This window comes from Diplotaxodon limnothrissa, linkage group LG1 (genome assembly GCF_057381915.1).
Source record: "Diplotaxodon limnothrissa isolate DT_005_m linkage group LG1, D_limnothrissa_male_GT1.1, whole genome shotgun sequence".
Lineage (NCBI taxonomy): Eukaryota > Metazoa > Chordata > Actinopteri > Cichliformes > Cichlidae > Diplotaxodon > Diplotaxodon limnothrissa.
Window position 1 is genome coordinate 35,440,894 of NC_140596.1, and position 144,179 is coordinate 35,585,072.

Consider the following 144,179-nt stretch of genomic DNA (forward strand, 5'->3'; position numbering starts at 1 on the left):
CAGCCGCAGCTCAGTGCGCAATGAATGAAGCCTGTGCAAAAAAGAGTGATATTTAACACATCTGTTAAAGCGTTTTGATAGCAGAAATCCGTTTAAGACATTATTCCATGACGAGGGCCAGATTGAGTGTTGAGAATCCTATGAAACCCTAAAAGTGATTTACATCTGAGATGCAGCCCATGTCTGCAACTGATGTAGAAGGTGTAGGTTTAACAACAAAAACAGACTGCAGTTTATTCTAATAATGACAGCCAAATAGAAATCTCACCTGATTTCTTTTAAAAGAAATCCACCCCAAGATTTTTATTTTTTGCATAACTGACAATAGATTAAAATAATAACTAAGCTTTTCTTTAACGCTCCCCTTCTACTTAAAGAAGGGGAGCGTTAAAGCTAAAAGGGAATGATATCTTTTTAAGCAGTCATTAAATCTCCCAATATAATACCTGAATACAAAGATTGCTCTTTAATTAGGGCGCTTGGCTCTGCCAAACAAAACAAACTGAAAGGAAAGTAGCCAACATGCAAAATTGATGACTGAGCCTCCTTTGTGGTCCCCACATTGTGTGATACTTGCTTATGAAGTCTAATACAATCATAAATTGCGTCCTCCGGCCAATCAGCGGCCCGGGAGATGCTGCATGAAAGCGACCCATGTGGAGAACTTTGTTGAGCACCATTGTTGAGGCTGTCAGCCCTGAGTGGAGGGCCGAGGGGGGGCAGGCTACTATAAAACTTCTCTCCCCAGAGTGAGGAAACCAGAGGAGTTAGCAACCGTTCACAAGACTGATTCTCTCCCAGCTGACACAAGGAGTATTTGAATTTTTCTTAAAGCCGGGACCATGATGATCCCAAGCGTTATTGCGCCTCCTGCCTTCTACCCCGGGCTGTACCGGCCCGCCGCGGCTCTCCCGCTCCACCAGACCCTGCCGTCGGCCTTCCAGACCCACTCCAGCTTCTTGGTGGAGGATCTGCTGCGGATAAGCCGTCCCGCCGCCTTTATAAACCGGACTGTCCCGTCAGCGAGCGCCTCCGTGACAACAGCCACCACCACCGTGTCCACCGGCGGCGCGCTGGAGCGCACGGTAGCGGTGGGTACGGGGACGCGCGAATCGTGCTCACCTAAAACATCGGTGCCGAACAGCAAGGATCCGAGTTTTCTCAAGTTTGGAGTGAACGCCATCCTCGCACCCTCACCAAAGACTGGTGAGTAGACACTACAGCATCGCTCTGCTTTCTCCTTACGCGCATGCGTTTGATTTAGAGCCACTTTTTTCTTTTCTAAATGAAGGAATGATTTTAACATGCTCTGCTCTTCAACAGCGTCCTTACCCCCTGCAGTCCACAGTCTGAACACCAAGACCTTCCCCGTCCCCTGCTTTGACGCAACCTTTCACCCCATATTCAGGGCGCCTTATTTACCAGGTAGGCGCAACATTTGGTTTTTTTACTCGCTTCTTCCTTATCTACGACTCTCTTTGGCCTTTAGAGTCGTGTCTGTACTAATTGCATTTAAATGTAAAACACTTTCACCCCCTCCTGTCATATATTTTAACCAAAACAGAAGCAGTAAGGGAAACAAACAGCCAGAAAAGAAGAAATCACTGTCTCATTAATGGGGACCGCTGGCTCTGGCCTCTGCGTGGACCCACACACCCACCCCCTAATTAACCAATTATCCCAAATCGTCACGCTCTAAATTTGAGGCGGGGTGGCGAGTTATAGTCCCCCTTGCTTCCCATTGGGGGGCGTTTTGGCATTTCCCCGGCACCGCGTTTTCCCACAGCGTCCGGGGGGCCAGCGGGCCACTGTGGCGGGCAACAAAGCCCTCACCACCGTGACCAATTTGGTCAGCTCCCACCGGGTGAACCACCCACACACCCCGGAGAGTGACTTTTACCAGTCGGACCAAAGGCGTGAACCAGTCATGCACTAATTTCCCTATTAGGCGCTATTGAGAGTTTTCAATATTCTCACAAGACCACATAGCGCGTCGTTGTTCTTGGTGCTACTGCGAGCGCGGGGCAGCTGCAGTCAGGGGGAGTCCAGGCAGTAGTGTGCGGACAGGAACACCGTCCTTCGCCGGGAGAGGGGATTTTCAAATAACGCCAACGTTAAAAAAAAAAAAAAAAAAAAAAATCCCAGTTGTGCTCCAATTGGAGCAGTCGGGGGAAAGTTTTCTGCATGCTGGGCGACTCATAGGATAGGTTACCGCTGACCTCAAATCCCCACTCTGTCTGTGCCTTAAACGTTTCTCTTTTCTCCGAGCGGGCCAATCATCGACTTGAGATAAAGAATAATCTCTTAGAAAAGTCTATAAAGTCGCTAGTCTTTCATTCAGACAAATCATAATAGAGATGGAGTCTTTTCATGGGCTCAGCTGAATGCCTCAACAAAACAACTCCAGCGTCCTGAATAGCTTTTCGTGTTCATTTAATGAAAATGATTTGAGGGCACGAAAAAAAGCACCATTCCCCTCCACTCTTCACTCCCCCATCCAAGCATCAGTATTCTGGTATGCAGTTGTGTTTAGTTTGAAAGTGTAAATCTCCTTTTGTTGCGATAATATATGGCCTTCGCCGCCTGTCCAGAGTCTTTTCACCGTTAGTTCATTACTACACAATTACCGTTCACGGTTTATTAACTCCTCTATCCGCCCTCACAGGGTTCCTTAAAGGATATGCTACCTCTTTACCATACCAATGCGGTTGGGGACCGGCCAATGTGCTAATTAGTCACCTCGTGCCATTTCACTCAGGACGCATAAGCACTGCACAGTTCCAAAAGGGAAACTTCAAATAATAATCCATTGAAAGCTGGTCCTAACGCAGAATCGTTATATTCATGCGGCCATGTCATGGTCTCATGTCCAGGCAGTTTTAAGTACAGCAATTCGGTACATTTGTGGCATGGTGGTTGTCTTTAATGACGGAAAACGATGCTAATTGCTTCCACTTAATTTTCTGTTTTGTTTTTCCTGCACTGTAGCATCTTCATCCGTTGTTCCAATCCCGGGGACTTTTTCGTGGCCCTTGGCAGCCAGAGGAAAACCCCGGAGAGGGATGCTGAGGAGGGCGGTGTTCTCCGACGTGCAGCGCAAAGCCTTGGAGAAAATGTTTCAGAAACAGAAATACATCAGCAAGCCCGACAGGAAGAAGCTGGCATCTAAACTTGGCCTAAAAGACTCGCAGGTAAAACTCGCAAGTGCTCAAAATGTTCAGTACGCCGTGCGTAAAAACCAGTTCCGTAATCCTCTAGCGACTAACCCATTATCGACAAACAACTTTACCCACTCATGATTTTCTCCTTCTTGCAGGTAAAAATTTGGTTTCAGAACCGACGGATGAAATGGAGAAATTCCAAGGAACGAGAGCTGCTGTCTTCCGGTGGATGCCGCGAGCAGACGCTGCCCACCAAAGCCAACCCGCACCCGGACCTCAGCGATGTGGGCAAGAAGTCCTCAGCCGAAGAGGAAGAGGAGGAAGAAAAGGAGTTCGGAACAGAGAGAATGAGGGCGGCAGGTTCCACCATCTCCTCTCCCTCCCTCTCCAGTAAGCACTCGGATTTCTCGGAGTCAGATGAAGAGGAGATAACAGTATCTTAATTTATTTTGAAAAGCGAGTATAGAGTTATAACCCATGATCTGTTTTTATGAGACTGTGACCAGATTAGAAGGAAACTGCCGCTGTGACAAACCATCAACGTCGCCGTTCAAACAAGTTGCACCCATGTTTGTGGCTTCATCAGTGCATGCGCACTGGACAGGATCTGCTACTGAGACACAGTTTGTTGTTTTGCACAGCTTTGTTGAATTGTACAGTATTTTGTACAAGTTCGTATGGAAGTTTTATGCCAAGAATATTGCGTTACTTTACATTGACATGAATAGAGTTGTTTATTGAAAAATGTAGCTATTTTGTTAATTTATACCAATTTGTTTAATAACTATGTTGTATTATGTGCTGTATATATGTTTATTTCACCTTTTGTACAAAAATCAAATAAAACTAAACAATTCCAAGTCACATGTGTGTGCAGTTTTAAGATAACAGTTTGACCATTCAATCATAAATAATTATTAATTTTATTGAAACACAATAACTTAAGACTAGTACAGTGATATCAAATTTAATTCTCTGAGCCCTGGACAAACCAGTGATGAGAAACTGCACCAATCTGCTCTGATGTAAAGAGACTGTACACAAAATACTCCTTTTCAAGTACTGTAACAAATTGTCTAGAAAAAGGTCATCAAAATGCTGCACAATAATAAACTATTTACAAAATTATGTTACATGTAAAAAAAAAAAAAAAAGTACATTGCTAAGAAGGCTAAACATTCATTGAGTTTGTGAGTAATAAATCAACAGACGAGTCAAACGCTTGATAGACATCCACACCTCTCAGAGTGGGTTTACACACGCAAACAGAATTAAGTCTCTTTGTGCTTACGAGGACAGTAGCAGGAGAGGCCTTATGAAATACACAGACACACTTAATGGACAAAGAACGTTGGCCACAAATCTGTAAAGTCTTCACATATCTGGTTCCAAGCTGTACATCTCGAGGCAGTGCTGAAAACAAACACGCATGCGGCTTTTGGCTTCCATTTGGAGATCAGAATGAATGTTGCATAGGATAGGTGAGAAAAACATGGAAAGTCGCGCTGGACTCCATGACCCCAGCTTTAAGCACCCCTCCCAGAAGGCAGGCTGGGAGGCTTAAAACAAAAGTATGATATTCGTAATTCTTTAAGCTACTGAAATAATGGCAAACCACTTTTCATTATCATTCAACCACAAGTACTTTTATCTCACCTCTGATTAATTATATTAATATAAACAAAGCAGCATATGCACTAGTTTTCCATAATTAGCTCAATATGTAGTTATGACAGTTTTGTTCATCACAAATCACATAAAAACAGACAATAAGTGTGGCAGAAGCACAGTTCAACGATGTGGATGAGGTATAAAAAAAAATTAAAGACTTTTTCTTAAAGTTCCCCTCACCCGATCAACCATCAATAAGTTAAGTTCGGGTATTGAGCACCACAACACATCCGAATCTTTTTCTTGATAGTGGTCCAAATATTTACACCATCTTCTCAGTTCACACATGCATACAAAAGCACTACTTCTCTTTCATGTGTATTCAATCATGCGGCATTGGTGAATAATATGATGAGAGGTCCGCATCACTCCTCGACAACCGCAGTCGCTCGAGGTGAGAGTCGACTCAGAGCCCTGTCAAGTTTACAGCCATTTAGAGGAATAAAGAATCCGCTAATGCACGTAGAAAATAGTAAGGCATTGTTTGTTAGAATTCAGTCCAGCACCAAAAGGGTTCTGTGCTACAACCGCCTGCTTGGGGCTAATGTGCATGGAGATCTCAAATGTTTACTAAGGGGGTTGAAGCATGAGCTCACAGACTTGCACGGTGAAGTTGTAACACAGCTAGAGGAGAAGAATGCCTCAAAAAGGACAAATCTAGCTGTGGTGGATGATAACTTCCCATTAAGTGCCCTTTCCATTTAAAAATCTTTTTGTGAGAACTTTAAAGGGATTCTGTAAAAGAGATTTTCATCTGTGCAGTTTTTTAAAAGTTACTTTACAGATGCTGTGGATTAAAAAAAAGAAACAAAAAGCTTTTCTCAGGAAGTAAGTGTTTATATTTGTCTCTTTAGCCAGTAAAACCTACATGTTATCCTTCTAGATTTACTGGAATAATAATTTCTCAGCTATAATGCCATATTATAACCTCTGTGGACCTTAAAGAAAAAGTGCAATATAATAAAATACCAAAACAAAGTGTAAGTAGGTTTTGTGATAAGAACTTTTGATTCAACTAACTAAGCTTGCCTTCATAAGGTTCTTTCTTAAAACACGGTGTAGACAAAGCTTTGCTACAGTATTTGCTTACTTCTCTGGTACCATATAGAAAGCCATCAGTTCCCATCCTTCATGTCCACAAACACGCTCGGCTATGGCAGGTAGGAACTCATCGCTTAGTTGGTTTTAATGGACACGTGTCCTTCGATGGACTCTTTTTTTTGTCTTTGCTAGTTTGGGATGGACAACTAATGAACTCTCTGAGAAGTCTGTTGGAGTGAGATCAGGCATGCTATGAGACTGAACATTCACTTTGGCTCGATTCATCCTCCAGTGATCACACAGGCAACTTCAGCAATGGAAGAGGAGGAGGAGCAAGAAAGTGGCTGGCTGTTCCTCCATCCATTCAACCCACAGCAGCATATATGTTTTCAGAAGGCTGAAGTACAGGGTTCACTCACGCTCCAGAGCTGAGGGCCTGTATCACCATCTGCAGGCAGCTCTGGCACACTACAGCTTGGCAGGACCCGTAGTGTCTTAGCCTGGTGTCCTTGGACCGATGCTGCAGCCTTGTGGAGGATGGAGGACTCCTGGCTGGTGTTTTAAGTACACTGATGGCTGGTGATGATGGTAATGAAGAAGCCTCGCCAACAGCAACAGGCTGCGTGCTTTTCTTCTGTCTGTCTGGAATACATGTCAGGCTCCAGAGAGAGGAGCCACGGGCCACAGTGGTGAAGGGAAAAAAAACACAAAAAACAGGACAAACAGCGCAGTGCAGTAGAAACTTCTGTTGCCCGTTTACTGAAATGCAATTTCACTTTTTTTTCTTTCCTTTTTTAAAGTATTTGGGTTACCTGCACCCAAATTAAGGTGGCTGGATTTTGTAGCATGAAATTCAACCCTCAAACGGAAGTTCTCACACTGAGAACAGTTCTTATTATTTAAAAGAAAAAAATTTTTTTTAAAGTGATGCCGGTGTTGCCTTCAGATAGCATCACAAGGTCGACTCCAGCGATGAGTCCAGGATGTCATCCTGGTGGCTGTTGCTGTTGGAGTCGCTGTCGTAGCTCTGTGGGCTCGACGAGGTCGCTGCCTCCTTCAGACGCATCAACATGTTCATCTGTCGGCACAACTAAGTGTCAGTTCGACTGAGCTTTATGCACGAAGCAGTTTCTTTCACACACAGGTTATAGTAGACACTGTGCATTTGGTTTAAATGGTTTAAATGCTCAGAACAGAAACAGGCATCACAGTCTGCTCTTTACTCACCAGTGGGTCTGCGTCACTGTCACTCTGTGGCGGCTCTTTTCTGACTCCTTCTCTCGGGGCTGAGTAGCCATCGAACCCGACATCCTCTGGCCGGAGCTGCAGCAGCGGGGGCCAGTCACCTGGAGGGGGGGTTGCTGACCACGGGTAGGTGTCAATAACCCAGGCAGCTGGGTCTTCCCATGCAGCTCTGCGGCCATACAGCTACAGAGAGAGACGAACATCAGAACTGTGACCCAGAGAAGCTTCGAGGTGGACAAAGAATTTAGGACAACAGTTTTGAAAAACAAGTTTGTTGCTGAGGTTCAGGTTTATGAGTAATAACTAAAAGTTACAGCAGACAAGAGTGAAAGCTGGAACATATGTGAACAGAAATGAAAGAAGACACAGCTTCTGATTCTTTGATGAAATGGGAAAAATGTGAAAGAGAAGAATGGTAATATGTTTAATAACTCTACAAACAAAAACTAAGCCCAACCTGCAGTCCCTCACGCACTGCCTCCAGCATGTAGGGGATGATGGAGTAATTCCAGAGATCAGTAAACCAAACCCTGGAGCCTTCCACGTCCATGGGACATGACAAGAAGAGACGGGGTCCTGCAAACCACAGAGCAGAGGTATAAATAGTGCTTCCACACTGGCATCTATGCACTCCCTGTTCTCTCCCGTGCTCTCACCAATAGTGACATCAGAGGAGCTGTGTGTCTCCAGGAAGCGGTTGAGGTGGTGCCAGACCCGCGGGACCCAGTCAATAATCTTCACCAGCTCTACGTTGCGTGTTCGGCTGCTGATCTCCATCTCGATCAGCTTCCTTCTCAGGTAGCGGCCAAGGAAACCTTTCACTGGCTCCATGTGGTTGACACACAGCACCCACCTGATCAGAGATCACACAGGCATATTAGGACTCAGAAATATAACATCCTACCGCCTGTCCTGAAGGGAGAAGCTGTAACTATGATCATGTGAATCTAAGCATTCAGTTGCCAGGCTCTACAACGACAGCCTACAACATAATCTATTTCTCAAGCCAGGGAACCAGGGTTTTCTCAAAAACCCGTCTGACCAGAAGCTTTAGAAAACAACCATGTTTTGGGGGGGTGCAAACTGCTCTGACATATATAAATAATTGTTGCCCTAATATTACAGTTTTATATTTGTAGCTGTTGTTTACAGTTTTGCAAACTAAACATCCATCCATCCATTCGCTTCCGCTTATCCTTTTCAGGGTTGCGGGGGACGCTGGAGCCTATCCCAGCTGTCATAGGGCGAGAGGCGGGGTACACCCTGGACAGGTCGCCAGTCTGTCGCAGGGCCAACACACAGGGACAGACAACCATTCGCACTCACATTCACACCTAATGGCAATTTGGATTTTCCAATTAACCTATCCCCACAAGCTGCATGTCTTTGGACGGTGGGAGGAAGCCGGAGTACCCGGAGGGAACCCACGCAAACACGGGGAGAACATGCAAACTCCACACAGAAAGACCCCGGCCTGATGTTGGAATTGAACTCAGGACCTTCTTGCTGTGCGGCAACAGTGCTAACCACCGTGCCGCCTGCAAACTAAACATAAAGAATTAAATTCAATATATTCAAGAGTCAACCCAACACTTACTTAACCCTAGAAAAATTAAATATCGGAGCTCTTAGAGGTGATAAATTCAGCTGTTACCTCCTACGACCCACTAAAGAGGAATTCCTCTGCAATGTAGCTTTTTGTGCTTGTTACATTTTGCAGACTGGGTTTAACAACCAGCATGTAGAGAATCTGTGTGCATGTTTACTTTGCTGGACTTGTGATCCACGTTGAAAGTGACGACAGCATTTGGAGTTAGCGGTCGGCCCTCCAGCAGCAGCAGGTGATGCAATAGCTGATTGGCCAGGTAGGTCTTTCCTGTACCGTTATATAAGTTGTTGGTATTTATGCTTGTGCTGGTGCATTTTGTTTTAATTACTGTGTGGTTGGGTCTCTGTGTTTTATAAGCAGTGCCAGCCGATAGAAACAAATAAAACGCTGGGGTTTCCCCCCCCCCAGGTCTTTGCTCTTTGTTGTGCTCATTTTGTTTTCGGGTGCACACATATTTGTCCGTCTAGCTGTTCCAATTCTTTTTACATTCCTTCAGGTCCATTCTGGCAGTTTCAGCAGGCTTCCTCCAGGAATTTGCTGACATTTCTAAGTTCTTATATTGATGCTATGACATTTATTCTTTATACTGAGGGGATGATTGTTACTCTCTCACTGATAAATTCAAAAACGGGGGTGAAAAGTAGCCAGAAAAACAGAAGAAGAATCAACTGTTCTGAACAGGCCTGTCAGTGTAGCTGTGGGTTGCATGGAGCCAACCTGTAGTCACATTTCTAGGGAGGTGCATGTCAGGTTAAGCTGTAGGGTTTATGTAGCTATGGTATAAATCCCCAGTTTACCTGAAGTTGTGGTGAAGCTGCAGGTTGGGGGCAGATGAAGTGGCTTGGCTCATGGTGCCGATAATGTAAGGGCTGAAAGGCAAGAAAAGTACATCATTTCATGAAGTTACTAAACACGTTGAGAGGGATTTACTCTGCTTTAATCTGACGTAACTCCCTGAGCTGTTCTAACAGGGGTTTTCTTTCAGCTCAGTTCATTTGAGGTAAAGTGAAGCTAACCTGCTCTACAGAGCAACTGTACACATTTTCAAATAAATGCGATACTTCTAATCTTTATTGAGTAATAACACTAAGCATGTATACAAAATCCATTCAAGCTTTAGGAGGACTGTGCAGATGGAATGTGTAGTGAACTGACCTGTGCTGGTAGTTGCAGTTGAACAGACCATTGAAGATTTCTCCCAGGGAGCTGACATGGTGGAGGTTGTCCAAGATGACCACTAGAGGGCTCTCTGCCCCTGAGACACTGCTGCACTGCTCGGCCAAACCTGATAAGTACTGACGCAGCTCCTACAAACACATAGATTACGTTTTACATTTCTTAAGCCAGGGAACAAGTTGTTTCTCAAAAACCCGTCTGACCAGACGCTTTAGAAAACAACCATGTTTTGGGGGGGGTGCAAACTGCTCTGACATATTGAAATAATTGTTGCCCTAATATTTGTAGCTGTTGTTTACAGTTTTGCAAACTAAACATAAAGAATTAAATTCAATATATTCAAGAGTCAACCCAACACTTACTTAACCCTAGAAAAATTAAATATCGGAGCTCTTAGAGGTGATAAATTCAGCTGTTACCTCCTACGACCCACTAAAGAGGAATTCCTCTGCAATGTAGCTTTTTGTGCTTGTTACATTTTGCAGACTGGGTTTAACAACCAGCATGTAGAGAATCTGTGTGCATGTTTACTTTGCTGGACTTGTGATCCACGTTGAAAGTGACGACAGCATTTGGAGTTAGCGGTCGGCCCTCCAGCAGCAGCAGGTGACGCGATAGCTGATTGGCCAGGTAGGTCTTTCCTGTACCGCTGGGGCCTGACAGGATGACGCGCCTGTGCTCCTTCAGCAGGGAGATGTAGCGCTGCAGCATCGGCTTGGGGATGAGCGTGTCGAACACCAGCGAGTCCACGTTTTCACTTCCTGCACCTGTACACGGACACATATATTCATGTCATGGGAGGTTAGCAGTTTGCAGAAGATGACTGAGTTTGTCAAATATCTTAATGTTATTTTCTTTAGTTCAGTTAGCTAAAATCCTCTACCTTTCATAACCAAAGTGTATTAATTAGATTTTTTAATCAATCAATAGTTTGTTTAAATTCAGATAATTTAATGTATCACAATTAAAAATCCTTTTTTTGACAGCTTTATTCATTGTTTTTGTTTGTTTGTTTTTTTTACAGTGAAATAAAATGTTTTATTCATTTATTGAACCCAAGACATATTTTAAGTTTTAGCACCTTTCTCTTAAAAACTTCTCTCTCATATATATATAAAATATCTCTATCTATCTATCTTTCATCCCTTGATGAATTTAACATGCTGGCGATCAGCCACATTTCCATTGAGCTCATGGAAACTGAAGGCTGCGATGCGAACTCATTGGGACCAATGAGCATGCTGAGAGGTTGGTACCTTTGAGCTGGATGTTGATAGTGTTGTCTCCCACCAGGTAGCCGCACGGCAGCAGCTCAGGCGTGTTGGCGGCACTGGGGCTGCTGGGCCGATGGATTTCTCCAATGTTGTATCCCTGCACGCTGTCTGAGCTCAAGCCTAGCTGGCTCACTGGATCCACATGGGTGATGTACTCCTGTCAGAGATAAAGCATTTAGCAGCTTTCTAAGGACTGAAATGTTTCTGAATGAGAATGTTTTGTCCAAAAACATGAAAGTGAATGGAAGGAAATTATGTTTATACAATATAGGAAGTATAAATGTGTCAAATACAGCCAACCATGTTTTGTCTCTATCTGATTCTTAACCATTTTCCTGTCTTTACCTTGAAAAGGCGTCGGACTACTCCATCCAGGACATCCCACTTAGTTTTGCCACTAACACCGATGCAACCAATAAGAAAATGTCGAGGTCGAGCCTCCTGTGATGGAAAAATTAAAAAAGTTGAATATACCAAAAGCCTACAGATAAAATTAAAACCTAAAAACAACCAGAAAAGCGTTTGTTACATTAGTCTCACCTCTCCCCACTTGCTGTCTTCATCCAAGCTAACGACAATCCTCACGTGCCGCCCCTCCTTCCTTCCTCCTTCTCCGCCCGTGTCATCCAGCAACATGTCTGACCGGAAGACAACGTTACATGTGATTTCTCCATTGTCAGTGTTACACATTAAAACATTTCATTGTTAAATACACTGGAGTAATGTATCATCCTGAACTGTGCAGGTCCTGTCTTACCCAGGCTGGTGGACTCACTGGCCGTGAGGTTGAGGCCATGTTGGGAGAGCCCTGGTGCAGGCCCTGGGGTGTGGCCGTGTGTATGAGGGGGAGGAGAAGATGAGATGGAGGCCTGGGAGCCCGTCCTGCTGCCCTGGTTCTCCAGCTTCAGACGGTCATTCTCCGCCTTGAGCTTCTCAATCTCCACCTGCAGATAAACATCCAAAAATAATCTTTTATGTACATGTATGTATTCACCCTTCCCTCATGTCAATTAAACTGTTAGCATTAAAAATGTATTAAACTAAACATCAGAAATCAATAACGCTTCAGTCACATGAGTACAGCAACAATTATATGCAATCAGGCATTCAATGTTTACATCCATCTCAATGTGAAGCATACTCAGTAAGCTCAGTCTGAAATTTGCAGACCTGCATGCGGTTCATGGCCTCGCGGAGTTGATCAAGCTGATGTGCAGAGCTAAGAGCCTCCAGGCGGATGTCAGTTAGTTTCATCTCCTTCTCTCTGAGCTCACTGCGCAGCTGCATCACCGTCTCAGCCTCGCTGTCCAAACACTCCGACAATCTGTATGCGCACACAAGGCAATGCATTTTGAAGCATTAACATAGTGCAATTTGAGCAGTTTGGTTGTTTTTTGTCACATGCAGATGTTGAGCTAGTACACACAGTGTGTTGGAGTGCGTGTTCCTGAGCATGTGGCCTGTGGCCGAGGTGCCATTGTGAGGCAGCTTGGGAGAGGATGGCAATGAAGAGTCCGTCATCTCCTCGATGTCAGAGTGAGAGGAGGCCGACTTCGGAGATTTCTTCTTGCTGAATGCTTGTTTGAAGGAACTTCGCAACTGCAGGAAACAAAAAGAAGAAAGAAAGCAAGGCGATGAACAGGTGAGGTTATTAGAAAAGCTGTTGAGAGGGGAAGTAGTGGGAAAACTGCAAGTGAGTCACAGGGAGAAGAAATAGGGGGAAACTGTCTTATGACTGACTCAGAGCTACAGCCCCAAACACAGTGTAATGTGTTATGTTTACACTCTTATGTAAACATATTTGTTTTCTTCTTCTTCATGTTAGTAATTTATTTAAGGTGTTTTGGCAATCTCCTACAAGAACCACAAGCATTATGGTTCTTCTGACATTTTCAGGTGAATTTTTCCTTAAAGAGCCAGCTCAAGCGTCATGAGAGCAGCTTTCAGGGAGAAGTAGTGTTAGAAAGGAGAAGAAAGGCACTACAGTGACAGCAAAGTGCAGGAAAGGAAGAAGAGGGCCGATGTTAGTAACCTATAAAAAGTGCAGGGGTTAGGCTTCTTTCCTTTCATTTCACATAGCGTACCATTCTTACCTCATACACCTGCCACATGAAGCGAAGCACAGGAAGACAGAGAGACAAAACAGCACATGTTCATATGGGTTTGGGGGTGATAATGTGTTATGGTGGGACAAACAGATTAAACTAGAGATGCCTACAGGACTAGAGATTTTATTTGACTTCCAGGCAGCTGCAAGCTAATTCTACATCATAGCCACCATGAAGCGAGGAGTCTTTCATGATCCATTATATACTCTCCAACACACGCTGCCCCCATGCACTCAACACATCACTCACTGTATGAGCAGCACCTGCATGGAGGAGGCTCCTGTGGGGTCTCATCTATCCAAGCAGTGGTATTTTATTATCACTGTGACCTAAGGCAGGAAACTCTAGAGGATCTGATGTCTAAAAGTGCTACATTGCTCTTCCTGACATTTGACAACATCTGGATTGACAAGCACAGGTGGCCAAACACATTGTTTCAGTCAACCAGGAGGAAGAGAGGGAGGAAGAAAAGTTTCGTACTTCATCATCTCTGACTTGTCCTCCGGTGCACAAAAAAGTCTTTCAACAACAACAACAAAAAAATTTTAAGTGTCATATTTGTTGTATGATCACTAATAAAAAAAATAAAAAAACCCCACTAATGACTCAACATTGGGACAACACTCTATCCAGAAAGCATTACTACATAATTTACAGGTCAAAAGACAACTACTACATTTAGCTAAATATCAAGGTAAAACGCTGATGTTTTCTGATCTCTAAAATAACCAGTCAAATCTATCATTACTTGCTTTTCAACAACACTGAGCCTATGAAAATACTGTTTGTAATCACCTTCTCCCCAGTCAAAGAACGCTAAAGAGGAGAAACACAAAGATGTGTCACCCACACAAATATGAAAATGCAGATACACAAGACAAAAAAAAAAAAGTTAAAAAATGGCTGCTTGTTGTCACACAGTGCAATCACCTCCTTGTACATAATCTATTTAAACTGCTGGCTTCTTACCCAGTTCTTTTTGTTCTTCTTTTTGTTTTTAGCGTCAGCATCCATGTTGGAGCCCACACTCGAGTGGCTGGTCGCGCTGGCAACACTGCTGACGCTGTCGGAGGAGTGCTGTCTCTTGATGCGCAGATCTGGCTGCTGGTTCTGTTGCTGCTGCTGCTGCTGCTGTGGACTGCCATTACTGCCAGCTGGGGAGACAGAGGATGGGGAAAAGATGTATGGCATTACAATGTGTCCCATGATGACCTTTCTCCCAGACATGTCTATACAGAGCCTCTATACTAGAGTGCCTTTGCATGATTCCCAGTTAATAATCCTGATATTATTGGCACAAATTCAAATTGCTGTACTGAGGCGTTACTGTTATTTTCTGTACCTGTGCGATCCCCTTTAGGTGTAAGTTCAGGTGTGTTAATGACTCCATTGATGGCAGCCTGAGCAACAGCGTTCTGCTTTTTCAGAAGCTCGATGGTCTTCCTCAACTCATTCAGCTCGGAGTCCTGTACAGAAAAAACATGATGATCAACCTAACAATCATCTACAGAGACTTTGTGCACAGTAGTTTTCTTTCAAACATCAGAAACCAAACATTTTTTTCTTTTTTTCTTTTCTGTTTTTACCTTCTGCTCGGCCGTCAAGGTGAGACTCTTCAGCCTTATGGTCATGTTGCCCAGAGACTGTTCAAACGCTGCCACCAGGTGAGCCTGACAAGAAACAATCAAATTGCATCTTAACAACTCCTTACATAACATGGCAAATATACAAATACACAAATTTTAGCTAACTTCAGAGAGCTAAGTGGTTCGTGTATAAAGAATTGTATCCCAAGTCTGTTTTATAATATCCTGTAAGTGTATGAAACAATCTTGATTTAATAAACAGAGACAATAAGAAAATGAACGGCCTACTTTTTGGATGAACGGAAAAAAGTGAGACACGTTAACCTTGAGGCTAAAGCCCAAACATGTTAGTCAATCCATCTTCACACCAAAATGAAAACATAACCAAACCCAAATAATATACTAACCAATAATGTCCTGGGAAAAAATATTATCTTCTGGAGAGGGCACATTACGAGTACAACTATGACAAAACTGTTCCAAAAACAATCCTTGGATCCTTGGCTCATTCAAGGCCACAGACAGTCAACGATTGGTCAGACCTAGTTTAACTCTAGGTGGTTTTTTTTTTTTTTTTTTTTTTTTTTTTTTTTTTTTACACGACCTTCTGAGAAAGAGGTAACTTGGGTATGTGTTCACAGTTCAAAAGAAATACAGACACAGACATGACATGTCAAAGAAAAATAATGTGAGTGCCAAGGATTAAAACTGGAGACAAATTTACAACAAAAGACTTGAACTATTCCTTTTGAGTGACATGGATCATTATGGTGATTTAAACAGTTAGACATGGGTGAACTTGCTCATCCTTCACTATTATGTTCTGGGCTGTGAATATAAATGTTCCGCGGACGCCTGTAGAAATGTGTGTGAGAGTTGAGCACAGTGCTGACTGACATGTGATTCAAGTCGTGACTTTTTAGAGCAGCCTCCAGGGCTTCAAGGTGTGTTCAGATAATTCATCATGCATATAAATACATTTGAACAAAGCCCACCTCCCCAATACCAGCTCCTGTCTGCTCCGTCTGTGCTTATCTTTCAACACTCGTGTGCACTTTGTGTATCCAGGCGTCAAAGACAACAAATCTTTACTCCACATCTGGGACAAACCCTCGGCATTGTGCTGGGACTTGACACTGCTGTAATGTAACACCTCTGCCTTTCTTCCATATCTCTAATCCACAGTGAAACTACTAGCAAGCGCCCACTCAGGCTGAAGATTACCAGCTGAGCGTGGCAGGACTTGTGCAATACAGGAGCAGGGTTGGCAGAAATGATCATGTCTAGAGATGCTTAAAGAGATGTTCTGATCATTCTACCAGTTGTAAAATGATACCTGTAAGAGATATCCCCTCAGTCTGAATAAGTGTTTCTGCCTGTATTTGGAAAATGTTCAGGAATTTGAGAAAACGCTGGCATTTTAAAGAGCTCAATATGTTTGTTAAAACTTCTCTAATTAGCAGTTAGAAATGAGCATATATGGAAATTATTTGACATATAATGGCTTATTTAGCTTAATCTTTGGAAAATAAAAACTATATACTATATATAATAAAAGGGTTTTTTTAACCCCTTTGATAGTTTTGACAGATGTTCTTCAACAGTTTGGGTTTGCATGTTCTTAAGTGCTTGAGGCCTTACATTTGCACTCAGTTGTGTTGTCAAGGCTGAAACTTTTTCCTGGGAGGCATCCAACTCCCGCCGAAGCTTGCGAATCTGAGGATTTACAAGAAAAAAAAAATGCCATGACATCAAAAGGCGCCAAAACAAAAGCATACACACATAGATTTAAATACATGCATGCCTTCATGGAGCATGTATGTAACGCTAAGCACATAAATGCATCCAGCATCAAAAGAGTCAGGCTCCCAGATTGAAGCTCTGAAGCTGTGATTGAAGTTCAGGTTCAGCGGTGAAATGGCAGAAAGCATAAAAGAGCACGCGCAGGTGTTCACAGGAACAAGAGCTTGTTACAGGGTCAGTCACAATACAGCTACACGTGTATCTGGATCCAACTGTAAAAACATCCCCGTGTTCCAACAAGTCCAGTGGCTGTGTGCGGAAAATTAAAGAGGAGAGAAGTGCTGTGGGCGGGCTGATGCTTACCTCCGACTGAGACTTTTCCTCATTCTGTAAAACAAACACCAGAAGATAAGAAAACCATTAGAGGGCACCACTGACTGAATTGAGACAGACTTTAATTAAAAAGCAGAGCAGAGTGGAGGTTGGAGCACACTCTCGTCTGATTTGTTAGCTCCATGGATATGAGCTTTATAAACTGTGGAAGATATTGTCTGGCGTAATATGTCTGGAAAGTAGAGAAATCCTCCTAAAGGCATTTCACTGAGAGATTCATTGTCTTGACAGGCTACACATGGAACAATAGTAAGAAAAGACAGGTAGTCAAATATGTACAGAGTGAGAGCATGCAAAACAAACGCTCGCACGAACACAACACACCCTGCTGCCGTTCACCAAAACAGCGAAACACGCAACACCCACATTTATGTGTAAACACACTGCAACGGAAAGATCTTTCTTAGCAAGAGGTCAGTGTATTGTTGGATCAAAACTGGCCTCCCTGAGGCTAAAATTTAATACGACTATGAAGCCGTCTTACGCCATTTCCAACCAATGACAGCGACGTAGCAAATGCCTCAGTTTTCCATGAATTTTGCATCTTCTGATGAAGATTAGATATAAGATTTAATATGAAGCTTTTAAATACGAAATTACATTTATAGAACTTTGCAGTGTGATTTGCAGTGTGATCAACAGTCTTTCAGCATAGCTCCTGAACTTGAGCAGGAGAGCTGATAAGCCACGATTTTTCCATCTGTCCACTTTCCAGCTCCTGATCGGAGCAGCAGCACGCAACAGCTTTTATCATCTAATCTGTGCACAGAGGTGTGTGAGCACATCTGTGTTGTGGCACGTGGCATCTGTCCACATACGCAAACGGAGCTGTCAATTGCATGCAAACACTAACACACACACGCACACACACGAAAGGCTTATCCTAGATACACAAACAGCAGTCTGTCTTGGAAACGCAGACAAAACATATCATGTATTTTCTCTGTGGTGACACATAAGCTCTTCAAATGTGAATATAATTTAGTTAGGCAAAATGTTTGTGTGCTTTTAAGGACAAGCAATAAATAGGATAAAAGAAATTTCATATCAGTGTGATTTCTAACCTGGAGACCTTTAAACTAAACTGCAAATGAATCTCTGAAATCAATCAAGCACCATTACCTCGCAATCTACACTCAGAAAAAAAAGAGTTCCACATAATCAGATAGTTAACAGCTGTATTCAACACTCAGACCACAAGAAAAACAACAAAGACTTTCTGCACCCTACGGCCCTGCTCCGTCTCATCCCTACCGTTAGTTGCCACGATGCGACAGCGCCTGTCAAGGATAAAGTTGCCATCATTTTGCTTCCAGTCTCTTCCCCTCTGTGATTTTGAACCTGCGACTCTTTATCTCAAAAAGAACCAGCCAGTGTCTGAGAGTTTCTCTGCTACACCTGCCCAGGTGAGGAAACTCACACAGGGAGGAGGAGCCACACTGTGAAGCACAAACCTCTGACTGGCTACAGTGCATACTTGTGGGCTGTCCCGTGTGACTTCAAACAGCCAATTTCTCACAGGATCTTTGAGTTACATATCTGCGCGGATTAGGGGGTAAATTCACCAATTCATGTAGTCAGTATATCATAACTGCGCTGACAAAAGAACAAACTGGTTTCTCCAGTTTCCATGTGAATTGTGGTGCTGCTGCAATACCACAATACCTGCTGCTTTGCAAAGACTGCCTTAAATGAGATTTTGCCTTTTAGATACCATCACAAAAGTGCACGCTTTTTCAGTAGCAGTTATATTGAAATGTTTTTCTTATTCTTTATTTACCCAAAAATAATGTATCCAGAAAAAATGCACTGCTTCTCTTTTGCATCACTTTAAAAATGTAGTTTTTATTCAGAACCTCAGTCATATATGACTAACTCTGTTTAACTTGGCAGTTTCTGAACTCACCGTGGAGTAAATGGAAGAAGTGCTGGAGACCAGAGACAGAGATGATCCGTGAACTGAAAAGACAAAATGTGAAAGCAGTGATTAGAAATTACATCTGTAGACACAAGCACCTTCATTATCAGCAGACCTCCCACACTCCCCTCACTAACCACCCACTCTTTTCCAACACTGCCCACCCAGCACGGTTCCTCCCAGTCTTCCCAGCTCCTGCCCACCTCCTCATAAATGACATAATGACTGCCGAGATAAAGAACTCCTACATGCAGCAGTCAGACTGTGGCGCAACTAATGACTCAACTGGTAATAACACATCAGAGGCAGGGAAACAACACCAGCACTGTTTCCTGGCTGTGAGCAGATCAGAAAGGATCAGCAGTGTGATGTCATCAACCGCACCGAGAGGTTGTGCCGATCCCAGCTGATTTATTAGTTCATAAATAGCCTTGTAAGTATGAGATGTGACTCACTTTTATCTTGATTTGGTCTAGACAGAATCATGTGCTGGAAGCCACATGAAAAGGTGAACTGCACTTTAGTTTTAGATCATCATTATTAGTTTACATCTTTTTCTAACTACTAATATCCATTATTCTTCACAGAAGTTGTTTGATTAAGGACGCTGGTAGCGCTGAAGGTTTTATGAGTGCAAATTCCCAGTAAGTCTCTTTTAGCCTGCAGATGCAGGAAGAGGATCAGAACATACAATGATAAAATGGGGAGGCTTTTGGGTGGAGGGGATGGAGTGAAACTGTATAATGGTGTCGCTCTTAAAAAAAGGACAGGTCCGACAAAGTGTTTTGAGTATAATGTGACTTTTGTCCTGTCACTCAAAGAACAGTCGGGTAACTCTACACTTGGGTAATACGCACATGTACACACACACACACTCTTATCCTCACAGGCCTGCACACTGCAAACCAACACACAAACACACAGCAAGAGTGTGTGAGATGGAGAAAGTTATGTCTGAGTAATCTTGAATGTCACCACATATCCCTCACACCTCACTGTGAACCCTGTCATTATCTCCACTAGTAAAAGAGAGGACAGACTCGTAGAGCTGGAAAGAACTGAGGCAGATATGCTATCGGGAATGGCGGTGTCTTAATAATAAGTTTGCAGCGAAGTAACTGTGCGTGCACATTCCACCAAACTCTTAAAAAAACAAAAAAAAAAAACAAAAAACAATCAGGTGTGCGTGACTTTCAAAATTAAGGCAGCTTTGAAACTGTGTACACGAGAGAGGACACGACTAACCGGTGACCTTAGTCTCTTAGCAAAAGAAAGCCTCAAACATGTGTTTGCTTAGAAATGTAACAGTGTTCTGGAGGAAGATAACGGATGGCAAAAGGTGAAATCATGAACATGTCTGGTATGGCTGACAAAAGATGTTTATCAGAGTTTGATATTTAAAAAAAAGAAAAGAAAAAAGGTTTCAATGTGGAATTTAGAAGAACACATACAATCAGCTGTTTCACAAAACGTGTTACCAGATTTGATGTCTTTGCTCATGGCTTTGTCCTCTATATTTACACACCGCCTTCACTGTGGAGGACACACATGCCTTTGTATTCCTTTACAGTTTTGGGTGTGAAACCCGCCTGTGATGATCATCTGTGCTTTCAAGTTTTACGTCAGCATCCTATAACCTAAAACCAACCAGGATGACTGTGACAAATTTGAGAGGAGTATAAATTTCTGCACTTTTTTTAAACTATAAAATGTTTCACTTTACCTCCTAGCATGTCTTTCAGCTGCATTATAATAGGTTATGTGTTTATTATGGTTTACTGAAATCCAAGTTCACAGCAAACTACTGTTTTAACATCACTGAATGCTGGGTTTTTCCCCATTGAGAGAACAAAATACTGTGCTTCCTTCACTCTCCCTTCTTCTCTTCCCCCCCCTCTAAATCAAAGTGCTGTTTCTATGGCTCAGAGGATTGGGATGGCTCCAGCAGAGAAACCTCTCCTGAGTGGGGAGTCTGCCCGCTGGTGGGAAAAGCACTGGTGGGTACTTTTCCCAATAAACAAGCTTATGAAAAAAACAAAGCCACACTAAAGCTGATTATGGATTTCTAAGGGGGATAAAGGGCTTTTCTTTGAGGAGGGGTTGTAATCTGCCCTAATGTTCTCTAAACAAATGGAATAATAATTCTTTTGGCATGAGGACGTGAAATAAGGAAGCTGAGGCTTCACAGTCACAGAGGGATGGGGGGGGCATGCAGTTCTTAGAAAAGGATTACACCTAATTACAGATTTCACCAAACATCTGAGGAAAACGTGGCCAGGACTCACACGGAGCCACCGAATATTCACCAAACCACCACATCCAGCTTTTTCCCGTCTCCTCCTACCTTCTTCGAAGCCATCCCTGAAGGATCCCGATCTGCTCATGGTGCGTGTCTTCTCGTCAAGCGACATGCAGGAGTTTCTCAGACGGTTGTCACAGCAAGGGTCGATAGGGGCATCCTGATTGGTCAGGCTGTTGTTGCGCAGACCACCAAGGTTAATCTGAGCTGATGAGGTCGGGCTTGATGCTGTGAAAATGATATACGGCAATGTAAAAGTTGGCAAGCATTACATTTCTTTGTTACTCATATGTTTATAAAATGTTATAAAATTGTGACAAAGGACTAAGGTAACATTGTCAGATGTGGAGACATACCGAGTTGTCCAAAGTTGAAGCGTGTTCCAGAGGGGGAGGTGAGGCTGGAGCCGGGAGAGAACGGAGAATTGCTGGCCGAGTCCTGTAGGCCACTGGTGGAGTGGGAGCGCAGCCAATCACGGGCCTCCTCGTGGCCTCGCAGCTGTGGTGAGGGACCATACCTACAGGACATCAAAGACAAAAAAGGTCAAACCAGAAGTGAGGACACAGAGCAGAACAGGTCTCCGTTTTTACGGATGAGTTGATCTCGATTTGGATTTTTTTCCCCAGATACGTCACAATCAGTGAGATGATTTCTTTCTTTTTTTTTGCTGAAGCAAACTGATTAATGGCTTGGATTTAGCGACAGATGAATCAGATGCTGAAACAATTTAAGACAACAATGTGCCAACACTGACCGACTTCCAGCTGTGAGAAACATAAACTAGCAGGAAAAAAAAAAAAGCAGAGCAGAAGCCAAAGAAAATCTGAGGCCCACAATCAAGTGTGCTGCATCGAAGCACAGTGACAGATCTGTACGGGGGACAACGCAACATGCCTCTGCACAGAAGCACAACACAACAACAAATGTGCCAAGTGCTAAATTAAAAAGAAAAGCATTCCTGAAAGCGTGACAACAAGCCTCGAAGACTGAATGTGGACGCAGAACAACAAAAAGAAAGGCGGAGGACAATTTAGTGAACCAGTGTGCAAAAGTGCAACATGACCAGCGGGGGAGTGAATTCAGTACCTGAGTCCCTTCTTAGGCAGAGTGTTTCTACCACAGTGTGGTCCGCTGTGGGAGAGAAACACTTCAGAAGAGGAAAACAAAGGAAGCAAGGAGGCAAGGAAACATGTGTGGCTGCATCTCTCAACAACTACCAAATTATATTATTTCTAGACTGCAAAAAACATCCATCTTTACATGTTGAGTCATCTTTTTTTTAATTTTTTTGGACACAATTTTTCAGTTTTTCTGTGGAAAAGAGTTTAAAGACTCAGAAAGATAAATAAAAATAATGATCTGAGATTGATATTTTTGCAGTGAAAACTCAAACACAACCTAAGCTCATGCTGGCATCTCTGTACTCTACCACAAGGTGGCGATAAGTGAACAGTCATAACAGACTAGAAGCTGTCCGCCAAACAAAAACACTGAAGCTGCCAACATCCACACAGACACCCTCACAAATGCACTCTGACACACAACCATTCACACAGTAGCTTAAAAAAAAGGTCATAAAAACAATATCCACACAAACCACCACACAGAGCGACACATTTCAAACTAAAACCACAAAATACTAACTAACTACCGCACAGAGGGACTCTCTGAGGTTATTGGTGGTGCTCTCTGTGTGACAGCAGGTGGTGGTTTAGTAGGTAAATCCACAGCTGTTTCACCAGAAGCCTAGCACTTGCATACAGGCACATTTTACCTGTCCTGCCTCCGAGGTAGGGTGTTTCGGCTGAATATAGGGCTAGCAGAGGGGGAGGAGAGGGGACTGATGGAAGACAGGAAGGGGAAAAAAAACGCACAACAGACACAGAGAAAGAAAGTTTTTAGAAAATAACGCAAATGAAGAAATGTTTAAGAACAGATCAAGTCCATGACGCTTCACCAGCGAAGCTAATAAGAAAACTCAGCGAGGGTGATGTCACCTCCTTAAAGCTTGAACTTCAGATGCTATTAAGTTTCCTCTATGTCATTCCTGTCACATTACAAAGTCAACCTGTCAGGATGGAATCTGCTACAATGACCACAATTACTGTATAATCAGCTGAGGGCGCCACGGGATTATGTTTCTGCTCGAGTGCAGACAGAATGACAAACAAGAAGTGACAACTCACCATGGTGGATGCTTTATACATCATTTTGATTCTGAGTTCTTTAAAAGGTAGCCGATGTCAAGTCAACAGAATGTTGGACACAATAGATCTTAGAATAAAAGACTTCAAGTGCTCACTAGAATTAAGCATTATACAAACCATTTTTTACTTAACCTACGCTTTCATATGTAAGGAGCTTTTTATTTGCTTCATTAGGCCATGACCATTTTACATGAGGCATGCATTTCTTATTACCCTTCAACTGCTGTTTGCAGCTACAGTGGTCATTCATTAATAGCTGGATTCAGCTGGATTGTATTATTTTACTACAATTACTGTCTTATTTGTCCTTTTAACTAACAACTCTTTTTAGCTGTTGCTATCTTAGCTTTTAGAAACACAATGTTATAATGAGGCACTGATCTGACTGAGAAACTGAGGCACACTGCAAGGTCATGAGATAACTAACCTGCTTTACTGTCTTTTTTTAACATAATGTACCAAAAGAACATTACAACTCAAAACTAGTCAACACCATAAACATTAGTAAAGTGCTTACAGAGGTAACAGTTAAGAGGACTTCTACACAATCCGACTTTTTTTCTCCTCAGGTGAACTGTCATTAATGTGAAATCTTCTGCAAAAATCAAACTGATGAATGTAAAATATTAAAGGGCTCAATGTTTGATCATTCGTAGGAAATGTGTGTTCTAACCTTTCAGACATGCCGGTCTTGACACTGCCGGTGCGACCCAGAGCGGACAGCGTGTCCTCCCTGTGGGTCCCGTGGCCGCCACCTCCGGCGCTGCCTAGGCTCATGTCGATGGACTCGCTGCTCGTGTGCATGCTGCTGACAGAAGGGAAACCCACGCTTCCAGTTCCACCGTGTCCACCCAGGGTGCTCTCCCTGCTCTGCACAGAGGAGCTGCTCAGGGTGGTTCCCCACGTCAGGCTGTTGGAGGGTCCAGTGGAGGAGTACACAGAGCCAGGGCTGGAGGCCTGAGGATGATCAAAAATTAGATTTAACATAAAAAAATAAATAAATAAATAAATAAATAAATAAATCTGCCTATATTTTGAAGTGATTATTTTGTGATGTGCAGCAATAAGATAGAGCACTGACACAGTCCAATTAAACTTGCTGATTTACACATCTCGCAGTCACAGAGTAAGATTATCATATTGGGAGACATGTTTCTGGCCTAATGGGTTAACCTTAGTTAACCCTGAGCTGATGAGGGAAAAATATATTGATATTGACCTTCTTCTAGGTCTATATTTTATCCCTACAAACTAGCATTTGGCTCTTTAACTGCCAAAAGATCGACTGTGTTAGCCGTGTTTTTACTGAGTGGCCTGTTTTGGCCCAGGACAATGCTAACCCTATTATAAAAGCAAACAGACATATTTTTAAACATGCACCCTCACAAGTATACAAGATGTTCTAGTTTTCTCAGAGGATGTATATTCATTAGGATAACTGAGTATTTGGATATCTTCGTGCCCACTGTTTAAAAAGACACGACTGCTACTTTGTAAAAGATGACAAAGTGTGACACTTCATGATTCATAACTAATCTGGTTAAGCCTAATGAATCATGTGTGAACATGATGGAAAGGTCATGATCCAGCATGCTCACACATTTGTGCTGTGCTGCAATATGTAGCCTACAGTCAATCCAACAAGTACACACACTGCCAGGTTCTACTTCAACTGAACACACCTAACAGCAGTTCGAGGAAATTACCACATTTGTGGAATTAGTAAGGTGAGAACAGAAATTATCTCCGTGTCCCTCCCAAAGCCTTGTAGTAGTTCTACAAACATATCTCACGTGCTTAACACACATCTGGATCATTGCTGAGCTCAGAGGCGCATAACCATTTTGAATCTAAAAGCCGAACCTGACCTTCTTGTTTGGATGTCGACCAGAAATCGCAAAGCTAACACGTGCAGTCGCTGTAGCATTAACTCTAAAGACCAGATGGATGTCTGTGCCAAATTTCATGGCAACCCGTTTAACTTTAGTTCATGTAATCCCTGACCAACCACGGAGGAATAGGCACGTCTTCTGACTTTGGAACTGCCTTCAAAACCAGATGGTACTTCTCAAAGGCCTAATAAATAAAGTTGGGAACTCTTTCAATTCATCCTTTGTACTCCATGAATTCATTAATTAATACCTTCTTGTCATGCTGCAAACATGTTTCTTATTTTTGTATAGCTGCTTTTAAACCACAAAACAAACCAAGTAGATACTTTGGCTCTTTTTATGGTAACTAACAGGTGGTGAGCAGTTGGAGAACTGTACAGCTACATGTAAAAGTACAGCTAATGAATAAGTAGCTGTTCCCTTGACAGATCCAAAATCGACATCTACTAAAATCAACTAATATCCAGTCTAGTTCAGCAATTTCAAAAGTTTAAAAGACTGATAGCACCTATAGTGTATAAATGAAATTCTTTCTGTAGAGAATAAAGAATCTTCTTGATAGATGTAATATTTTTTATTTGACTGATATTCTAATCCAGTCTCTCCATTATTTACGTCCTGCTCACCTGCTCACTGCCCAGCGTGCCTGTCCCCGATCCAAGTGCCCGGCCTCCAAACAGGTGACTGCTGGTTTCGTTGTCCAAGCAACTTAGTCCTCCATCGGGAGACTCCAGCACTGTAGCCACATGATTCATGGTAGCATGGGGGTTGGAGATAACAGTAGAGTTCTTCATGCTTTCAGCTGTGGTCACTGGCGCCTGTTTACTGGGCTTTCCACCAAATAATCTGTGGTAAATGCGGAAGAGGCAGAAAAGCTAAAGTGCTTGTAGTAGAGCAGAAAGTGTGCAATCTTGTATTTGTAATCAGCAAATTCACAATTAACACTGTAGTATATCATCGCATAAATAATTCCATTTCGATTTTTGTATACAGCACCAAACCATAATCGCCCAAAGGTGCTCTATATTGTGAGATAGAGAGCCTACAATAATACAGAAAAAAACTAACAATTATACAAGCCCCTATGAGCAAGTACTTGGTGAGAGTGGGAAGGAAAAACTCCCTTTTAACAGGAGGAAACTTCTAGCAAAACCAATTTAAAAAAGTAGCATATTAATATTAATAGAAAATAAAAAAAGGAGTAAAATGTTTAGAGAGTACCATCATTCTATTACGTTTGTGTTGAGATGATGATCATCATTTCATGTTATTACTCTGAAATTTACTCTGGAAGCATCGGGCATTCGCTGAATTTAAAAATAAAAACCTTAATAAACATATGAATAAATCAATACACTGAACTAAAGCTGCCAAAGCTAGAAAAGAAGTCAGTTTGATCTTACAGGTAAGGACAAAAGGCTGTGTTGTACTTCAGAGCACCATATTTATGATAGAAGATAAAACGTCTAAAATATGACAGAACAACTTTTGTTGTTGTTGTTGTTTTTTCTTTCATCAATACCTTAGTTTTATAATCACTGAAAGCTGAAAACTAAAACTTAGATTACCTGGACAGCCTAGTTTGGAGCTGTGGCAGGATTAAAGTGTTAAATGGAGCAGCAAAGTGATTTAAAAGTGCTTTTGTTTTGCCAACAATTCAACTGTATTCATTTCAACTCTGTAACAAAGAGGACAGTAGCAAAACTGTAGCCAGTATAGAGTCAGTGAATCTGAGACAAGGCCAGCACACACACAACTCTCTCCTCTTTCTATGCTAATCTGTGGTTAGATTTAAATGGCAGGCAGCGGTGACTGGAGCCGTGGTAGGCGATAATAGCAGCACAGTCTCTTTGAAGAGTTATCACTCCCTCACATTAATGAGGGCAGAGAGCTGAGGTAAGACTCAGCTTCCATTACCCTGTGCCACACCCTACACCCCACACCACCAAGGCTGAGGCTTGGCAGCTGATCAGCCGAGCTCAAGGTCTGATTCACAATGGCCTGATTTAACCTCTCAAAGACTGTAACAAGTCTACACATGTGTTCCTTACTCACCACTACTTATCATTTGCTGTGAGTGCATGATTACTGCCTTTAAAATGGTCTTCAGTGTGTGTGTGTACTGCATGCGGGTGAAGTCAAGCCCATACAAGAGGGCCCCCACAGAGGGTGGCTCATCACTTAGCTGTCAGTGAGTCTGCAGGATTACTCAGCATACAAAACGATGGTTTCTAAGTGTGTGTGTTCACCTGCGTAATGTAGGTGAAGAAACCTGCTGTCTTCCTGTCAGAGGAACAGTTGCTGCTCCTCCGCTCTGCATCGCGACCCCACTCCTGAGGTTGTCAATCTCAGAGACACCTTTTTCCCGATCTGTCTGATTGGCCAGCAGGCTTGCTGAGCCGTTGGCCTTGGCTATGCTGATTGAGTTTTTCCCATGAGAGGTGACAGAAAGCACAGCGGCTTCAATGCTGCTGGTGGAGGAGCGGTTCCCATTGCGGGCGGCTGCTCCAGAGCGGCTGGGTCTCGGCAGGCTACGGTACTGCAGGGTGGAGCGGGCGCTCATCGGGAGGAAACCATCATCATGGTGTCCTAACACTGTGCCTCCATCCTGCCCGCCAGCCTTCAACCCTCCGGACAGTGAGCGCGCCCCAGATTTAGGCATCTTCCCCAGTGTAGCCGAGCCGCTGGTGATGGTGGCACCACTGGCGGTAACCATTGTTACCATCCCATGGCCTTGCTTCTTGAAGCCAAAGGTGCTGGTTGGGGTGCGTGAGGTCAGTGCGTGCGTCTGTGTGTGGGGCTCGGAGACGGTGTTTGTGAGTGTGTGTGTTGTCGGTGTGCGGCTGGTGGGGATCGTCTGTTTTTTGGCCTCATCACCACTGCTGCGCCCAGCATCCGAGGGTGAGCGATGAAGGCCGTTGGAACGAGGAGAGAGACGTCCTTTTTCTGACACCTTAACATCATCTGTCTTACCTGCAGAACACAGAATGAGACATCAGAAACACAGGCTTTCAAACTGACTTGACATCTCATTTTTCTCAATACAGTGACACCTGCATCTATAAAATGTGACAAATTGTCCTTATGTCTAAAAGTTTATTCGTCACACTTGACTTTAATGATCATTTTTTTTATTATCAGTGCTGGATGATCATGTTACCTGAACTGTGGGTCTTGTGGCTCACTGAACCAGTGGAGCCTGTGCTACTAGTGCTTTTAGTCCGGGGTGACGTCACCCCCACCTGAGTGCTCATGCCTCTCCTCCAAGAGCCAGTGTGGGACACGGAGGGAGTCTTTCTTCCTGAGCCACCCTTGTCTGACTCATCAGAAATGTCGGAGGGGTTCCGACGACTCCACCTGGAACCTGTTTCCATCCTAACCCCGCTGTCTGAACGTCCGTCTGACCTCTTGACCTCGTCTCCAGACCAAGTCTGGTGTGCCGGTGTTGAGGCTGAGTGCTTCTCTGCATCCGTTACAGGCTGGGAAGACATACAAAGATAGTCAGATTTACTGCAGTAGTAGAGAATGTGGCTCTAAAAAGCCCCCTTTTATGACCAAAGCCATCATACTGGTTAAAGCTACCAGCATTTACGCCGTCATCACCACCTGTGCAGCTGTCTGAGAACATCTGGGCTTAAGCATCTCGAGCACTAACAGCTTATACACTTTTTTACCTTTGCTTTGTCAAGCAGTTCATGTTTTTGAGGAAGCTACTTCATTTCAAAATTTTCTGAAGCAAGATGCAAGCCTTTTAAAACTCCGATAGGTGATCATTGAAATCATGCTGACTGTTTAAGCTTTACCATTTTCAATTTGCTGTTACAGCTCAGCCTTAATTTGTAAATTAGTAGATTTCAGCTACAGGAAAGATGACAGCAGCTTTTAAGTAGATTCTGCAGCTTTCCAGACAACGGTACAAAAATGCAGCTCTGCTCACAGACCTTAAAAAAAATCCAGCCAATATAGGATTCCACGAGGACAGATGACACACACTTAATGAATCTGGCTGCTGCACTAAGAGAAAGACGTCTTTGTGCACACCTTTGTTTTTCTTCTCCACCTCTGCCTCTGAAGCAATAACAGACACGCGTCAGCCACAACACAATGTGTGTGTGCGTGACATAAACATGTGAGTCAGCTGTTAATATTCTCATTTCACCTCTCAACTTCCTGAGCCTTTAGTGGCTCAAAATCACTATTTAATGGTTTAAAGCTAGTGTCAACACCAGCTTTAGCTTTGAGAGTTCAGAGATGTGCCGAGGAATGCTGGGACAGACACAGTTAGAAAAAAAAATTGAAGTAGAGCAGACAGACGCTCATTCAAATCAATCAAAATAAAAAATAAAAATCCAGGCCATATGAGGCCCTTCACAAATTTTCATCTGGCTCACATTTTAAAAGATAGAATATGTTAATTTTGGCCCAGAGAGTTACATACACTCCCTGCAAATGCCAAACTAAACGGACAGGCACGTCTCCACTGCACCTGAAGATTAAAGAACACAAGAAAAAAGCAAAGTTCATTTTGAAGGCAGATCATTTCAACTCAGGTGGGAGACTGAGTATGTTTTTATAGAGTGTACAAAGAGGCCTGTATGTCCATTGGCCATCAGACAGTTTCTAAATTAAAAAAACCCATTAATGCCTTGCTGTCATTTTGAATCCACAAAGCAACAAAGATCTGGAGCCACAGATGGAAACAAAGGCTTCAGAAAGTTGTTAAACTCAAAGCAGGCATGCAACTACAGCAGAATGTTTCCAACCTCAGATACAGATGGTTTCATATTTATAACTAGCGTCAAGACAGAAGGTTAGGCTATAGATTACAGGTTTGTTAAGACTTGCAGACATGTGCGCAGCAACAACAATAAAGATTTATTATTTCTATTTTCAAATAAAGACTGTGGTTTTATCAAGCACCCCATATTTTCAGCTGTCAAATTAAAATGTCATGAAACAGGTTGGTGTGAGGTGCCCGGATGGTGGACCTCTTACACAACCATAATCAGAAAACACTGTTATGTCCTAAATAACAACAGCTAACATTTTTCTTGACTGGTACCCTTGAGTTTTCATGTGGGCACAAAGAAAATGCCTGCTCTATTTTGGCGAAATAAATCAAAAATAATGATAAAACAAAAATGATCATCTTTGACGAGAAGCTCTAAACACTCTTAAAAAGACTGCAGTGTTCTTGAGTGTGTAGTCTCACCTGTGTACTGAGGCCCTTGCGCTGTGCTGCGGGGGTGTTGGCGTATGAGGAGATGGAGGAGCTGGTGTTGATGTCATCTGTGTCGATGTTGTCGCTGATGCCACTGCTCACAGAGCTGCTGTCGTCCCAACTAGACACACACACACACCAGTACAGGAGGAAACACTCATTTTAAATAGTGCTTCTTCCAGAGTGAAGACAAAAAGGAAGACAGCAGAGCTTGGAGACACCAGACTGAATTGTGATGCTTCTTATCCTATGAATACAACACTGCACTACCTAAAAGTAATTATTCTGTTCCCTTTCCCCCATTTCCATATTTCTTTTCAGGCACAGACGCACAGAACTTTGAGCACTGCTAAACTGAAATAAACGTTCAGAGCTGCCTCGTGATTTATATTCATTGAAATTGAACTGAATTCAGTGTGGGTACACACACACAAACAGGCTGAATGGGGTTGTCTATCACACGAACAAAGGCGCAATGGAGGGGTGACATCATGGTGTGCTTGTGTGTGTCTGAACTGTTCAAACAGACCCATCTGAACAGGATATTTGTAAATATGCGTGTGTGTGTGTGTGTGTTGCTTAGAATCTGTGGGGGACAGGAAACCCAGCCAGTTGGCAAAGATCACTCTGAAAGGACCGGGGGGGGGGGGGGGGGGGGGGGGGGCAAATGGTGATGGCCGGTACAGGGTTGGCATCAGAACACACACGCGCACAACTCTTGTCAAGCTGTCACTTGCATTTTTAAGACTCATCGAGGACACATGCTTGTCTCAGTATATTGTACGTTTCATCTACAAATACTCTTTATAAGTTAGTCTGTCAGATAAATCTGTTATTACCTAAAATGTTCTATTTCTAAAATGAAGTAAAACCAGAGAATTTGTAAACTATGAAGGTTGTGCTGTATATGATTTAAAACAATACAGGTTGAATTTGGATTTCTTTGAGCAGTTTGTGTTTTTCTGCAGCTTTCCCTTAACAAAATGAGCAAAACTCCTCAAATCAACAATAGTGTCTGAACATAAGCACCAACACAAGAGCTTCATCTCATTAAGGGTACGTGTTTGAAAGACCACCAAAAACCTAAACTCAAATATCCCATCGTTTATTTTCTAACTGCTCCAATTCCTCATTCATCTTGCAGTCTTGATTTTTATACAACATTACTGCTCAGTGGCTAACTTGGAAGTCCGCATGAAAACATATAATTATGGCCTTAAAAAAAGAGAGAAAACTAAACAAAAACAAAGCATTTCCTATGGCAAAAATCCCAAACTCAGATTGCCACCGAAACCTAATCAGCTGTTTCTTTGCAGACTCTAAACAAAATACATCTGCTGCTTTTGGAGCAACCTTGCTAACAACCTGACAAACAGAGACAGGGGAAAACACAACTTCCTTCTGGGATCACCGGCACAAGCAGAGTGAGTGGAGCCATTGGCTTTCAGAGTTGAAAGCATCCGTAAAGCATCCGTAAAGCAAACGAGCTGTGAGGTGCAGAGAGATTGAGAGTGACCGCAACCGGTTCAGCTCATCCACACAGCCACAGGGGAAATTCCCACACACATCAATGCAAGAAAAAAAAACCCCAAAAAGGAAATAAAGATAACATATGAAATCTGCAATGGCCTTTGCAGATTCTCAACAAATCATAGCTGTCTGTGCTAAAGGACAAACTTTCTACTTTCTTTTATGCGTTTGTGCGCGCACACAAAGATAAGAACACACATAGGTATCTACCTGCTCAGGGTGCCTTGGTTGCTGTGGGAAGCAGAGCGCTGCGGGAAAATGCCGAGCTGGACAGAGAGCTTCATGACTCCATGCCGCTGAGAGAGTTCACGCAGCCAAATATCTGTCCCACTCCCTCTCTGTCTGTCGCTCTCTCACTCTGAGCTTCCTCAATGTCTCTCGCTCCCTCTCTTGCCCTGGCAAAGTTCCTAGATTGAGCTCCTTTGTCACTCGTTGCGCTGATGCTTCACCCCTCGGGCACTCTTCGTCTCTCTCTGGACTAACAGAGAGAGAAACCTGTAAGGAGGGGGGGAGAAGGGCCTGCCCTACTGCTGGTAACATGAGCTTCCCCCGGGACTTTTAACCACTTCACTGCTGCAGCCGCACCACTAAAGAGTGCACACTGAAACACACCCCAAGCCCTAAATAAGCCACTTCAGCCTGACAAAAATCAAGAGGCAACAAAAGTCAAAACTGCATGATCACAGACAAAGTCTCTGAAACTAAAGGACAATCCGCATCCCGCTGCTGCTTTTTTGTGTCTTTCCCAGCCATGGCTTATGCCTGTGTGTGTGTGTGTGTGTTTGTAAGACTGCAATTTCCCAGACAGATCCACCCTGACCAGCTGACAAGCCAGTGCTAATTAGAGATCAGGCCAAGCGGCGTGGCTCAGCCCACAGCCTCCCGCTGGCAAAGCAACCTGCCAGTTAACAACCACTGAGCCCTTTACAGCCAATCACAGGAGACAGAGACGGGGGGAACCGGTGCCAAACACAGGCCAATGAGGTCGGCATTTAATAGATCATCACACTGAGGGGATGATGTGATGTACTCCTAACTCTTCCAGTTTACCCAAATCATAAAATTATATATTTTCTCCTCTTAACCTTTTACAGGATCAAGTCATGTAGAAAATTTCGGGATTTTTAGATTTCTTCCTCTAACATAATATAACAGAAGCAAGCGGGATAGGGTATGGAAATGAACGGAAAAGTGACTCTTACATGTAGTGGAGTTTGCAGTTAAACTGTATGTGCAAGTTTGTCATTCATCGGGATGACATGCGGCTACACTGTGTCACTCTGCAAACCAGTCAAACAGGACAGAAGTGAAGAAAGAAAGTGACCTAAATGAAGAGAGAGCGAGAACCCTCGTCTCAAACCAGGTCCCTTTAGAAAACTTGCTGCTTTCCCGAAGGGGTCAGAGTTCAGAAGTCAAACCTCCAAAATTCCTTAAAGAGAAAAGCAGAGAGGGGGAGGCAAGAGGATGAATGAAAAAAATGGGCTCCTGCTCGGGTCAGCCAATAGAAGTGTCTAAAAGTGTCCTGAGAAAAGGGCAGCGGTTGTGTTTGTTTTAACTTTTCTTGTGTGTGTCCCTTGAGGCTGTGGTGGGTTGGTCTGCTGTACTGTACCCCCCCTTCCTGAAAAGCCCAGTCCGACTCTGGCACATGCACACAGGATCTGTGCCGCAGAAATGTACACACAGACGTGGGGCCACAACAGAGCTGCGAAGCAGAAGTAAGGGGATTTCCTGTGTTTGAGGGGTGACTACTGGTCCTCACGTTGCAGCTGTATCACATAACCCCAAACTGCTGCTCTGCCCACTATACAGACAGACAGATGGGAGAGGAAGAGGGAGCGGCTTTAACTGACGGTCTCTCTGACTTCCAGCCCTCAGGGTTTGATGCACGACGCAGATAAGAGCATGGACAACTTGACAGGTGAGTCCTGTGGAAGCATCGGGACAGAAGGAGTGTCTAGACTTTACCTCCACACAAATCAGTGCCATCATAACCATGCAAAACAATTTATTCCTATCACTAAATGGTACAGCATGAAGGATATCAATTTCTCTAAGCCAACGCTGCCTCACAACAGCATTTACACCTGCAGGTGCTCATTGCCTTGAAGCCCAGGAGGAAGTGTTTCCTGTGTTTGAGGTACTTCAAAAAGTATTATTATGGTATAAGAAAAAGTTGAAAGTCTGAAAAAAGACCATATATTTGAATACACTTAAAGCTTAAAACAAACAAACAAAACAATGAGGACTAAGTGCGAACAGTGTGAAGATGAAGGCAGTGGAGAACGGCACATTCTGGGCTGGAGCCCAGGAGCCCTGTGGTATGAAAATGACACAGCTGTCCCTGTAAGACAGGACTGGACTGGACTGGACAACACACTGAGGAATGTCTCTCTCTCTCGCTCTCTCCATTTTTTTCTCCATCTCTCTTTGGTGTCTAGTCCTATTGTCTTCTGTCCTGGGAAAACATTTGCTATCTATACTCTGAGAATTTATCAAAGCATGTAGATCCCTCTGGCTGCCGCTCTTTCACTTAGCTTCTCTTTGACTTCTCCCTCTCTCTCTTTCTATTTGATGTGTAAACACAGACTCCTTTAGATTCGACAGACTGACCCGGATCCACGGTAAAAACTCAACAAACTTTTCACACACGTGACACGCATCTCTGAACTCACGCACATGACTCCACCATGCTGCATCTGCACACGCGACAAAAAAACCCCCTAAATTTAAAAGACTACTGTGACAAACTTGGAATTCCTCATGTCTGCAGGCATAAACACACACCGCACTCAAAACTAACCTACTGTCACCTCAATGCTAGAATGAAGCACAGAGCTGTGACTCCTGCCTGTAGACCATCGGTTAAGGAAACAGGCTCCCGGGATCGCTGGGATAAATAAAGAAAGAAAAGACGGCTACAACATAAAAACAGATTTTTCCTAAGCTGTCCCTTTTTTTTAATACTCATCTGGTTTGAAATCTTTAAAAGAGTCCCCAGATGACAGATGATAACCCACTTTAAGGAAATAAAACATTTTCAAGAGGCTTCTCTCTTACTCTTGAACCATTTGTGTTTTTCTCCCACTTTTCTAGTTTTTCGACAGATGCTCTTGGTTGGGTTTCCATCTAAGCTAACGATTAGTCATGCAGTGCAAGACTGTGCAGTAAATACAACTGCTGATGTAAAAAAACAAAAACAAAACCCCCCCAAAAAAACCCATTCCTGTTTAACATGTATCAGCTGTATATCTATTATATAAATATACAACTGGGATAAATGAAGGATAACATTTGGGAATCATGGGACAAAATATGCTGTCTGTTTCAGGTCTGCAGACCTGAAACACACTCGTGTCCCCAGAGCTTTTCCTGAGCTCACATGGTGAAACGTGGATAATCAGCTTAATACTTTAAAGCTGCAACCTGCACGAACCCCACTCCCTTACTCCCCATCTGAATTCAAGCTAACATGGAAAATATATGATTCAGGGAAGGTATGGAGAGTTAAAACTTACTCTGTGTTGCTGATTCCACAAACCACTCGCTGTAGATTAGTTAATGCTCCTTTGATCTGCATTCCCCATCTATTATCACCTCCTGGTCTGGGTCAGATTCCATATTGGACCAGAGACAAGGGACCATCTCTGGCTTCTTTGTTTTCCTTAAAAAAAAACCACACGACTGGACTTGTAGCTTGTTCAGCTGCCTGTGGCAGCAACTTTTATCCCATATTAAGCTTTTTGTTTTGCCCTCTATTAGTACTTTAAAAAAAAGTGGGTGGAAGGATGGGGAAAGAACGATTGTGGCTGTTAGAGCTGCAATGTTTGACAAAAAGAGAACACTTGAATTTACCTGAGTAGCAGCCCCGCCCGCCCTCTTTAGTGCTTGTCAGTGTGCCCAGCGGGTAGGTGTTTGGTGTTCTGCTGATGCAGTATCCATAGCAACAAAAACATCAGTTCTCTTAAGACTCTGTCTCTGTGGGTTTCTTTCTTCTCATATTATGTTGCTCTTCCCCATCGATTGACCCTCAACATTTATCAATTTCACCCCCTAACACAAACTAAAAATTAAGGATATGAGCTACAATAACTGTCAAGGAGAGGTCTTACTTTTAGGGAAAAAAGAACATGCAACTGAACTGACTAAAATAGAGATTTTTTTTTTCTCATGTGGGCGGAATAGCATCTTATGCCAGCTGCAGCATGTGTGTGGGAGTACCATTAACTTGGAAACACAGTTGACCTCACATCTTGCATCGAACAGCTTCAGATTCAGACGGCTCCCAGAAGCCCCGCAATGCCTGGCCTGCATGGTTTGAGCAGCCCCTGCCCCCTTGGGATATAGCAGAGCACAGCTTTTAGCATGACTGTAGCTGGGAGGCAGTTAAAGCATTTAGCAATCGAGGGGGAGTCGAAGGCTTTGTGAGAGTCTGGACATTTGGAGAGAAAAATATTTGGCTGCTTATTGTGTGCTATGAGTGAGCATTTGTAGAAGGATAGAGCAGACAAAGGAGAGGCTTTTTAACTCACGGGGTGAATGTGTGCAGTTACAGATACCTTTTCATTCTTTTGTTTAATTACAGTCTAGAACCATACAGTAAAGAAAATCTCACTGGGGACTAGGGATGGGTACCGGTGTCCGGTGCCATCATGGCACCGGTTCTGACATAAACGGTAGTAACCAGACCGAAAAGCAGCGCACATTTCGGTGCTTTATTTCGGTGCTTTTTTTTCCTGAGCTGTGATACACTTCTAGCCAATAATTTTACGTTTCCGAGGATAGTAGGCGGGGCCAGGTACGTACGTTCTTTTAGAGCAGAGCTACAGATTAAAATGTCCAAGGCGAAGCGGTCAAAAGTCTGGCTGTACTTCACAGCAAAATATGCAAACTCAGCAGCCTGCAACAAGTGCTTTAAGCTGATACTGTGATACTGTCAAAGGAGGTAACACCTCAAATCCGATGAAACACCTGGCGACGCATAGCGTTTTTTTTAAAAGCCCAGAAATGCGCTGTATGATAGCTTGCTGCGAGACCTCACACCGAGCACATCTACTGTGCGTGGGTTGCCTGTTATTGGACCCGGAGTTAGCAACATCCCCCAAAAACACGAAGAGGAGAGTCCTGGCCCCTAGCCCTGTCAGTGTAGCAGAAATGATGACGGATGATGACGGCAGCAGCAGCCGTTCTTCTCTGGGCGAGTAGCTTAATGTTGTTCGTGTGTAATTTACGTTGAGTAGGCTAACCACGTTATTACATTAATGCATGTAAGGTGAACTAGCAAACCTCATCATAGCTACATGCGGCTGTCTTCTTGTTTGATGGCAGATACTCCCTTCACCCTGGCCAAAAAGGCTAAAATGACCAAAGAAAAAGTGGAAAACAGTTAAACATGAGAGGTTTTGGACAAAGTTTGTGTTTTTTCCATTGTTTAAGCACTGCTTAAAGCCAAGAGTGATGCCATATATGCCCCATAGCTGCAGAAAAGGCTAACATTGTTATCTTTTTACAAAAAACCAGCTGAACATGAGAGGTTTTTGGACCAATTTTGTGTTCTCCATTCTTTAAGCACCGGTTTGAGCACCGTTTGAGCACCGGCACCGTTTCAAAAGTACCGATTTGGCACCGGTATCGTATAAAACCTAAACGATACCCATCCCTACTGGGGACATTCCTGATTCTTTTCTCCAAGGTTCATGTTTGGCACTTGGAGCACTTTAGCACCACCAATGGGTCAAAGATGTTAATCCTGTAAGGCCTGAAGGATAAAATTGAAAACCAAAAACCAAAAAAAACCTGACGTGTTTTGTGTGTTGAGAAATTAAATATTAATTTGCATATATGAGTTTTTATTTGAATCATTTCTGCTACATCTGGGTTTTTTTGTTCAATTTATTGCTCACAGTATCTTTACCTTAAACAAATAAAACACTGATGATGCAGAGGTAACAAACATGATAGCTTAACCCTGTACACCTGGAACCCTGTAACACCTGGCGTTACAGGGTTAAGCTATACATGAAAATCTTGGACAATCAACAGAAACAAAGAATGAGAAGGAGTTTAAATTATATCCTTAAGATGAAAAAGCTCTAATAACGGTGGAATTGGTGGAATTCCTTGGAACCTTTATATAAGCTTTGCAGCTCAAATTCAGCTCTCAAAGCAGACTGTTTTCACAAAAAATGCACTTTAACTTAATTCCAAACACAACATTTTACATAATGGCACAAAAAAAATCATGCAGCATTTTCTCCCTAATCCTGATAATCTATCACTACTGCAACCTGCACCCGTTTGCCATCATTAACCAAGGCCTTCTGATAATCTAGACTGGAGCTGAGGTCCAACATACACACAAACACACAAAAACTAATGGGTTACTGTTAGTTAAGTCTTGATAAACAGCAGCTGTGTTCAGCAGTGACAGGCTGATGACGCCAACCAGCAGGACCAAGAAAAGACAGTATAAAGTATGACCAGATGCAGCTGTGCCCATGTATGTCTGTTAACATATTCTCCTGGTTTCAGGGAACATGGGTCATAAAGAAAAGGTAAAAACTGATCTAGCAATTATTTTAGTCAGAGCTCGGAAACCTTCCACACACATTCACTTAGCTAAGCCAGTGAGAGCAGGTGGAGGTGGGGTTACAGAGGACAGACAGAGATAGACAGGTAAAGTGTGAGACACATGGCATGCCAGCTGTTGGTAGCTGAGGAAAAGAGCTTATGAGGTATAAGTTGAAGCTCTTTCTTCCCCTACCTCAGGCCAACAGGGAACCTACTCAAGTCTAGACAGGAGAGATAAGATATTGGGGCTCGGGGCATGTTCTAAACAACTTCAGCTCTCATGCAGGTGGGACTGAAGCGCAGTGAGACAAACTGGAAACCAGCAAATGTGCTTTCAAAAAACATAGGCACCAATTTTCTGACAAATAAAATCATCAGAGATTTCTTAAGTATCAAAGTCCATGATACGCACATTTGTTTTTGCATGATAGGATTGCAGATAAAGTCCTTTGAAAACGCATCATAATAATTTAAATATTGAATTAAACAAGACTTTGTTGCCTGTGGTTGCCAATTGTGAGGCAGTGGTTGCCTCACAATTGTGCTCAGCAGGCCAACAGGGAACCTGCTCAAACCCAGAGAGCTCTCATGTGTTCTCTCCAGTTACTCCAGCTTCCTCCCACACTTTCAAGACAAATATGAACTGCTGAGTTCTTCTGTGCTACCGCTGTAATAGATTGGTGACCTGTCCAGGGTGTGTCCTGCTTCTCACCCTGTGAGAGCTGACATGAGTTTCGGCCCCAGGATAAACAATTAAGAGCAAATCAGAGGAGGAGCTACCAGTGACCAGGTAGCTGCAGGTAGTCCATACTGACAGAAACTAGAACAGCAACATTTAACAACCGGGCTGGGTTACAGATGTTGAGAGATTGCACAATAGCTTAACAAGAGAAGGGATTTTACAGCTCTGGCAAGTTATCACAGTGGACTTACACAATTCACACTGCAGAGTGATGTTCCAGGAATGTGGGAATTCACCAATCCAGTCCATCATAGTCTGTGCTAAAAATTAAACCAAGGCCTTCCTGTGTTTCTTTGCATTATTGAGCCCTATTGAAGCATTACTGCAATAAATGAGGAGTATTTAGATGTACTTCTAACAATGATCTGAATATCTTGAAAGGCATAAAGGCTTAGTCAAAGGTGGTAAGTTTATTTTAGTTTATTAGGGTAATGCAAAATACTTTACAAAGGAAACAAATCTACAATGAAAGGTAACAGACTGAGAAACAGCTTCTGAAACATGAGTGTAATCCTGCTCTTAAGAAGCATCACACAAAGCCTGTAAAACATACACAGACATTTAAAAAAAAAAAAAACAAGCACTTTCTTTGTTCCTGTTCTTTATGTTACCTCGGGACTACAGTGTCTTTGTTGTTGGAATAGTCTATAATCCAAATTATATTTCATCACAAGACAACCCTGTTTGCTGTTCCCTGTAAGTACTTGTATCTATAACTCATATACACATACTCTCTGAAGTCTTTGGAAGTCTACCAAGTCTCTGATCTTGATTTAAAACCTTTTAGGAAAGGCGCTTATTGAAAGACACTCTGACAATGATGATCTGAGTGATCTGACCCAGCCACAAAACAGCACTTGTGCTTGTACTTACAAGCAATGTTTTAGTTTTTGACATACTTTGGTCTATTTCAATATAAATTCATTTTTCTCAGCTATCAAACAAATAATATATCAATAAAAATGGAGACTTTATGTATTATCGTGTCTGTTTTCCACGGCGATTTGTGTAGACACCATCAAGACAAACATAGAGCCTATTCGCAGAACCCTAAATCATTAACAGGATTCTGACTCCACATTATACTGATTCGTGTGAAAACTGTCTCAAACTGAGTTATGTGTGGTGATCCTTTGTTTTTTTTTCTTTTTGTCACGTCCTCATTTGAGATAGAGTAATGATATCCCCAACGCCTGTATGCAGGAATCACAGGGTTAGTCTCTGTAACACTCACTGCTACAGCATTTTCACACCACAAAGACCTCATCCCTTTGTCTGCTTTAACAAAGAGAAGCCAAAGCAGAAGACAGGCCATTATGGATAGCTTCCTCTTTCTCCGGCCACAGAGATAAATGACAGGGATAAGCATGCTCAGACACACACACACACACACGCGCACGCACACACACACACACACACACACACACACACACACACACACACACACACACACTGACACACACACACACTTTCTAGCCTCTATTTTCTTTGTCTATACACTCAGGATAGCAGGCCCTGTTCTCCCATGAGTCATTTTGTTTCCATGTTCTCCTTTGCATACATCTGACAGTTGGTCAAACTAGTTTTTGCACTTCAAACAGCCAGACCACAACTGACGCTCTCATAATTACTTTGTGTGGTTTCCCTGTTGTCAGAATATGCTGTTCAATACCGTGTTTTCCAGCATCCTTCACTTCTTATTAGCCCGGCACTGGCCTGATCTGGAGGGTTTTAGCGCAGAAGCTTAAAGACGTTTGGAACGCTCTTAACTGTGAACCTCGGGCCTTTGAAGCTTGTGACCTCTTCGTTCTGGGGTCACAAGCATTTTGCCCCGGTGCCACAACAACACTAGACACCTACCCCCAGCCCGACTTCCTCTGGGAGGCTCGGCTGCATTGTAAACCAGAAAATGCATTAAAGGCAACTACAGCCTGGTGGCAACCATACCCAGTAAATAAATATAGATAAACATACCTCTAAGATCACATGTTCAACTGTGACACTCGCAAATAAACTGTACAAAGCACACACAGAGACAGTAAGGTGCTGGTTCTCCTCCACCAGCCCCAAATTGCACTGTTAACCCTCCTTTTGTGAATTAAACTGGCTTTATCTTATACAAGAGAAAACCAGTCACCCTTCTTTATCCTGCAGCTCCACTAGTTTCTGTTTATTATGCTAATATATTTCATGAGCTGCTTCTTCAGCTCTCTTAATTAATCTCAAAGTAAAAGTGGTAAGCACATTTATCAGGCAAAGCTTCAGGGGCGAGGAGGTGTGGGCGGGAGGAGTGCAGTCACCTCATCTCCTCTTGAAAGCCCATCTGAATTTTTCTCTAATCTTTTGAACCGAAAAATTAGGCTGGAAACATTAAAGCACAAAATCAAATGGAAACAAAAGGGAAACCCCCTGACTTATCTTTTTTATTGCCTTTAAGTTTCTTCTCATTGCTGCACTCTAATCAAAACAACTTAGAAGAGGAAAAATAAGAGGTGAGAGGAGAGATGGAGTAAAGAGAGAAGGAGGAGGATGATAGGGAGGGGACAGATGAAAGGTGAGAAGGAGGACAGTTTGTTTTAAGGCCCACCTGAGGGCTGGAGCAGTTTAATGTGAAGGACAGTGTATTTGTGTGTGTGTGTGTACAGAGTAAAAGGTAGCAAGGGGGCGAAGGTCAAAAGTCTGGCAGACAGGAAATTAGCCACACCTGAGGATTTATGGACAAAGACTACTTGAAACCCTCAAAGCAACACAACACAACACATCCACTTAAGAGTGAAGAAATTAAAAAGGTTTAAAAGCTTTTGTTTTCTACACTTCACCGAAGCACAAATATAGACATTTTCTTGACAAAGGGATACTGTTGAGAAGACCAATGCCGCATCTTAAGCTATAGTATAGTCCCCTTTGTCACACACGATTTATCCCTTACTCTCATTACCACCTTCATCCATTCTGCAGTTCATCTTCATAACAAGCTCATTCCATCCCCCCAACCTATTTCTCTTTCTTTCCACCACCCCCATCACTATCTGGTAACATGGTTTCAGCTCAGCCTTCATTCATTTCCTTCTGTCAACTTGCCAGAAAACAAAAATCCTTCTACGGCTCGATGACAGGACAAAGACGGCAATGTCTCACCAAATTACTTGCACTGAAACGAGACGCTTCAGAAAGTCCCGCAGATATAAAAATATTCAAGCGATATTCTCATTTTACTACATGTTGTGGCCCACATATTCCAATAACACAGAAACTTGCGTTTAGGATGAGTTTACGTACATTAGCGGTGTGGTGTCCGTAAAGCTCGCTGCATTATGTCCTGTGTAGTTGAACAAGTATAATCAAATCCACCCGAAAATGTGCATCGCTCTGTGTGTTTTTATTTATCATTGATATGGGTAAAAGCAGACATTTTCTAGTGGATACTGTAACTGTGCATTTGCTTTTCAGTCGTTCACTGAAATGCATGTGAAGAAGCGGAAACTAGGCCACCTTAACAAATGTTTAATCAGAGACTGATTTTTATGTATCCTTCACGGTTCGAGTGAATTTTTCGACCTGCATGTGTAAAAACACCTTGTTTAGCCCATGGTCAAGAAGTTTCGCAATTTCATTCAGACGCACTGTTTTTGTGCCACACCTCAGGATGACCTCATTGAATATTTCCCTGTCCCAGAACAACACAATATCTCTACATGCCACCTTCACTTGCAGGATAATAAATTTACATTTTCTACAGTGACAGCAGGAAACAAGCAAAAAGCATTGCAACCAGAGACATGAGCCAAGTGACCGGCTAGTTATATTTATGTGTCTTTCATTCAGACAAACACATCAAGCTCAGTGCATTCGATAGTAGGTGTATAAAGGCCTCCTGAGAAATGGAGCCTATAGATTGGAAACTCAGTTGAACTGATCACTTAAAGATATTAAGCTGCAACACAGCTTAAGAGAAGTTTAAGAGAAGAAGCAGGTAAGATATTTCAGACCTACCTGTCAGCATCTCCCTGTCCCGATGACGCGTTTCGATGGAGCGTCTCTCGAACGGCAGCCATGCTGTCGGGAAGGCGGTTAAGGCGCCGAGTGTACAATCCCAAACCTCCATCAGTCATGTAGCTGCAAGAGACAACCAAAACGTATTAGAAATAAGTAACTCTGACATATATAATTACAGACCTCAAAGAGGATGATTTGAGGTTGCGCCACTTTGTTTGAGATAATGGGACGACTTAACAGACACTTGTCTTCTTGCTGGGGCTGCTTTTGTTATAAATGTCTTATTGAGCAGGAAGCCACATCCATGTAGTTCTCTGGCTGAGGTGAAGCTCTCATCAGTCAGGCTTAAATAGAGCAAAAACCTCCCACATCAACACTGGAGACAGCAAACTAACTAAGGACACATTTCTCTCATGTGGCTAGTGTTCAACAACAGTGGCCTTTAAAAGAAAAAACTGCTTAGAAGACAGTTTGCTCTCTATGTCTACAGGAAGCACATTGCAATTCATCACCAATACTGAGACCATCAGTGCACCAGACTGGAATATTATGATTGACTGAGTAACTAAGCATTAGAAGAAGCTAAAAATACTTGTACTGTATTTATATGTGCAGGCTAAGTAGGGCATTCACTTCATTTCGTAACGGAAAATTATATTTGAAAGGACTCAATTTATTGCTTGCTGGCCTCGGAGGCTCAGTGAGCAGCAGTGGCTAACGCTGAGGCCATGAGCACTTACATAAACATTCCCATTCAAACTAAAACAACACTAACTAATTCCCCAAATATTTACCTGTGGAGGAGCTTCCTAATGGAACTAAATATTGACTCCTTTAACCCGGGTGTAATTTAATGAGATGTTTGCTGGTTTAACGTTGAAGTTTTGATGATTCTGTGTATGCAGTGATGTGAGTAGAGAAAGAAGCCTAGCAAAAGCGCGACCACTAAAACAGTTATGCGTTATCTCAATGTAGATCTCGGTGAGAGGAAACCCTGCACGCACAGACAAACGCGCATTTGTACCTAAATGTGTATACAGTATACACACAGTACAGTGTTTCGTACAGACAGAGCTTCTTTGTATGTGACTCAAATGGAATCAGCACGAAAGCAGATTCTGTGTGCTGTATCCCAGCAGCATGAAAATGTAACTGTGTCTAAGTAACCAACCTGAAAAGTATCAAATGTTATACTTTCTTAACCAGAAGAGAGAATTATACAAGCTTTTTTAAAAGTTGTCTGGTAGTAATGTATTATGAATTGCCAAGTGATAAAACTAAACTAAATATGCACTAATTCAATGTATTTAACACTCAAGGCACTTCATATTGTACATTAATACAGAGAAAACCAACAATCAGACGACACCGCCTACAAGCAAGAATTTGGTAACAGTGGAAAGGAAAAACCCCTTCTAACAGGAAGACACCTCTACAAGAACCAGACCCAGGGAAGGGCAGCCGGCAGTGGCGTAGCGGGGGGGTGGCTTACTGGGCTTAAGCCCGGGGTGTTTTTTCAGAAGCCCGGGGTCTTTTGTAGTGTAATTTTTTCATAGTTAGATGCCTGGCTGACAACTGTATAAAGCAAAAAACTACACACAATATTCGAAGCACATAGTGCACACTGTGGGAATTTACGACTGTGCGTAAATCCCCCCTAATATTGGTATGATCCGAGCTCAGGCACTAAGCGGGGCGGGGCAGCTGCTGCCTACGAGTGCGCTGTTGGAGAAACGGAGCTAGGCAGACAGAGGAGAACTGAAGTTTGACCAGGTACCAAAGCAAATCATTCGTACTGTACAAATAATGTAAATATGACGATGTATCACGAAAGATTGATATCAAACTGATCACTTGACCCATATTACGTTACTTGCTCTTCAAGTGAATCAAGAAATGGCGAAATGAAAAGCCGAACAACAACAATGCTGTTTCTTTAGAGAGTCTTAGCTTACATGTGTGTTTATGTCATATTTTCAGTTGTTACCCTCCACGGCTAAATAAATCGGTTTCAGTAATGCACTGATATACAAGAATGGACATAAGGAGCTTCTTTCAAAGAAAAAACTCAGGTAGTATTTTATATATTATGCTTTGTATGTTGTTCAGTATATTTCTATGCAAAACAAGAGGAACTTCAATACACAGCAGTACATTCACAGTTGAAACCAGATATTTACATACACTTTATGGAAAACACAAGAACATTTTTTTTTACTGTATAACATCAATTTAGAGTAAACTTGTTTTGTTTTGGATAAATAAATATTGAAATATCTTTTGAATTAGTTAAATGTTAGAATAAAGAGAGACAGAGCTGTCTATTTTTTATCACTTTCATCAAATTTAGGAGTACATATACACTAAGTTTATTGTTAATTAATAAGAAACTCCAGACGATTCCATTCTGAGCTGAAGAAGCTTCTGATAGGTTAGTAGAGTCCATGTGAGTAAATTGGTGGCACACCTGTGGATGCATATAAGGCAAAACACGGAGCCTGTTTCTTTAAAAAGGGAAAATCCAGAGATGTCAACCAAAACACCAGAAAAAGAATCGTGGAGCTCCATAAGTGTGGCTCAATTTTGAATACAATTTGGTGCCATTTGCAATTAAGAAATACAGATAGTTTCTCTCTTTACTCTTAAAGTTAACAAATATGTTTTTTATATTTATCAATCTAAAAAAATAAACATTTAGTCTAATTTGATGTTACAATTAAAAAAGTGTTTGTGTTTTGATCTGAAGAGTGTGTAAATATCTGTATATTTGATGATTGTCAGCACAAAGAGGGAGAGAGAGGAACAGAGAGGGAGAGAGAGGAGAATGAGGACAGGACAGAGATGGAACAAGAGCAGGTGAGACACACATGTTAGTCAAATGGTTGTTTACCAAAAGTATCACCGTATCACAGGTCCTCATGTATCTCGTACCTAGTGTTTCTTTTTAGGTTTGCTATTTTTCAAATTCTATATTTATTAAGTTATGCAGGCTTGTTTGCACAACAAGGCTAAATAATTATAGAAACTTTTCTCAATCTAAATAGTGGACTTTGGTAGAATTAAAAAAAACAAGTGTAGTGCAGGTCTATGATGATTTTTAGTTCTACTATCATCTAGTTCTGATTCTGGTTCTGTCTTGGTTAAATCCTAAGTAATCCTGATTTTGAACTGTTATAGTCCTGTTTTAATTCTGGATCAGTTCTGGGTCTGGTTGAATTGGGGTTTAGTCCTCGTGTGTTGATACAGCCCTGATTTTGTTCTGCCTTGCTGCTTAATTAAAAAACTAGTTTAAGGTGACCTGCATATGTGATATATATTTTTCCCTATATGAAGTCATTCTTTTTTGAACAAAACTCAAAACAGAGCCAATTAATCTTTCAGTCATTTCTAACCCCCCCCCCCCCCCCCCCCCCCCCCAAAAAAAAAAAAAAAAAAATCCCACATGCATACCACCCTTTAGGGCTAAGCCCCGGGTGTTTCAAATGTCTGGCTCCGCCTCTGGCGGCCGGCATCTGCAGGCATTGGTTGGAAGGATTGCACTGATATGGACAATGTATCTTTATAGACCAAGTGTTTATCAGTTATTACTTTAATAGCATTTAGTATTTGTCTACAATTTGTTTTTGTACTGCAATGTCATATTATCTTAGTAATGAATCAAATCACACATATCATAAATGTTAAGGAAAACTGTTCATGCTCCATGTGTATAAAAGAAAAAAAAATATTGGCCTATATATCCGATTTTGTAACCATGAAACACTGGTATTGGTAAATCCCGTGCCTTTTGAGCTATAATGCAGTGATATGCAGCAGTAGCCTTCAGGTTTGAGAAATAAAGCTAACTCAGAAAGTCCAAAAACTGCATTTCCTTCAAGAGCCACTCTAAGCAGGCCACAAATGTCAATCAGTCCTCAAGGATGCCAAATGTCAACATGTCCAGCTAAACAGCATTAAAAGGCTGCCTGGTTAAAAAACAAAAACATACATAAAGTATTCACAGAGAACATACCAGTATTATATTATTGGATATAAACTGGATAGTAGATCAGTGCGTGAGCAGGCAACTACATGCTGCATAGCTAGAACACAGCGGCCAAGGTTTGAATCCCACCTGTGGCCCTTTGCTGCATGTCTTCCTCTCTCTTTCACTCTGATTTTCAGTCCATCTGTACTTACTATCCAATCCACTACTTAGGCTTAAAGTTGGGTGTTCGACTGCTTTAACTGACAGGTGTGCCAAAAGGGAGCTGTTGGCTGCTAGGTCTAACCTCTTCTAATTTCTGTTGGTTTTTAATAACAGCTGACAAATAAAACGGTCTGTTGTGTGGAAAAGATTATCCAAGATGTAGAATTGTAGTATTTTCCTAGTCTTTAAATTAGTGTTAATTAGCAGTTTCACCCACACAAATCCTCCTGCTGCTTGGTAACAAGACTTGCTACCCATAATTCATAAATTAGCGCTTCATCAAAAAACAACAACAACAACATGGTAATGGCCCATATGCTGATGCTACTGATTTAAAATCATCTGGTGCCTATCAACATTTTGAGCAATAAATAAATAAAACTGTCAACATTAAACCAAATGACCCATGGACTACTAAATATCAAACAAATTAATGGGATATGTTTAAGAATAAAAAAAAAAAAATCATAGAGACAACATAGCCCAGATATGATTTGAGTGCAATTGATTTTTATAACAACAAAAGACACAGACACTGAAGGTACTGGGATTCTCTTTTGACAAAGGACCAACTTGGATGGGGGGATTTGCTGCCCTTTATGGGAAGCATCCGTCATCACAACACAAAGTCACCTTGACGGTGACACACACAACCACTCACATACATAAGCAAAACTCCTGATTGACAAGTTACTCCTTGACACTAATAACTAACTGAGGGCCTCTCCTCTTGTTTCAGACGCCTGTTAACCTGTAACCCTCTGCAGCAGGAGAAACGTGTCCAAACAAGACACTTTATGGGCTGACACTGAACAGCCAGGTACAGTTTACACAGTCAAGCAACTAACAGAAAGAGAGAGTCGTGGGTAAATGACATTGCAGATATATTTGACTCACTAACAATGCATGCACTATGGTACAGACAGGAGTTAACTCCCATATTGTCACACTACGGAAAAAACAAACAAACAAACAAACAGGAGTTACAGCTCCTACTCCACTCAGACATACCTGTCTGCCTTGAACATGGTTAAACAGTTAGTCTGAAGAAAAATAAACAAGTCCAGGTGTGTGTTGATCTTTGATGATGAAAATCTCCAAAGAAATGTCAACTGTCTTTTACTGTCTGGCTTCTTCTGTCTGCTGTTACTAAGTCTGGTCCTGTGCGTGTGTGAGATCTGCTGTGATATCACCAGGTGAAAACCTGTTTGGTGATATCAGAGATAAATGCAAAGCACCCAGCAACTCTCCATGTATATACTAAGGTGCAGCCTGACTGTTTGGTAGTGTGTCCTGCTCTGTGAAAACTCAGTGTTGATATGCAGTCTCGCTCCCCTGCTCCACATGTTTTTCTCTCCTGAATGGAGGTTGGGTCTGTCTGTAAAGGTTGGAGGAGGGAGAGGAGGGAAGAATTGGAGTGGGGGGAGTGGTATATCAGCCACATAGCCCTGAGCCAAGGAGACAGATCCCCACATTTCCATGAGCAGAGATAGCAAAAGGGAAAAAAAGAGAAGGGGGTGGGGGTGATTGGTGACTGATAAAAACCCCCCACTGTAAATAGTAAAAGTGGTGCCGTCAGTCACACTGCCTGTCTACTAGGATTGAGTGTATGCTAAATAAATTACCTGTTATGTCTCAAGACGTTTCTAAGCAATCAAGAATGTAGATTCCTTAGACATTTCTAGAGCTGCAACTTGTTTTCATTGTTGACTTACCTCCCAACATTATCGCAATATTTTTTCCATAAAATGTAAAACAGCAAGAAAAAAAAATACCTGAGGCTTTGAAAACAGATAAAAAGACAAATACAGTTACTGGACCCAGTAAATATAATGTGGAGGTTGATGTCTTTTAAATAATTATTTTTTATATTTGGCTATAAATTGTTTTACTGTTATGGCTATTTACCACCAAGAGAGCCTTTGGCAACAGTGGGAAGGAAGAACTCCCTTTTAACCGGCAGAGACTTCTAGCAGAATTAGGGGCTGACCCAAATATTTGTATGTTTGTGGGGACTTATTGATATAATAAATTCAAGGTGACTTTCACTGTGCTTACTTAGCAAATGTCCAGATTAGCATTAGCTCACCTGCTCTGGCTCACTTCATGTGTTTTGTGTTCATTAGCAGGGACACGTGTTCAGTGAAGGTATCCCTTTCAAAGCAGGAATGTTATTGGTGTCCCAAAAACTAACTGGCCTGCATGTGAGACGTGGACAGCTCTAAAGAGCAGCTGCAGAATATTATACTGGTTCATACTCCCCCAACACTACAAATGTTTTAATTAAAAGCGCAAGAGAAAATTAAAACATGTTATAAATTATTATATATTGCTATTTAACAGCTATTTTATGCTACTAAATATTGTTACAGGCGTTAAAGAATTAGTTCAAGTAATGTTTCTAACTGTTTTGGTTGCAGAAGTAGAAATTGTATCAGAGTTGTTCATAGCTATGAACATCTCACTTTATAGAATTAATTAGGGGCAACTTTACAGAGAGATCTTTGTGGATTGTTCACTCTTACAGGGACAAATAATATTTTCACCATGAAGGCCACAAATTAAATTCCATAAGCCTTAATGACATTGTGTTGGAAGCCAGGAGCTCAGAGAAATATCAACCCCAAGAGTCTGCGTGCCATACAGATAAGAGAGGGAAAAAAGCACCTTTTGTAATTCGTGTGATTTCAGATTTAATTAACATTTAAGAGGTAACAAAGACTTGAGGTGTGAGAGTTTACTGGTCTAATCCAAAAGCCAGCTCCTCCTCTCTGGGTAAACATACCACTTTTGTGCAGAAGAACCTGTTATTTTGTGGACGCTAACATGCTTGGAATGGAGCTAATCGTTAAATAGCCTGATGATGTCGAGAATAATGGTTAACCCAGAGGAAGACTGCCCACACACCCACATGGCTGTACCTACACAGTTCCTTTCTTACACACACACACACACACACACACACACACACACACACACACACACACACACACACACACACACAGCAATCCCCCCCACCCCCTTCGCCCCAACACAAAGAATATAATCTAGTCTAGTCAGCATGTTCCCATTTGAATAAAAGCTCATTTTGCCAGCCATCCGTCACATCATCCATAGAGATCAGACAGCTGAGACCAAATACACACCACAAGCATGTTTTTCACACAGACAAAAAGGCACCATTTAAACATCAAATCCAGCTCAATTTACTCTCTACATAATCTGTTTGATCCAATCTAGCTTGCAAATGACAAAAAGGTTTTTGAAATGATGGATATATGATCATTTACCAGTCTAAATAAAAAAGCACCAGCTTCTAAAACGTGAGGATGATGTTGATTTCCTTTGTTTAAAGACTAAACTGATGAATCAGTTTGTCCAAAAAAAGTATAATTTATTAATTATAAATATAAACGTGGCATATGATTTTTGTCTTATTCATAGTTCTTACCGATATAAAGTGTTTTGAATAAGATAATGTCTCGGCTCACATGTACACGTCACTCGTCTGTCCAGGTGTGGCTGTGGCCTGGCTTGGTTTGCTTAGTCACAGATTCAGATATATCAAGTAGTTCAACAGTACTTTGCTCTCTGGCTTTCTAAAGGTGCCTCGGGGCTGGTGACTATGGTGATCCAGATCTATGCAGGCTAGATGAAGTAATTTCCACACAGCTTTTAAGAGGCATGTTTTTTTTTGTTTGTTTTGTTTTTTTAAATCACCTTCACTGCTTTTATGAAATCTCATTCATATTAACATTACACAGAATTTGAACAAATACCCTGATCTCTTGTTTTCCAACTTTCTATTCCATCTGAAGATGATTTGGTGCCTTTTATGGCTTCATCTGATAATAATGATGACAACAGTACTTTAAATTGTGTGCCAGCCAAGGTATGCAAGGGGCCTGCTACAACATGGTCACTGGCTTTCAAAGAGAAAAATAACCAGGTTATCAGGACAACAGCATCGAAACACTGAAAGACTGCAAACTTGTGGGATTTTCACTGTACAGAATAAATGATACTTGTGCTATAGAGACCATCTGTCAGCTGGGTTGCACATATACAGTCAAGAAACACTACTGCCCTCCTGTGGTAAGCCTACATTAAAGACAAGTTTCTCATTGTTGAGAGACCAAACTGTCACATCTCAGCCATAAAAGTCATATTATATAAGCATGGCATCCATTTTCATATGTTTTTTTATGTTTGAGCACATCAGAGTTATTAGAATATTTACCAGTAATCTTTTGGGGTTGGGAAATATTGCAAATATGTTTTTGTCACATAAATACTGCGCTTACCCAGATTCACTGTAACTCAACTTTTTGTGAACTGTAATGCAGTATTAGTAAATGCTGCAAAATCTTTCCAACAGGTTTTCACGTTTTTCCTGTTTAATCCAACAACAATACAGAAACAAAAGATGATGCATGGACAATGACAGAACAGAGAAATGCTGAAAATCCTCCCGGTGAAGATGTTAGAACCAGTGAAAGTTCCCTAGATACTCTTGTTAACCAAGAGTATCTATACTATACTACTTTTTGCCAGTAATGGATTTATTGGCAAAAAGTTTCTGTATTGATAACACATGTGTCTGATTAAAAAAGACTCACTTACCCACTGGTCACATCATCAGTGCGCACAGCATTCTTGCTCAGCACATCTCCATCGCTCATGTATCCCGTGACTTCCATTGGGATTCCATCAAGGTCGACGTCTTCCCCGGCTCTGTCTCCCAGGTCCACGCTGCACAGGGCTCCTCCCCTGCCAGCCAGCTGTCGCCGCAGGTTCCCGGGGTAAAGGTAGCGTCCTCCCTGGCCACCAACCACACGGCCACCGTAACCATTCCCCATAGAGGGGGCATCACCCGCCTGAAGACGAGGGCTAGACTGGCCCAGTCGCCACGAGGATAGTGAGGGGCGGGAAGATGTAAGGCTGAGGATGCTTCGACTGCCTCCGCTATTGCTGCTGCCACTGCCTGTGCCGCCACCGCCGCTGATATCTGTGGTAATGCTGCTGTCAAAGGTGGTTTCCAAGGTGCTGAGCGGAATACAATGAAGGCAAGACAAGTTGAGAGCACACATTAATGTTTTCTGATAACATTTCATTCAAAAATGTGCCTTTTGAAGCAGTAAGCAAGTGGCCAATCACTACACCAAATGTCAAGAATTCTTTTCCTAGGATCTGGAAATATGGAACAGAGAGAAGCACTGGAGAAAAAAAAAAAGCATCAAATTGCACAATTTCATTTATGAACAACAGATTTATTGACCTTAGAGCAGAGTATAAACTATGTAGACAGTTGGGTCAGCACTGACACATAACACCAGAGCACAGGTCACAACTCTGTAGGAGGGAACGTGATTAGAGCTAAGCCAGAAGCATCAAAGACATGCCCAACGATCAAAGTAAAAGATCCCTAAAAAGAAGGATAAGACTGCTATAAGAAAAAAAGGAGGTAATACCTGTTAAACACAGACAGACACAGTCTACTGACCACAAGACTGATTCAAATCCACCAAAAAAATGAGTGTGATTTAGATGATTTACCACTCAACCATAACAGCATTGTTTCAGTTGCTGTTCAGATAGTAAGTGTTTGTTCACATATAAACTTCCCTCCAAGCACTGTTTTCCTAACAAGCTCAGTGAAAAATGAATTGCTCAATATCAAGAAAAACACTATGTGGGATGAGCCAGAGCGCAGTGCCAATCACTGTACCTGTGTGAGACCTGAGTTCCTCGGAGGCTTGACATGGTCTCCTCTAAGTTTTGCCGCAGGTCAGCTATGTTTTTGACAGTACGCAACCGCCTGGTCTCTGGGTCTTCACCTGACCAGCACAATAAAAAAAAACAAAAAAAAATTTTAAGAACATATTTTCTCTATGCTGAACCAGAAAGATTACATATTTCCATTGATCGCCGACCTGAAAGGTCCTCGATGGATGTCTGGCTGGTCTTGGTGAAGGAAATGTCTCCACCTCTGCCTCCTGAATCGGTCTCAGTAGTCACTGTTCCCTCGCTGTCTGTTTGGGATCTGGAAAATTAATTGTGCAACAGATCAAATCGATTCTGAATTATTGTGCACTTAGTGGGAACCTAATATTGAGCAAATTGTCACGAAAGAGGGATAAACCCGATTAAGATTTAAATCTGCTGTGTTTCAAGTCTTGTGACTGTAGTCCAAAATGAATGCCTGCTAATCCCCACACACCAGAAAAGTTTGCCTTTGAAGGATAAATCGATACAGCTGAACCACTGGTAGTGTTTTGAAATGATGACATTCGAAAGCTTCGCTCATATTCAGCCTGCGGTCTTTGCCCGATTCCAGACTTTGTCCTTGTTGACTACTCGCTCTGTGTACCAGACAATGAAAACCACTGACTGCTTCAGACTCACACTGTTGTACAGAGAATGGCAGCATGGAAACTCGACCTTCTGACTAACCAACCTAATACAGGGTTAAACTTTAGCTTATTTCCATATCTTTTCCTTGAACTAATTTCTACCAGTGTGCTTTGTTTTAAGTTAATGGTCATCAGCATTGATCGTATGTTTTTAATCCTTCTAATTTACTTTCAAACATAATCTTTCTGACAGGTGGAGGCGGTATAATCCTGCTTGTAATGGTACCTGACAGCAAAAGAGGAAGTTTCAAAGTGCTGATAATGGAGGCATTTTTTTGGCGGTGGGGTTGTTAACTATGGGTCAGAATGTACACAGGGAGAAAGGGCAGCAGCACAGGAAACATCAGGAAGTTAATGAGTGGTTGTTAGAAAAGACTTATTGAGCGCATGAGGGACCTCCTTCCTTATCACACTGCGACCAGGACAGAGGTCAGGGGCGCACAACATCTACACATATTTGCCCAGATGCACGTGTACAAACAGGCAGGCAAAATATGAGAACCTGAACATATTAAAGATTACTGTTTAACAATTTAGAGATGGACAAATATTCAAAGAAAACTTTGAAAAACTTTGTATTTGGTGAAAAAAAAAAAACAACAATCCAATTTTATTTATATAGCACCAAATCACAACGAGAATTGCCTGAATAAAGTAAGGGCCCTACGATAATACAAAAAAAACCCCCAACAATCAGATGACCGCCTGTGAACTAGCATTTGTTAACAGTGAGAAGGACATCTCCCTTTTAACAGAAAGAAACCTCCAGGAGAACCAGGCTCCGGGAGGGGTTTCCATCTGCCACGACCAATTGGGGTGAAGGGATGGCAGGCAGGACATAGTACACACACGCTGTCCAGTTAAGAGTTTGGTTTCAAGCCCCCCTGCAAATATGTTACACATAAAACTGAGCAGGGCTAAGTAAACATCACTCTGAGAACCTACATGTGGATGCTAGAGTGGTGGAGAGGTTCAAACAGCATGTGTAATACAGGACAGCACTTTCTGTCGGGGGGGAAGATTGGAAAGTTTGCAGCTTAAATGGATCGCCAAATTGTGAAGGCGTATCTGGTACACGATGTAATCAAAGTGAGGCATGTTAGAGTGTATGACGCAATGCAACTCAAGCTGCCTGTCTGAACTAGCTTGCAGGCTACACTCCATTTTTTTATAATCTTACACAGCCCTGGAAACATAGAGCCAGGTTATACACCGATTCATATTCATTCAAACATGTGGAATAAGTTCACATATATGATCACATATACAACAGAATGAATATGCAACATACTGTATGAGCAGTGTTTTAATACTATTGTTTTATAAGGCCTAACTTCATTTTGTTTCTTTTTACTTTTCTAACAGTGTAACATATATATACACACACACTTATTTATTTTAATATATATATATATATATATATATATATATATATATATATATATATATATGAGAGAGAGAGAGAGAGAGAGAGAGAGAGAGATATTTTTTTATATATAGTGTTTGACTATAAATTATCATTACTTGCTTTCATTATTGCATGTAGGTGATATAGGCAGGTGAAACTGAGATTCACTACCACATACTTTAGACAAGATACTCCAAGAAAGTGCAATCTTACCTGTACATGAAAGGTGCAACAGTGGCTGTGTTGGGGTGGCTATGGTGCTGTTGCGTCTGAGGTAGCTGCACGCTGACCGTGTTGCTGGCTGTGCTCTGGGTAGTGCCACCACCTGCCACAGGGGCGGTGCTGGTCTTTCCTTCTGTGGAGGCCAGGCTGGAGGTAGAGCTGGAGTGCCTGCTGTCCCTGTCTCTGTCCAGGGGGCCACGGTGCATGGCGAGACCCCCTCCTAACCGCATGCTCCGAGGCCTCTCCCCTGCTTCCTTCACTGAAGAAGCTTTACCACCAGCTCCTGTGGGTTTGCCTCCTGGCTTTGGTATTCCGCTTTGTGCAGGGGTGGAACTCTCTTTTTTGGCCAATTTACCTCCCTTGGGAATGAAACTGGCAATTTTAGAGGTTCTTTTATTTGTGTCAGCATCCAGAGCAACAGGTACTACTTCTTCCTTGTGCTCATCTCCCCTCAGCTCTGTTTTATCAGGGACGGAGGTGCGCTTCGCTACCTCCTTCCCTTTCTCCTTCCCCTTTTCCTTATCTTTTTCAGGTCCTTTGACTGAGCCTTTCTTGGTAGTCAAAGCTCTGCTGAAAGTTCGCTGGGCAATGCCCCTCAGAGCTATTTTGGGGCTGCTTGCGGTGGTAGAAACCGTAGTTCCCGAAGAGGGAGCCGCTCCACAAGAATTCCCATTGCTGGTTCCGTTGAGTCCCGGCCGAACATTGCCATCATTCTCCTCTAAGGGGTCGGTGTTGGAGCCTGTCTCAGCTCTCTCCACCTGCCCCGCTCCAAGCTGCCTGGTTGGTGCAGCATTATCAGTCTGGGGCCCTACCCCATTGGAGGAAGAGATGGAGGACGACTTGGAGCCTCCTTTACTGTTGAAGAGTTTAAGCTTCTCCAGCATTGACTTTTGAGTTACTACCTTAGGAGGAGCTTCATTTGTCAGAGCAGTCTTACAGGAAGTGTCCTTCTCCTGCTTGACAGACTGCATGGCAGATGAGGGGGGGCTCGTCGAGGCGGAGGAATTAGAAGAGGTGTGCTTGGAGCTTGCTGACTTGCCCCTCCAGGGCTTGCTGTTGGGCTGGGGAATAGCTGTGGAAGAGGAGGATGAGGACAAGGGAGGAATCAGGGTAGAGGTAGTGGCAGGGATGCTGGTGGAGGAGCTGACAGACACTGCAGATGATGGAGCAAGCTCAGTCATCACCAAAGGTTGTGAGGTCAGGCCCTCTGAGGAATCTGTACCAGAAAAGAGACAATTTATTAAACAATAAAGAAGGGAGTTAAAGCTTAGATACTAAATTCAGGCAGACGAAGAATCTGAAGGACACAAGGAAAAACAGAAGCTTCTTTGACCCCACACAGAGTTACCTTATAAGCCCTGAAGGTGGCCTGTGTTGATATAACCAAACATGCCATTACTTTTCTCTGGACTAACCACCAAAACTGTTAAAAACCCCTTAGCACTAACAACGAGAGGAGCCCATCACAAACTGTTTATAAAAACAATGAGGGCCATACTCAAGTGCTTTTAAGTCTCGCCAAGAAGGCCTAGTCAAGAAGCAGTGCTGCTGCACTTATAAGGCATGGACTTATATGGACTTATTTTGGTCACGGTCCCTCTGCTTAACAAAGAAAACACTGTCTAGTTACACCACTCCCCTGTATATTAAACTGAGAAACAAGACGAAAAAATATGGTTTGAATTAGAAATGAACAGAACAGAAAGTACTTTTTTTACAAACATGTTCCTGCTACAGATTCATCATTCATTAAGGAGTTGTCTGAGAAAATCTGCAGCACGTGACTCTCAACAAGCAAACTTACCAAGAGCTGGAGAAGCAACGCAAGAGCTGAAAAGGTAGTCACTGCCCATATAAAAATAAACAAAAAAACCCCCCAAGTATTCTGAGTGCTGCTCAAGATCTCAGTGTGTACGCACAGCAGGGCTACTAACAGCATGGAGCTCAGACCAGCAACATTTGAATATTCAAACACCAACGGCCAGCGAGAGAGGGAGAGAGAGGGCCAGTGCAGGGAGCACTGGGTGCAATGAATCATCGCACTTTAGCTGTAACACACTCCGCTTACTTCTTAGACACAAACACAAAAAGTGACACATTAATTCAAAGATAGTGCAGCTGCTCTGTTGTCCTTCTTCATCTACAAACCCCTAAAACCTCCTGAGTTTACTTTTTATTACAAGTGTTTTTCATTAGACGAGACAAGAGAAAACACATTTCAAACTCCAAATGCATGCCAGTACATTTTTTTTCTATTCAGAGGAAGAATTACACATGAAAATCAATACAGATAACTTGGTATTCTGATCAATTCACACAGGTATGTTAACTCACTTACTACATAAGTTATTCTTATGGTCTCATTATGTCAGAATTTATTAAACACTAGTCCTGTGTGATGATTTCATTTTATAGCACCTTTCATGCCCTAAATGCAAATAGGCGGCCACTCACTGCTTCTTCTTTCTACCCCTATTTAGCATTTAGTGAGAGCAGCCTGAAACAATGCAGCCATTAGGAAGTGATTAGGGCCCAATTAGATGTGCTAGTAGTTAGCAATCAGCAAAGTGGGTCAGGTTGCTAATAGCTGGCTTCCAATTGGTAGCGGCTGAATGAGAGGGGGACCTGCTATGATTACAGGGACTGCAAAGAGAATGAAGGGGATTGACACTGCAGGTTTGAGATGAGTGGGGCTTTGATATCGGCCAGCAGGAGGGTCGGTACTGTCCAAGAATGGGGTCAGTTCGGATTTTTGTTGGGAAAAAAAAAAAAGAAAAAAAAAGAAAGGAAAGGCTCTGGACAACGGGTCAGCTGATCACTGACAAGATTGGACCCAGTGACCGGGGCTTACACGCTCCAGTTAGGTTGTCAGGGGTGAATCTTCAACGGGTTGGGTCAGACGTGACACTAGCGTGATGAACTTAGACACTGTTGCAACACAATCTCAACTTAAAAGAAGCTTGGGACCCAATTCCTGGAAAGGCTGTTGAAATTAAAAACCTAAATCAGTCACACGCAAAATAAATACTAGTGAAAGAATAAAGAGTATGAATAAAAATCAAAACTGCCACTTGTATACTTAATGAAGTGACCACAAGAGGGTGTAAAGACCTCATCCTCTGTCACACCTACACAGCTTTCCATTAATCTAGAAATGTCTGCAAATGTCAGCTTCATGTGTAAGCGAACGCTGATGACTTTTGTGTTCTGTATGCATCACTTTCAATTGGTCCAAATCTGAACCAATCATGATAAATTAACAGGCAGACGTGCAAATTATGTTGTTCTCATGTAGCAGTGGAGTTTTTGCACTTGAGGAAGCAGTTTCACCTCAAAAATAATCACATAATTGTTTTAACGTGGGCCACTGACCCTATGACCCCTGTGTAGCCTCCGGCCAAGTCCAGGAATTAAATCTTCTCATTGCCGTTCCTTTACTGTTCTGGCTGAGCTGACTACTTGAGGAAACATGTTGAAAGAATTTGAGTACTCATGGCTTAACTGCTTAATTACTGCAAGCATTGGTGGTTAAAATAAAAAGCAGAAAATGACAGAAGAGCACAGCCCAAAGGGACAAGGATCACAGACCACCCTCCTACTTCCTGTCTGCCAAAAAAATCTGCCTCGGTCTCTACAAGTCTGTTTCTGTGTCAGCATCTTGATTACATCAAATAATTTCGGGAATGAGCTGAAATGGTAATTTTCAAATTCAGTTTTTATTTCATGGAGTGCCACACTCATGTCTGTGTGTGTATATATTAGAATTCAATTTACCTGCCTCAAGGTGCGTTATATTGTAAGGCAAGGCAAGTTTATTTATATAGCAAAATTCCACAGCAAGGTGATTCAAAGTGCTTTACAGAGACATTAAAAAACAAAAACAAATAAAAAGCATGATTTAAAATGCATGCGCAGTACCTTTGTTTTCATACACACTTGGCGGAAAAAGCATGGCGGCGACAGAGAATGAGAAGGGCGAAAGCGGATCGTTGTATGAAACAGATTAACTAGAATTGGTTTGTCAAAATGGTGCAACTTCAGTGGTGTGGAACTGGTTTGGCTTTCGTCCATCAGATACACACCAAAGCACATTTTTTGGTAGAGCAAGCAAGCAGGCCGTTTTTATTACCATTATTACCGAACTGATTTTATGTGGTACACGGCACTCAAAAATCTGTCAAAAAATCTTTTAGTACGACTTTGCTAAAGTACGAAAGCCACACCGCTTGATGGATTGTCGGAGCATTACGGCTACCGTAGTCAGGAGTCTCACGGCGTGATACGTACTGTGCTACATTGTGTATGTATAATTTGCATTTGCACTGTAAAAATTTTATATAACTTTAATGCACATAAAAAACAGCTGCTTGTTTAAGTGAAAATACATTGATGGGGTTTTTTGCACTAATAAAGTTGTGGAGTTGTAAAGTGTTTTGTCTCGCGTCAATTATATTGTCAGTTACATTGTTATCGGAAATTTTCAAATATATATCGTGATAAATATTTTTGGCCATATTGCCCTGACCTAGTAAAGACCCTACAATAATCCAGAGAAGCCCCAACAATCAGATGAGCCCCAGGCAGGCCCCTAGGAGCAAGCACTTGAGCCACCTGATCTAGCTGTGTTCTGCTAAGCATCTATAAACAGTGAAATCACTGAGCCTATGACAATGCACAGTCCGCATGGATGTAAGATAGATTTCATGCACAAAATGTATAAAAGTGTACATCAGCTAACAATGTTTAGACATCACAAACCCTCCTTGCTCCTTGCGGTTGCCCTGATAACAAGACATTAAGCTCTCAATCGGTCAACAACCATATTGCTGACCTGAAAATGTCACACTTATGCACAAGTTACCCTCACATGTAGCCAGAGTAAAACCATCTTTGTGCTGAACCAAACCTGCGGTGTCAGTTCTCCCTGACTGGTTAGATTTATTCAATGCACTGACACCTTCAGAGACATTTAATATGTAAAAATCTGGCACAGTTTGAGGCTGAAGGTGTTTGGCTGCTCATCGTGTTCACATTTGAGAAGCCTGCTCTCTCTTGCTCCTCAGTCATTGTGCTCAAAAAAGTGAGAGCGACAGCTGGCTTTTGTGTGGTGACTGAAACTTTTTAAAGTTTCTCCACATGAATACACTCAAACAGTGATGCTACAGCTCATCAGCAGGCTATTCATTCAGCAGAGGCACCAGCCACATATACAACACACAATCCAAGAGACACATGGGCAACAGAAACACACACATACAGAAACACACAACCATAGGTGTCCCACACTCTTTCTGTCTCTCTGCTATGTGTCACTCGGCGAACACCCAGACACTGTCACCTTATATTAAGGCACTTGTGTTTACTTATTGTACAGCCATCCAGTAACATTATTCTATTTTGGCATCAGAGCCTTTGACACAGACCAGATCTGGCCTCTGAAAAGAAGCTGCAGGTGTTTCTGTAACTATCTGAACCTCGAGGAGCAACGTCTTACAATAAGCACAAATAACTTCATGTGTAGTATACTTACTAGCAGCTTTTAGTTCAATGACCAATTGGTAAGAAGAAGAAGGGTAATCTACATCAATTTCACATTAAAGGAGCAAGAAATTGGCTTATTAAACAGTAGGAAAACCCTTTGCTTTCTGCGCTATTGAAAAGAAATACATTTTAGGCAGCAACAATCAAAGATTCAATGCAAAACTCAAATTCTTCCTCTGTAACTCTAGCCTATTAGATGTAATCGACAAGTGAAAGATGACAAACCTCACTGGTGCTGCAGACATCCAGGACATCAGAGAAAGAAGTAGAGGAGAGGAAGAGATGGATGAGAGATCAGGGAAGAGTTCTAAACCATGGCCACAGATCTAGAGTGGGTAGGAGGGGAGGAGGAGTGTGGTGGGTCCTCCAGCAGGAGGAGGGGCTTAGCAACAACAGGCCAAGAGGAACCTGGAAGGGGGTTGACCAGTATTTCTCATGCTACCTGCTGACAATCATATGGCCTGCTGCCCCAAACACACAAACCTAGAAAGGCATGCAAGCTCGTGCTTTTTCTGGTTTCAGTGCACATTTATTTCACCCAGAGTATGCTGCAAATAGCTTATATCTGGCATCAGCCGACGCATCTATGCTTCAGACTCAGAGCTTCATATATCAGCTGTCAGGATACCAGCTGAGCATTAAGAGCCAATTGTTTTCATGCAAATTATCACAGCTACTTCACACATCTTGCAGTTACTTTCAAGTCAATGCTGTGTGCTAACGTAGCTCCCCCCGATCATCCTGACCTCCCTGTATCTGATGATTTTTATAAAATCTAATCTTCACGTGCTTTTTCATTAGCTGGATTGTGCCTTCTAGCAGAATTGCAGTTGGTGCTCAAGTCCCTTTGAAGATGCCTAAAAAAATGACACTCTTTCCACCAAATCCAACTATTTGGAAATACTTCCAATAAAGTCATTGACAAATGTGTCTACTGGAAATCTCACTCTGAGCACTAATAGGATTTCATGTTATGAAGTGTATTTAATCAACAAATTTAAGGACATTTCCCCAAAATTCTGTTGGGTTTTTTTTCCAAATCATGGTGATTTTACACTCACACAAACCGACAAATCTCCCTGCAGTCTACACTAATAAACTCACTCATCTCGAATGGAGCCGAGCATCAGAATAAATGCCCCACAGTGCTTCTCACAGCGTTGGTCCCAGTTAATTTGTGACTGTTTAAACAGACAACAGTCCCTCTCCAGCTCCCTCTCTCTCTCTCACACACACACTTTTTTTTCTCCCCTTACTCTTCTGCCCTGTCTTTCTCTGGGCAGTCAGAATTCTCTGTCTAATGCAGGGTAATGAGTTTAGACTGTGAACACTAACAAAGTCTATATAAAGCTCTGGCCCATTGAGTGGTGACAGAAACTATTTCCACACTGGTCTAACCAAACGTACTGCCAAACACCCAGAGTTTGTAAGCTTCAGAACAGTGTAGAGCGGTTAAACTGGGTCAGAGCACCGTGGAAGAATATGGTGTGAATACAGTTCTGACTCCAAAGGAAAATTATCACAGTGAACAGCTTTGTTCTTGGATCTACTAAACTCCCACACTGCTTGTACTTTCCCACCTTGTTTGAATTACAGTGTTCAACATAACCGCTTAATCTTAAAGGAATCAGGTGGGAGGAGGTATTCCAGGTGTCCAGAGATCTTCATGTCCATCCATATTCTTCACAGTAGCACTCCATGCAATGCTGAGAGGATCTGATTGGGGCATTGTCCACTGTTTCTCTTTCTCACATAAAGCAGACAAAAGAAGATAGTCCCCATCAAATGGCGTCCCACTAGTGGAAACACTCCATCTGGATTAGGCAAGAGCGTAGGCCTCATGAGTGGAGGACACATGACACTGTTTTGCCTAGAATACCTGCACTGTTCTTCAGACCTTCATACATTAAATGTGTCCCGAAAAACACATTTTTGGATGTTATCGTGTAGCAAACATGCACCTCACATGTGTTATGATTTTGTAAAAAAAAAAAAAAAAAAAAAAAAAAGTTAAAAAAAAAAACAAACAAACAAAAACCAAAAACACACTGAAAAAATTGAAGTTGACATAAAGTGATGATGAGCTGGTCCTGATGTTCCTAAATAAGAAAAGGCACAATGATTTACGAAGAGCAACTGAACTTTGTTTGCCAACGTTCTCATTCAGAACTTTATTTCTCTAAAATAATACTTGGATCCATCCCTTCAGGCAACTCTTTTTAGCTCAGTGCTGCAGCTGTTTGAGGGGGGGGGTTAGGTGCCAGAGCCCAACTGTGATAGGACAAAAGCCGAGGCACACCCTGACTGGGTCGCCAGTCTATCGCAGGGCCATCACAAAGAGACAGACAACTATTCACACTGTTACATTCACAGCGTCTGCGACTGTGGGAGGAATCCAGAGAACCCACACAGAACCCACACAGTCACAGGGAACATGTAACCTCCACACCACCCAGCTGACTGGTCCATTCAAAGCCAGGACCTTCTTGTGCTGAGGCGAACACCTCTTGCAAGTCCTAAAGGGTTCACTGTGCTGTTGCACTTGAGTTGTGCAGGTTGGAAAAAGGTAGAGAGCAGTGCTCTAAATGGTCCACACTTTGAGTGACCTTTCCATTTGTGAGGATGAATACAGTCTGTGCAAATGGAGGTCACAATGACATTTAACTCATATTACATGAAACCACACATTAAGAGTAATGGGACAGAGTTTCAAAGACACGTTTCCTTAAAGACACTGCACAGGTCAGCCTGAGATTCAAGCAAACTGAGAACAACCTCCACCTCCTTTAAAAATGCAACATTAATGTTCAGAATGATTCCAAAGGTGGTGAGCATGTAGTCATTATGTGATTCTGGATTTTATGCTCATCAGTTCTTTGTTGCTCTTCTCTTTAAAAGACACAGTTGTTTCTGTGCTGCACTGCGTGCTGAGGGCCAAGCATTACTGGCATGGTTTTTAATCCTCTATTAGCCTCAAAGCAGCACAGCTAACTTGCATTTTCCCCACAAAAACAAAAAAGCACCCAAAGGATTCACCATAAAATCATCCTAAACACAGCATTAAGACTTTTTACAGCTGCAAGGCTACTGCCTGTCCTCTAATTTTACTTTCTCTTCCTCTAAACTTGCACACATGTCATGATGACATGCTAACGGGATTTGCCAACATCCAAGATTCAACCTGAAGATGTCAGTGTGCACCCATTTGTATCTGTATCTCTGGCTTACCTTTGTTCAGGTGTGAGTTGGCTTTGGTTTTGTCACTGAAGCCCTGGCTCCGTCTGTTCCCAGCAGCACTGACCGACCCTCTCGGTGGGATGTCACTGCCAGCAGTGGACACCCTTGTTGTGGGGCCAGGAAGTCTGATGAATAGATAGAAGAAAAAAGGAAGAAAGCAAGGGAGAAAAAAGAGGGAATAAACAGGCCAAAAAAGTTAGCTGCTTTATGACAAACACGAGTTTATGAATCTAAAGCAGTTTTATTTTCCCCCACACATTACAGAGACACATTAGGTCACTGCAAGCCTATAACACAAGCACAACAGACTGTAAACTAAGATGGGAGGGTATAACATAATTAGATTTATTAGACCAAGCATTTTATGTGATTTAACCAAACACATTAGAAGGGTAAGTGGCAGTTGTAGAACAAATCACATTTCTGAAAGAGAAAACCACATTCTGCAAATACCAAAATATCCTAGTAGCATACATCTTCTGTTTGTTTTGAAACTAGTGATAAAATTAATATAGTTTCAAAACTAAATTAAGTATAGTTAATAGTTTAAAAAAGGAAAGTGCTACACAAACATGCTTCACTGTTTAGGGGAGTGCAATTTGCCACAAAGGATGAGCTTTAAAAAGAAATCTGCACTAGCGTGCTTTGTTTTCTATACCGTGCCTCTGTGATGATGTGCACTGAAGCTGATGTACCACCCTCAATAGGCTGTAGAGGACCTCAACATCCACAGTTAATTTGTAATATGAACTTGTTGACCTACTGTATTGATTTCCTGGGGGAAGTGGTCTCTGTTTGCTTTCCAGAAGGTCAAATATACCTCAACCTCATTGCTACACTAACCACAATAGGACTGCCCTCCTCTTCATGTCTTTCTAAATGCTTCACACTATTTTAGGCTCCTTTCTAACAAGGCATTTTTCCAAACTTGTTCAAGGTTCAAGGTTCACTTGTTCCTGACATGTGTAGTTTTCTATTTAAAATTGCAGCTTTAGTTTTAAACTTAGCTTTTGTTTGCTTTTCTTGCAGCGTTGTGGCGACCCACCCCCAGGGTACACCTACACCAGGCTAATGGAGACAGATAAGCTTGCAGCAGAGTGGACAGTCAGACTGAGAGCAGGTCCTGGGAGAACTATGAGCTCAGATTACACGTGCTCCTCCTTATTTTCCCCACATGGATTAGACTGTAGACAAGCTTTGGTGGAAGTTATGACACCTTGATTTCATTTTGCAAGCCAATCTATAAGGCGAGTTGGAATCTAACAGGCTGTGGCACACAGCTGCTAATGAAATGCTAATTGACCATTGGCGACATCATCACCATCTTGGGACTGAGGCGGATACTTGATAAGCAGATTACAGCAGTCTCACTCAGCTCTCGTGTGCATTATAGAAACTCTCATTTCCGTCTTGCCATTCACTTTGAGTGACCACTATTTATCCAGCTGTTGCAAGGTAATAGCTTTAACCACATTATTTAGGCTAGAGTAGTCTAAAATCATTTCAATTATAGCAGGGCCAGCAAGTCTACTACCTTCCCCCACTGGACTGAGTCTGTCAGGAAGTAATTCAATCTAGTGGTTACATTAAAAAAAACAAAAAACGAGCAACACTTTTTTCTTAAATTTTAATTTTAATATGGGCTATAGTGTGAAAAGAAATTCCAGAATAAATCTACTCCGCAAATCTTTCTCTTTCTACACTCTTAAAAGTGCAATGCAGACAAAGAAAAGTACTTAAATATTTCTCAAAATGAAGTACTAGTGCTAACAGCACATCATTACTTGGATACAACCAACTTACCAAAAGAAAACCCTTAAAAAAACAGTCTGTTTACACTAAATTGTACAGCAATTCTTCTCTTCACTTAGATTCTTTCACACTCATTATGTTCAAAAGCACCATGTTTTGCTGTTAACTCAGTATCTTAACACTGAGTTAACAATAATTTTTATTCCAAAACAAAGAAAAATAGACCTTTCACCGCAATATTAGCAGCTAGCATTAATATAAACAATTCACATCGTTAAAATCTTTTAAAATTCGCTATCAGATGCTGCCAGAGAGTCATTTAAATCTTAATTAAGATCAATCAATTTAAAAAAAAAAAAAGTTTAAAAAGTGTTTTGATAAATGATGTAGTTGCACATGCTGACCAGAAGAGGGGGGCATTTCTTTAGTTTGGTCAGGTGCTGTATCCGGGCAGGTGCAATGTAAACATATTCTGGGATGGGGCAGCATGCAAAACTAAATGGTACATTAAATTTCAAGGTGCGTTATCACATCATATGATGCTGCATGCTATAAGGAGGCTAATGTAACTGAAAAAGAAAAAAAAAGTAAGACCAAAGATAAATATAACATGTCTCATTACAGACCTGCCACAGATTCCTCTGTGTTAATTATTAATGTCATATTATATGGGGGATTGCAGGAGCACACACACAAGCACGCACACATTTACTTAAGGGTTATCTAAAGGTCTTCTACAGCCCATTAAGCAGGCCTGCCAAATGAGGCACGCTGCCAGAGAGACAGGGCCTTCTGAAAATGGAGCCTGGAGCTTTTGTTCCTATCTGCTCCAACACTACCACTCATGCATAATAGATCGTGCTTGTAGTAGAGATTGCCCTTAATCACAGACAAAGAAACAACATTAAACTCATTACAGCGCGAAAGAAATGCTATCCTTGATTAGGGGCAATATCAACCTATTTCCAGGAATGGAACGGAATAGGAGGTGTGGTGGAGGAAAGAAGGGAAGGAGAAAGAAATTAGAAAGGCACAAGAGCTGACCTAGAGGTCTTTTTCTGACCAAGGGAAAACTTGAGTAGTTTACTTTGACACCCATCCCTAGAGGAGAAGAAAAGAGAGGAAAGATATGGAAGAGGACAGAGACAGTGAGAGGTCAGGTTTAGAGTTATAAATGACAAAAAGTGCGAACAGGAAGATAGAAATGTCAAAATGATGGATTACAACAGCAGGCACGTGAAGAAAGTAAACACCACAGGGACACATTTGTTCACTCCAGTTAGCCTCACCTGGACTGCATCTCGGCCTGCGCTGCTTTCTGGGATGTGATGGCAGGAGTCCCATGCAGAGAGTGGCTGAGCTGGGCCGGGGCGCTGATCTGCTGACTCAGTGGAGGGTGTGTGCTCTGGGACTGGGCAGCAAGTGGGAGGGTGGGCTGGGAGTTTTGCCGCTGGGCCTGCTGCTGCTGCTGTTTGTAGCGGGACAAGCTGAAGAAGAGGCCAAGGATGGCTTTCAGATTGCCATTCCGAATCTCTGAAGGTCAGAAACAAGGATGGGGTGAATGATTTAAAAGGAGAAAAGTAGAAAAAAAAAGTGGGGAGATGAAAACAAAATGAAGTTTGCAACAATTTTTCACATTTACCATACTAGTGCTTGGAAAATAAGCTACTAGGGTTTTTTTAATGATTTCATGGCATTTTGATTGTTTTCTTATATGGAGATCATCTCTCTTGCTTATCAAACCATATATTTTATTCTATTGTAGATAGTGAAAAACAGCAACATTTTTGTAATTTAATTGTTTATCTAGTATTTCATTACTTTAGTGTAGCATGAATCAGTAGCTGTATAAAGCTGTACAATGCATTAATCCATTTAAAAGTCCAAATTTATCCCCTCCTTTCCAAAGTTGTCCAGTGAGAAACATTGGCGTGTCTTTGCCAGCCCGATTCTGGGCCCTGGGCCTTATTTAGATGGTCAGCCCCATCTGAAACTGGCATTTCAAATATGTCACACTCTGTCTAATTCCTCTATCTAATTCTGCTGCCTTTAGCTCTCCTTCTGGATTGTTCTTGAACTGCAAGATGATACACCTCAAAGTTCTCCTAACAGAACAGTGAATGGACCCCATGTGTTTCTTGCTGTAATAGGATGCTGCTGTTTGATTCAGCTTTGCATTAGCGCCAGTAATAATATTGTCTCTCAGTTCCCTGTGTGAATTTCTTTCTTTCTTTCTTTTTTGACAACAGCTACATTTAAACATCATTATGTACCATTGTAAGCTTTCTGGTACATTAGTTATATGTGTTGTGAAATCAGCCCTGAATGTTTTCATTTGCATTAATACAGAGTTTCCTGGAGAGAGCTTGCTAATAAAAAATTTAAAAAAAAAAATGAGTGTACCAATTCCAAGGTTTTATCTTTCTCGCGGCATCAGTTCTATTTAGTAACTAAGCCTGAGCTTGATTCAGGATGAACTCTCATGTTCCATGTGAAAGAATAAATCTGTGGTTCCAGCTTACCTTCTGCAGACAGACCCTGGATGTTGACTCCTTTAGCTGCCAGGAAACTGAGGCAGGCATCTATGTTCTCAATCTACAGAGAGAGAGAGTCACAGCTGCATGATTCTTCATACTGTACATTTACATTGAAATTTGAATCATGGTGAAATACGAGCACCCACACTGATTAGCTTTTTGCATGGCTCTCACAACAATAACAAATCTGGGGGAGTCAACATAAGGCAAAGGTTGGCATCACAAAATCTTAAGCAAATAAGATTAAATAGAGGTGCTGAATATCAATGACAATGATAGAACTGTTGGGACTGCAGATCGTTTATCATTTAATAATCACTGATCTGACAGGTAGGATGACTCCAAAAACAGTTAAGATGGAAAATAAGCTTTTTTTGATCATTCAATAATGTGTTGTATCCAACTTCGGATTCGTGCAAAAAAGTCATCATGACAATTTTTTGGCAAGTTTTATGTGACGAGACCTGAGTGTTAAGTGTTTACACGGCACTGCATTTAAAGGCGTTTTGTGACATTTGGGATATCAGCATTTATAACAAACAAATGGCACTAAAACAACAAGTTTCTGGCACATATAAAAGTATGAACTGGTCCTGAAGAGTAGAAGAGAGCGTCTGTATGTACAGAGATTGCTGTGCTATACTAGAGAAGTAAATTGGACCACATAGTGACATAGCCAAAGCAGAATTCAAACCAGCCACACTTACATCACTTGATCTATGAGGAAGCAAACATCTATAGTCACTCAGTTGCTATGACAGCAGCCATGGCAACATGAGCAGACTGCTGAGCTGTCACTGGACTGTGAGAGGATTTGATAGGCAGACAGGCTTTGTTTAGAGACCATGTGACCCATTATACACAGAATCTGCTGGCTGGCGCACCTTATCGTAAGGTAAACCGCATAAAACAAGTCATTAAGCAGGGTAGATCTGATGAATGACTGTGCGATCAAAGTGTACCAACTGTTGTTGTTGGTGGGGAGCAAACAAACAGGGTACAACAAAAGATATATCAGTATTATACAGTCATTGATCTCTCATATTACACACAGAGTTACTAGCTGTGTAGAAGTCTCTGCAGAGCAACTAATCAACAATAAAAACTGTTTGAGAAGTGGAAATTTTAAACTGTACACAAAGGTTAGGGAGGGGCCGAATCTTTTCAGAATGCTATTTATTCACAGAGTAGATTTCTAATGCACTGAGCCTAATCTGCAACACTGCAACAATATATTGACAAAAAATCATTCTGAAAGCTTCAATAGAACTTTACAGCAGAGGGTGGGAGCACAGATACACAGCAATGATACCGCAAGTGGTTTCAAACCTAAATACATATGAACTGTGTTCTTTGTAAATGAGCCTGGGTGTGGGCTGCAAACAGAAGGGTCCTGTACAGTAATGATTAATGACATGATTACACTTAATATGCACCAACTAAATATAACCTGACCTACAGCTCCCACTGTGCTTCTCCTGCTAGGAAGTCTCCGGCTATGAGGTGACGAACTCATTTACATCTGCCTTTGTAAAAATATAAAAATGTCTGACAGCAAATGTTGTAGGTAAATCCATGAGTGCACTACTAAACCACAGAAGCCACAGAATTACTACTAAGTTTGCTGCCATCCTGTACTATGTCACATTTAGTTACATCCACCAGCAGTTGGGGGTACATGTTACAAAGTAACTTGTTTGAATACTTGGATTCCCTTTTGTGGTGTACTTCACTTCTTTTCCTTCCTTCTCTTGTGTTTTACGCAGTGCAATAGTGTAGCTCAGATAGCAAAGATGGTGTAGAGGACAGCATTTACGTCATTAAAGTTTCAGCATTACACTCAATTTGCATGTGAACAAGGGCAACATCATCAAGGTGGAATGTCCAGGCTACTGTAATTGTCAGTCAGCAGCAAAAAACTTGAGCAGGAAGTACTCCTTGCTGAAGGACTTACTAGCACTCCTTTATCAGTCAACCCCACAGTCATACTGCTCTTAGAGCCACATTATTAGTTATTAGCAGATAGACTTGCTACTATGATACTATGAATTTCACAATAATGTTACAACCTCTAACAGAATATTGGATGTATTATTTCAATAATACTGGCTTGATAACAATTTCTTCATTGCTTTCAGTGTTTGAAACAAGCTCCAAAAATATCTGAGCCATGCCAGTGTGTGAAGAGTTCATCTGACTTCAGGTCATCGGCTGAACTGAAAATGCACCACTGCCCCTGCTGTCATTTCCATGACCTCTGACCTGGGAAACAGCTGTTAGCAGGGCTGGCACATGCTGTCCTTCAACGTAGGACAGCAGTAAACTAAGGAACAGTAGGAATGCAGGTTATGGTCCTCTCTGAATACTGCCGGGTCCTTAAAAATAAACCTGTTGAAAACCTTCTTTAATACCTTGGGCCTAAACTTGTAAGCAGCCTTTTATAGTTGAAGCTTAAATAGCAGTAACCCTCAGAATTTATACTTCAGTGAGACACCCCGTCATAAGTGTCATGGTCAGGGTAAATATGCTGAAACCTCTACTGCTATTTAAAACGCGTAGGAAAAACAGTTTAGTAAAGCCGGCGGAACATCAGCTGTAGCCTGAAATCCTACTCAGACCACTAAATATATTTTCTAATTACTGTATATCACTGATTAGTCCATTCAGGATATTTAATGAGTTAGAATCGGATCAAAGGTTGTAACACTTGTAAGGCAGAGTGTTCCAATGTCATAGAAGTTAAACTTAGTTTAAGGCTGGCCGGGAATCTAAATACTACATGATCATCCAGCTTAAAAGAAAATGTCTGAAACAGCATTGGTTAAAGGATGACTGATATGGATGATCACGTTAGTACTGTTGACTGGATTAGCAAAACGTTGCCAACAACAAGAAAGAGGAATGCAATGTCTGTGTCTGTCACCACTTTATTTTTTGGGTCACTGCTCTCATGAATCTGCTCTGTGCAAACTTTGTACCAAGATAACCGGCTGATAAATGATTGCAGACACACTGAAGTGAAAGGAAAAGTGTATACGAAGCGCCCACGCTGCCAAAGGGCAGTAAGCTATAGCCTCAAAATTTAATATGGTACAGAAGAGAATCTACTGACAACCAGAAAAACCCCCACCTCTAAACAAGAAAGCGTTCACTGTCAGCATAAGACAACAAATCTGCAGGGAAGCCCCATACCTGCCTGAAAGTGTGACATGTTCCTGCAGTTTGCCTCTGCCCAGCTTCACACCTCGATCCGAGCCACTGTCACCTCTCTGCTCTGCTCGGCTCCTGGCAGCGTTAGTGCAGGGCTAGCCGGCCAACAGTGCTCTGAACAAACATTTCCTCCCATCACAGGGCTGCTATTGTGTGTGTGTGTGTGTTTGTGTGTGTGAGAGTGTGTGAGAGTGTGTGAGAGTGACAGAGAGAGAGAGCAAGTGAGAGAGTGAGAGAGCAAGAGAGAGAGAGGGGGGGGGGGGGGGAAGGAGTATGCTTGAGCAAGAGTATTATGAGTGTGAAGCAGGATTTCACCGACAAGCAGCAAAACGGCTCTTACATTTACTGTTTACATGTCAGTCTTCCAGTCAGAATAAAAGCAGAGCACCAGCAGATCAGAGTGACCAAAACTAGGCTATAAGATTTAACCAGATTGATGTACTACAATAAATGTGAGAACTCTAAGACTGACACCTGCCTTCTGATGAGGATTATAGTTTACCACAATTTGAGTCTTGCTTCTGCATTTACCTGTATGCTTTTCTATTCGCAGGGATCTGGGAACAAAGCACAACATCACTACAGCAAACTGTGAGACCGTAAGCTGTTAAAGCTGTGGTTTCGTCTGAAACACTTCATCACTTCATTTGGAAGTAAAACTGAAATTATGAGCATCAAAATCCCGATGCAATAAAATATCCTACTTTACCCCTAACTATGAACGGTCGAAGTTAATTCAGAAGCTGGTCTGTTTGGGTACATTACAGTTTCCCACTAAAAGAAAAAAAAATGTAACAAAATGAAATCACATATTTTTTTGCAAAACAGCAGTTAACAAATTACATTTTTCTGCTTCAATGAGGCAGGAACCTTTTTTTTGGCTGAAATGTTATATTTTAGAGAAACACCTTATTGGCTTGATGCATTGGACCTTTTTCCTATGATGTGACGACACGAGCTTCGTTTCCGGACAGCTCCGTGTCATTTGACCTTTTGACTGTTGGTTCTTGTAGAGTCTGGCTGGTTAAGACTGTGAGCCAACACGTTGCGTCAGCATGTGTGTGTATCTGTGCGTTGTTAAATCCATCAGTGTGTGCCCTCGCGCACACACACACTTTCACCCACTCAGGATGTTTCATGGATTGCATCTAGCCACCCACTTGCAGAACTTTGACACGTACCTGAGTAATTCTTTCTATTCTGACAGAAAACCACGTACGCTCAAGTTTTTAACAGAAATGTTCTGGCGCAGCAGCAGCATGAATAGACACACCATGATGCAACTTCACACACGTCGGTGTAACAGGGAGCACACTGAGCCCTCTTCCATCTGAAAATTCATTTTTACATACTCACTGTTGTGTTTGAGAGTTGAGGCAGTCATATCAGGATATCTGTGCTATTGTAAGTTGACTGTTATGTTTTAATTGTTCCTTTGAAACGGTTTTGATTCAGGCTAACATCGGCTTGCACCCACACAAACTGAAATTCCCCCAGGCTTTCATCTTAAAAGGCCACATTTTTCAAAGTTTAAATGTTCCTGGGAAAAAAAGCCATTAAAAACTGCTGTGTCATATCTCCCATGAATAGACTAATTGTTAAGCCACAAATGAACACAGTGTATATACAAAGGTTGGACAATATAATACAAATACCTTGTGGAACATTACAAGATTACCTCTCTATCACAGCACCAGAAAAAAGTGTTAATATTATATGGAGGCAGCTTTTGATTGAGAACAGTTGAACCGAACTGCATTATTCAGGGTAACGTCGCTCTTATTTTATCCCACCGCTATAGGTGCTCTTTCTTTTGCAGCCCATGGGTCAGCAGAAGTCATGTGGAAGACACAACATCTCCAGGGTGAATAAGCCTGTGCCGGCTGAAAAATATTATTTGGCTTCTGGTATATTTGGTATCTTAACAACAGCAACTCTGATTGCTCATTCTCTCCAATCCACCATGTGATCACCTGAGCTCTGACCAGCTGACACACTCGGGGATTTCTCTCTCAAACGCACACAGAAAGTGTAACGCCTTATGATCAAACATTAACCAGCCTGTTTAAGCATTAATCCAACACCTTCTGGTTCTTGCCCTGTGTACCTGTGTAAAGCTCCACCAGCTAAAACATCAAAAATAAGCATCCATGGACACACCAGCACAATTCTGTGTACATTTTTAGATTGAATAAAACATAATAAAGACACTGCAGGGTAAGGTGCTTTCTCACCTGCTACAATCCAATCTTAAACCACACCTGAAGGTGAAACACGCAGTGAATTATAAAGAAAAGCTCAATTGTACAGACAGTTGAGCACATAAACATTCATTCTATGCTTCATCAAGTCCATTAAACACCTGGTCCTGCTGGTTTTAACCACCTGTGTGGCTGTCTGCCAGTCTACTTCCTCAATTCACCCTCTTTATTTTATGGCTGATTGGTGAGAACCAATCAGTCCAGCACACAGAGTAAGAAGAACAGAGGGACGGGGGGAAATGAACAGCTCCCTAAAAGATAAAATCAAGACAGAAAGCCTTTCACAGCACAATCACACCTTCACTCCCTCTGTGTTCACATCTTGGACACATCATGTGGATGCCATGGGTTTATCTGTGTTTTGAAACATGCCGCATGAATCTTGAATCTCATACGGTGATTCTGGCTTTTGAAAATTGCTAACAGTTTACTTTTTAATTGAAACTACTTTCAACCAGGGGGGGGGGGGGTGTCCCATTGAGGTGGGCGCCTGAATGAGACACCCCATGTAATCATGTCTGTGTGTCTCCCTATGTGATGGGCCATCGTGGGATGTTTTAACAGCTCACTGTCAAATCAACACCATCAGTCTGGACTAAACCTGCACAGACAGGCAGGCAGACGACACACACACACACGCACACACGCACACGCACGCACGCACGCACACACACACAAACACACAGAGCCTGACTGGGTGGCAAAGGGATGATCTGCCAGTGGGGTTTCTTTCAACAAGAATGTGACAGTTACAGAAACAGGCACTTGTGCGGATAGGCAGCAGGTGAGTGAGGTGAATGCACTACAGTTTATCCCACTGATGGAGCTTATTTCCATTTTTATTCATTCAGAAGCCGAGCTTGAGTCAAGCACTAGTGAAGGGCAGCAGATTTTTTTTCAACAATGAAATCAAGTGTGGTTAAAAAAAAGAGCTCTCTCACTCCTCTAAACACTCTTCTGCTAAATAAACTCTCAGAACCTCTGTGTGTGTTTGTTTTGACAGCACTACGATACACAAAGCAGACATTCTGCATAATTGCTGCGGTTATGCCTACCCTTAGCGCTGTTTGAATGCTTCAGATTCAGTTCTAAAGCTGACACAAATACTGAGACTATACACAGAGAATCAATCACATTCACATACATAGACAAACATGCGCACATACTGCAACATCTGCGGGTCTGCGTGCAAAGTTAAAGCGAGATTTTGACAACTGCTTTCCATTAAACAATTCCCACTGACTGAATGAACACTATAAAAACAGAGAAACAAACCATTTCCTTTCACGCAAACAGAGTCTATGAAGAATCACAACACCGTAAAAGATACACCATCCATTTGGAACCACTTGTTCTGTCTCAGAGGTAAGCTACAATCCTCTCGCTTTGCAAAAGAAAAAGCTGCTGTGTCACATGAGCTGGATGTGAAAGAGCTCTAAACAGGATGTTGATAAGAAACCCACAGAGACGTCCAGACCATGGAGACCAAAATTTCAAGATGCTCAGTTACAGGAGAACTGGGGGTGTAATCACGGCTAATGGGAAAGACCTAACTGATAGCGAAGTGGAGATGGAGTCGAGACCATTTTCAGTGGGAGTTAATAAATGTTTTCAAACGCTTGTAAAAATGTAAAAAGTTTGTATACTCTGTGTTGGTGTTGTTCCTATAATGCTTGTCCAGGATAAACACTGCAACAAACAATGTGCAATTAATGTATGTTTTTCTTAGGTCATTATATTTAATATAAAGTGTTTCACTGATTCTGGTTCTAATGAACTTACTCACGCAAACACAGCCGGACAGAAAAACACGTTCAAATCAGTGATGCTCAGCAACCCCAAGAGAAGAAGAATAATTGGCTCTTGCGTGGACAAACCCCTTCTCTGCGTTTTCAGGAATGATAAATGCAGAGCGTACCATGAGCATCATAGTGTGAACCCTCGCTCTCTACTAAAGGTCAGAATTTTACAGAAGCTCTCTAATATATAATTAATTCTGAAATAAATGTAATAACATGGCAGGACATAGGTGACCTCCATCAAAAACGAATGAAATGAAAACACCACCAAATGCTAAAGAAGAACTACAATCAGTCAGAGCAGAATGCCCTCATAAGTACAGTAATATGGCTCCACTGTGGGTATGTGTGTGCAGTGACGCTCAGGGATCAGCTGTGCTTCCACCTCCTTTTCAGTTGTTAAATATGGGTGTGTATGGGTGTCTCCATCATTCTCTCTCTGGTGCTTTGGTAGGCTTCAGTAGTCTGGCTGGTGGCCAGAAATAGTCCCCTCAGCTGGCACACTGTCCCAATTTATGACCCATCGCATTTAGTGGAGGGCAGCCCTGCTTTGAGATGCTCAGTTCATTTCCCACAGAGAGCACTAAACTGTAAAACCGCTAAAATGCCACCAACAGTGTCAAGAAGGCAATCCCACCTATGTACCTTCTAACTATCACTGCAGACAAAAACACATCGTAACTGGCTCTGAACTTTTTTTTAAATCAGTGCTCATATTCTCCATCTGCTTTTACCCCTGAAGATGTGAGGAATGCTGACTTCTTTGGATGTGTATCATGTGTAACATGAAGAGGCAAAACTGGCCCCAAAACCAAAGCTTGCGATGCTTTTAACTGAGAGCCAAATCCAGAAGTCTGAGCCAGAGGTTTCACGGATGACTGCACACCATACCACAAAAGTAAAAATAAATGGGCTAACTATTCACATCTACAACTATTTACCAGGGACTTCTGTGCCGCAGTTTCTAGCGAGGGCCACTTAAGTTGATCAGATGGGACTTCAAAGAGCTGGGTTTGTTTCACACAAACACGCAGGTAAATTTCTCAACGTTCTGCCAAAACAAACTTGGTCGGTCACTTACCATCTGAGAACGGCTCTTGGGACTTCCATTGATATCACCAATCTTCTCATTGGCTGAGGAGAGACAGAAGAGACAGAGAGACAAAAGAAGAGATAATGAGACCTCTTTTCAGGCGTGTTCACTTAATGTAATCCTCTCCTTTATCCCGATGTGTGTGTCCCAGACAGTGACAGGCTGAGTGCAGAGAGCAGAGGTGTTCATGCCAGTGACTGGGATCCCCCCTCTCCTCCTTTCCTATCCCCTCCCGCTGACACATGAAATGCTATCTGGTCATAGCAAATGGGAGCGGGGCCGTTGGGGGCCCAACCAGGAGTGTTGCGCTGCTGTGTGTGTGTGGTGTTGAGAATCCCTCCCGTCCATTAGAAGGCCCAGCCCACAGCAGCTGAGACACAGCCCTCAGCTCACAGCTGACAACTGTGCTAACAGCACAGACTCCTGCATCAGGAGGCACGGTGGAGACTAGAGGGCAGCTACATGTCAGGACCACATCCTTTACACCATACAGCAGCACAAAACACTGTTCTTCCAGTGAAGTGGATGGTTTTGTTTTACAATTCACATATGAAAGAAATGTGTTCAGTTTTAGTGGAAATGACGAAGACTCCTGGGATTACTGGGCTTTTATAAATAGCTCCCATACACTTTGGACTGTGAATTAAAACTGATTTAATTTTCAGTTTATGTTAGTTAATTGGTGGTGTTATCAGGTCAATTAGGTCAACATGCAATTAGAAACTTCAACAACTCCACCCATAAAAATGTAAAACCATACTCGTTTTAAAGTCCTCCTTGGGCAACACTGCTATACTTGTAGTGCTGCTGTTATTCGCTCCATAGGAGTCAAGCTTTGACTCCTTTTACAGAAGGTCTATGGATCTCCTTCACTGTTTCTTAAGATGATGACCTTTAAGCCTGAATTTTAACTTTGGAAAAGAAGCAGGTGATGAAAAAAATTGTTTTTAACATGTTGTATATTTTGTACACACAATGGCGCACAACAGGATCCACTGCAGGTCTCGTGGTTTCTGTTCTCACACTGAAGCACCAGGACAGTCTGACCATGAAGGACAAATTCATGGTGCAAGATAAGTGAATGTTGTAAAACCCAAAAGAGCAAGCATGCTCCTGGTGGCCCTACTGATCTTTGTGGAAGGACACCGATCCCGGAAGTCTGGTCAGGTTTAAAGAGCAGTTGATGTTTGTTTCCTGCCCAAGACTGAGGTCTGTGGTGAAATCACAGGGTGCTCATACAAGTGGTCAGAAGGAGACTTATAGGAAGTGATCTAGAAATAGCAGCGGCTCAGGAAGAGCTCAAGAGGTCAAGATGACCTTCAAGGCAAGGGGTTTTTCACTTTTATGAACTTGGTATTGCAGCATGTATTTGGATACTACCTCTCTCTATGTGCATTTAAAGCACGTCATTTTCATACTGAGAATTAAAATTTGGCATGAAGCAATTCCAAAATAGTTTAGTGCTAACAAGACTATCAGTGATTTAACACTACTACTGTTGGCTTTGGTTTGTGTGCTACCTAAAAATTGTACACTGTAGACACCAACACCCACAAGAGACACGTACTGTGTGATTTTGGGACACACTTAAAACTAAAACTAAAAAACAAACTCACACAGTTTATCTTGTGAATACTGAGCAAATAAATGTACAGCTCACATTCCTGCAGCTGGGCTATACAACAGCTAGATTACTGGAGAAGACTAGAAACAGAGGACAAAGCCATATCTTAATTTTGGTTGAATTTCACCGGACAGATTACCCTCTGAAATATTCATAAAAACAACTGATGATGAAATCGATCTGGAGGCTTGTGTGAAAGTCAACCCTGACCTTGAATCTAAGCAGGTCAAATAGCTAAACAGGTGTCATATCCGGCCAGGCCTCTGAACTTTTACGGCTGTTCCAACACCAGCAAGCTGCTCTGGTTTCATCACACTATGTGGGCATGAGGTTTTCCCAGGATACAAGAAGCAGCAGGCAGAAAGGAGGTACAAAACAGGTGAATGGATGGCTCTGGTTGGAAATGATTTAATCTGAGAGCAAAGCTGTAGCCAGCCTGGATTGCATTAACATCAGGTACTTTTTCCACAATGCAGAAACTCAAGAGCCACCTTTCACTTATAAAATTCAGCAAAACTTTCATTTCTTGAGCTCCATAATCAGGTTCACTGCTAATGAATTATTTAATACTAACTGAACAAACACAGAGGAGCAAGACATGGTCCCATGTTACCCAGTCAAAACATCAAACTTTCATAAGAATAAATCATAAAAAACACGACCACATCCAGGCTGGAAAGTAGCATTAGAACAGTTCCACATTCTTGTGTCAGCATTTATGCTTGTGCATATCCCCAAAGCAATATAATGCCAACCTTGCTCTTTAGTCACCATACAGGTGTGAAAACAACTGGATTTTCCTGGAACCCTTTTAACAGACGAAGATTCGTATAACCCAAAAAGACCTATAGTGCTCATTCAGCTTTATATAGTGCCAAATTAAAACAACAGTCGCCTCAAGGTGCTTAATATTGTAAGAGACCCTAGAATAATAGAGAAACCCCCCCCCCCCCAACAATCAGACAAGGCCTTATAATCAAGCACTGGGCGACAGCAGGAAGGAAAAACTAAATTTTAACAGAATGAAACCTCCGGCAGAACCAGGCTCAGGAACGAAGGCATGGACTTCATGACCTAATTTAAAACACAATCACATGCAACAACTGATGTAGTGTGAGAACAGTAAAGGTCTTCATAGCATAAAATGTACAGAATCTGGGTCAGAGACACGGGGGAGGAGCAGGGAGCAGAGTCACTGACATGCTGAATCACCGGTCAGCTGGTGTTTGCCTGTTTTAGCTGCAAGGCTGCCGGCAGATGAAATGACAGGCTGAGGACGGCCAGAGAAGATGACAAGGCTGATGATGATGATGATTTTACAGACGAGAGCATGGGTCAAAAACACAGACGATCAGCAGTGGGTTGAACAGCTGCATACTGTGTATAACTGCTGCTGTTGAGTTATAAGCTTGCTTAATTTGATTTAGGATCATAAGACTCTTTGAGAACATAACTGAATCAAAAACATGCTTAACAATACAAACACAATACAAGACATTGGTTTGTAAAGAGTTGAGACAAGGCAAAGCACAAACTTCAGAAAGTTTAAATTTATTTGATTTATATTTATATTCACTCTTCTAACTGTTCTCCTTTCTCTTCTATACATTCTCCCAGTCTACAGACTGTAGTTCACTGACTGTCTATAAATTCATAAAAGTTTTCCTCAACAATAGTGTTTTTCTCCTGACTATTGGTCCTTTGTGGAAGTAACTACTTCAGCTGCAAAATCTACTTTATAGTTCAATATTACATTATATAATAGAGTAAAATGGTTTAATCGTATCACCTCAACAAAAGATGAGTTTGTAGTTAATGATGATGTTTGCAAGCGACCATTTATTTGGTAAAGGTCAGCCGTATCTAAACAAGTAATGACGTGGCTCGCATTTTTCTCCAGCAGTCACTTGATCAGAGCTGGCTTCTTCCAGCAGGGCCTGGAATCAGAAGTTGGTTTCCTTACCTACGACCTGTATGATCTCAGCCAGCAGCACTCCGTCCGTGACGTCTGTTTGCAGGTCCTTGATCAGACGCTTGTGTCCTGACTTGGCGAGGTAGTGGTTGGCCCAGTCCGTGTAAATCTGCGGTCAGACACAAACACGAGCACGGTGTTTCAGTTACGTGCCAACAAAAATAAAATTCTGTCCAAAAAAAAGGGCCGACCCTGTCAGGTCGCCCATGTGTTTCAAACTCCATAAACACTTGAAAAACTACAAAAGCTATAAATGGATGAAGCAAATTTACGACTAATAAAATAACAGCATGCTTGAATGGGAGCAGAGTAGCCCTCTTTTCTTTTGTTGGGGGCTCCGATCTGGCATATATCCGCGTGGTATTCAAATTGGGGCCATTGTGCTCAGCCAGGGCATTCATCTCGGAGCACACGGCGGCTGTTTTCAATGGGCCATGCTGACATCACTCTCTGGGGACAGAAAAGACCCTTCACTGCCTGGGGGGGAGGAGAGGACATGGGGGGAGGAGGGGGGTGTTGGTAGAGAACGCATCTGAATAATCTGAATAGCTTCCCTCATAATTAGCTGCAAACTCTCTTTTTTTTACTCCCTCTGTGATCATAAGAAGTGAGTCTCTCTTTCTGAGGAGGTAAAAAAAAATGAAGTGGCTGAAGAGAAGTTGTGCAGAAGGGTATTCCTAAAAATGAAGGAGATGTTTTTTTAAGAAATGGATGTGTCATCAACCCATCTTGATATGCGGCAATGTCAAGCTTGTCTGTAAACTGCGCAGTCTCTGTGTGACAAGTGCAACATCAGAGGAGCCCAAAGGGATTTGAAACATGTGCTTCTAAATAAAGACACCTCTCACTCCATGTCTCACTCTTGCATTCATACAAACTCAGGGACCTGCAGTCCACTAAGACATGACAGGGAAGTGTCAATCAGCATGTTTAAGTAACTGTCAGCTTTCTGCAGTAATCTCATTTCACTAGCTGGCTTGACAGCGTTTTTAGTGGATAAAGGTGAATGGCTTAAACATGAATTGAGCTGGGGTTTGGGGAAGGCCTCAGAGGGAACTGGCGGCGGCTCCCAAGCCTGGCAGAACAAAAAGCTTGTAGAACTGGGGTATCCATATATAAATAAGAACCGGAAGGGGCGTGTTTGGAGGCGTGGTCCCGGTCCTGAAATTCAGGCACTTTAACTCCAACTCTTCGTTGCCAAGTAAACTAGAAATCCAGCTTCAGTGATTGGATCCTCCATCTCTTAAACTCAGCTTGGTGTACCCCTCAAACTGATTTTCAGACAGATGTTCCTTCTCTGCTTTGTACAAAGTTTATGCTTTTGATTAATCTTTCTTTTCCACAGAAGAAAAATAATGATTAGTCAGGCTGACAGATTCTTGTATTAAGATAATGGGATGCAGGTCAAGCACAAAGTAGTTTCTGCTGGCATAAATGTCAAATTCCAAAACTGATTGATTTACAAAATCCAGACACACAAGCAAGCAAACTTCATCAGTACACACTTCACTGTGAAATTCAAGTCTATCTGTCAGTCCTCAGTGAGTGCATGGCATTGTAACGGTCAAGCCTAAAAGCACATGCTTGAGGTGATGTGTGTGGCACAGTTGTGACCCTTCTTTCTTTGAATTTGCACTGTAAACAAACCTGAAGCTTTTCTGCCTCGACAGATGAATCACTGCCCTCATGAAGTCTTACAACAGGTGCGAGCACTTCAAAAAGATTCATAAACACGCACATCCGTACACTCATCATCACGCACAAGCTCAAACGCAAAAGGTTTACGATGCAAACACACGACCACACATTAAATACAAAGCGCCTCGGAGCGACATTTTGAAATTACACGGGCTGCATTCCCAAACACAAACGCACAGTTACAACAAAAAAGGTTCTGAGTGACAGGCTGAACTAAAAAAAGCCTTTAAGCTGCTGGATTAGACGATCCATTCACACTCTCAGCTGGTTGTGGAAAAAAGGAAGTGCAATCTTGAAGAGCTTTTGTGTGAATGTGCAAGCGCTCTTTGAAGTAGTTTTGGGCAGGTAAATGGAGGGCTTGGATTGCAATTAAAAACGAGGTGAAATGGGTAGCTGTCATTCACGGAGCTGTAAACCACAGGGGAGGTCAAATGGCCCGAGGGCAAGTGGAGAAGGGGGTATGGGCTTGTCGCAAGGGTAGAGATAAGTTAGCAACAGGTTCCTTTTAAGTCCCGAAAGAGACAACTTTTCAAAACACACTTTATTTCTCTGATGTTTCCAACTCGGGCAGCTCAAGCTTCAAATGCAACAGGTAAAAAAATTTCATTTTAAAGAAAGGCTTGATGCAACTTAGTGCTGCTTTCAAGAAGCAAACTTCACAGTGACCACAGGGATTTTGATCAAAAATGAACATTTTGAACTGAAGCAAATAAATATTTTAATATATATGTGAAAGGTCTAACTTGCAGTACAACTTCACAAAAACACCACCTGGAAGAGACCAAAACAGAGATAAAAGGATAGCGAATACTGAACTTACATTCACCATGTCAACAGAAACTCAATTAAGCATTAATAACAGGGCCATCCACAGTGATGCATCATTTGCTTCAAGTTTCACCCCGCTGCTGTCCAACTGAATCAGTCAACATAAGTCAGATGCATCTACATCAAAGACCTCACTCATAACTGGAACTTTGAAATAAACAGGAAAAAGAAAGAATGCAATAATGGGAATCATGTGTGGTAAACCACACATTTATTGGAGCTTCTGTGATCTGGAAGTTGCTTAAAGAAAAAGTGATGGGTGATGAGAGGCAGACATCAGATCTGGGAGGCAATTTAACAGGCTGAATACTTAATGAAGAGAAGTATTAATTCCATATTGATTCAATATCCATCTATCAAACACAGATGAGATACAACAGATTCCGGTTCAGTCTTTAATTTAAACCACTGTTAATAATATATAGACAATTTAATCACTAAGCAGATAAGAAGATAAGCAGTTAACATTATTACAACAGACAGTCCCGTGGCATTATTGGCATTTCTGTGTGTAGCTGGTCACTGAGCACACAGTACACATACCGTACCTGAAAACAAAACATTTCAAGTATCAAAAATCTGTAACTATTGATTTCTAATTTTTAAACATTTATGTTTTTTATTTTACTTGTAAAATCTTTGGTAAGGTCAGGGGTCAAATATGACATGATATTTGGATGCAATCTATAATGTGATATTTAGAATCCCCATATACCAGTATCATTCCCAATGCTGCCAGTACAAACAAAGACACTTATTTTTAAATAGCTCTATATCACTTTGAGCTGATCAGGCAAATCTATTGACTTTAAGGGAAATGTCAGAGGTCAAATGTGAAATATTTTATATTTACCCCCCACCTGTAAGAATTATAGTTTCTAAGTTAGAAGGTTCTTGTCCATTTCAGACCAATAACTCACTAAGTGGAGGACCTGAAAGCATAACCTATTGTGGGTGTCCTCTGAATACATCATTTATAATACTTGAAACAGGGACTTATCATGAAATAAAATACAAATGACACTGTTCCATAAATATGAAAGCATTTACACCAACATAATGACTTACATGTTCTGTATCTCTGGTACATGTATCTGCTAATATCATGAAAACGATCTTGTTAATAACTTTACTTCCCTTGGGAGAACATACTTCTCTTATCTTCCTCACCAGTACCGTCACAGCCATATGTCAACAACACTGTGGCAGCCGGGGATCATGCAGATGCATCTTCTAAGATGGAAAATGGAAAATCCCCCATTACCCCCATTGCCATCAGGGGGTAATGGGGGTCGTTTTAGGAGTTGTAAGTTGGAGCTGTGGTAAGGGACGTTCCCATCATCAGAGAAAGCAACATGACACTGACTCATTCACAATGTCACGGACTTACAGAAACTGTAAAATGTGGCCTATCAATTCTACTGACATTTTGCTTTGGGAATATGTCACCTCCATAAACCAAATCTGGGCCTACCGGTAGTTTGCATCTTTCTTTGATATAACAGTAACAATTAGCAGCGCAGTCTGATGGTATTTGGAGAGTTACAGATATCTATTGTTTTTGCCCTGGGCTTAAGGACCCTGGATTTGAAACTACAGAAAGACATTGAGATTGGAGTTGGAGTGTTAACCATCAGAATCACTTAGACACTGTGTCCATCCATCATGTAGAAGTGGTAATCACCAGACGCCCCATGTTACGATATTATCATGATACTTCATTCTAGATATTATTGCAATTTCTAACATTTTGTGACATTCTGAGTATTGGAATAACAAACTGTTATTTATCACCTTTTTCAACTTGGTTAAACTTTGTCAATATTTGTTTTAATTAGACTCAATAAGATTAAGTTATCTCACTTCAGTTATTTGTTTTCTGCTGCAACACTGAAAGCATTTCAAGCACACCAACACTGAAACCTGACATAAATGCTGCCATTATACAGTCAGTCTGGTATCAGTGTGCGATTGTATGGAGTCTACAGTAGATTTTCTCTTCATCGCTTGCCATTTAGTCAAAAGATTCTTTCAACAGTGAGCCATGAAAGCCTGGACCTAACTGCATCATCGTGCTCACATAATAATAATGTTCCCTTTAAGGCTTAAAATTGGAAAAGCATCAGTTCTTCAAAGCCTCTAACAAACATTGATGAGTCATTCAGACTGCTGCATCTTTCCTTTTTTTTTGTCTTACAGAAACGCACAGATCTGCTTCACATCCAGCATCCCTGCTGCCTCAGCTTGCTGAGTCACCAAGCTGGTGTGGGATGCCTACAGAAGGGCATGACGCACACAGGCCATCCCTGCAGTGCTCGGTTGGCCCTGTCAAATAGAAGTTGAGGGCAGCCAGAGCCTCACACTGGGAAGTGTGCCCTCAATTTGAAGGGCACTTTCTGAAAACTGAATAGTTCAGATGCATAAGTTTGGCAAATGTCACTCGGCTGAGGACAGAAGGAGGAGACAGACTGATGTGTTTGTGTACTTCCTGCGGGCATGTTTGCTTATTTCAAACTCTCACGCAGCTGGAGCAAACACTTTTTATTTCTTTTGCTCTTTTATCTCTGTTGTTTGCACTCACTCACTTGAGAAATGATAACTTGTTCACTAAAGTAAACACTGCACTCTATCTAATCTGATGCTTGTCCTCACTCTGCTGCAAGTGACTTTTTTAAGTACCTAAAACTTGGTTATCAACCGTTTTTTTGATCATATTCAATTGAATTGAATTCAGTATTATTTATATAGCACCAAATTACAACAGCAGCCGCCTCAGCACACTTTACCACACATACTGTAATGTGAAGACCCTACAATAATACAGAGAAAACATAACAATCAGACAACACCTCTGATCTGAGCAAGCACTTGGCAAGAGTGGAAAGGAAAAACTCCCTTTTAACAAGAAACTCTCCATCAGAACCAGCCTCAGGAAGGGGCAGACATCTGCAAGTGATGGATAAATGTATAAATGCAGAGAGAAGAATAAGAAACACTCAGTGCATCATGGGAAGCTGTCAGTAGCCTGGGCCTATTGCAGCGTAACTTTGTTTCTAGTGTTTGCATGTTTAAGGACAGTGGGAAATTTTAGCTAGCAATGGACAATCATCAATAAAATTCTATACCAAATTATTGTTATATTAGAGTTAATGGAATTACAGTAAACATACTAAAATAACCACACAGCTATCAGGCTTCCCCTACACACACACTAAAAAACTGTCAGTACTTTTTGTTTAATTTGCGCATTCCAAAAACAGAAGCGTCTAATTTTACCACATGTGTTCAGCAATATGCTCAAAATGTTTTCTTGGCATTTTGGATTTGTATATTTTTAGTTTGGTGATAATGATGCGTTTCCTTTTTTTTCCAACCGCAAAGGTTTTCGAATTGTTTCATAACCGAGAGGTGTGTTAATTTTCTCCACTTGTCGAGGACCATTTAGTCTTTCCACTGAAGTTCAAGTGTAAAAATCACAAACCAGCCGCAATATTTCTCACATTTTCACACGGCATTAAACCACAACACCTGAGGTCTGTCCTTCGAAGCACAGTTCTCACATACGTCGATGGCGCAGCAACAATTATGTTGATAACTTCAGGACTATTACCCTTATTACTTTCAGGGTTCAGTAAGCAACCTAAAAAGCGCTGTGCTTAACACGCCATTATGAACTAATCTACCAACATGAGCAAGAACTTTAAGGAGAACGCAGCAGGACCAAAGCTGCCATAAAGTGCTATCTCTCACAAAAAGCTTTCATAGGGAGCCAGGACTTAAACAGCTCTTGTTATAATTCAGGTAATGGCCCTGAGTGCTGAGTCTACAAAAGACATGCTCTGATAACAATGCTTTCTTCTACCTTTTCAAAAGAAATCTACCTCGTCAAACACAGACCAACCTAAGTTGAAGGCCTCTTCCTGCGACTATTTAGGGGTTTATAAGGCAAAACTAAATCCCAGCACTGAGACTCCATTCATTTATTAAACTCGTAGCATACCCATTTCGGTAAGGAGGAATCTATTATAATTCCATGCTGTTCCTGGAGATCAGTTTCTACCCCTGACATGTCTATTTCAAGCTGACCTTTCCTCTTGCACTCTCTCCCCAGTCTGCCTTCTTAAATCCTGAAGTAAATGCATACTCTCTATCATTTCTTATGTTGTTTTATCTTCACCAAAAGGTAGATAAGTATTTAAAAAAAGCTTTCATAACACCCCTGACACAAGTACTCCCTGGTTTCTTACCACTTTGTAGGCTTCACAGGAGAAGCGGCTGTAGCTTCTGGCTGGCACCCTGAGCCCGCTGTACCCCGCCATGTGGGGCCACAGGTCGATAAACACGAATATCTGGGTGAAGATAACTTCAGATTTTGAAAATCCTTTAGCTTCAAAAAGACCAAAAGATAAGAGCACTTCGTGCGCACTGGAACAGATAAGTGGTCATGCTGTGTGCCCCCCCTCACATACACATCTCTGTGACAACGTCTGTCTGGCTTGCTTGTAGGAAAGGGGCATGCTTTATTCCTCCATAAATGTACTTCTCTCTTATCTCACCGTGTTTTAGTCAGCTTCATAGTGACGTCTCAGACAGTCTGACACTCTTTTAATCTTCCTCTCCCTCTCCCTCTCTCCCTCCCTCCCTCACTGTCTGTCATTCACTGAGTCAGACACCTTGACTCAGTTCCTTCTTCTGCTACGAGTGGAGAGACTGTCAAAAGAAAACTAACTTAGAAACGGAACCTTTTATGTTTAATACTTGAGAACTGTGTTAGGGAGGATTGCTGTGTTTGGAAAAGACAAACAAGACAAAAACCCAAAACTCCAGCGTGAAAGACCGTTAACTGTCAGGCTTTCCCTACATAAGTTACCTACATTATCGGTGGCCCAACCTGCATGTAACAGTTCTTCAATTAAGCCGTGTCTTCTGTTGTACTAGGGGAACATAACTGTTGCTGATTCAGGCAATGAGAAAGAAATCTGATTCTGAAGTTTCCTACTGTTCGTGGTGCTTCACAGCACACCGTTGCTCCCTGTGTCGAAGACAGATTATATAAATATGATGGATGTCTTTGCTCCTCACACTTAATGACAGGACACTTTAGTGACCTTCATGCACACCTGGTGCTGTACTTTACAGCAGGCGCGCACACACACACACGCACGCACACACTCAAATACAAACACAAAAATACGATTGGTCTCAGGTGTCAGGGGTGGGCTGTGCTACTTCCCAAATCCAGCCATCATCTTATGTCATCAGCAGTGTGCTGCTTCACATTCACAAAGGGACCTCACACCTTACAATGTCACTAAAACAAATACAAACTTCAAGTGTGGGTCTCAGAGCAGCTTCACTAAAGAAACTCTCCATGCTTTGCTTAAGAAAACACATATCTGCACTGCAATGTGCTGCCTTCTACGGGCTTTTAATCTGATGACTTCTAAATCGTATTAAAATAAATAAAGACAAATACATCCTCCAGTTTTCTCTAACATTAAAGACTTTTTGTGGGACAGCACGGTGGCGCGGTGGTTAGCACTATTGCCTCACAGCAAGAAGGTCGCGGACTTGAATCCACATCCATCTGGCTAATTCTTCTTCCAAATACATCTGGGGTTAGGTTAACTTAGTATTCTAAATTGCCCATAGGTGTGAATGTGAGTGAGAATGGTCGTCTGTCTCTCTGTGTTAGACCTGCAAAAGACAGACGACCTGTCCAGGGTGTACCCCACCTCTTGGCCTGTGGCAGCTGAATTATGCTCTAGTGATATAACATGGATGAATACATGCATTTAAGATTTCTCTTTCCCACTTTTTCCAAAGTAAAGGATGACCTCTTTAACACCCTGAAAAACTACTTAGAAAACGTATTTTTGTGGGTGACCCCTCCTGCTGCCTAGACATGCTGAGCCATATCGATGAGGACTCAGCATCCCTCCGTGCTGCTGCAGGCTGAGGGTGACATGTGGCAACACATCCCCTCTGACCCATTCTGGGCTGGCTAGCAGATGGCTGGTGGGAGATGATGGATGGACTGAGTCACTTACACAGCAATCAAGAAGTGAGGGGTGGGAGTGGTACATAGGGGCATCCTACTTACCCAACAGTGGTATATTTTTCTGTCACTTCTGACACAGTCTCAACAACATTCACTGTGAATGCAGGAAACTTGCTCGTCTTAAAAAAAAACAGAAACACAGCACTGGGCAAAGGGAATTCTCTGCACAGCTCTCAGTGAGCACTAGCAGACACAAACAGATGGCTTCTGAGAAAACAAGCATCACAAAGGTGTCCTGGTCTGACAGAAATGACAACAGTCTGCTCTACCAGCTGCTGTGCCATGCCCTGCGCTCTAACACTGAAATTTTCAATGCTTGACCAGTGGGTGGTCAAACAGACTTTCCATAGCAACACTTTATGATGTACTATAACTACAAAACTAGAGGCGAATGCAAGCTTAAGTCAGGGAAGCAATTCAAGAAAAAAAATCAAGAAAAAGGTATATAATACTAATAATACAAATAGTTTTATATGTATTTATCTTTATCTTATTTCTTCTTTTTAAAATAATTATTCTTATATACCAGACAGGTTGCAGTGACCATACTATGAAAAACACCTGAAATTACCTGGAAATAGCAGTAAGTTTTCCCCTTTCCAAACACAAGCCATTCAAACACAAGCCTTCTAAATGTCTAAACATTCCTTTGCTACAGTGGAAAAAGTTTACTGGGTGTCTTTCCCATCATCCGTCCTGACAAACCAAACATAAACGTTTTAAAGACGGAGTACGAGGTGCATGTTCTTCATACAGTAATCCCACCAAACCAAAAACAAACAAAAACAGCACAAAGGCATTTGTGCTGCTTTCTTTTTCTCTCCTCTTCATTAAAAGTGTATCTGTGGCTGCAGCTTTTCCTTTGGTGTCATGAGCAGGATACACTATGGTTAGTTCATGGTCTGTAAGGCCCTTGGCAGCGATCCACTCCATGCCAGTGTACTCACACTGTCCTCTCAAGTGGCTTTAACCCACAGAAAACTGAACCAGGCCAGCTTTAAATAAGCCCTCGTGCCTTTGCTTACTCTCTGTTTGGCACATGAAAGACATGTGGCTTTGTGAGGCATGGAGGCCATACTAGGCACATGTAGACAAACGACTTGGCCAGAGCTGTGCTGTTAAGAAGATAGGAAACAGGGCCAAGAGACGGAGTGAGTATGTGCTGGCACCTGTACTTGTCAAAAGTGATCTGAAGACCACGGGCTGAAAAACATCATCAAGTAATCGATAAAAAGAAAAGAGCATTTGCATCCAGCAGCGAGATCTGTGAATGTACAGAAAGGTTCTTCCAGCATATGAGAGAGAAGTGAATCATGAGCACGTCAAAATTCCCCAAAGTCGTGCACGGCTGAGACGGCACAGCAGTGTCTGCTACGCAACATGTAATCAACATCAATTTTGAGACATGCAGCCTGATGCACATGAGGGCACAGCAGCTGTTATAAAGGCAATTTTGGTAGTGATGTTAGAGCGAAACAGCTTCATCGTGGTCCTTGAAAATCAGCAGATATATGCAGCATCTGAGGTGTGAGCTCCAGAACTCTACAATACCACTGCTGTTGTTTTAACTCTCCTGCATTTGGAAAAGCACTTATCCACCATACGATTACTTTTTAAGCCCTGTATAATGTATATTCAACCTTCAATCTTTATACCTTTGAGTCTGATGTTAAATTCCACAGCTTTTTCAGTTCAAAATTGGCCAAAGATTGCTGCTGCTTTCACATCCTTCTATTCAACCAAATGTTTGGGTGCATTATGGTTACAGTGCATGCCATGTACCTGTGATTTCTTAGGATCAGCCACTTGACTTTATCAAATGCAACTAAGTACATCAGTTTTTAAAAGGAAAAAACAGATGTGCTTTGAGTTTACTTATATGAATTTTCAGAGAAGAATAATTTAAGAAGGGGTAGGTACGGCATGCCGTGGGTGCGGTGTGCTATTGAGAGCTTGAGTTTGTCATGCATGGGTATAGCCTTGACGGTGTAGAACATCACAACTATTTGCGTAACTGAAAACAAAAACATGGTTTTACTCCTCTGCATATGCTGGCATGACTCAGGATCAGTATTAAGCACATCATTCTCGCATTTTGATTTATGCTGCATGGGTCACACATCGACAAAAGAATCTTGACAATCAAATAATCAATAGACCTGTTCTATAACAGAGAGAACTATGGACATCGACTATACTTCATAATAAAAAGAAAGGTCATTTTAATTTCTCTAAGTGTGTGCACATGTTGGGCTGTGCGTGCCTTTGTCAGCCCCACTCTATTTCACAAAGGCACATGGAAAACACACAATCCCCCTCCTCATTTGAGTTGTGTGTAGGTTAGCAGTGTGTAATTAAGCTAGCCCTCTTATCAGCTCATCTCAAGGCTTTGGCAATAACCTCCTCTGCTTCCATCTCCCCTTCCTCTCTGGGCTCACAGGAGATCCAGATAAGGAACAAGGCTGAAAAAGAGAAAGATGTGGAGAAAGACAGAGAAAAGAAAAAGAGTGTGTTCTGTCCGCTTCCGTCGTTACGTGTAAACTCAACAGGATGCCTATTATCCTAACAGACTTTTATTAAATCTGCTGCTTCCTACTTTTATCATATACATCAGTCATTACACAGACCCTCCCCCCCCCCCAATTTGTTTGCACCACAGGACCCACCTGCACCTGACTGGACCTGTGTTTTATCTCACTGTCCCAGATGCTGTTGAATTTTTACCATCTCTGTGCCATCATACTTATATGACACCAAACAGTAGGCAACAAAGCCGCAAGCAAACCTGATTTTTTCCCCCCCTTAAATGCTATAAAGGGGAACACATACACACACACACACACACACACGCACACAAATGTGCTACACAACTCAGTTTAAAGCCTTAGATAAGCCTGTTTTAACTTTCCATGCAGACATCAAAGTGAAGCTAGTATCAGGTGAGGGGAAATCAAGATGCATGCCTTCAGCATTTTCTTCTGATATTAAAACGACCGCCACTAATCCACTACAGCTAACACTGTAGCTGCGGTAAGGTTTTGGACTGATGAGACAAGCACTTTTACTGACACATAAACACAAAGTGAAGAAAAAAATGTTCTGATGTTACAGCTTCAGGGAAGGACGTGAATAGAAAGAGCTGTCAACAACAGAGAGAAGCCTACATACTTTTCTATATGCACAGTCAAGAACTGAAATGCATGGTTTTCTGATTTCATATGGGTGGTTGACCTTTGTCATGATCTGGAAGTGTTCACCCTACCAGTTTCATGGTGAAATTGTTCTGCTCCCAGCGGCAAAACATCACACTCATGTTACGTCGTGCAGTTTCCTTCCTCAGAGACACCTGCCTCACACTGAGGAAGACTGTTGCTTGCCCAGCCAAACCAAAATATAAGCCATTTGTAGCAGGTCTAGAACAACCTGCACTGAGCAGAGCTGTAGCAAAATACAGAAAAATCCACAAATTAAAAAAGAATCCAATTGCAAGTTTGAATCCCGACTGGGTGCACCGTTGGAGATCCAGGGAGAACAGAAGAGCTACTGCTTGCTGGAGCCCCAGCAGGTCTCTGTATGCCTGGGAGGGGGGGAAGGAGCTCAGTCCCTCAAGTTTCTCTCCACCCACTCTGGGACATAGGAGGAGGGAAAAATAAAGGCAGGAGGTGAAAGGCAAGAGGCGCTCCGCGGCTTCTGCTGCCGCTCTGAGAGGCAGCCAAACCAAACGCGGTGGAGAAGAAGCAGGAGAGGATTCCCCCTCATGCTTGGCCCACAGCAACACATTGTGCTATTCCTCTTCAATGGACTATTGGTCATATGGGGAGGGGACAGCAAGAGAAAGGGACAGGCCTCTTAACCTTTCTACCACCCCTCCCCCGACAGTCTACCCCATACATGACAAAAAAGTGAGCACAAAAGACAAAAAAGGGATGATCGGTGCTCCCTTGATAGCAGTGGAGAGAATAAATAGTGAGAAGTGCAGAGCCAAAGTCCAAACCACGTAAAGCTCAATGCTAACCGTAAGTTTTCTATTTATTATTTCTTTAACCGGCTCCTCTGCTGCCTGTTAAAATTTTTTTTTTTTTAAGCCAAGTTTTATTTTTCCCAACCATAGAAGGAACAGTCCGCTCTCTGATCAGCCGTCACCCGCAACACACTGCAGCAGCTGCATGTGTTTATTTATGTGCATGCGTACAGTGGGTTCATAACCTAAGCATTTATGTATGTGTGAGTGTGTATGTAAGAGTCCACAGTACAGGATGCCCTGCGTTTGAGCGCGTTCCAACCCCCTGTGCACACACGCCGCAACCACCGACCACAAATTACAAGCTGAATTTGAATTTTGGGAAAGGCCCAAGATTTACAGAAAGTTCCCACAGTAGGGGGATGCCTGATCGCTTCCAGCAGGCGGAACAAAATGCTTTAAGCTTTATGAAACAACAATAACACTGAAACCATGAAGACAGTAGAAAGTAATGAAAGAAAGGGTTTGCTTTTCAACGGCATTTTACAGAGGTGTGGACTCGAGTCACATGACTTGGACTCGAGTCAGACTCGAGTCATTAATTTTATGACTTTAGACTTGACTTGAAAAAATGTTCTAAGACTTGTGACTTGACTTGGACTTTTACACCAATGACCTGGGACTTGAATTGGACTTGAACCGGTTTACTTGAAAAGACTTGATATTTTACCCCAAATATAAAATTTAACATGCATATTATATAGAGATTGAAAATGTGACGTCATTCACGGGTAGAACCGCAAAGGATTCTGGGAACTCGTGGCAAGCGGTACTAGCGCACGCAGGCTTTCAATTAAAATCAGTTATACAGCGATAAAAAGAAACACAAAAATGTCAAGAAGCCGTTGTATTATTAACTGCAATAGCCGGTCGCATGACAGCCACGGGAAGCCGACGGGTAAAGAGATCGGTTGTTATCGGATTACGTCGTTGAAGAGAAATTGTTCAAGCCATGTTTCCGAAGTAACAAAGACGCGACGGGTGGCCTGGATTGCAGCCATTCAAAGATCAAATATAACGTCCCAGAACCCTCCAGCTCACAGGTTAGTCTGCTCCAAGCATTTACACGAAGGTCAGTGTTTTTTAGTAGTTAATACGTCATTTTTCTTAACATAATTGGTGATATAGGTTACAAGCAAGTCTGGCGCTGAACAGAAATTGTCGCGCTATGCTCCTTTGTTTATTGTGCATAAATAGTGAATTGTCCTGACACAATATTGCGAAATTATTTCCACTACTAATTAATTACCGTTGAGCTCAAAGGTCCTATTAATAAACTGTTAAGGAATGTGTATTTATGACGACGATTTGTGAGACTGGTAAACTTATGATACGTACGATGGTCTTTCGTTCTACACGGTGCATTTCAAGGTCCTGTACCCATCCGTAGGTAAACTGTACCTGGGCTTGTTGCAGTGACCTGAAGTTACTAAACTTCATGAGTCTATGCACTCACTCCAAGAACCGTGTAATTATAAATATGCATATAAATATGCTAGGATGAGATAGCTGACTTCATCTAACTAGCAAATGTTGTCCAGGCTACGTTGGTGATACAGTTTTTTTTAATGTGTATGATATTTTTGTCATGCGATTTTAAAGCTGGTCCTACAACCGCATCCAAGAATAACATGCAGCTTATCTCAGAACTGTTGGTGAAAATTATTCTTGGAGCTAGGTTTAATTGAGCTGCATTTTAAAGAGGTGCAATTTCACAATTTGTGTATATTTTCTAAGTTCACTATTTTGTCATGTGTTGAGAAAAACACAGATTTTAAAATTACATGGTCTAATATTTACATTTAGCATATAACTGCAACATTATTTTTTCGTTTGTTTTTTTTTAAAGACTCGAAAGGACTTGAAATTCAAAGTTTCAGACTTGTGACTTGACTCGGACTTTTACACCAGTGACTTGAGACTCGACTCGGACTTGCCTGACATTACTTGAGACTTGACTTGAGACTTGAGGATAAAGACTTGAGACTTACTTGAGACTTGCAAAACAATGACTTGGTCCCACCTCTGGCATTTTATACTGCCAAAAAAGAACAGAGATGCAGCTTATAGCCGTCCAAGGCAGGTTTTCTACTCGGTGACTGAGAGGAAATGTGCATTTTATGTTTTCATATTCAGAGCTCAAAAGCGCCGTAAACTTGAAGTCAACACAATCAACTGTCAGTGGCTTTCAGTTAAAATAATTACTCTGTACATGATTGAGATTCAAGTTTTGACTTGACCCTGTAATTGTGTTTGTTCCTTGCTAGTGATAGTGACACCCATCACAAGTGTTTTGCATAAAGAAAAAAGAAAAACAACAACTGAAAAATCATGACAATAAAACCGAGGGTAGCTAAAGACTGAGTTAAATATCAATATGTTATTCAAATCACAAAGTTAATGATCTTATTTTAGTGCGTTAGTATGCAATGAAGGCAGCACAGTGGCACGGTGGTTAGCACTGTTGCCGCACAGCAAGAAGGTCCTGAGTTCAATTCCAACATCAGGCCGGGGTCTTTCTGTGTGGAGTTTGCATGTTCTCCCCGTGTTTGCGTGGGTTCCCTCCGGGTACTCCGGCTTCCTCCCACCGTCCAAAGACATGCAGCTTGTGGGGATAGGTTTAGGAGTGAATGTGAGTGCGAATGGTTGTCTGTCCCTGTGTGTTGGCCCTGCGACAGACTGGCGACCTGTCCAGGGTGTACCCCACCTCTCGCCCTATGACAGCTGGGATAGGCTCCAGCACCCCCCGCGACCCTGAAAAGGACAAGCGGAAGCAAATGGATGGATGGAGCATGCTAATTTACCATTTGAAGGCAGAAATATGTATACTAACAGCCATTAAAACTGTGACTTCACAAACCAAAAGTCAGCCTGCAGCACAATGATGCCATTACTATAGAAGTAAAAGGCTCGAGATACATGTATTTCTATAAGGATAGCTATCTATAGCCCCTCGTCCAGCTTAATGGGTTAGCTAACAAAGGCAAAATGGCTAACGCTAAAGCTATCTTGAATCCAGAGTCAACCTAGGGTCAAAGCACTTAGGAGGAAAATTATAGAGGTGAATGAAAAATTTAACAGAGTCTATGTCCTGTCTTCTGAAGCTACCGAAAATTACGTTAATAACTTGTAGCAGATTTTCTTTGGTAAGTTCAAATATGTCAGGTAAAGGTGGGTGTACAACGGCTCATTTTCATTTGATTATTTATCAATGAAAATAATAGTAGCAGAGCACTTTGTTTTCAGTATTTCAGTGACAGAAGAACCTGTAATAGACTGCAGTTTGGGGGAAATTATCAACTTTAATACTTTCTTTTATTATGAAAATAACATTTTGTATCAGAAAAAGCTGTCAATTTTAGAAAGAAAACTGAAAATCGAAAAAAAAAATTGGAATTGTTGCTTCTCTAACAAATTGTTAGAAAGTTGCTGATTGTTTTTATGTTGTTCATGTAAGAAAAGGAACTGAATTTAGAGGATATGGACACACACTGACAGTACTTTAGCAAGTAGCTGCACCAACATGTTAAAAATGTTCATGTTGTATTTGTAGCTTTTTAGCTGATTATCAGATGGTTCCTATTCTTTAAACAGGCAAAAACACTGCAGGCATCCTGCCTTTTCTATGCTATAGTTCAAGTGATAACCACCACAAAAGAAAAGCCAATCAACACAGCCTCCCACACCACTGAAACATCAGTCTCCTACTACACGTAACTGGCATTGATTTAATGATATTCTGGCTCTACAAGCGGAGAATGTGTCAGCATTTAGTGCTTCTGTTTAACTGTTTTAGTCCAAGTCTTCAACAAGCTCATTAAGTGAAGTCACAGTGAATGGGCTGAGTATGGTCCTTTCACAGTCCCAGATAAACCTTAGTGTGTCGGGGACAATGGGGATAACCCCATCATGGAAGGGTCTTTGTTTTGGGGGACCCAAACCTCTGTGTTCTCAAAGCCTGGGGAGGAAGACTGCAATAATAATGGGGGTGAAGGGGTGGGATGGACCTGCTGCCTGGCTGTGCTGTTCTGGATGGAGGTGATTTGGGGGTGGGAGGGATTGAGGGACATACGGACTTACTGGAGAGGCAGCTGTGGAAATAACGGCAGATTACATCCTTTCTCTCTCTATAGCTTTGACATTGTCTTGTGTCTAAACAAACTAAATACCTAAAGGTTATTGCAGGTACAAAAATTAGGTAATCACGCATCATTCATTTTTTCTACTTCTTTTTCTGCAAATAAGTGAGTAAGATAGGACACTACAACCTAAGAGTGGTGGACAACTTGACACCTGGGAATGTTAAGGAGATTAAATCTCAGAAGTGAAGTCAGTGAGACACTTGCCTATGCTACAAAAACAAAGCCCTTAATATAATCAGAAGCAAAGGTATCTTGAGGAAGTAAAATGTCTTTTTCAAAAAAAACATTTTTTTAACCTAAATTCAGCTTTTAAAGCACTGTCATGTGGACAGATTAACTCTTTGATGGCAGAAAATGGCATGAATGTGTGCTGGGGTGGCTGTAGCTCAGGAAGTGGAGCAGGTCATCTATTAATCAGAAGGTTCGAACCTTGGCTGCTCCGGCTTGCATGTCAAACTATCCTTGGGAAAGACACTGAACATGTTGCTCTATGATGATTCACATTCTGATGATTTCATCACAGCGTGAATGATAAATAGAAAACACTAGAAAAAAGTGTTTATAGGAATGGATGAATGAGACATGTTGTGTGAAGTGGTCTGAGTGCTTGAGTAGAAAATCTATATAAGAACCAGTCCATTTACCATGTCTCCCCACAGTAAGACACCATACAGGCAGACAGATGTAATACCTGCTAAGCTTTAAATGAGTATTAACTACAGTATCTTACACATTTACTACTTTCAATTGTTGAATTTAAGGGTATGACGCAAGCATAAGAAAATTACATTTATAACATATTAACTGGGCACAGTGCTGCACTCAACATAATGTTAAACTCACCTTCAGTTTGTTCTGTTCGTATAAAGCAAAGAAAATGTTATTACAGTTGTCTGGTGTCCCATTACAAACCTGATTAGAACAGTTTGGATCCAAGGATGCCATCTGGGCCCATCTACCACAGCTACCAGCTGAGGCCACCTTAGTGATGTCTTATTGATGAAACAGCATCTAAACACACCAGATAGCCCAGTCCAGTCACAGACTGGAAAAGGTTATCTAATCCAGCAAAAAAAGCACAAACTGTTCACAAGTCATTTGATATTCTTAAATAATATGTAATCCCTGAAGGGAGGTTAACTGTTTAAGTAAAATAGATTGGTTTATTCATGCATGCTTCGGAGCAGGTGAAGCTGGTGTCTTCAAAGTTACGGTACTTAATGTGTTAAGGATCTGGGAGAGGCTTCTTGAATGACAGATTTACAGCCCAGCTCCTGGATTCAGCATTTATCAGCAAGCCTAAACCAGTCCAACTGAGTAAGCCCAGACATGCAGTACAACACACACAAACACAGTACAACGCATACATACTTTCATTGTGATTCTAGCCAGGTTGTAATCAGAGCAATAAAACGGCATGAGAAACTCCCTGAAGCTGGATGGAGAAATCCATGCTATCGTCTTTTCTCAAGCAGGCAGTGTCTACAGAAAGCCAGGCAATATTTCATAGTTGTTTTATGTCTATTTACACTCAACAATCACATCAAACCCAGAGCACAGCTGAGAACCATACAGACAGATGGTGATACGCTTAACATTTAGGAAATACAGTATATACAATACATATCTAAATATTTGGCCAAAAATGTAACTATCTCTTCCAAATAAGTGCGTTAGATAGAACATTAAACTTCCCGTTTGCTACTTGCTTGATCATTTAACAGCACCAAACGTTACTATAACACCAGATCTCAGAAGTGAAGATTGTGAAAGAAGAGTCAGAGCTGAAGGGGAAAACAGCCTTAAACACAAACATAAGGCTCTAAATGCAAAAAGAAGCAACCTATTAGCAACCTTCTTCGTTCATTCATTTTAAGCTTATCTTAACCGACAGTGTAGAGCGGGAGGAGCATGGATTAAAAAGAGCTTGTGGAGATTTAATGTACACTACCATTTTTTACATTTCATTTGAAACAATCACCTCACAATCATGCTTACACACCTAATCAATTACCAAAAACACTTTGACCCTCTGGGGATTAGAGAAAATTCAAAATAAATTCAAACTTCTGTGCCTAATTCTTGTTTTTTGTTTTTTTTTTTAAACATCATTGAAGATGCCTGGCCTGGAAAAAAAAACCCAGCACAAAATACCATGATCTTCATGCCCATGATGAGTATATGTAACTTTTGGCCACATATATATGTATATGTAATCTACTCAACAGGATTTCTGTGCCGTCTCTTCATATTATATCAAAGTTCCAATTTTTCCTAGCTTTGAACATGTAATTTTTCTTTGTACGGTTCATCTGTTTAAATCTAACACGTCGCATCAAACTTTCATGACCATCATATGTCATTGGCTCCCTGCTGGCTCTATGGATGTCATAAAGTTATCCAACAGAGTGTCGGTCCAGCAAGACCCTTGGTGCGATCCTCTGGGGAGGGTGAGCTCAGCCCTGCTGACCTCTACCTTCGTTTTCTACGTCGCCTGCTGCTTCCAGACTGACATGAAGCTGATTGTGTTAGTCTGAGCACTCTGCCGTGCAGATTCCTCACGCGGCGCCACCCACCATAACCCGCTTGTCTGCACAAATGGGGTCCTTGTGACAACTAACACAAGGAAAGCAGAGAAGGAGAGAAACCAAAGTGAGGAGGGCACCTTGGAGGGAGATCAATGGAAGGATGTTGACTCAGGAGAAGCAGATGCCCAGTCTTAATTAATATGGTTATGTCCTCAGCCATGACCTCACACAGGAAGGACAGGGGTCGACCACACAGGAAGTGGAATCTGATCGAGATGCATTAGGCAGAGATGAAGTCATTACAACTGTAGCCAACTGTCACATGATCACATATATGCTTGAGAAAAAATACTGCAAAGAAAACACAAAACCATCATGGTCATTTATCGATAACAAAAACTGCTCGATGATTTTACAGCTTCTTGCTGTCTTGACTGTCATTTTCCCACACTCTACGTCAAATGCAACTTTTTGATTATTTAGTTCCTGATTTTTACCTGAACAGTTCTACTTCTTACTCTCATACAGTACATAAGCATGAGCACATTTATTCTAACAAGTAAACCAGGCCTGAAAAGCTCCCACATGCAACATTTTTAGATAAAACAAACTCTGATTAAGACAACAATATTTAATATTCATGAAATTATAAATGAAATCAGCACTTAACCTAAACACATACACTGCTCGGTTCTTTATCTCTGCACCATTTCACACTGACAAGGTGCTCAGGGACCTATTGGAGGACAAGCTGCCTCCTCATTTCAGATAAAAGCCACACATCCCAGTCTCAGTATATCTGACCGTTTTCAGTCTGTGCCTAAAGCATCTGCTGGTATCACAGCTACTGGGTTGTTTCAGCCCAACCTGATAAATCTGCAGGATGACCGCCTCTGTGTTGTCTGACACAGGACACACACAGGTGGCGATGCAGCGCTTGCACTGGCTTCCTCCTCCCTCACAGTGATAATGAAATGTGTGATTGGCTACTGGTTGAAAACCTCTTATCTCAAACGTGTCAGCTGCCAGGAATTAAAGAAATCCACCTCGGTTTCCAGACTGACAACAGTGACATCTGAAACCACAAAATGATAAAGTGTATAACCTGAATTCATGAGGATCACTCACAACACCTAACAAGACATGGCCCTTTCTCCTGGACTCATTGTCTGAATCCTGCAGTGTGTTGAATTCTCTGTTATTCCTTTTGAACAATGAAACCTACAACAAAGAGTCACTCAAACATCCATAAAATTTAACTTCCACTTGCAGTGCCTTCTGTAGAGACATATGTGTATGTGTGGCCTTTTGTCATGGTAATAAAAAAGAAGCAATATAGTCACCCAGCACCCCCACCCAATCTGACCTGCTCCAGGCAGGCAGGAAGACATTAGCAATCCAATGCAGGATGACAGTTTTCTGCCTTTCACTCTCACCTGCTGGGCTGTGTGTTAAAAAGGCTTAGGTTGGATGTAAGCACCATAAAAAAGTCATTACTGCCTTTCACAGGATGCTGATGAGAGACCCAGCGTATGAGAGGGGTCAAGTGAAATGGGCTTTAAAGGTTGATGCTGACATTTACAGGCCAATAATGCTTTTATTAAATATTTTCTGCATTTGTTCGATTGCTTTCACTTGTCCTGTTTCATGCTTAAAGCTCTGTGTAGTATTTTTGCTTCTTTAGAATCAAAGAGCTTGAAAATCTTCCAAACTAACATTTACACAGCATAACTGAACAGCATAACTCTTTATATCTGGAAAACAAACAACTGTTAGTCAAATGATATACATATGTGTATGTGTGTGTGTGTGTGTGTGTGCTTGCATATATAATCTCTACACTTTCATCACCATCAGTCAGTACCTCCCATTTAAAGGTCATTTAATTAGCTTTGTATACGTAATTAAATTGCTTCACACATGTTACTTGATACATATGTTTGTCAGTCATGCAATGGACTCAGACTCAATTTTAATTTTGAAACTGGAGAAAATGATAATCTCTGGGATTTATAGATTTTTATGAATGGAAGGAATTACATTAACAGAGCCTTGTGTTAGTAATGTATCTGTTACCATGATGATTTAATATCTAAACGAAGCTCTTTATTACCAGCCCCATAAAATGAGGGCCTGTCTTAATTGTAGTTCGTTGTTTGTTTCCACACTGTGTTTTGAAGTGATTGGGATTCAGCTCACAGGCTGAAATGAGCTTTTGTAATGAGTCTAATAAAGCCAGTCTTTACAGACAGTCTGCCTTATGCCTGCATCTGGAGAGATGCTTATTAAGATAGTAGCTCCTTATCACACTGGCACACAGACAAATCTCTCTGTGTGAGTGAGCGTGTGACTATGTGTGTTTGTGAGTATGTGTTTTTAATGCCTTATAAAAGGACTACGTATGCTGCACATTGTACCAAAATGTATTTTTCAGGATCTCCTGCCGCCAGTGTGACTTTCAAAAATTCTTGGTTTGAACCTTTACCCTTTGAAAGCTGTAGCTGAGAATTAATGAGCTGGCAATAATGAACAATTAGATTACAAAGAGGGAAAAGAGGGAATGGGGGTGGGGGGCAAAGAAGGTAGAGAGCGAAGGTGCTCAGGGTCAAAACTGAGGCATTTATAATGAAAAGAGAAGCAATGACAGATGCCTTCAATGACAGGAATAACCTACATTCACACCCACACGATTCATGGTGTCTGCGGATGGAAGAAGGCGCAGGAGAAAACTCAAACACCAGAGGGCAGTAGAGTATCTGTTCAAGGCAAGGCGCTCAGGAATAACAGTATGGGAAAAAGTTAAAGGTCACAACAGCTGAACAGCAGTCATTTCTTATGATGTCACACATTAGAGGGAAAGACAGTACACACACACACACACACACACACACACACACAGAAAACAGCTTCAAATACCATTCACACATTTCCAGACTATCACCTTCACATCAGATTCAGCAGATTGTGCCAGACTCCACTCACACACAGCACACACACAGACTAAGCACTATCCTTAGTACTATCCAGGACTATCCTCTTCTCTGCCTGTAAATACAGCCTGCCTGTCTCCCTCTGCCTCCTGCTGCACTATGGATTAACTCTTTGTTGCAGGTGTACACAACATGTTTGTGTGTTTAGTGCCAACTGGGCCATCCAAGCTGGATGCATGGGAGGAGCACAGCCACGGACACACTCTGGTATCACTTTACTAATCCGTCAGATAACTACTGGCATACTCTGCTAGTACCCATTATGTTCAGGGCATGCTGTGTTTGGTGTTTGCCATTCAAACACATCTGGTTCTGCTTATGCTTTTTCCTATATTTCCAACCATTTATAAAAAGGATGGGGGAGGGGGGGGGGGGGGGTGTCAGCAATGATGTGATCTGTTATGGGAGGGGCTTTTTTCCTTGAAATTAGATTTGAATTTCAGGAGATCTTCATGCTCAAATAAAAAGAAGCAGCAGCAGTCATAGAGATGACAGAGACAGTACAAGCAAAAGGGCAAGTATTCATGGTTGAGAAATGACTCAAACTTCAACCCACCCTTATGACTAGTCTATTGACATCTTCTGTGGGCACTGAAATCTGCTCCTGACTCTCTAAAGATGATTTTTCACCCATTTGTATTGATGAAATCTGGTGAAAAAAATGGACCCTCCAGAGAAAAAGCTCTTACCCCACCTCACAAGCATTAATTGCTATGAAAGCTGCTGCAAAGCTCTGGACATAGCATCTTTTAATTTATACATAACCAGAGGAAGAAAAATGAATGTCACCAAATGACAGTGGAGTGAATGTTAGGATGACTGGAATCCTTTGTGACTATTAGGCAAAAGACAAGTTCTCACTGTTGTGTCTGGTGAGGCAGCCATCACGTCTCCAGACAGCCTCGTCTCATCTCACCCTGCCATCAGAGGAGATTGAGTTCATGCTAAGGACCATTGGAGTCTGTGCAGGTACTCCACTGAGGCTTTGACCTGCATGTGGAAGACTCATCAAAAACCTCATCAGGAATTCTGCCTCGGAGCCCTCCGATCTGTTCAGTCATTTCCCTGGGTGAAGCCCAGCAGACACAAGGCTGAAATAAGGGCAATAAAGCTAATATATGAACAAACACTACTTTGCTGGACTAATAAGGGTATTCTACCAAACATGGCTTTAGATAGAAATCCCCCATCTCTCTGTCACCTACATACACATGGATTTGAAAGATTTTAGGATATGAGTGCAATAACATTGCTCCTGGTCATGGAGGTCAAGGGTTAACCCAGCTGAGAGTGAAGATGGCTGCATCATCAGCACCACGGGGATAAAGAGAGGAAGAGAAAGGAGGGCAGACAGGAGAGAGCAAAAAAGTCACAGAAAATAGGTCAGTCAGAAAACATGATTAGCCACTACACGAACGACACCAGCAGCAAACTCGTGCCATGTGCGAGAGAAGTGGTGTCCTGTATCAGTTCCTCATGCTGGATTCAGATTTCCCAAATAACTGCTAAAGCTTACTAAGCCCACACTGTACAGACAGACTGGCAAGCATGGACTTGCTGCCTCACCAATACACACAAACCCACACAGACACCTTCTTCCCCTCACTGCCTTACATGGTGCTGGAGCGATCCCTCTTGCCGTTGCAGCCCTTTGCGTTGCGTGGGGTTGCTAAGCGCAGCCAATATTTCACAAACACAGCAAAACAGCCACCCTGATATCCTGCTACACTGCCATCCTGGACAGCAGAGACACAGCCTGCTCCATGTCCTTCCAGGAACTCACTGAATCTGGCTCTGTGTTTCTGTTATGCTACACTGAGCCAAATAAAGTGATGATACCGAGTTTGTCGATTTACAGCTGACAAGTGAAGAACAGAATATCTTTCTATTATATTTCTTTTATAAATACTTTATTGTCCTCCATGGGTAAAAAAGGCCCTCAAACTGCTTATAAACTATAATTACTTGGGATTTTTTTTTTCTTTTAGAGTTTTAAATCAGTGAGTACTAATAAGAATTAATAATAAAAAAATATTCTACACAAATAATCAACCATGCATTCTTCTTGCAGCTCATCTCCATGTCATTGCTATAAAATTCATTATAAAGCAGTATTAGCAGAATAACACTTAGGATCTGGGTTTGGAGATGACTGTTTTACATCCTGACCTGAGTGTTTCTGCCAACCTCTGACTCTGCTGCGTTGTTTCTTGGGGGTCTTGAGCCCACCTGCTGGCCCAATGAGGGAATGTGCGTCTTGAGAGGTGCCGGAGGTAGAGCTAGAGGTGACGTCCTGCTGGGGGTCTGGGGGATAGGTAGGGCACTGTGCACAGGTTTGGGTTTGGGGAGTCCCGACTTCATATTTGAGGCCACTAGAATGGCTGGCATCTTTTCCCCAGCGACCAGATGACTGCAAGCTCCCCTCCCTGTCACACTGAGATGGAAATCCTGTCACCGGTAAGCAGGAATTCTCTGCAATCAAGCTACTTTTCTGTTTGTGAATGAGTTACCAGACTGGAGGGAAAAAAAAGAAAGGAAAAAAACACAGCACATATATTGAGGTTGCACCTGATCCAACGCCTGATTGAAGTGTGCAGTTTGTTCATGTCCCAGTCTTAGCTTCTTCTACTGATTCTTAGCAGGAGGTGGGGGTTGACCTGAGCTCCCCAACATGCAGTGGAATGGTTTAAAACCCACAGAATCCCACCTGCATCCTGTTACTAAGTTGGATCAGCTTGTCATTTCATGCAAGAATAATTTGGCCTCAGAGTTTTTTGGTTTAAAAAAAAATAAAAGTATCCTGATGAAAATTCACTCTGCAAAGTCCAAGAAAGAAGATCAAAAATCCCACTTCACACCAAAAGGAATCCCCAGTTGCCTCGTGGTAGAGTGAGTGTTCCCTTCCATTTATTTCCAGCAATGAATGAGAGTCAGCAAATGGCCAAGGATCCAATTGGAAGCAGAGCAGCTCCACTCCCACAGAGTCTTGGTAATTAATTACACCGTCGCTTCAGGAAGACAGGAAGAAACTCCTTTTTTGAGGAAGAGCAGAGAGAGTAGTAGAAACGAGGAGATGGAGAGGAAGGGGGGGGAAGCAAAAGTCAGCAGCGACACAGCGACCACTCACTTCAGCGACTGCTCAGCCTGTGACTACACAGCCTGAAACACACTGCGCTTTCCTCTACTGCCTCTCTCTCTCTCCCTCACTGGTAAGTCCGTGGTTAGCAGCAGGTGTGGCTTAGATCAGGACTGACATATGTGAAAAGCTCAACATATCTACACAGTGGGTTCCTCTCACACAGCGAGTCTGCCTCTCACATAAAGACTCCACCACGATGCTATATGTTAACCACTGATACAAAATAATATTCATTAAAAATAATAATTTGCTAGTTCCACTTGCATTTTAATATGCGGGATAAGGATGCCCATGGTCTTAAAATGTGGCAAATCATCCCAGCCCACTCAACACGGGTTGCATAAAATCATGTGATTTTAATAGAAAACAACAATACTATTAACCTGCTTTGATGCTATTTCATGAAAAGTAGAATTTCCAGCAACAAATATTACATGGAGTTTTTTGCACACGTTTGTGTTCCACATGAATGTAAGCCTGCTTGTTCTGGTCATTTCAGGAGTTGTCATCCAAATTAATGGCTTTGGTGATGCAGATTCTATCTCCAGTGCCATCATCAGGTTGAATTTGTGATACTGAGTGAAATATCTTGACAACAAATCAATACACAGTCATTAATTTTGGTATAGACATTCCTATATAATGTTGTACTGATTAACAGACTCTCTTTTCTGTATTCTTTCCCTCTTCTGTCTGTTAAGCTTCCACTTTATAAATATGAGGATGGCCAATTAGTGGACTAGTGTCAGATCAGCCTAACTCCCAGCAGGCTTAGTCAAGCTGCTGAGATCCTGCTACAGTAGGGAGGGGAAAAAAGAGATTTACTCCAGAGAAGGATTTACGCCCCTCCCCAGTCACCCATAACTAGTTAATTTAAGAATGTACAGAGTAATCTGTATTTGAATCAAAAGTTGTATATAAATATATTCTCAACTATGTTTTGATGGAAAAATATTTTCTCTCCAACAAAAAACTAGCAGTGGCAAGATTTCCCTGACTACTGATGGCACCATCAGGAACCAGCCATCCTTTATGAACTGTTAATGTCTCCACATGATCCCATGGAAATCTTTTCAGCGGTTGTTCAACTATTTCCGACTAAAACAACAACAAAAAAAAAGCCAAAAATCTTGCCCCAGGTCTGCTCTACATCTTCCCAGGTCTTTTAGTTTGAAACCACTGTTTACTTTAAAAAATAGTCTAATGCAGTAATTACTTACAATAAACAATCTAAATAAAAAATTGAAAAATAGACTGACCAACATTAGAAACATGTGAAAGTTTATGTCTCTAAACTGAGCGCACCTCTATTCCATTCGGATGTAAAAGGGTCAGACATTAACTATACACTCTCTCATTTCTAATAACTCTCAGAACAGTAACACCCCTGCCACACACACACACACACACACACACACACACACACACACACACACACACACACACACACACACACACTGGACTTTTGCAAGAGCATGATTTAATCCAAAGGAAGGGTGTGCTTAGTATGTTAATGTTAATCTTAATCCTGTTACATTAATTCTAAATTATGCAAATACCAATATCAGCTTATAAATTTGTGTCATGGTGGTGTACGTAGAGAGGGGTGGGGTTGTAGGTGAAATTATTATTTATTTTTTTATACCCCGTGAAACCTGAAACCCTGTACACTGTGTTTGTCTTGGATGTTTCTAACTGGCTTCAGTGAGTTTCACCCATTTGTATGTAGCCTTGCAATCTCTACCTGCAGGTCTCCCACCTTGTCAACTACAGCTGTAAGTGGTGGTGAGTGAAAATACAGAGGGCCTCCATGATTAAAAACAACCATATCCGGACATCACAGGACTTCTTTGAAACATAAAGGAAAATACATTTACCCCACCCTGCTTGTCTCACGTCATCCACTCAATTGGAAAATGAGGAAAGAAGAAAAACATACAGCATGTAGAGTTAGAGGGGAAACTTCCATTATTTTCCTACTATCCTCTGTGACACTAAACACGTTCCGGTCCCTCACATATCACACTGCAGCACTTCACAGAGTAGAAAGAAAAAAGGAGTCATATTTGATTTATGCAACAACCTTTGAAGATACCTGATGACAGTCCAGTGGAGTCTAATAATAGAGCCCGTTTGGCAGTAAATGGGCGGTATTGACAGTAATAACTAGGACACCCACTGCATTGCTCTGCTGTGTGTTTATACAGTATTTCTTCTTAGAATAATAAACAGTTGTGTGGGGTAGATGGTGGGCGTTTGCTGAGAGCACAATGACTTGTTCACACTCAATGCACAGTGTTTTAAAAGAATTTAAAGGGTATACATTTAGTCAGGAAATGTTACCTTACCACATCCCAAAAAGCAGCACAGACATTTGAAATTGTGTCACAGGACAAATGATGCTAACCTCTGTCCTGGTAATCAGCAGGTAGATTGCAGCAAAAGCTGGCACACGCCCAACTTTATTGCTATGAACATGTATTTTTGTATCAAACCACTGTGTGCCAGAACATTCACTCTTATTTTAATGGTTTCACTGACATAGATAAGGAGGCAGCATTTTTTTATATAACTGAGCTATTGTCTGTCTAAACAAAGCCTATTGTTACAAATAATGACCTCTTTCTCTGCAAATGTTGTGTTATTCCAGTAGTTGTGTTTATGCTCCAGTTGGAAAAAACGAGATTTAAAGTTGGCACTAGTGTTTTAGTTTATAGATGAATCAGTTAGTATCCAATGAATATTCTCTGTCAAGTTGACAAAAGAGTAAACCTACCAAACACGTAATGAAATTCTAACTAGGGATGTCGCCACAACCGAAACAGTACCTTTCTATGCCAAAATTCTGAAAATATGAAGGAACCTGTTTTTCAATACTGAAGGCAGCAGGCATACAGCTGCTCCACTCTTTAGTAGGGATGGGTACCGATATCCGGTGCCATTATGGCATAAACGGTTGTAACCAGACCGAAAAGCAGCGCACATTTCGGTGCTTTATTTCGGTGCTTTTTTTTTCTTTTATAAAATCTCAGGCCAGGAAAATCACCCTCATGTTTTTCTGTGTTTTATCTTCAGCTACTTGACACAAAGGCATCTGCTGTGATGCTTACACCTTTGATAAAGTCTCACAAGTGTCAACTTTCTTTTTATAGATATAAAAATACGGAAATGTACTGATACATGATCTGAATTATAATATTTCTGACTGTCTGAGGCAAAATTTCCCCGATTCAAATCGAATTGAATCGAATCGTGGATTGAATCGATTCGGGACCTTCTGAATTGGAATCGAATCGATTCTAGAAGTCAATGATGATACCCAGCCCTAGTTACATGCGGCTGTCTTCTTGTTTGATAGAGTGATACCATATGTGCCCTATAACTGCAAAAAAGGCTAACATTGTTATTGTTTTACAAAAAACCAGCTAAACATGATAGGTTTTTGGACAAAGTTTGTGTTCTCCATTCTTTAAGCACCGGTTCAAGCACCGTTTAAGCACCGGCACCGTTTCAAAAGTACCAGTTTGGCACCAGTATCGGATAAAACCTAAACGATACCCATCCCTACTCTTTAGCAGCTGAGCATGCAAATAATAAACAAACTTGGTGAGCACCGCAAAAATTGACACCCTCAGGTTGTGTTTATAGCCGCTAGTGAGGTCAGTAAAGCTTCATATTAACAACAATGAAGTATTTAACAGTTGTCATAAATGTTAACCTAGCTGGTGCACACGTTGGCATTAGCAGTTTAGCTGTTAGCAATTACCTGATAGCCACATTAGCCAGCTATTAAGTTAAGGTACCAGCTATCAGCTATGGCTAAAAATAAAATGATGACGTTAATTTGGGAGCTAGGCAGCAAATACTATCAGCCTTGGTCATCTGTAACATTATTGGACAGTGTTAATGTAACAGGTTAACACAATTATTTGTGTCTCCAAAGTGTTATTTGTTTGTAGACTGAAGCTGTGAAAACTCTACCAGCAAATAGATAGAAACCACCAAAATCACAGGAAATAAACACAGTTGTACCTGAAGTCTCCTAATCATGCATTCCCCCCTTTCATTCATCAAAATGGTGTTGCATATTGTCTTGTGTATTGGTATTCAGTTTATAAATGGGCTGCATGATAGACAACACCATCTCATTTTAAACTCAAACTGTACACAACTACAATTTCTGCTATCCCATAGTCATGGTTTTGACAAACGTACCAAATTTTTTTGCTAGCAATGGCTACTATGGGTTAACTTTGATCTGCTCCTCACGCTCACTGCAGATCTTATAAGGAATTACAAACATAAATGCATGCTCCCCTCAATATAAGTGCATTCTGTTATTCAACTTTTGCTTATTAGTGCAGCACACACCCACAGTACAAACTGTGCAAAATTAATGTTACTATGTATCACTCCAAATAATCTAATTTATCTGGATTGGAGTCATAGACCACTGCTTTTGAATCGCTGCAGTGAAATGTTGACTAGAAACAGCTGTCTGTTTGCTGAACACACCCCATTCCTCCTGTCACTTCGGTTGGCCTTACTGAGCAGGCTATTCTTGAAAGGGTGCTGCACCCATCATTCTATAGTGAAGTAAAACAAATTTAAGTCACAGACTGGCAGCAATCCACTCCCAGAATCTCCAACCAAACAACTTCATATCTATTTAAATATTTCTGCATTGTAAATGGAAGAAAATTGCACACACGCACTGGCACACACACACACTTTATACCCGTCCTTTGCTGATTTTTTTTCATTAGCAGAGTTAGCAGAGCAGAACAAGTACAGTAGGCTCCCACTGACAGGAGCTGCACTAACTGGAGCAACGGCCTGACATTTCCACCATGACAGCACACGATCTACAACTTGACCTACACACTGGACTATTTCCTTTCTCTCTCTCTCTCTCACACACACACACACACACACACACACACACACACACACACACACACACACACACACACACACACACACATACACATACACACACACACACACACACACACACACACACACAGTTTGAGTAATGAACAGTGTCAGGTCTGTAAGGCCGGATCACAGGGGTAAGAGGAGCTGACTCCATGAAGCCCAACAGGGTCCTGGCATGTCTCGAGTGACACAACACACAGCGTCAGGCCAATGACACACAAATAAACAACACTCAGAATATCAAACCTATTTATACAAATTTGTTTAAGAGAATGAGCTAAGCCAGCTCGGAAGAGGAGAGAGAAGCACTGTTTGCTTTGGAAACATGAAACAAGTCCAGGATACACAGCACAGATAATGCAATAAAGAGTCACCTGACAGGGAAGGGTGTGTGCATCAGTCCGGATCCTGCTGAGTGTGTTTGTGCCCTTGCCCAGCTACAGCTGTGACACGTGTGTGAAAACATGTGTGTGTTCATGCACGCATGTGGTGGTGTGTATGTAAATCTTTGTATGTATGTGTCTTTGGGGCAACCTGTCACTTTCCTGTCACATGACACCTACACAAATCATCACTCTGAGCAGGATTCTGTCTGTTCAGAAGGAGCTTCAAACATACACACACACACACACACACACACACACACACACACACACACACACACACACACACACACACACACACACACACACTTGTACTCTTATCAAGTCATCTGGCCTCAAGTCAAATACAATAAGTTAAAAGAAAATGTCCTACATATTTTAACTTAGGTTGTACTTCTGTAGCTTTGAATGTGGTATGGTTGTTGGTCTTGACGGACTGGTATTTCAGAAACTGCTGATCTAATGTGATTTTCCCACACAACATCTCTAGAGTGTACAGAAAAAGGTCTGAAAAAGAGAAAATATCCAGTGAGCTGCGGTTTTCTGAGTGAAAATGCCAGAGGTCAGAGGAGAATGGCCAAACTTGTTAGAGTGAAAAGGAAGCCAACAGTAACCCAAACAAGCAGTTGTTAGAACATGTGATGCAGAAGAGCTTATCTGAACATACAACAATTTGAACTTTGAAGTAAATAGACTACAGCAACAGGAGACCATACTAAGAACTGGAAACTGAGGCTACAATTTGCAGGGGATCACCAAAAGTGGACAAGAGAAGACAGGAAAAGGTTGCCTGAGCTGATGAGTCTGGATTTTTGTTGCAACACTCAGTCGGTAGGTTCAGAATTTGGTGTAAACAGCATGAAAGCATGGATCCATCCTGCCTTGTATCTAGAATTCAGTTATTTTCTTGACTCATTTGGTCCCCTTAGTAGGGCTGGGCCATATCATACCATTCACGGTAATACCGGTATAATGTTAGGCAATGATAAGAAAATTAAAAGAAAATAAAGAAAATAAAATATCGCGATAGAATATGGAAAAACGCGCACGCGCAGTGCCTTTGTTTTCATGCGGCGACGGAGAATGAGAAGAGCGAAAGCAGATCGTTGTATGAAACAGATGAACCAGAATTGGTTTGTGAAAATGCTGCAACTTCAGTGGTGTGGAACTGGTTTGGCTTTCGTCCGTCAGATACACAACAAAGCACAATTTTTGGTAGAGCATGCTAGCGGGCAGTCTTTATTACCGTGTTTTTTGGAAAATACGGCACACTTAAAATCAATCCTTTGATTTTCTGATAAATCCACAGTGCACCCTACGTATGAATTCTGGTTCTGCTTACTGACCTCGAACCGATCTTATGTGGTACACGGCGCTCAAAAGTCTGTCAAAAAATGTTTTAGTACAACTTCCGTAAGCTACGAAGCCGCACCGCTTGATGGATTGTCGGAGCATTACGGCTATCGTAGGCAGGAGCCTCACGGAGTGATACGTACTGTGCTTCAACAAAATATTACCGTTTTGTGTGTGTATAACCTCTTTTTAAGTTTTGTGGATATTATACATGGTTATGCTGAGGATATGTCGGCCAATTTCCACTGGAAATGCCTTTTGGTTAAACTGTCAGCGAGGAATTTGCATTTGAAATGTTGAAAATAAATAAAGTTGTGGAGTTGTAAAGTATTTTGTCTTGCGTCAATTATATCATCAGTTATATTGTTCTCGCAGATTTTCACACTTATATCGTGATAAATATTTTTGGCCATATTGCCCTGCCCTATCCCTTAGTATCAAATGAGCATCATCTAAACACCATAGCCTACGGTTGTTGACCATGTTTAACCTTTTATGAAAAACACTGTACCAACTTTCATTTTTATAATATGCCATTTCACAGAGCTGAAATCATCTCAAACTAGTTTCTTCAACAAGGAGATGCATTCATTGTACTCAAATGGGTCTCCACAGTCACCAAATCTCAGTCTAATAGAAGGGGAACAGGAGATTCCAGTCATGACTGTGCAGCTGACAAATCACCAAATTCAAATTGGGCAATCTTTACCACAAATAATAATTCAAGCTGTTCCAAAGACAAAAGAGTCTTCGCTAGTAGAAACAAAATGTCCCTGTGAATCGTTCAATGGGTGTAAAAAAATAAAATAAAATAAAATAAAATACACACACACACACACACACACACACACACACACACACACAAGATTCTTGAGACAGAGACAAATTCTGCACAAATTACTTAAATACCTGACAAAATGTCAGTACCAGGAACAAAAGCAACAACACAAGAGAAAATTCACAAAATACACACACACTCAGACAGCGGACAAAAGCGAGACACAGAAGACAGCAGCACCCAAACAACAGTCTCCCTGCAGTAAACTGGAGTGACAGATAAGAAAAGCAGGGAGAAGTCATCATGGCCACAGCTCCAAGGTAGGGGTGTGTGTGTGTGTGTGTGTGTGTGTGTGTGTGTGTGTGTGTGTGTGTGTGTGTGTGTGTGTGTGCGCGCGCGCGCGCATGTGGGGGAGAAACTCACCATGTGATCTGAAGCCCTACTTTTTAAATGAAAAAACTGCAGAGAATAGAAATATATAAAATATAATAAACTGTCTCCTCAATTAGTTTGTAATGAAGTCTGGACAATTAACCGGCACTAATCAGCCTTTAATAGCTCATTTACCACCATTTAGCTAAAGGTGGACTTACATGTGAACACAAAATGCTGGACGTGTTTTCCACCAAAATCTAATTACACAACTGCTATGACTTCTAGGAATCTTCTCTTTTATTGTGGAAACATTAACATTAAACCCCCCCCCCCCCCCCCAAACAACCGACAATGGAGCTAGTGGTTAATATTTTATGTATGGATGAGGGTGAAGAGAAGGACAACTACTGTCTGAAAGCATTAGAGCCCCACTTCCTGCTGTTTCCAGAAATGTTTCAAATGACATAATAAATGTAGGTAAGTCAATATTAGTTGGTGTGACCTCCTTTGTGCCTTTGAGTGTTCAGAAAAAAGGAAAAGGTTGCTTGGCCTAAAAATCCCAAACACCAGCCCCCACCCAGCAGCAAGTGACATTCAACTGCATGGCACTCTGTTCCTTAGTGGAATAATCAATATGGGTGAGATTAAAAATTGCACCAAGTAACAGGGCTGCAATAAAGCAGCCCATGTAATGCGAGCCCCGGGCTTAAATAGCAATTACCCCCAACTGCTGTGACACAAAACCACTTACTGCCCCCCCAGTGATGAAATAGGACAGAAACGGCAGACAGGAAACAGCAGGTAAGGCACAGAGGAAGAGAAGAAGTGAGCTGGAACAGAAATAGAGCAGATCAGAACAGAAATGACTTAAAGGGAACAAAGGAATAAGTTGGGGAAACAACAGGAAGCAAGTTATTACTTTTTGTACTTGACTGAAGAGTCAGGAGATAAATACTGGATCACTATCATTTGCAAACATGCTCTTGTTTATTTTTTTCAAAAGTGTATTTAGGCAACAACTAGAATGTACATGGTTAAAAATGCTATTCTGCTCTGACATAGTCCTCACTGAACAGTGGAGTCACATGAGAACATCCAACTAAACTTTCTACTGCACTTTTACACAACTAATGGCTCATTAGTGCAGCGGTTTGGATGCAGAAACAAAGAATCGAAGGTAAAAAAACAAAACAAAACCCCCCTAAAAAACAGCCGACTACCATTTTCTCAGGCTTCCAGTGATATTAAACAAGCACTGGACTTGTATACAGTATATTCAACAGAGCATTATTAATAGAATGTTTGTCCATGCACGAAAGCAAAAAGCATTTGAACTGCCACGTCTAACAGACTGCACAGAATGAATAGAAGAATATTCAAAGTAATTAAATCATTCAAATCTTTTTTTTTTAACCTCAGCAGAGATATTTACACAGAAGCTGGGAAACTAAAGAAAAGCATGATGATGTCATAATAAAAACAGTAGCTGTAAGAGAGCAGCAGAGATGGGGGATTTTGGAGATTAAAAAAAACAAATGCAAATAGGATTTATCAAACAAAGCACCAGGAGTTTTGTTCTGGTTTGTTGAGGTGATTATTCATCAGAAGCTATGAAACAGTCAGAATAGCATGTTTCTGCAGGAGGAGGGATGCAGCTCATGTGCTTCTGCCTGAATTTAATATTAGAAATGTAAAAACTGCTGCAAGTCGGCATATACGCTGACTTTTCTGACTTTTTATTATTTTTACTGAAGAAATTTTAAAAAACTGGACAACTAATGTTCTTCCTTTAACACCTGTTTTTCAACATTTGTTGTATAAAACTAATGTATACAACTAAGTCTGCTCTATACAGACATCTAAATTCTGTAGATTGTTAATTCGTTATTCCATTTATCTTAATGTTTAAAAACTATTTCTCAAACTCAGCAATAACCGATATATACAGACGTGAAAATCCTGACAGTCAGCTGCTCCAGCATGCAGAGCGAGCTGTGTCGCTTTAAGAGGGCAATAAAACCTCAAGTGATACCTCGCCCAAACTAGTTCTAAAATCTAACACCTGTCCAGCTGTGGGCTTGAAAGAGGCTCAAAAAAGTTGAAAGCAGCCGCTATGGCCAGCGTGGGCACGCACACTGCAGTGCATTTCAGTGGTGACAGACAGGCGATAGATGCAGGTGCACACAAGACTTAATTATCAGAGGACAAAGACATGTAGAAGACTAAAGATACAAAAACTGTTCAAGCAGAGATACTGAATGAGCTAATATCCAACTAATAAAATTCACACAAGCATACGCACACAAATAAATTGACTGAAAGCATAATCTACAATACATACAAGCTTTGTGTATGTTTGTATACAGTCTATAGTGACAACGAGGTCCATTAATTCATTCCTACATTTTATATTTTCACAAAAAAAACCAAAACAAAACCTCAAGTCACCAGGAAATGTCCCAGTGCTCCCGACAGGCAGTCTGCATGTCTTTGCCACCAGGAATGTCATGTTAGAAAACACTTATGATGAATTTTGCTTAGAAAAAACATTTGCCAATAGCTTTAATATCTAAATCATATATCTGTGGTTGCATTTAGACTGGTGTACTTCTGTAACATAGCAAATGATTTAAGGTTGACAAAGAGTGAAACAGTACAGCACAGAGTAAGGAGTGAGACTCAGGAGGGTCAATGAGGAGAGAAAAGATATGCTGTTATGTGCAGTGAGTTTGATTCTCAGTGACCAAGAAGTCATGTATTCTTCCCTTCATGGTAAACTCACAGTACTACAGTAGCTTTCTCTTTACATTCACTACAGAAAGCAGTCAAATGCATCTGCTGGCATATGTTGTTGCACGGATGGGTGCGTCACTGTTTATGCACATTAAGTACACACGCAAATTTTAAGATTCATCTCACAGCACCCCATTACTGTGCTCAGCCCTCCATCTGGCATGCATATGTGAGCTCCTATCAAGAGACCGAGTGCTTTGACAGAAACTCACACTCAGCTCTAAAACTAGTGTGCTGCTGAGGAAACAAAGTGGGACAGAGAAACAAGTGAGGCAACAAAAGCACTTCTTACCTGGGAGAAGAAGGTCACAGCATCACCGCAGGGAGGATGGCAGGAAGCAGGAGAGAAGGAAAAGGAGAAAGAGAAACACATGTTAGTAACTGTCAGATGTAAAGAAGCCTTTTTGATTTAATCTGGGAGTGTCTAAGATTTTGAATCTGCAATATTTATTCATGTTTCAAGGAAAAAATGCAGTCACATTTGAGCCAACATGGCTCAAAGATATTTTTATCAACTCACATTCCCACATGGCTATTAATCCCCTAATGCTTTTAATGATGCAAGTACAAGCAAGTCATAAAACAACCGAAACACATTAAACGACCTGCAAAACAGTTACAAGGAAAGCCTGACTTTGCAGAATTACACTTAACAGCTATTGCAAGACAATTTTCTCTTTAACTAACCACCAGGAAAGAAAAGTGCGCTAATCAATAAATCAGAACACTCCCATATATTCAAGCAAGAAGGCAAGCTTGAGAAAATCCATCAGTGTTAAAAAACAATGTGTTTGGCTTGTAACCAGCTCACATCTTTAGAGGGAAACACCCGTCATGTTTATGGTCTATTTTCGCCAGTAGGGTGCCATGGCTGAAATGTGCTGCCAAGTGCTGCCCACCCAGCTTAGCCCCACTTACTCACAGCTTCCACTCGATAGGTAATGCTGTTTGCACGGTGATGTAAAGCCAATAAAACCAGTTTTATGGCAGGCAAATCTAAACTAATGTGAAGTACTCACACACCTGTTTTAACAAGGAGAAACTTTAGGATCCTTTCAAGGGGAGAGCGAGAGCAACAGGGAGCGGTAACAGTTGGGTTGTGGGATAGACACAATTCTCCAGAAAGTACCCTAAAACACAAGCAGGAAATGAACACCACCACAAGCAAATAAGAGTTCCGATGTAACCATACTGGTTAGAGAGAGGGGAAATCAAGGCAAAGGGCTCGTTTCCTGACTCGAGGCTTTGATGGAAACTCAAGGGTTACAAACTGAATTTTATAAAATGTTGTAAAAAACCTTAAAAGTTTGAAAGCAAGGCTTTAAAATGTTCAAAGCCAAGCAGCTTGGGAAGAGGAAACACACTGACTCCAAGCCACAAAATGGAACGGCAATTAAAGGCTCTAATTTGGCAGAGGTTGGCAGGGATGTTTCTAATAGACGAGCTGCACCACAAGCTGGTGAATTAAACAAAGAGCAGCGGCCAACCTAGACACTTAAAGGCTTGTTTTCTTTTTAGAAAGTGATTTACACACAACAGATAGAGTAAAAGTTTAGTTTGCATGTGGGAAATATGCACACGCTGTTTGTAAAGCGTAAAACCCCCCAAAAAACAACAACACACACACTTGGCATCCAGCGTCAAAATAAATATTTGGAGCAGTTAATTGGCTGAACTCTGGAGGCTGCAATCGGAAATCCCCCAGAATAAAACCAAAAAGGTCCAAGTCATCCTCGTTCGCTACAGCTCAACTTGAGCCAAGTTGGCTGTGATGAATCTGATTCCACACAGAGACGCCCAGGCTCATGGCCACGATAGCTGAATGTGCCTTCCCATTCTCACGCTGTGTGAGGGATTTTGGAAAAGGTTATTCTATTTATATGTAAATGTTTTTCCTACTTTGGTGAAACCCACAGAAAGGTGCAGCTAGCGCAACAGATTACAGATGCCTTAGTTGTGCAAATCTATATGGATACCAAAACTGATGTTTAACATAATCATGTTGGCCAATAGCCAAATACCAAATTTTCCTCCCTTTTTTTGTCTTTTCATTGCAAAAAAGAAAGAAAACATGATTATATTAAAATGTTTTAAAGTATTTCAGATCTTTATCACCTACAAGTGAAAACTAAAGTTTTAAAAGGACTGCAGGCTGCAAAGTCCTTTTAAAACTTTAGGTCTTGAGTTCTTTTCTTTTTGCCTTACAACACTTCCCAGATTGATGGGCAGCAACACTTGCTTCTCTAAGATCATTGCCAATATCATTCCTACTTGGCAATGTAAAAAAAAACAAACACATACCTGACTGCTCCAAACCAACAAACTGCCAAAACACCTTTTTAGAGATGCTCATACTTACTGATGATCAGTTAATCAAGTGCATTTGATTAGCTGTACCTGGCTGCTACTTATGCACTTAATTCCTTTGGAAGCAGTAAGCATGTACTTTGTGCAGTCCTGTGAGAAACTATTAAAATTGTCTTTGTTCCCATGACTACATGGTAAACATGTAGCTCTGTGCCATAGAGATTGGTGGAGCTGTCTTACTTACCAACAGTCAACTCAGACCAATGCAGATATTATTGCCTATACAAGTATGAAGAATAAGGTCACATCTTAATAATTAGCAAGTATTTCTATTTTACGAACATTGGGTAGGCCAAATGTGCTGAAAACTGATTTATAAATCCAAATACAACACTAATAACTAACTAATAAAAGACTGTCTATGGTAATGGGATAATTACTGCTTTAAAATGATTTAAAGTTAGCAGTTAGAAACCTTTAGAACGCCTGCAAAGCAAAAGCTAGAAATTAAGTAACAGATGCATTTTCTTTAGGTTCTTCAAGTTGCGATTTTAAACAACGTGCTTGCTTGCTTGCTTGCAGGTATACATCAATTCTGAATTGAAACAAATGGTGCTGTTGCTGAAAGCTCTGAATGTTCAAACGCCCCACCAGCACAAGAATCTAGAACATGAAAACAAGATTATAAAAATTCAATTATCTAAATCTCAATAACTGAATTGCTGCCTTATAATCATACTCTGTATATTTAACATTCAAATCCTAATGATATTGTCCTTGACTACTCATTCAACCAAAAGTAATAACAACTCGCTTGCTGTGGAGCTAGCCAGGAGTGCTTTACTTGCAGCAGATGCCACTTTAAATGCACCTCTACCGTTTCTGACAATGGCAATCTGGAGATCAGATTAGAAGGTGTGCTCTTTATCAGCAAGCAAGCCTTTAAAGAGCTTAGTGAGTGGGCCTGGTCTGCCACCAACAGCGTGCTGGGTCAGGAAGGCACCCGCTCCACGTTGCCCACTCTCCGCTCTGAGCTAATCCTATTTACTGCAGAGTATTTATGCTGACCCGCAGCCAAATGCCAAGCCAGTGATATGGCAGAACTGGCAGAAGGGAATCAAAACACGAAGGATATGTTTCTTTATTCTTGTGATGACAAAAAAGGGCAAAGGATTGAGCAAGGCTGGGTTGGAGAGACATGCTCAAGGCCAGCATTTAGTAGTGTTTTTTTATTTATATCGTGGCAGTCTAAAATATGTGCTCATGGAATACTGAATGCTGTACATTTAGAGAATGCAAAAACATGAAACAAAATTAAACAGCATTCAAGGTCTGCTGCCTTCACTGCCTGGGGGCACAAATCCCGTTCATTTAGACTCCAATTTTGACTTAAATTTTTGCTTTTCCATTCAGCCACCAGCAAATTTAAGGCAATAAAATGTGCACATACTGTGAAACTTAACCACACAGTGGATACTTGGAATACTAGACACAATACTCTTTGTGGATAGACATTTTTTCCATCTCTATACCTGCAGTATATCACATGTTACGTGAAAGTCTGTGCTAAATGTTCAGTTAAAAGAAAAGGAAAACAAAAAATAAGCAAAACCAATAATAATCTGACTGTTTGCTGTCTAAACATTTAATGGTAAAGTACAAAAAATGTGTTTTCAGTACAGAAATAGAATTTATTTTTTGGACAAAATCTAAAAAAAATACCAGGACTTTGTTTATAATAGCCAGAGTTAAACTGATTTGATGGCTATGGTTACAACAAACATTTTCATATGAAAGCTAACTGACATGGACATGACATCCTTGTGTCTTGAAAAAACAAAAACGAAGTAAATAAAATAAAAATAAATACATTTATTAATTAAAAAAGAAAGTGCACGCGATGAAATGACCTGACATTGCTGAGACTTTCTTATCCTACTGGACCAACCAGCTAGCAAATTAACAAAGGGTGCACTCCAAGCTTCGACAGTGGACATCACAGGAGCAAAAGGGCAATTTTTATTTGTTATTGGCATTGGAGCTTTGTTGTGGACTTGTTTTACCCTCTGATGGGGGATAACCTTGGCTTGCCTTTACTCTTAGCAGATTTACTCAGTGGTAAAGTGACTGTGACACACAAAGAGGTCAGGGATGCACCTTCTCACAACCACGGAACAGTCACATTGGCTGACAGTGGATTGTCACTGCAAGTACATGCGAGTCAATAGCACAGAAGCACAATGTTGGAGAGCTGATATCCCTGACCTAATGCAGATTGGGTCAGGCATGGAGACTCCAAATAGCCATGAAATTATCCTAAAGGATGGCAGAAAGGAGAATGCCCAACAAACATAACAAGAGAAGACAGAGCTAGACAGGGGGATGCTGTAAGGCCAAGACAGAGAGAAATGAAAGGGTGGGAGAGAGCGTAAAAGGAGAAAATGATGAAGAAGAGGGGGGAGTGGATCTTGCTGGTTAGCACTGGGAGTCAAAGAGGCCTGAAGCATGCTTTACAAGCTTCAACCACGTCAGATCACATCAGTGTCGCTGCCAGCTTCTTCCCCTGCCTGTGCACTTATGGACCAGCACATACTTGCAACAAAAACAATCGACACAGACCCCTGTGCACACACAAACCTGAAAATGCCTTCATGAGATACTTTTCTTGAATCTTATCCAACAGCCCCTGTGGTCCTATTTCACAGCAACAGCTTAGTGAAGCCACACACAAAGAATCCATGGCCATGTTAAACATGGATATGACGAGGTAAGCATGTCTGGTGGCTCAATCGTTTCTGTGATGCTGAGAGTGACGGACAGCTCATTCTCTAAGCTCCCTGAGGATTTTGCTACAAATACTCTGTTAACGTCCTCCCATCACTTTCTATGCCTCTTTTTCCTGCTCCCTACATCATGTGTGACCCAGTTCAACCCTCTTTCCATTTTTTCTCTGTCTTTCTCTAATAACAAGGGCTAAACTTTCCTGAGGAGGAACACAGTGGGGGAGCTGCAGCCTCCACTGCCTGCATGCTCATAGATGTCTACAGCAGAATACAGCTATAGTTCTTTGTAAGATAATTCCATGTATTGAGCTGACAAAATGCTGTCAGATATCCATCAGCTGAGTCCAGCAATACATTGTTAAATGTATATCATTTTATTAAAAATATGTGCAACTTACAGCACTGGCCAAATGTCCTGAACCACTTTTTATTTCTTTAAGTTTTCAAAGGAAAATGGGAAATAGATGTGGTGCAAACAATATTTTATAACTGTCAAACTGTTACCTCTGGCAGCAACAGGTTCTTTGCCAAGATGTCCGTGCCATCCCTTGAGTTACACACCTTTTTATGTTTAAATGATTCACAGATCAGTATTAAGTGTCTTAAGAAAACAAACAAGAAAAAAAAAAACATTCCTGTGAAAATGCTCAGGTACAAGGACGAGACTGAAAATGAGTGATCTATCTATCTATCAAGGGACTATGTAATAATTGGTGGTATTAACTTTGTTAGTACAAATTATAAAGCATGGAAAAGGGCAGGTTTAAATGGGACTTTAAAAGATTAAAAAAAACCCCAAAACATTAGCCTGCAGTCATATTTCCTATAAAACGCGACTCTCTGTTACAAATTTTCAAAAGTTGTTTGAAGCAGCATTTACATGGTCTGGTTTATTCACTGAAATGCATTTTGTCCAATCTAGGAAGTGTGACATCCTCATTCTTAAATACACCGAGTTGCTAGAATATAACTATCCTAGTAATCATATGCTCTTTGCATTAATGGATATTGTTTAGGAGAAACAAATGCCATATGTTAATATGAACATTTTGCTGATAATTAGGCAGCATGAGTGTTCTTATGGACTTCATATTTATGCGGTTGTAGAGTGAAATGTTAACAAAATATACAAAGGACTCATGAGGTCAGATTAGCTTGATTAGAAATATTATGGATTGTATATTGCTACCAAACAGCTTCAGCTCTATACATAATCATTTTGTGTTTTTGCTGTGTAACACCATGGCAGTATGACTACACAGTCGAGCTAGATATACTTTTTAGTATTCAGTGCATACAAGTTTAATTCCCTATCTCCGACCAGCCGCAGTGAGGCAAAACTTTTGATGAGCACCACAGTTTAGATGAAACACTAAGAGATTCTCACTGTCAAACGCCTGTCTGCGGTCTGGGACCATCCACCATCCACTGGTAGTCACCCTGGGGCAGCTCTTCAGAAACTGTTCAGCTGGCAATCCGTTGGCAGAAGCGCGCCGTGATTTTAAATGATGTCTGAGAGGAGCTTCTCGCTTCTATGCAGCCTGAATGAATTTATTTGGACAATAGCATTTCCCTATCTCAGTACTAAGCTGCATTACATGGGGCACTAATAGATTGGCTCATCCACTAGAGGCAAAGCAGGGGATGCGCTCTCTCTCTCTCACTCATTTCTCTAGTTGAGCAGCACTGGCAGCCATAATTGGGTTCACTGGAGAAGAGAAAATATTCCTAAAGGGCTTGATGGCAGAGGTGAGCCCACTGTAGATTTTCCTAATAGATGACTCAACATCTTTAGTTGTCAAGATCAGAAAAATTAACATATCATTGTAAGTGCAAAGGCTGATCTTTCAGTAAAAAGAGTAGCTGTATCCTTATGACTACAATAAATATACAGTGGAATCATCTTGTCAAATAATTCCTTCATGGAATTCCAACCTGGAAAGTGTGGGCTTAGAAAAGCCACAATGAGTTCATTTTGGTCTTTTGTGTCAACTCCACGCCTGTAATAACTGGCTCCATTTCCAGGGCACTTCTCTGCCTTTGCATGCTGGGACCGGGTCCAGCTCTATGACCTTTAAATGAGATTAAGCATGTGGAGAAATCTGAAGAATGGATGTCAGATTCAGCTAAAGCTTTCCAATTAATTATTCTTTTAACTGGTTAAACAACCAAGGCAGCTCAAGAGAAACCACACTCAGCCATTTGTGCTTCTGTGAGGCTCCACTGAAACAGCGCGGTTATGAGAGTTTTTACTTACACGGCCCTAGGGGCGACAGGATCCTATCAAAGGAAATAAAAAGTGACAGGAGATAATCTCAGTTTACCCCGGTGTCAATGGGAAAAGCCACAGCAAGTATATATTGGGCCATAAATTCTGTGTGCTTTCATTGAGTTTTTGCTTAGCCATTGGTCCCTACTAACTCAAGAAAACCCTAGGATATTGATGCCAGCCTGCAAAAGAGTCATCTCTTTCTTATTGTCCTAAAGCCGAGTCAAGGTGACATCGCCATGACCCGTAATCCTGCTGTGCTCTGGACTTTATAAAGCCTCAGAGAGAAGCCGGATGGCCTCAGAGATACAGAACGAGGCTGAATTAGGGCTTTCATTTTATCCTTTCTCTGTCACCTCTAGCAATTGGTCTCTGGGGCTTTTTTTGTGGAAGAGAAGATTGGTCAACATAAATCATCATTCCAATTACAGCTGACATTGGATACAGGCATTTAACAAGTATACACACAGAACAATCCACTAGAGAAAACAGCATGAGACACTTGCTGTATTTTGTAATTGAGGTGACTAGATAAACCACAAATCAATGGAGACTTTAGCCAGCGTTACCAGATTTTTAAGGGTGACGACAATTCTCCATCAGCCTTTTACAGCTGCGCCGTAAAGAACTAAGTTAACCCCATGCTTCAGCAGCTTGTAGAACCATAATTTTCAGCAATAAATAATTGTCTTCTACATGACTTTATCAGTCTTTTGCATTGTTGTGGAGGAATTTTAGCCCACTTCTCTTCATATCACTTCAGTTCATTGAGGCAAAAAACTCATTCACTATGCACAGCTCTTTTAAGATCCTGAGTTCTGTGCTACACCTTGATTCTTTTCCTTCTCAGTCACTCTGCTGACGTGCTCTAGATCATTCTCTTGTTGCATGACCCGATTTCAGCCAAGCTTTAGCTGTCAAACAGGTGGGCTCACACTAGATTATTTTGGTATACAGGTAAGTTCATGGCTGGAAGGTGCTTAGGTCCTGTGGATTCAAAACAAACCCAAATGATCACCCCTCTGTCACCCTGATGTCAGTTGGCATCAGACATTTGTCCTGATATGCTACATTTGGTTTTCACCACACGTAGACATTTTAGCAGTTGCTGAATCTCATTGCCAGATATCGCCATAGTCTCTCTTATCCAAAGGACATCGTTCCAGACACACTGCTATGTTATTTTTAGAGAAAAGAGGCATTTTCCTCATTTCCAATTGAGTCGTACTTGGTCAGTCTTTTTCTAATTGTGCTGTCATGAACTTCAACATTCAACGTGCTAACAGAGGCCTATGGAGTCTAAGACGTAGTTTATTTTTTCTAGTTTCTCTGAGCATTATGAGTAATGTCATATTTTTTATTTCACCTGAGATTGTGTTTACATACAGTAATCTTAAGACCCGTTAAAGACCAGATAGGTTTTATTACGACCTGCAAAGCCTTAGAATTAAAAAAGGTGTACTTCCTTTTTATGACTGTAGCTGCAGGCAGCCATAATAAAAAGGTCAAACAGTTTAGCAAGCACAGTCGCCATGGTACCCTTTGTCTTCAGTGTTCCGTGTTTGACTTTGACAGCTCAAAGTGTAGAGAGGTACGACTTCAGTTTTCACACTTTTATACACTTTTTGTACACTGAACTGTCCTCGATCCATGAGTGCAGGATTAACAACAGGACCATGTGTTACAAATGTTACAAAAGGGCAAAGTAGTGTCAACCCTCCCTGCTTGAGCTGCTAGAGTGGGCAACATATGGACATCCCCACTTAAGCAGGTTTTATACTTTGTTTCTGCGAGTTTGCTATAGTCCGCTTGGGTTCCTGTAACAAATTTCATCATCGAACAATCGAAAAAGAGGAATGACTATTTAGCCATCAGGTCTCCAGCTGTCCGTGTCTGTATAACTAATCTGTATAGCCAATCACTTCTGACAGTTTTTCAATTGGCAAAACCTCTAAAATAATTCTGTTTCACTTGTTCATCCCTCTTTAAAAGGACAGTATTTAACTCAATGATGAGCTTTTAGACATATGCCATCCCTAATAGGTAAATAGCTACACAAATGTATGCTTTTGTGTCCACAAAGCATAATCTTACATTCTGGCAGAATCTAGCATATATGCTCTCTTATACTACATTGTCTCATTGTCCCAGTGGACTGTGAGTACTATAGAGCATGTGGTGCATTTGAGTAAATGGAAAAACAACATGGTATAAATACCAAGTGATTCTGACTGTAGCTATAGCCTCCTTCAGGAATTTTTGAAAGGAGATCTGAGTGGTGGAACATCACGAGAAGAAGGTGCAGACTAAAAGAGCAAATTACAAATCATCAACAGAAAATAAAGATTAAATTCATATACATCCATAGCTAAGTAGGCTCAGATCTCACAAGGCAGTTTTCATATCATATGCAGGTATATAGCTCACTCAGGAGCTTGACCCAGACTGCTGTTGGCAGTGTCCCAGTGATACCTCCGCTTAGCTGGCACAGCTCCACTGGGCTAAACAGCCACTAAGAGCTGTGCAGTAGACGGCGAGAGCTGACAAAGACGGATGCAAACCAGAGGAGGCTAACTAAATGCTTTCCAAAGCTTTCATAGCTGCCTTTAATCCATTCTATCCTCAAGAGAGGATCAGTTGTTGGAAAGGAACCCAACCTGGCGCCTTCTGTATGCTTTAAATGCTCAGAGGGCTTTATAAGATGACTGAGGTCAGAGCTAACCACTGTGTATAGTAGAGGAAGCTCCCAACTTCATTGAGTGATTTATCTGTAGTCATTGCAGGAAAATCTCAATGGATATGGGCGGCTCATCCCTTCCAAATGCAGCTCAGGTTCATGCATTTAACCTTGTGTTGTCAGTTGGACAGTGTATATTTCATTTTGGCAGACAAGCAAGACTGCATCAAATCATTTAAATTTACTTTTTGACTAGAAGATAAGACTGTAGTTTAAGGTTATATTGCATCGGCTGGAAAAATAGTGCGTAATGTATAATGTTTTTCCTTTAAAAATGTTCTCATTGGTCTCTCATTACCATCCCTATGACTCCAAACCTGATATTCAGTTTAACTGGTATTTCTGAATTAAAACAGTCAGGAAAATTAAATTAGACTGACTCAGTTTGAAAACAAGCCAATCAAACCCAAGGGCCTCTTGATAGAGATATCACAGTGTTACCATGTCAGGAAAAATTACTTGCTCACAAAAGCTGAGAGGCATCAAATCACATTTAATCAGCATGCTTCTCCTCGCTCTGAGATCTCTATATTCAACTGGGTGTCAGAGAATGATTTATATGATGTAGTTAATCTGTATGGATTGCAGTCACACTGAAGTTGACATATTTTGTCTGTGTGAGGCCCTGAAGGTATGAGCATGTGGTGATGGTGTTGGTCAACAACTTCGGACAGTTTACGAGTCATCTGCTTATCTTTCTAACAGTCTACTTCCACCAGGCCTACCCTCAAAAAGAGAGTTTATGATCAATTCTCTTTCTCTAAAAATTCTCTTCCTCTATGGAAATCTTCAAATCAAATTTGAAGATCTATCTACTTTCAAAGGCTTTCAGATCTCTTTGAAACCGCGTTTATTCTGTCTTCTTTATTTTGATCTTTTATCTTATTGCATGACGTATACATGTGTATATGTATACATGTATTCACGTCCACGTCTGTACGTGTGTGTGTGTTTACACGTATATGTATGTATATGTATGTGCATATACATGCCTGTACGTGTAGATTTATACTTGTATAGATATGGATGTTTTGTGATCTTTTTTACCTCATTTATCTTAATTCTTTCTTTTATTTGATTACATTGTCCTTCTCTTCAGCACATTGGTTGACACTTGATGTCTTTGAAACATGCTATACAAATAAAGCTGACTTGACTTGACACTGTCATTTCCTAGAAACCATCTATATTCTTGTCTTTGTCATTTCGTTCGTTCTTTCTAGTGTCTGGAAGACTTCATCGTACTCTCTGTGGACCTTGTGCTGATTGGTTTTGGGTAGGAGGGCCATTGTAGCCGCAGGCTGATTGAATCTTTCCTTGGAGAGAATTCTGGATGTGAACATGGGAACAATTGAGCTAAAAAGTCAGTCATTGTGAAATTGCACAATTTTCTTTCGTACGTTCCCAATCTTGGAATGAACAACTTCTATCTTATGGAGACAATGACTGAACACTTACAGTGCAAAGGAAGCAAATTCTCATCATATTTGATTTACTTCCTGTCTTACAAGAAGCACATATAAGTTTATTGCATGTAGAAATGTGAAGAACCCAAAAACAAAGGCTCCAGTTGTTTGGTTAGAAGAAGACTGAGGTTGGCTTATCTGAACAGAGTAATGACAGACACGATTAAGAGTTGAGCTCTGATAAAGAAACTACTGAGTTCTCTGGTGTTGACCTTCAACATTTAGCAGAAAATAATCAGTGAATAACTTCCTGCTGAAGGAGCAGAGCAGTCCCACACTAGCTTCCAGAGTATTGGCTGTAATAGTGGCAACAGAACTGATCATCTATGCTGAAAATTCTGTCTCTCAGTCATTAGGAGGAATCTGTGCCAATAGTGAACTAATTACTGTAAATTCGGGAGTGACATGTTTCTATTAAGCTTATCTTCAAACCACCAACACATTGGCTAAAAAATCCACTGTGTGCAAAGCAGATTATTCTAATTTGACTTGCCCATAGGGCTGCTCGATTATGGCAAAAATGATAATCACGATTATTTTCACTGAAATTGAGATCTCGATTATTTGACGATATTTATTTAACCCTTTAAGACCTACTATAAAACCAAGTCCGCCAGAGCTTATATTATATTTTTACATGCTGTAGTGCCATTTGTGGGAGCATTTCAAGTTGCTATATAACTGTTATAGCCCATATTTTAATAATATGTATGCATTAAGTCCATAGTAACTACATTAATTGCAAAAAAGTGCAATAAACTACAAGAAAATTGAAAATCGTTTTTGTTTTTTTACATATATTTCTACTTGGAGAAATTTAAGAGGCTTATCCCTCAAAACTTTAAATACAAAAAAGTTGCAAAAAATAGTTTACAATAACAGGAAACTTATTTTGAGTGTCTTCATAGTTTTATTTTGGAGATACACCAATTTTTATATACACTGCAGGAAAAACAAAAAAACAATCCTATGATGCAAATTTGCAAAGAAAACAGCATGTGCATCAAAATAAACTATTTCCAGCAGTGCAATTCGAGTTCTAAGCATCCCAGAAACTATTCAGAAAAGTCAAACATGACGAGTATAGGTTTTTAAGGCCTACAAGTAAAAAACTACATTTCCGCAAAAATGACATCACTTCCGGTTTCGGCCAGGAAATGGCGGACATGTGATAGTTCTGCTGACAACTTTTTCAATGTGGGAAGTGTTATGAACAGCTGATCGGATCGGCAAAGCGTGTTTCTGGAATATTATGTTTTTGTTCCTGCAAGTGCTTTTTATGCAATTTTTGCAAAGCTTTATGTGGAAGGAAACTGTGACCGAGGACAAGCTGATGGCATAAGTTGTAAGTACAACTCCTCCGGTTTCATATGCAAACAAATTATTGCGCTAGCTTACGCGGTTCAGGTTCTACAGGGATTTAAAAATAGTTACACAAAACAGAGCGTGCTGCTCTGACCGGATTTAAAGGGTTAACAATGACTTTAAAAAATAATATAAAATAGTGTACAACACCACTGAAGTTTTTTTTTTTTTTTTACCTCTCTTTTCAACCAACAGCAGTCACTCTCCTCTCCAAATAACTTCTGCTTAGCTTTCCAAGCTTCCCTCGGGTCCTCTTAATCAGCGGTCTCCAACCTTTTTTGCGCCACAGACCGGTTTATGCCCGACAATATTTTCACGGACCGGCCTTTAATGTGTCGCGGATAAATAATCGGCTCAGTCATTTTTAATGATCGTTGAAAGCCCAGATCGTAATCGTGATTAAAATTCGATTAATTGAGCAGCCCTACTTGCCCATCATACTAACAGACAGCTCTCTCTGCATTTTGAGCTTCATCTCCACATAGTGGAGCCACTTGTTTGCTGGTGACTGACTGGAAAAAAAATGGCAGTGGAGTAAGGGGGACGAGTCTCCTCAGAATCACCCCTGTCAAAAACACAAAAATATGCTCCTATCCAGTAACCCTTGGAAAATATCACACCAGCAAAACACAGCTGTCACGCAGAGCTGCTTCTACTATCCAGATCAACAGCACTGCTGAACGCTAGCTCAATATTTTGTCCTGTGATTTAAAAAACAAAACAAAAAAAAAACAAGGCCAGTGTCCATGAATTGTGCAAACATTGCTGAAAAAGGCGATGGCTTCCTGTGATATGGAGATCAAGATTCAAATGCAAACGTGCACACACATGCCGAGGGAGGCCTTCAACATACATCCCTGTTCGTAGCCTTTGTCTGCTGTTTCCATGGCAACATGCCGCCTCTCTCTGTGGTGCATCGATGAAATGGGCTGAAAAGCATAGAAAATAGCAGGGAGAGCAATTTCTGCTCATTAAGCACTCAGTGTGGCAACAACAAAGTGAAGCTGTTTGCAGTCTTAATATCCTTTCACACATGGACTTTCTCGAAGACTGAACATGAACTTAGTTTGATCACATTAGTGACTGACAGCAGCGAGAACCAAAAAAAATCCACTGATTTCATAATTTAATGAAAACAGACACCAAATAAGCAATGATCTAAGACAGGGGGAGTAAGTCATCAGCTTTGCTAGCTACACTTTCCACTGTACCCATATTTTACCCATGTTAACTGTGGCTATATTTCTAAATATACAGGGAAGAAGCCTTAATGAGGTAAGGTGGGAAATAAAAACGTGTTTTACCATGAGTAGTGGAAGCCATAAAAGTTCCCTTGCTGAGGTAATTAGGCTTCTTTATAATATAAAACAGTATCTCTGCTGAAGACATTTATGGAAAATAAAATACCCAACATGACTGTAACAAGTACAAGAAGCCCCTTATAATAATGCATCTACAAAAATCTCTGTAGGTGTTTACAGGGTCACCTTTGCACAAATCAACTACAGCACTAAATATGTTTATCACAGTTCTGCACACACTTAGCAAGATCATACACACAAAAAACACCAATCTTAAAAGCAAAACTATTTAATTCAAAATAAACACAAGCCATACATCCAAGTGTGAGAACGGAAAGCTTTTCTCTTTAACCCCTAACAGCACAGACTGGGCACAGAGTTTGCACTATATTATTAAGTTTTATTCCCTTTATGAACAGCCAAATCAGCTTAAAACATTCACACAGTGGAACAGGCACATGCCGGCGAGTGGGAAAAGGAGTGGCTGTCGTGTTTTTATTAGCCCCCGAGTGACGCACAGGCTGCTCATGTTGTGGTCGGAGGTGCTGCAGTGATTGCCAGAGTGATGGGTGTTCAGGGACCACCAAGGATCCCTGAGTGGGGTCCTCAGCAAAATTAAGCATAATATTTTTTCACTATAATATTACTTGAATGTGTTCTGGGTAAAGAGAGAAACCAAAGAATAAAATGCAACCATTCAAAAACTAAAATTGAATTTACATATGAGAAGGGAGACAGAATATTTAAACTTCTTACTATAAAGCAGCATTCATGTGAAGCTCTAGGGCATAATTATTTCCTGAGAAATCTGGGTACCCTGCACCTCTACTCATTTTTGTGTCAATAATTTCACAAAGGAGTGAAACATCTCGTTTCCCTTTTCGTAAATGGTAAAATAGTCTCTTCCAGTACTCACAAAATTATACAAATTATACAACTACAAAGTAAACATGGTGTTAAAAAAAGAAGGCCACTGAACTGAAAATTGAAGAAAAAATACTTTAGACTTGTAGCTTACAGTTTGTTTGAATTGAATTATAATCCATTTGAATAGCATCTTTTGTCCCGCACCACTGTTTGCACTACACACTTTTCTGTTACAATTATTAAGTCAAATATTAAGTTGGACATAATTTTAAGTGTTGACATTCAGAAATTCCCCCTCACATTTTACAAAGCTGCTTGCAAAATACCAAAACATATACAAGTGCTTGCACAAGGTGAGTGACAGTCCCCACAATAAGTGAGCTCAATTTACTGTCAATCGTGTCCCTTAAGTCAAACCACACTGTTGAAGACACTCTGGGGATGACTTCCATCTCATCTACTGTCATGTTTGATGTCAAAAGCTGACCACAGCACCAGCACCGTTTACCATGCACAGAAATTATCTGCAAAAAGCAACAAGCTGCTCCATGATGGTTATCACTCTTAGCACTCAGTCATAGACAATTTAATTTTATGAAAGTCAATTACTACTTTATTCAAGTTTTGTTTTATTCATCATGCACCAGGGAGCTGTTTGACTACAGCTGGCACTGTACATGTGAGTCTGATTGGTGCCGGGGGAACTCTGAGGCAAAGAAGACAGTTCTGGCAACACGCCATGGCACCACACAACTCACATAACACACACACACACTCGCATAAAAGTCTATACATGGTCCAAAGGAGCAGACGTGGTGATTTATTCCTATTAAACCTATGACGTAAAATAAGAGTCTTAATTTCCATGCAAAATGTCCCCAAAACCTCTAATGGAAGGCTGTGAGGTGGGAGGGATGGAAGCCACATAAAGGAAATCAACCAGCATCACAACTTTGGTTCCACTTGGGCTAGTTTCCATTTGAACCATATAGCTAAACATCTGGCAAGCAACACCCTCATCCTGGGTTGCCTCCGCCTCCTCTAGTTAGCCAGCTCCCCTCCCCACTGTCACCGATGGCATCACTTCCAGAGAGCTGCATGACTTTCTACTCTAACATGACCTGCTTACTAGATTTTGCTTCTTAGAGGGAGTTTTAACCCAGTTCTACTCTTAGTAGGTTTTGATCAGCGTGGGTTCTTTCAGGCCTGCTCACGAGGCTCTTTCAGATTATTATGGACGAACTCAATCCATATCTTCAAAGAACGCCCTGACATGGAAGGGGAAAGTGTCACTTCCATCTCTGGCTCAAAGTTTCAGATGTGTTCCACATGTTACAGTAGTGAAACCATAAGAGATTTTCAAAAACTCTGAGCTCTGCTGAGCATTCACCACGCACACCACACTCAATAAAGTGTTTTCATAGCAAATTACTTAGCAGATTTTTTCTTTCTTTGACATTAACATGTCAATTTTAATGACACGACAACAACAAGTCATGTCAAGAATTTTGTAAAACAGCTTAAAAATCTCCAAAATTCTTCTTTTGTCAAAGTTTACATTTTCACAGACTGGTTTTCTGTCATTTTCTCAAACAGGAATGTACAGCGCTCTGATTATAACAAGAAACTAATGTAGTGATCCCAGCCTTACATCATTAACTGGAGCTTTCAATCCATACAGTCCATCATGTATTTTTCCTCAATATGTTACATGAAAAACAATATTTAGACACTCTGGGGTTCTGCAAAGAGTACTGCTGTTAACATAGCTTTAATTGAGTTCATCATTCTGTCAGTTTGAGGAGGTCCGCTGCTTACATAACCAGCTACAGAAGACAGAGTAGCAATTCTTCCAGGGACCAGGGCCATGGTCTCTGCAAAGCCCCAGAATGGGCATTCTTTCCCGGACTGGCAGTGCTTAGCAGCTCCTGCCAGGAAAGCTTCACTCGTGGATAACAAAGTGTATAAATAGACTAGTGGGTAATGAGGCATCAGGGGTAAGAGGCAACAGAGAGACGAGACAGGCATGACAAGAAGACATCGGGTGTCATGTATAAAGTCAAGCTGAATAAACCGAGCCCTGCATTATTGTTCTGAAACAAAACAAAACAAACAAATAATAATCAAATCAAACAAAGTAAATACAGGGAACCATGTCTTTTTAAAGGTCCTAGCCATAAAGGCTAGGGCAGTGCTTTGCTTGGCTGCTGCCACACTGCTAACAGCTCTGAAGTGAATGACTGACTTATTTGGTTGTTCTGCTACCAACCCCAGAGTCCAACCAAAGCAATCGGCCAACGTGAGGAGCAGAGTATTGCAGTGAGAGAGGCTAAATGCAAATCAATTGTAACGGTGAGAAAATGGGGAAAAAAAAAAAAAGAGAGCGAGTTAATGAAACTTAATTTTATTACCTGTTCACTTAAAAAGAAGCCCAGCAGAAGCGTGTTTGAGAGACAACAAGGTGCTGGGTAAACAGAGTGGACCTCCAGGGTCTGAGGGACCACCAGCAAAGCACACAAAACACACACAAGTGCACACAGTTGAAAGACCAGTGCTGAAAGGAAGGGTTAAAATGACAAAGAAAAATTTGACCTTTTTTGGGAGGTGAATGACACACACGTAGGACAAATTTGTCTTCATCATTAAAACACTCCATACACACTCTGACTAGCTAGTGTTCTCTCCTCTCACAACAAGTACACAAACATGTGTGGGCATTTCAGGGATTTATTTTAATGTTCTGAAAGCTGTTACTGCAGAAAGATGGCACAAGGTTCTCAGGCGTCCTTCACTAAACTTGCCTTTGCATTAGCAACACGCCAACATTTGAAGTGTCCCACACCGAGATAAAAGACAGAGTTGTTATTAGAGACTGCAGTAGTTACGCTCCCACGCGCCACATCTGCATATATCCGTCGCAAGGAAAACGCCTTTAAGCCCAAAGAGCGGCGACTGCCCCTCCAGTGTCATCTACAGGGACAACAGAATATTGAACTGGTTCATGGGAGACGAGCCTGCTGATGTACGCTGACACATCATCAGTAGCTTTTTTTAAAATTATTATTATTGGCAAAGACATTATCAGTCATTCTTACCAATCTGCTTTGTGTCCATCTGATTAATGGAGGTATTAGAAAGCATTTTGGCTACCTCGTCAGGGAAGATGACAGGACAGACTGAAAACCAAATCAGTGAGTTAATAGAAGCTTTAAAGCTCAGCAGACTGAAGACTGATCATTCGCTGTATGTTTGTGATTCTCCTTATATGACCATGCTGACTGGTGAATATCTACAGTTTTTTTTAAATATATAAAAATAACAACAGAACTAAAGTGAAGTACAACTCAATGTTAATTTGATCTTCTGATTAACTGATTTGCTTTTATGACTATATTTGCGACATGTTTCTGGTGCCTTGGACAGAAGATCGCATTGGATAAAGTTTGTCCCAGAGCATGATGGAGAAAACTGTTCTTATCGGCCTTACAATAAATGGCTGACAGAATGCAGCCTTATCAGCTGGGACTGGGTGGAGATAGCGCTAAGCCACTTAATGGCAATTACAGGGATGGTTACACACATGTTTACACACTCCCTCTGTCGTTCCTTTGCTCTCTCACTACTTTAGAACCATCTTGAACTCCAGCGGACCTCGGCCAGCATCTGAACACAAATGTTTTGAACATGATGGTGGCCAGTAAGAGCTTAAGAGGTTTTCCCCTGATAGACACGTTGGTTGAGATTAAGCTGATTCAGCTAGTGTGTGTGGTGCCATTAAAGACAAACATACACAGAGAAACGTGCAAACACACAATCACCTCAATCTCTTTATCGCTGCCTTACCCTGTTTGGACACCTAACTGCTCTCAGTGATGGCCGGGATTAACCGTGGGCCCTTGGCTTCTAATCTAAACCATGTGATGTCCTCACGTGCAGTTTGCTTCAGTCTAATTATACCCGTTTCTTGAATTGTGATGATGTAAACTGTAGCTCAGCAGGGTCTAACTTCTAAAGATTTACATGATTTAAGCCCAAAAAGAAGGCGGTGGGCATAAAGAAATAAAAATCTGACATTACAAATAACCAGCTTTGTACATTGTTGTAATTATGTTGCATTCTTACTAGATTTCTGTTTTTTGGATTTTGAAATGAATAACATCGAATTCTTAAAATCTATAATATGATCATTTTTCACTAAGACGAGGGTGGTCACTGTTATTTTAGTGCCTTCTAAAAACCCAGGGAAGAACGCAGAGACCCCTAGTGGGCGAATGAAAAAAATACACATCATTCAAACAGTTAGACATCCTGAAAATAAACACTTATAAGCTTTAAAATGTATCTAATTTTCTTAAAGTAATTCTACCGTAATTCCAGAAGTCTGGAAATTAGAACTGCAGTTTAATAAAGAAATCCACAGTACATAAAAATGTGACTGTGGTTTTGAAACACCCAGAAGAAGCAAACTCCTGTGTAAACACACTGTCTCGTGAGAAAATACAGTGTCTGTGAACATGACACGAGTTCCTTTTTACTTGACTTCTGCCGGTTTTACTCCGAGTGTAGCCACTTAGCTGAAGTCCAAAGAAAACCTCCCCTGCAGAGAGTCAATATTGATGTCCACTCCAAACAGTGTCTATTGCACTGTGGTTGTAAAGCTTTGAAATATTAAGGCCCGTCTCTATCATCCGACCCGGGCCATTCAAACAACCAGCAGACTCTAAAACAACACAGTATGTGTGAAAAATGGAGACTGGCCCAGCTAAGATCAAACCTCACAAGTCGACCTATTTCTGATCTGGATTCAACCTCTTTTCCTCAACCGTCATTACTACAACACAGCAAGCTTATCAAACATTTTCCTTTCAAGTTTTAGGGAAAGGGAAACAAGAACAAAAAAGGGATTTTCTTTTTTTGTTATTTATTGAGAGATAAAGATACAAGTGCATAAACTGTTAGAGGGAATACTGAGTGACAGTTTTAGCTATTAATTTCTTTTAATGTCTTATATCATAATATTGAGACAGATCTAGCCCAGGGTGACACTTTAATTCAATTAACTCTTATCTCTGCAGTAACGGATTCTTTTTCCCTGGGAAACGCCCTGAAATGTCTCTGCACTTCCCTTGATGGGATAAAAAAAACTGCCTTACAGGGGAATAATAGAGTGGAATAGCCTCATTTGCATAAAATTCCCCTTAATTAAGACATTTAATGTGTTCCTCTGCTACAGACACCCATACAGACACAGAAGCAGTACACACAGATTCATATTCTTCCTTGAATGCGGGCCCATAACACGATTAAAGCCCGCCTGAAGAGATCCGTGCACAGTGTGATTTCACACTCATTGTTTTTGCAGACAAAACGGATTAACCGGCACTGACACGGGGTCCTCTCTGCCCCATTCACAGCAGAAAGAGCTCAAAATCCAACAGCCTGCCCTGACAGGTCCACAGAAAAAATGGATATTGAACCCTTATGACGTGAAACCACACCAAAAACCATACTAATACTAATGACTAATTCTGTCAACTCGGCTCACTCACAATCATTTTCATCTCTTCCACCTGCAGTTCTGCCTCCTGTCTCTTTAACCCCAAAATGCCTAAACCACTTAAGGCCTATTTCAAAGAAAATAGTAGAAATACATCAAATTTTCCTTCTTTTTAAATAAGTTTGGACACAGGCACATTCCTGACTTTTAACAACACTCGGAAAGTACTTGGAAATTGCTCAGTTTCTTTATCTTGCTTGATGAAGGAGCTGCTAAAAACAGTTTGATTCCTCCTCATGTGTTGTATTTTTGATTTATGATGCATCAGATCTTTTGCTTGATGACAGGTGCGGACTACAGCGACAGTTTAGCACCTGGACTCTAAAAAAAAGCCAAGCTGTTGTAACGTGCAGAATGTGGTTTGGCTGAAATTTGTGTTGCTGAAATGGCCAAGGCTGTTCCTAAAAACCACACCGTCTGCATAGAGACATTTGACACACTCTCAGCATTAATGGTGCCTTCACAGATGTGCAAACTACCCATTCCACTTGTCATTTACTCCCATATCTGCACAAATTCTGTTTTTTAATGGTACGCTCATAATCATCCGAAAGGTCGGTCTGTTCTTAAACCCAGAAGACACTGTACCCATGTTTGGGGAAGGTGTGGTCCCTGGCTCAGCTGCAGGGGAGGAGTGGTGCAATGAGCTCAATGGGGCAGTGCCGGGGAGGCAGGTGAGAACACTCAGCTGGTGGCGTTTGGACTGATGACGGTCTTTTACCCCTTTTAGTCAGGCGGGAAACGAGAGAGGGGAAGGATGGAAAGCTGAAACCAGACTGTGGGTCGTTGTATAAAAACCAAAATAAACTTGACATCTGTGAGCACAGCCACTGTGTGTGTGGAGTGCATTCTACACCACGATTCGTAAACAGAATTTCAAATTCGGATTTGTCACACCAGAAAACAGAGTTTTACCCAGTGTCAGTCCCTACCCACCAAGTTTTAGAGTCAGTGACTTAATTACTTGTGAGTAAGAGTAAGTAACATTTTAATATTTTGCAGGAATTGAATTCAAAATGAGATGTTATGACTATACTTTGTTTTTACATAACATCATACCTAGACTTCATAAACAAAACAAATAATCAGAACAATGCCTCATATTATTACATTCAATCTTTTACCTGTCTGAGTCGAGCTTTACTTCATATTTCACCTAGTCAGGCAAACTACTTAAACATGATCAAACACATTTTAATGTCATAAATGTAGTATTTGTAGTATCATTAGGTATTATTTTCCAATTTCCTCAATACATCCAAGTACAATATTTTTAATCTCCTATAAGGGTGACAATACAGGTGACTCCACATAATACTTTTGTCTTGCATCAAATATCTGTGCTTAGTGAAAAGCACCACTAGGTGGGAGCAAATAGACTGATAATGGACCAGCTTGAGTAGCTGGTCCATTATCAGTTTACTGAGTTTAAACCACTGCATGGGCTGAAATCTGTGTTGAATGAAACCTGTTTTTTCTTAAATCTGTATATAAAATAAACACTTCAATCACAAGTAACACCAAGTGATGTTAAAACAAACAGCAGCTTGAATGCTAATTTGGTTCAAAATGAAACAAAGTATCAAGGACAGATGCTTTTGCCATTTCTCCTCACAGCATGACCAGAATGAAATACGTCACATGGAGTAAATGCTCATAGTAAAAAGAGATAAATAATGTAGCGAGCGAGGAGGAGGGTCTCTAAATCCACACCCATCCCCAAGACATCAGCATCCCTGCTTCAGCAGCAGAGCAGACAGAAGGAGCAGTAGGCACTTGAAACACACAATCATGGATGCACACACACAGACCCCCGCACAGTGTGAAGTGTCCTTTTCTGTGTAGTGGAGTGGAGTGGCATAGAGGGAGGTCACTCGACAAAAACGGCGATAACGTCGCATGGTCCATTAGGTGGTCTGTGGGAAACAACAAATGAAAAGGGCTACCAGAGGAGTGTTGCTCAAGCAGCCCATTACCTCATTCTAAAACACACACACACACACACACACACTTACACACACGCACGCGCAATCCTAACATAACCCCCTCTGCATCTCATGTCCATGTTCACAGATAGACAGGTCTTCCTTTGCAGGACAGAGCCAATTAAACAGCCTTGGTTCTGGAGTGGCAGTACGCTTGGATAAGCAAGAAGGCACGGCACAGAGAGATAGTGGGAAAGAGAGAGAGAGAGAGATGGCATAGCCATATATGAGAGGAAAATCAAGGTAGCCTTAGAAACCAGAAAGAGGAGCAGAAGGATTGGGAGCTCCCCCCAGATTGATATGTCAACATCTCTTACTGTTGTTGGTGGCAACATTTTTAATAGTTCCCAAGCTAACAGAGAAGCACTATCTTGCTGAGGAATGAGCTCAGTACTACTACAAACTGTTACAATGAAATAGCAGTCTTCATCTTCAGCATTCGAACACAACACCATCATCAAATATCCCCGCAGAACTCAGTGGCTCTTTTATATTTAAATGGCACCATTTCTAAAGCAGAAAGAAAACATTGGCGGTCTGCCACATCAATGGTTGAATGTTTCTTTAGGATGAAGGAACTAAAGGGACAGACTACAGTCAGGTTCGACTTTATAAAACAGCACCTGCTGATGTGTTGCAGGATGTTTCTCCTTCATCGTAGTCAGTTGAGCCGCACCTTTTCCTTTCTGTCTTCTGAAAAAGGACACGGCTACATGCAAAGGCACTAAACATTGATCCTGAATGTAAATCATGAGCTGCAGACGGTCAATATTGAACTGCATTATACGGTAATTATGGAAAACAATTACAAAATAATGAATGCCTAGAATTAGGGGGAAAAAAACTTTACCAAGACTTGAAGCAAAACTTTGATTTGACTTCATAAAATGTTAAGTGTTGTCATGCTGTATGCTGACATGCTGTCATCCAGTTTCAGCTTACTTCCCTGCAGAGTTGACAGAATTTTGAGGAATGACAGCAGAGACGGTCAGTTACAGAGGGTCAATGTAGGGGCTGTCAAGGAGGACACAGCGAAGCAGTTTAACTGACCGTTGCGGTTTTACCTCTGGGAATAGGAAAGATGTATGTGGTCCAGTCTAATGAGACCATTACTAACCTTCCAGTGCCTCTGGGAAGTGTAGAAACACAAGTACACAGACACAAGCACAGGGATATTAAGTTTTATTGCATCTCAGAATCACGAAGCAAAGTGCTGGGAAATCGGTGGCTAAATTATTGTTCAGTGATTTAGAATTTTACTACCTTTTCTTCTTGGCCCATTCACTAGCTTGCCCTCTCCCTTTTTACCCTCGCCACTCGTTGCCTTTTCTCATCTTTTGTCTTTTCTTTTCTTCTTCCTGTGTCTTTGTTTAAAGCTCTTTCACTTCCAGTCAATCTTAGTGTGCCTACCCTTCTTAGTCACTCTTTCTTTCTTCCATTTTCCCTTTTACTTTCCATGTATTCCCATTACCACTAATAAGATTTATCACACGTTCCTGAGTCACTGTGTGAGTTTTTATGGAAATTTCTTAATGCAAAATAATAATCTTTGTGTTTCAGTTACATTTCTCAAATTAACACACTAACAAATTTTATTATCGCTAATGTTGTGCTGAAATGCACCTTGTTTGCACCAAAATTAATCTCAGCCAGTTAACTTTAAAACTCTTTTTCTAACACTGATCTCTGGCTGCTAATCATTCACATGAACTTCAAACTGAACACAGCAGCACAAAGACATAAATGCATGTAAATGTCTGTATAAACACTGTATAAACACAAAAAACTGGGCTGTGGTTGCTAGCATGCAAGAAACCAAGGAAACTGCTGCTAGCACTGCTAAGGTTAGCCAGACTGATCTGACACTGTGGGTTTGCAACATGCATTTTGAAGAGTCCTGCACATTTTAAACATGATCTGATTAACGGTTTCATACAGCTCCTTCAAATACACACAAAATATTCATTTGGCCAATGTCTGACATCATTTATTCAAAATATGTTCAGTGTGAAATGTTTCTGTTTAAAACTCATTGACAAGGCTAATTTGTTGTTGCCTTGTTTAAACAACTAGCAAATTAGTCACCAGAAACATCTGTATTTGGAACACCACAAACACAACAAACAGCCGATCCAAACGAAGTTAGGCAGACCCTTAAAGAGTAATTAATAACTACATATAACAAATGTTAGGGAAATCTGATTAGGTTTATGTCCTGTATCTGAAAAGACAAAGAAAACATGTTATATAAGAATATCAAATGTTTAAATCCCCAGATATCAGGATCAGGTTCTAACCACAATGCAGCAAATGAATTAATAAAACTAGCTTTTTGTTTTTTCAGTTACACAGACATGGGTCTGTGTACACAGACTATGTATAATCTATACAGTATAGTAAAAACACCATTGTAATACCACTGTGAGAACATCGTATCATGAATCACTCTGTGGTTCTCTGCATTTGTTTAATCACTCAGTGAACAGATGGCTAAATAAATCATAGATAATAAAACAAGTCCTTAAAAAGCATCTGAGCCACACTTTGATAGATGTGAACTATGTGCAGGTATCCTAACTTTGGATCTACAGATGGAGCACATATGTTCTTGAAACTCAGCAGAATAAAGCCAGACAACAGCCCGTGTCTGGGTCAGGGTGGTGGGTGTTTTTACCTTTTGTGACAGCGCAGTCTCCTGACTATATCAAGCACCTGAGCACCTAATGGGAATCTGCTGGCTGTTGGTGTTGACATGCCCTTTGCAGACGCTTCCCTCCTTCCCCATCTGTCTGCAGACTCAGACTGCTCAGTGACAGCTTCATACAAATACACAGCTAAGACACACACACACACACACACACACACACACACACACACACACACACACGTGATGCAAGTATTCAAATCCTCAGCCAGGCCAAATGCCAGAATTATGTCCCCAGCTCAGAGGCAAACAAAATTATACAGAGTTCGTAGACAAATATATATGATTATAGGAATAACAGCTCAGTTGTTTCCATGTCAACCTAAACCCTGTCACTGCATGTTGTAAGTAATTACGGTTTACACGATATATCATACTGTTAATACTGCTAATTTGAGTTTCATTAGCAGTATCACAAGAACCAGCTAACAAGATATGAATCCAAGTACGTAGTTATAATCTACTCCCTTTCATATCTGAAAGATTATTACTTTCCTGTGAGTAATGTAATGTAATGCAATTCATGGAGTAAAGAAAAAGAAATTAAAAACCCCAAAGGTTTCATGTTTTCTCTGATCAGCTGTCTTGCTCTATGAAAGCTGCTTGTTTTCTACGTTACCGTCTGCAGATGCGAGCAGCTAGAGCAGCAAATGCTAGAAATCTGCATCTCTCATTAGCAACGCTGCATAAATACATCGGCTCCACACCAGCCTATTCTTGAGAGACTCTCAACACATAAATAATTTAATTATGTCGTTTACTATGTCCATTCTCAATTTTCATTTCAATTTGGAGAAATCCTGTCGCTGCAAAGCAAATCTGTCCCTTTGCATTTGATAATCTTGGTGGTTTCAATACAGCAGACTTTATGATTCTGTCTTCAGGAGCATGGTGAAGTAAAACAGTGAACTTTTTAACTGCTGTGAAATTTAAAGACAAAAACAAATTGCTGAATGCTGCTAAAATATCTTTTTTTGCCAGATGATCAAATAAATCATAAGCTATATCTGTGTTGAGGAGCATTTATGACCTAAATTCCTTCAGCCTCAAAGCAAGTAGTGATGTTCAACAGTGCAAAACATTGCAGAAGAGTTTTCTTTATTAAACTATACAAAACTGGTGTGTTTACTGTCATTCAAGAAAAGCAAGCAAGGACTTTGGTATTTCTCGGATGTTTATGGGCAAAATGGCTGAATAGCTTTCAAATACTGGTCACATGATTTTAGTCACACTATGAAACATTAAGCAGACTTTAAATCTGCTACTTTCATCTCATACTGTCACACATTGACACACACATCTGTCGCACATTTGTTATTTTCCTGACATTGTACACATCAGGAAACTAACAGGTTATTTTTTATGACGTTGTGTTTTACAATAAAATAACATTTAAGTGAACATTTAATGTCAAAACGTTACTTTGAACAGTTAGTCAGTGTTCGAAAATGCTCGCTGGATTTATTGTCACGTATTCTCCTGTGAGGTGGTCTGAGAGTCTGTAACAGCCAGTTAGATGTATCCTATCCAGCTGAGATAAACAGCTCTTGCAATTAAGCTGCTATGTGAAGGAGCTTGTTGGACAGAAATCAAAGTTTAAGCCTACATCCAAAGCCCTCTTCTTTTTGATCAGCCCTTACTTTCTAATATTGTTTCTCTTCCCCTCATTAACCTCTATTAGCCCCATTACCGCTTTCTTTATTTTTTTTGGTTTTACTCCTTTCTTCTTATTTCTCCATCAGTTCCTCTGCTGTGATGTTCTTAATGAACAAAACAACAGGCAGACAGGAAGCAAAGAAGCCAATGCTAACAAAAGACCCAGCTGAGAGACTACTCAGAGAGAATTATTGGCAATACACACACACACACAAATATCTGCATGGGTGTATGAACAAATTCAGTGTACGCTCTGTGCACGTGCAGCACCTGAAGTCCATCTTAGCTCCTAAAAATAAAACATACATCTTTGTTCTCCTCACTTTTTCCTTTTCTCCAGTCACAGTTTGTTCAATCTCAGAATTCTTCTCCCTCCGACTGCGTACCCGCTGCTTCCTTATTCCCTTCCGACTCTGCTGCAGTCTCCCTGCTTATGCCAGTGAGGATTTCCCTTGGAGCGTCCCCTTCATCCTAAATGGGATTACATGAAATTCCCACTGCTGATCCTTCTTCCACTC

The 144,179-nt window shown here is 41.4% G+C and overlaps 2 protein-coding genes across 2 annotated transcripts; one reads left to right on the forward strand and one right to left on the reverse strand.

Annotated features, from left to right (window-relative positions):
* The first annotated feature begins 830 nt into the window (after positions 1-830).
* dbx1a (developing brain homeobox 1a) lies at positions 831-3,604 on the forward strand. The gene is made up of 4 exons (XM_085357768.1): positions 831-1,206; positions 1,324-1,425; positions 2,989-3,191; positions 3,317-3,604. The coding sequence occupies exons 1-4, from the start codon at positions 843-845 to the stop codon at positions 3,602-3,604; spliced, it is 957 nt and encodes a 318-aa protein (XP_085213894.1). The 5' UTR covers positions 831-842.
* A 550-nt stretch (positions 3,605-4,154) lies between these two features.
* nav2a (neuron navigator 2a) lies at positions 4,155-87,737 on the reverse strand. The gene is made up of 40 exons (XM_085350036.1): positions 87,411-87,737; positions 80,629-80,746; positions 77,030-77,082; positions 68,664-68,736; positions 67,431-67,674; positions 67,186-67,242; positions 64,381-64,514; positions 55,603-56,827; positions 53,502-53,611; positions 53,297-53,405; positions 52,192-52,614; positions 43,377-43,499; positions 30,536-30,665; positions 28,484-28,802; positions 27,573-28,296; positions 25,950-26,169; positions 24,105-24,388; positions 22,999-23,064; positions 22,311-22,355; positions 21,581-21,741; positions 21,270-21,452; positions 18,914-18,966; positions 16,978-17,001; positions 16,513-16,587; positions 14,872-14,955; positions 14,628-14,751; positions 14,255-14,439; positions 12,604-12,776; positions 12,348-12,501; positions 11,935-12,121; positions 11,718-11,815; positions 11,523-11,618; positions 11,160-11,334; positions 10,435-10,670; positions 9,883-10,034; positions 9,525-9,596; positions 7,775-7,971; positions 7,576-7,694; positions 7,101-7,301; positions 4,155-6,951 (listed from the first exon to the last, which is right to left on the reverse strand). Exons 1-40 carry the CDS (start codon positions 87,480-87,482, stop codon positions 6,826-6,828), a joined length of 7,404 nt encoding a protein of 2,467 aa, XP_085206162.1. The 5' UTR covers positions 87,483-87,737; the 3' UTR covers positions 4,155-6,825.
* Between the last annotated feature and the right edge of the window lie 56,442 nt (positions 87,738-144,179).

Excerpts from the sequence above, each read along its gene's own strand:
- dbx1a (XM_085357768.1), top strand. The coding sequence starts at position 843 with ATGATGATCCCAAGCGTTATTGCGCCTCCTGCCTTCTACCCCGGGCTG. Across the intron at positions 1,207-1,323 it reads CGCACCCTCACCAAAGACTG|CGTCCTTACCCCCTGCAGTC; the intron begins GTGAGTAGACAC and ends GCTCTTCAACAG. Across the intron at positions 3,192-3,316 it reads TTGGCCTAAAAGACTCGCAG|GTAAAAATTTGGTTTCAGAA; the intron begins GTAAAACTCGCA and ends TCCTTCTTGCAG.
- nav2a (XM_085350036.1), bottom strand. The coding sequence starts at position 87,482 with ATGGCGGGGTACAGCGGGCTCAGGGTGCCAGCCAGAAGCTACAGCCGC. Across the intron at positions 56,828-64,380 it reads CAACTCACACCTGAACAAAG|ATTCCTCAGAGGGCCTGACC; the intron begins GTAAGCCAGAGA and ends TTTCTGGTACAG. Across the intron at positions 7,302-7,575 it reads CAGTGCGTGAGGGACTGCAG|CTGTATGGCCGCAGAGCTGC; the intron begins GTTGGGCTTAGT and ends CTCTCTCTGTAG.